General features: G+C 49.8%; 5 protein-coding genes and 2 long non-coding RNA genes across 9 annotated transcripts; 4 read left to right on the top strand and 3 right to left on the bottom strand.

The window, feature by feature from the left end:
* Window positions 1–1669: 1669 nt before the first annotated feature.
* On the top strand, window positions 1670–7425 carry FOXE1 (forkhead box E1). The gene has a single exon (XM_056325370.1). It carries the CDS (start codon window positions 2553–2555, stop codon window positions 3438–3440), a length of 888 nt encoding a protein of 295 aa, XP_056181345.1. The 5' UTR covers window positions 1670–2552; the 3' UTR covers window positions 3441–7425.
* A 3592-nt stretch (window positions 7426–11017) lies between these two features.
* LOC130142865 (uncharacterized) lies at window positions 11018–16301 on the top strand. Of its 2 annotated transcripts, XR_008819555.1 has the most exons (3): window positions 11018–11219; window positions 12025–12192; window positions 14135–16301. It is a non-coding gene; the product is annotated as an uncharacterized LOC130142865 (long non-coding RNA). The 2 variants fall into 2 exon arrangements; XR_008819554.1 differs by lacking the exon at window positions 11018–11219 and having other exon boundaries at window positions 11831–12192.
* HEMGN (hemogen) lies at window positions 16162–21733 on the bottom strand. Its single transcript, XM_056325296.1, has 4 exons — window positions 21555–21733; window positions 18290–18383; window positions 17544–17818; window positions 16162–16386 (listed from the first exon to the last, which is right to left on the bottom strand). Exons 1-4 carry the CDS (start codon window positions 21634–21636, stop codon window positions 16277–16279), a joined length of 561 nt encoding a protein of 186 aa, XP_056181271.1. The 5' UTR covers window positions 21637–21733; the 3' UTR covers window positions 16162–16276.
* Window positions 21734–28276: 6543 nt separating this feature from the next.
* SPINK4 (serine peptidase inhibitor Kazal type 4) lies at window positions 28277–31438 on the bottom strand. The gene is made up of 4 exons (XM_056323646.1): window positions 31372–31438; window positions 30352–30386; window positions 29910–30022; window positions 28277–28448 (listed from the first exon to the last, which is right to left on the bottom strand). The coding sequence occupies exons 1-4, from the start codon at window positions 31430–31432 to the stop codon at window positions 28394–28396; spliced, it is 264 nt and encodes an 87-aa protein (XP_056179621.1). The 5' UTR covers window positions 31433–31438; the 3' UTR covers window positions 28277–28393.
* A 12366-nt stretch (window positions 31439–43804) lies between these two features.
* Window positions 43805–73752, top strand: B4GALT1 (beta-1,4-galactosyltransferase 1). The gene is made up of 6 exons (XM_056324925.1): window positions 43805–44137; window positions 56680–56915; window positions 64163–64350; window positions 65747–65869; window positions 69751–69855; window positions 70460–73752. The coding sequence occupies exons 1-6, from the start codon at window positions 43867–43869 to the stop codon at window positions 70593–70595; spliced, it is 1059 nt and encodes a 352-aa protein (XP_056180900.1). The 5' UTR covers window positions 43805–43866; the 3' UTR covers window positions 70596–73752.
* Window positions 73753–89921: 16169 nt separating this feature from the next.
* LOC130143038 (uncharacterized) lies at window positions 89922–98667 on the bottom strand. Its single transcript, XR_008819617.1, has 3 exons — window positions 98529–98667; window positions 91120–91256; window positions 89922–90451 (listed from the first exon to the last, which is right to left on the bottom strand). It is a non-coding gene; the product is annotated as an uncharacterized LOC130143038 (long non-coding RNA).
* Window positions 98668–101846: 3179 nt separating this feature from the next.
* Window positions 101847–114442, top strand: SMU1 (SMU1 DNA replication regulator and spliceosomal factor). 2 transcript variants are annotated; one of them, XM_056325279.1, is made up of 12 exons: window positions 101847–101987; window positions 102308–102518; window positions 102626–102778; window positions 103311–103421; window positions 104325–104453; window positions 105485–105604; window positions 105722–105838; window positions 106038–106165; window positions 110319–110445; window positions 111653–111820; window positions 112109–112261; window positions 112913–114442. In XM_056325279.1, the coding sequence occupies exons 1-12, from the start codon at window positions 101866–101868 to the stop codon at window positions 113009–113011; spliced, it is 1638 nt and encodes a 545-aa protein (XP_056181254.1). In that variant the 5' UTR covers window positions 101847–101865; the 3' UTR covers window positions 113012–114442. The 2 variants fall into 2 exon arrangements, with proteins under 2 accessions (XP_056181254.1, XP_056181255.1); XM_056325280.1 differs by having other exon boundaries at window positions 101855–101983.
* The last annotated feature ends 5572 nt before the right edge of the window (window positions 114443–120014 follow it).

Below are 120014 nucleotides of genomic sequence, written 5' to 3'. Positions count from 1 at the left end.
CAGTTGCCTCCCCACAGGAACTGGTACTCAAAAGAGACACCAGTGCTTAAAATGGGATGTACACCTGCTCCTAGCATGGAGAGTTGAACATGTTTTTAAATAGGCTGATGATAATGACAGATTGAGGATAGTCTCCAGGCCACCACACTATACAAGTCCCTCTCCACTCACAAATACTGCCACTACAGTTTAACCTGCATGATGAGGGAAGGAGAAGGGACAACAGCCAGCACATGCTGTTTGGGTATCCATTTCACTCTGCTTACTTGCTGGGCTCTGCCAAGGAAAGTGCCTTCTTGGAAAAGGATTTTCATCATGAGCAGGGATGGCAAAAGCAGCTGTTCAGCCACACCATCCCACCTCAGCACACATCTCTTTCATTCCCTGTCCTCTACAAGTGCAAAGTGAAGTGTGATCTGATTTTGCCCTCTGGAGGCACAAAATTGGCATGGCGCAGAGAGACACGCAGCCCCATAGGTGACTGAAGTACCACACTGCCTTTTGGAAAATCTGGTAAGAAAATTCAACCCCAGCTACAGCTTCCCGTGAGCCAGACGGCAAAGCACTGCAGGCGTGGCAGCTTCAGTGCTCTCCTTTGGCGCTGAAGGAGTGAGTTTCTTAGTTCCTCTGGGGTAATACTACCCTAGTGTTTTGTGTACTTCAAGAACACAGGTGTCAGTATGGGAGGCTGATTTTTCTTTCAGCACAAACTCTGCAGCTTGAGATTTGAAATACGGCCACACATCTGCAATCCAGCTACTGGGACCACACACATGGGTCCTCAGAGAGAGCCACTTCACAGTTTGTTCTGCTAGCTCCACAGTTCATTCCCAGATCACTGGAAAACTGCACAAATAAGCAGGTGGCCAAAGACTCTGGGATACCCTTATTTAGCTAGACATTAGGGCTGGGGTTTCTTTGCTGCACGCGCATGGATCCTCACACACATAGATTTTTCTCCAAGCAGAGAAACAACTTTGCTGGAAACCTCCAAAGCAGCTCTGTTTCACTAGGATGAACATCTCCCACCTCCCCTCGCTCCCTTAAACATCATTTGTGCGATGGCCAAGAGGGCTTTGGGAAAGCTTTTCCCACAGAGATAAGACTCAGCAGTGCACTGGTTACCTGAGTTCTGGGAGAACTGGCAGGAGGCACCAAGACACGGGCAGGATCAGCTGCACAGCCATGCACAGTACCTGCGCACCTAAGCATATCCACCTCCCTGCACACCCACTCCTCTGCACACATCTGCCCATATCCATTCCACACACCTTTGGACACTCACGCCTTGGGTCCAGCCACACACACCTGTACGCACCAGCACATGTTTGTACACACACTTGCATGTCAGTTCACACCCGCAAACCTGCGCACAAACTCTCAGCCCCAGTGCCCTTGCACACCCATGTACCTGTGCACGATCAGCCTGCCATGCCCACACATCCCTCTCTGCACACCCGCGCACACTGACCCTTTCAATCCCACTTCTAGCACCTCCTGCCATCCACTTTGTCCTCTGGCTTCCAAGGATCACCATGCCAGCAGGCGAGGAGGCTGCGCTGCCCCCAGCCCTGCAGGTGGGTGCCACAGGGGTACAAGTCCTGGGCACATGTTCCTCACCAGGATGCACTCATGGCACTTGTTCTGACCCGCAGACCTGCGGTCTGACCCTCAGCCCCAGGGTCTGACCCTCAGCCCCAAGTATCCGAGCAAGCAGGAGGGTGCTGGCAGGTAAGGATGTCCCAACGGCAGCCTGTGGAGAGCCTGGTGTTCTTTCTGGTTGGGAGGAAGCATCATGCACCTGGAGGTCCTGCGACACAAGGATCAGGGACAAAAGAGTCAGATCATGGTTAAACCAGGGGCACAGCAGCCCAGCTCTGTGCCGAACTGCTGCTGGGGACCGGAGGTGAGGGCCCCAGTCTGCATGCATTTCACCGAGCGGCTCCGCACACAAATCCCACTGCCTGAGCCCGCACTCACCATCACTCCCCACGCCGATCAGTCACCGAGGGTTTTTGCACGTTTCATTCGTTTCTACCGGGCAGGAGCATGGGGCTCCAGGTGCGACACCGCCAAGAGCCGACTGCTCCGCGCCGCGGACCGGCAGCAGCCTCCCCTGCGACAGCGGCGGCCCCACACCGCCCGCACCCGCTGGCCGCCAGCCCAAGCGGCCCCAAAGCTGCCGAGCCGTGCCCAGACGCCCGCACCGGGACCCCGCAGACGCCCTCGCTCCGCCCGGTGCCCGCCGCTCTCCCGGCGCTGTGCGCTCCCGACGGCGGCGGGATGGCGGCGTCCCGACGGCGCTGGGGATGGGGACCACGGGGGGGGTGGCGGGAGGAGAGGGGGGGTTGCCGGGGCTGGGCGCTGCCCCTGACCGCGGCGGCGGCGGCGGCACGCCCGGCCCTGCCCGCGCCTCCCGGGCTGCGGGGCGTTGCAGGGGGAGTGCCGGCCGCCCGGGCGCGGAGCCGCTGGACACCGCCGCATAAAAGCCGCGGCGGAGCGGCGCTGCGCCTCCTCGGCTCGGCCCGGCTGGGGGCCGCCCCGACGGCCGCATGACCGCCGAGAGCCGGCTGCCGCCGGGCCCCCCGCCGCCGCCCCCGCCGCTGAAGACGGACGCGGCGCCGCCGGGGGAAGAGGCGGCGGCGGCGGCGGGGACGCGGGGCGGGCGGCGGCGGCGCAAGCGTCCGGCGGAGCGGGGCAAGCCGCCCTACAGCTACATCGCCCTCATCGCCATGGCCATCGGGCAAGCGCCCGAGCGGCGGCTGACGCTGGGCGGCATCTACCGCTTCATCACCGAGCGTTTCCCCTTCTACCGCGACAGCCCCCGCAAGTGGCAGAACAGCATCCGCCACAACCTCACCCTCAACGACTGCTTCGTCAAGGTGCCGCGGGAGCCCGGCCGTCCCGGCAAGGGCAACTACTGGATGCTGGACCCCCACGCCCGCGACATGTTCGAGAGCGGCTCCTTCCTCCGCCGCAGGAAGCGCTTCAAGCGCAGCGACCTCTCCACCTACCCGGCCTTCCTCGCCGAGCGCCCCGCCGCGCCCTGCCGCCTCTTCCCGCTGCCCGCCCCGCCACCCGCCGCCGACCTGCCCCCGGCCCCCGCCGCCGCCGCCGCCTCCTGCGCCTTCGCCACGGCCGCCGCCTTCCCCGCGCAGGGCTGCGCGGCCACCGCTCTGCCCCACGCCTACGCCCCGCTGCCCACCGCCCCCGGGCCCTACGCGCCGGGTGGCCCCGGGCAGCTGTACGCGCCGTCGGGGCGCATCGTGCTGCCCGCCTCGCCGCCCGCCCCCGCCGGGCTCTACGGCCGCCGCTCCCCCGCGCACTACCCGCCGCTGCCGCACGCCTACGGCGCCGGAGGGCAGCTGGGCGCCGCCGAGCCCGGCCCGCGGCACGGCACCTACCCCGGTGGCCCCGACAGGTTCGTCCCGGCGCTCTGACCCGGCCCGGAAGAAGGCCGGGCGGCCCGACGGCGCGGACTGGAGCCCGGGAGAGGCCGGGCTGTGGGGCTCGCCCGACGCAGCTGGACCCAGGGCCGCCCGGGAAGATGCTGGAGGACCTTGGGCTGCACCTCCGCATCCTGCCACCTGCCCGGGCTGCCCGTCGAGGAGCGCCGCAGCCGGCTGAGGGGGGCCTGCCCAGCCCCTTTGGCTCTCACTGGAGAAGCCCTAGGGGCTCCCAAGTGCCTGAATGGGGCAAACAGCCCTTCCCTCTCTTACACCTTTCCTGAGGCAGGTGCTCAAAGCTTCCTGCCAGGCTCCCACCCTCCTGGCACAACCAACTGAGCCCCCAGGTCTACCCGGGAGGATCTCACTTTTAAGTCTCTCCACTGTTGACAATTTTATGTATAGAACGAAACATCTGCTGGGGCAGGGGAGGAGGGAGGCAGGAGGAAGCGTTCCCCAGCCTCGTGCAGCCAAAGCTGTAAAAGTGGGATGCATGGCACTAACGTGGTGGCGTGTCCCTCATGATGTGCAGGGCTGTCACATCAGTTACTGCACCAACAACGCAGCCCAGGCTGGAGGAGGTTTAGATGCTGAGGTTGCAGCCAAACACAGCAAGTCAGATCCCTCCAGGGCTCATGCTCTGTGCTGCAGGCATTAAGAGAATGGTGGGATCGGAAGTACAAAAACTTTTACTGTGACCACGCTCAGCTGCTGGAAAAGAGACCCAGCGAGGCAGCAGTATCTCTGCCCTTGGAGGTCTTCCCGGCTTGATTGAACAGAGCCTGAGTGACCTGATCTGTCTTTGGAGTTGGATCCAATGTTGAATTTTGACCTGCTTTGAGTGGACACCTGGTCCAGAGGTCTACGGAGGTACTTACAACCTAAATTACTTTTATCCTAAGGTCAGCCCAACTCTGTCTGTAGCGTAGAGAAATCAGCATTTATGGGGGCAAACTTTCCATCCTGAAACAAGTTGGAGAGGCAGGACATAGTGCCTTTTCATCTTCGTTTGCTCCCCTTTCAAGCTTCCCTAGGATGGAAGAAAGGCTAGAGGAAAACATAGAGGGGGCAACTGATAGGAATGGATGTGAGAGGCAAAGGCTTGAAAATAGATCCATGGGGAAACTCAAGGAAATCCCTCCCAACAGATCCCATCAGGGCCTGGAGAGGTGGTGGATGATCAGGGCTCTGCCTGGGGCTATGAGCAGAGTGGGAGCAGATATAACCCTGCTGCTGTCCAGATCTCCTTATCCAGCTACTTTTTCTTGTGGAGCGGGAGCCAGTGTTACCAAGACTGAGGAGGTTGGTGAGGGATACTGCCATGTGATGGAGCCTTGCTTGGGGAGAGGTAGGTGCAAAGTGCAGCCAGAGCCTCAGCAGGAGCTTTTGGAAGAGCAGAGAGGGTGCACCAGGGTCTCTCTCACCACAGAAAGATTCAGATCATAGTATAACTGGGGTTGGAAGAGATCTTGGGAAGTTTCTGTTCCAATTTTGTGCTAGAAGCAGGGTCAGCTCTGAGTCAGACCAGGCTGCTCAGGCCTACCTAGTTGAGCCCTGTCAGACTCCAAGGATGGAGATGGCACAGTGGTTTTGGGCAACTTGACTGTCCTCACGGGGGAGTTTATCCTTCAATCCATTCAGCACTTTCCTAGTCTCATTTCCTGTCTACTGCCCTGTGTCCTGCTGCTATGCACTGCTGCAAAGAGCTCTGATCCCATGAAGACACCTGTACCTTCTGGTCCATGGAGGATTTTTTAGATGAGGTCCTCAGCAGGATGAAAATTGTGTAGAGGCAGGTCCTTGCCTTCTGTGGGTGGGTACTAAGGTCCAGGTATTCAAAGTGGGACATGCAAGGAAGAAAACAGAATGGAGCAGGAAGGTGGCTGGATGTCCCCACAGTGCAGTTTGGGTGGAGGAGGCTAAAGCCCTCTGCAGTAGCTGGACAGAAGTTGTATACCTGCGTTCCATGGGGCTCTGAGGTAGGAGATGAGTTTTAGATTCACAGCACCCATCCCTCTCTCAGAATGGTGAGGACAGCACGTGGTGGGCAAGGTACCTCATGGGCTGGGAGGCTGGGGCTGGCCTGGCGCTGCTGCCCCTTGTCCATCCAGATCTTTTTGTAGTATGTCAGGAAGCTCTGCTGCCTGCACACAGAGCTGGGGTGGTTTCGTTGCTGTCACTGGGGGCAAGTGTAAGTGTCATTCGGATCTTTGGTGTGGTCAGGTGAATCAGATTTTTTTCCCTTCCCTGCTTTCCCTCCAGAAAAGCAGCGTTGTCTCTTTCTGTGTCCTTCCTGCTCCTGGTGTGTCCAGAAACTGCTTCCATCCTGGCAGGCGCAGAGCCCTGCCTCTGCATCTTGACTGCCTCAGCCTGGGGCAGGTCTCGCCAGATCCTCTCCCAACTTCTCCCTTCACCAGCTGGAAAAGAAGCCGTACACTTGGTTTCACTCTTAGTTTTTTGATAGCTGCCTGCTAGCTCTCTGCTTTTATTGGCTGCAAGGACTGGACTGCATCCCTTTGCTAGCAAGTCATGCAGACCTCTTTCTGGTTTAGGGGTAGCTGGGAGAGGAATTGTCCTGCCTCCTAATGCCTTCCTTCTTCCTGTAAGAGCAGTTATCAGTGTGGATCAGATCATTTTCCTGAGCCTAGAGGTCTTCTGGCCCTTGTTCCCCATTACTTCAACCTGATTTTTTTCTCTCCTCCAACCCTGGTGCTAGTCTAAGGTTCAGTCTAAAAACAAGGTCATCAGTGATGATACAGGTCTTGTGTAAGCTATTCCTGACCTCAGATAGCTTTGGTAGCAAGTTCAGGGAGCAAAACGCAGTGTCTGGAGGATATCCATGATAGATCTTGATGACTCAGAAGGCACAAATTGGGTAGGTTCAGTTGCATATTGTTTGCAGATAAAGTCTAGATGCTTGTTCTTACTTTTCTCCAGATCTTTTATACCTACAAGCTAGGTAAACCAGACACACCTAGAAAGTATACTTTCTGCAGCAGGTGCAGTGATGAGCCTTTTGCATCAAGGCACATGGCCACAAACTGCTTCACCTTCAGCCACAAGCAGCTAGAAAACCTGGGCAGGAGCTTCGTGCTCAGTGAAGAGCTACACAGACCCTTCAAGGGACAATACGTCTGTGTGGGGTCTCCGCCCTTTGGGGTTTTTGAGATGAAAATAGACAAGGCTATACCTGCCCAGTGCTAATGTTTGCAATACTCCAACCTCCTGCTTGCAGCAGGCCTGGAGACTCAGAGATCCCTTCCCACCAGCACTGTCATGGTTTTGTGGCTATTGCAACCTCTCTGAGTTGTGCAGGCTCAGATGCAAAGGGTGTGCTGAACACTGCAGGTCTGTCCCTTGTGGCAGCAGGATGTGCTGGCCCTGTGTCTCACGCGTGACCACTGGCAGAGGAGGACAAGGTTGTTGCATCCTTGGGGAGCCATGGGGTTGGGCCGGTCGTGAGGATATGGGGATATGCCATGGGGATATATTAGATGGTGGGATCTCAAATGTATGCATGTGCCATGGGGATATGTTAAACATTTGGATCTCAATGTATTTTTGCTGGGCACTTTGCTTGTAGTTCTCAGGCACCATCCAGAATAAGGAAAAATTTTGATTTCTGGAAGCTTTATTGTAAATATCTGAGGGGCCTCCTTTTAGCAAAGCTAGTCTTAATTTTCAAACTAGTCTCTTTTTTTCTGGGAGAAGAGTCTAATAGGTTTAGGTTATAGTGCTGTAGGAAACACTTAAGTGTAAGCACAGAGGAGGAGAGAGAAAGGCCTTGAAAGTGCTCATTCCTCAGAGGACAGAGCCTCTTGATTCCTGCTCTGCCCAAGTTCTGGTACAGTCAGGTGCTGCACTGACTCTGGGAAAGAGGTGGATTGTTACAGCCCAGGAGAACATTTTATTATGTATTGGAGATTTTTTGTATTTACTCTTCTACTTCACTTGTAATGGAAATAAATCTTTGTCCTGTTTGTAATGGAGTGTCTCTCTCAGTTTTTCCAAGCCTTCTCTGCATTCCTGAGGCCAGGAGAGCGATGATGCGGAGCAAGATGAGCACTAGATGATGCTCCTTGCGTTTTGCTGTGTCTGTCTTACCTTGGCTTTTCTTGGTCTGGTGGGATTGCTGAAGACATTGGAGGGGGTAAGGGGGTGGCAAGGCCAGGGCAGAGATGGCTCTACCAAACTTCTGCAAACCCCCCAGCCCCAAGTCACCAGTCTGCTTTCAAGGTCTCCTGTCAGGCTATAAGTGTGTCCTGGACGTCAATGCATGAAGCACCAGCCCGGCCAGGTGCCTCTGCTGAAAAGGGGCAGGTAGGGAAGCCAAGGCACTACCTGTGGTAAGAACACAGCCTGAGAGGTGGGCAAAGGAGTTGTGCTTGGTGTTCATTACTCTCTGATTGCTCCAGTGTGGAGCCAGGCCAGCTGGAGAAGATTTTACTGCTGGAGACAACATTATGTTGCCTGTCCTGTGGCAGCAGCACCAGAAATGTTTGGTCTTGCCTCCTGCACCCCAGGCCAGTGAGGTTTTTTGGCTGCAGAGGTGGAGTTCCCACAGCCGTTGGCTGACACTGTGTTCACCTTGTGCAACAGCAGCATCTGTGGGAACAATTCATGAAGCAACAGCCGTAGCTAATGGGAGGTGTAACAGGCCTTCAGGGGCAACTGCACACTTCAGGGCAAATAGTCTGGCTTGCACATGTCCAAGATAATGGCAGATGTTGCCCCTTCTGCTGAGAGGGTGGTCACCAGCTTCCCAAGAGGTTTTGAGGGAAAGCAAGCTCTGCAGCTGGTGTCCTGTCAACAGCCCGAGCTGGTGGGAGGGCTATGAATGAGGTGGCAGCACGTAGTTTAATCTGCCAGGTTATCAAAGAGCAGATAGGAAGGTCTTCAACAGCTCTGGGACTCCCAGGTATGATTTATCTGCCTTTGGAAGAGGCCAAGAAGCGCATCAAATTTATGAGAAAGAGTATGTGGGTGAGGCAGCTGCCATTTGGCCAGGAGGGGGTACATTGGAGGGAGTCCAGAGCTTGGTGAGTTGTAGTTAGAGGTCGGTCTGTGCTGCTGGAGGTGGGCTTTAGCTGCACCTATTATCTAGAGCTGCGATGCCAGCATTAGTGATCAGAGAGGATGTCCCACTCGTGCAGCGCCTGGATGTGAAACAATGTAAGCACAGGAAAGCTGATGCTCTTGGGGGGCTGACCTGAAAAGAAGTGTGTGGGGATACGCTGGCCCATGTTGCACAAAGAACAGCTTCACATGCTTGTCTTGGCATAGGTCTGGAGGCCTGTTTCATAGGAGGCACCATCTAGACAGCAAAGCAGATGTATCAACTCACTCCTCCTGTTCTAATTTATGTCTTCTCCCTGTCTGAGGCCAAGAAGTCAAGGTGGGAGATGGTGGCATCAGCTATACCTTGAAGCTGGGGTTATTTCTCGGAGCTACTTTTGGAGCTGGAGCAGTCACCCCAACCCCTCCTTGCGCAGGCAGACTGAGAGGGAGGGAACGGACATCTTGGTGGGGACCCCCAGCTGAGGGCTGCCCGAGTCTGAACACTCCCCACCTCTGTCAGTATTCAAGCACAGGGCACAGCTAGCGGTCCCTGGGGCATGTAGGAAGCAATAATGCAGTGAGCATGAAGTACCCTAGCCACACTGCTTGGGCCAAGAAAAAAAGGAGGCTGTACCCTAGCCTCTTCTGCTGATGTGAAGTCCATAGTGTTGTTGCATGTTCAGGGCCAGATGTCTAGCTGAAAGTGGCCATGGAGCAAGCAAGAATGGTAGCTTTGGGCTGGCACTGAGGCCACTGCTATCCCTTCTCTTTCTCTGATGCCAGGAAGCTCAGATTTGCTAGCCAGTTATGAATTTGCAAAGCTGTTGTCTGGATGTGAAACACCTAAAGAGATCTTAATTGACAAAGGAGCTAATGAGTAGCTTCTGACCTTTTTGTTCACAGACAAGTCCTGAGCCAGCATCACATCTCTTGGTCTGATGGCGGAGACGCAGGTCACTTCGTGCATGAAGCCCTCTGAGTCAATCACACCTGTGGCTGGCTCTTGCAAGGAAACCATCTGCACCTCATGTTGACCTCTTCCACTTGGAAAAGGCACACATGAGTCCAAGCTGTCATCTTCTGAGGTTAACAAACCGTGTCGCAGGCTTCATATCACTTCTACACCCGTAAGTTTTAGCACATAGTCTGTCACCAAGTTAGTGCTCACTTGCAGTGCTGGTCCTAGATTTAGCCGGTTAAACAGTGGCTTCCTGGCCACCCCATCCCAACTCATCATGCTGAGTCTGGGATAGGCTAGTTGAAAAGTAGCAACCATGAAGGTGTCTGCTGTGATGGGAGCAGCACGAGGTGGTGAGCCCACTGGAAGATCTTGCTGTGCAGATCATGATCTGGCCACCTCATCTCAGCACGCTGGTGATGCCCAGAGCTGTGGCAAAATGGCACACTATTTACTGGGTTGTGTAAGTGACAGCACAACGCTGTACTCTGGAAAAAAATATTTAGCTCCACAAATATTCCCCTTGCTTGAATGCTGTAGAGGTATGGATCACAGTCTCGTTGCTTAAGCAGCAGCCCATTGGATGTGCCAGTGTGAATTCATTCTCTTCCTAACTCCTGCCTCTGTCCCTTCCTGTGTAACACTCAAAATCTTGTTATGAACAGAAAAAGGAACACTGTAAGTGAAGCCAAGGGTTTACTGTTACTACCTGCAGAAGTTTTAACAATATAATATTTTCAGCTATTAGTCTCGTAGTCCAATTTGATACAGAAAAACCTCAGTAATGCAGTTCAGATTGCTATACACACAGAGAAAAAAATTCTTTGCTTCTTGATATTATGTTCACCCTTCCTGTGTCCCCATGTTGATGGCTGTGGTGGGAGGGGGTCTTATAACAAGTTAGCAGCATCCTGATGCCTTCAACAGGCAGATCTTGATGTTGCCAGTGAAGGTTTCCTTCTCTTCATCAGGAGGCACATGGTGTTGGTGGTGACAATTTCTTCCTTCTCAGTCCTGGGTCTCACCTGAGTTAATTTCTGTATGTATGTTGTTTTTCAATGGTTCCCAAAATGTGTGTGGGGTTCTGTTTTCCTTGTCTCCTCTGAAATTGCCTTACTTGAATAACATGGGTTTGCACTCCTGCAGTGGTGAGTGACTGGCCACTGCAACAGGGACCCATGGTGTTGCACTGGAGTCACAGGCAGTTCAAGACACACAGAATAAATAATCATTATCAGTATAAATGAAAACGAATGTAGGTGCTAGTTATCTGACCACTGATTGCTGTCACAGATAAGCAAGCTAAAATCAGCTCAGGCCAAGACACGTCCCAGTCCTTTGCACTGGAAGGTCAACATAAAGCCATGGCCTCTCAATAACGACATATTTGCAAGCTGCATTGAGGACCAGGTCCTATCTACTGTGACAATCAAGACACCCCACAGCAGTGGGCTGAGAGAGGACCGTCTCTTGAGTTGTGCAAAGTTTGTTCTTCTTTCTGTTGCAGCTCTACATCTGTAGTGGCCTGGTCTCCTGTGCTGCCAGTATTGGGCAGGTCTTGGGGGTGTAAGTGTGACAGATGCAGCGGAGGGAGGGGGTTCCTCTGATGGGGTTGTGTCCACTGGCACCAGCCTAGAGTCCCTGCTGTGAAATGGAGGCTGGGAGAAGGGCTGGAGGCTGGGGAAACGTGGAGAGGCAGCGGAAATCTCAGCACCTCTGCTGTCACTGTGGATCTTCTGCTGACCAGCGGCAATCAGGTATGTGTGACTTTGTTAAAAAGGGGAAACATGAATGGGAGAGGTCTGAATGCAGCCCTGTATGTGAGAGCTCCCAGCAGGGTGGGATCCTGACAGCACTAAACGCCAGTGTGGTGGGAAGGAGAAGCAGAGGGGAGACGATTCAAAATTTCCCTGCAAGACCTTCCTGGGCTTGTGGTTGCTGAAGTGTAATCACAGAGTGGGGGGACAGGCCTTTTCTTTCACTAAGTGAACTACAGCTAACTTAATTTGCTTGAGCACAGTCAACAGTGCAGGGGAGTCTGAGCTGTGCACTGGAGAAACAACGCATTTTAGCAAAGGCACTTCAGATTGACTGGGATAATTACCCTAAATGCAAGAAAAATGCAACAGAAAGCGCTCCAGGCCCTGGCCCTTTGCTGTGCACATAACACCTCAAGGGGCTCTGGGGCCTGTAGCAGATGGAGGCTGGCTGGGCGAAAGGAAAGTGGACCTGGTGGTCACATGAAAATCCCAATATTCTCCTCATGTCCTCACTGGGCTTTCTATGAAGGCTGACCTCACATCAGGGCTCCATTCTCCTGGCCACAGACGCCTAGTGAGCGGCCCCACTCTGCCATGGTGCGAGAGGCTGTGCCTGGAGTAGTACTGGTAATATTGGTGGCTTTATTCATGGAGGAAGTGAGAATGATTCTGGGCTTGGCAGGAAACATTCATTTGGGGGCGGGGGGAGGGGAAAGTCACGTGTGAAAAACAGTTTTCCTTCTTAGGTCACCCCTTTCATATTTTGTCTTCATGGAGGTTTTCTCCACCCCTTCCCTTCTAGAGAAAAGGCAAAAGCAAGCCCTGCTTGAAGCAACCAGCCTTCCCAGCGGAGCAGATGTCCCCGCCACTGCAGGGGGGAGACTTCAACACACCAACGCTACCAGTAGCGCTGCGGTTCGACGCTGTTGGGAACGAAACTCTCACCTCCGCGCTTCCAGCAGAGCAACACGTTCGTACTAACGATGCGCCTTCCTCACCTGCCGCGGGCATCGCACCCCGGGTCCCTGCTGCCGGCGGTGACGCGCCGCCACCCAGCCCCCCCCCCCCCCCGCCGGGGCCGGGATGCCCTGTCCCCCGGGCGGCACCGCCACTTCCGCAGCCCCCTGAGGCACCTCCCACCGTCCCCGGAGCCCGGCGGCCGCCCTCCGACACCGCCCGGGGATGGGATGGGGTGCGCCCCCCGCCGCAGCACCCCCGGGGGAGGGGTGTCCCCGGGGCCGGTGCAGCCGCCGCCTCCCGCGGGTCCCCGCGGCCGGTGCTGCCGCTAGAGAGCGCTGCCGCACCGCGCGGGCGGGCCGGCCGCGGGGCGGGGGCTCGGGGCGGGGGCTCGGGGCGGGGGCTCGGGGCGGGGGTTTAGGCGGCGGTGCAGCCCCCGGAGCTGCCCGCTGGGTCGCGGGGCCGGTCCCCAGGTCATGGCTCTCGGCGTTTTCCACTGCTGCCTTGGGCACCTGAGCGTCCGTGGCCCGTTCTGACACCGGGTGTAGTGGTAGCTGTGAAAGCGCAGCACCAGAGCTGCACCGTCAGCCCGCAACCTAACATTTTGACAAACAAGCAGTAATTTCCAGGGCCACTACAGAAGTCTGGTGCTTCTACAAGTTACTCGGAAGATGGTGTGTACAGAAGAGGGTTGAAAAAAACCAGTAATTATTAAGGCTGCAAAGGTCAGATCACATTCGGCACAAGGTGTGCCTTGGTCTCTTTGCTCTGCGTTTTCTGTGTTTGGTCAGTGCAAACTTCGGGCAGTCTGAGGCAGACCAAGGCACAGCCGTGCTCAGAGCCCCGGGTGCACCCAGGTGGGCTTTGCATTTCAGCCGGTAGGCTGATGCAAGTGTCCCCCCTGTTTGGTGAGAACAAGCCCACACCTGGAATGCTGCACCCAGCTAGGGTAATCCTGTGCAAGGAAGGCATCACTGTACTGGAGCCCAGCTGAGGCCACTGAGAGAGGGAGCTGGAGCATAGGACAGGCTGAGGGAACTGGGTTTGTTCACCTGGAGAAGGTAAGGTGAGAGTGGAGTCTAACTTGCACTCCTAAGGAGGGTTACAGAGAATATGGAGCTGGGGTCTTCTCTGAAGTGTGCTGTGATGGGGCAAGAGGCAAGGAATAAAAGCAGGGATGAGGGGGAGTCTGTTTGGACATAAGGAAAAACCTACTCCTCTTGAGAGTGTGGCAGCCCTGCTGGGATGGGGACCAGAGACGGAGGATCTCCAGTCTTGGAGATGGTCAACACTTGGCTGGAAAAAGCCCTAAGCAGTCTGGTCAGAGTTAGCCATGCTTTGAGCAGGTGTTGTATTCAAGATCTCCAGAGATCTCTTCCCCCTTTACTTTTTCTACAGTTATATGGTTTCCTGCTGAAACAGGAGAACAGGCCAGCTGGTGGAGCATTGCTGAGCCCAGCTGGGCACACAGTTGCCGTGCCTGGCAGCCCTGGTTCTATTGGAGAGGTATTTACTCAAATGGCGAATGCAGAACAGGAAGTGTCACAACTAACACGCTCTGAGCAGGAAATGGTGGCCAAAGAGGGAGTGGGTATTTGCTGTCACCAGGATTTACTGCTTAAAGTCAATATTGGTAATTTGACCAGAAAATTTTCTTATCTCTGCTAGAACAGCCTCCTGTGGGCTGGAATGGCTTTTCATTGACCTCTGGTGGCCTCTGGCTCTAAGTTGCTTGCCCACTTCTTTCTGCCCAGACTTAGAATACTTCATTTCTACTAAGGACCAGGAAACCCTCCTGACTCAAAGCATCACCCATGAGCAACAGCCTGCCACAAATCATCCCTGACTTTCTGCAGTCAGATACTCATTTCTTTGTAGAATACTCATTTCACAAGAGCTTTTTGAGAAGCAGGAAGCCAGGGTGCACAAACTGAACCACCTTTTTTCTCCCACAGAGCTGTGTTTCCTGGAAGAATATTGAAAGGCAATTGGCAGTGGACAGAGAAGAGTCTGCTCCTCCTGGATATGGTGTCAGCTGCCCTCTCCTTAGCTGTCCTGTCATGGCTGTCAGCCCTCAATATGGCTCCCCACACTCTGCAGGACATGGGGACAGGACTTGTGGCCCTGCGGCCCTGCAATGAGCTCACAGCAGCATGGTCATCCCAGGCCAGTTGACATTAACAAATACAAAGCTGAGTCTCACAAGTGAGGAGACAATCATAGTGGTCATACTCACTGCATATCACAACATGTCTGCCTTGGTCTGCATGGCTCAGGTAGCAGGTCAGAGCATCCTGGAAGAGCCTCACGCAGCCCTTTCACTGGTACAGTGCAGCAAGGAGGAGAGCATTGTGTTGGCCAGCTGCCTGTGCTGTCCCCATCCCTCAGAAGCCATCTCCCTGCACTCATCACCTGCTCTTCACCATCAAAAAGGCTAAAGTAATTTGCAGGTCTCTGACTGCCCCCAGCCCTCCCCTTCCTACCAGACCCAGACCATACTGTCATTCCAGAGGGTGAAAATTTCCTTTATTGGATGCTCTGTTAATGGCCCTGAGCAAAGAAACCTCTCTGGGGCTCCAGGAGGAGGGAAGGGAGGGAGGTGTTGCATCGCATCTGCAGAACAGCAGCCTCCCTCCCCTAGACACAGCCACCCTTGCCAGCCCATCCCCAGCTCCATACAGACATCAGGACCAACCTCAGAAATGCACATGGACCTCCACAGCGTTCAACTTTACACCTGAACCCCTTCTACATAAGCAAGAGCTCTGTTATCTGTACTCTTGTCAGAGAAAGAAGCTGTGTTGCAAATGAAAGTGCTGATAAGGAGGGCTTTATCTTTCCCCTGGTTATTTTGTGATAAGATTTGTTGCTTGCAGGCACACCTTTCTCACTGGCTGCCAAAGAAGCCAATTAGAGTGACAGCAGCTCTGAGACAGGTTGCATGGTACCCACCTGTACCTTCAGGGTGACTCCAGGACTTCACGGCCACCAAAGGCATCTGGAGACTCATTGTTACTGGTGTCAGCGAGATGTTACATCTGCTGAGACACAGAGCTTGCAGGGCTCTGGGACAGCAGCAGTGGCAGCAGTATCTCCAGAGCCAAAAAAAATCCATGAATTCCCCAAACTGAGGGTGACCTCAGGGCCTGGCCAGCCCTGTGCTCTGGGAGAAGGCCCTTGGTAAGTCAGATAGTGGCAATAGAGACCTCCCCCCCAAGAAGAGAAAGACCCTCTGTGTCAGGATATTACAGGAATGTAAGAGAGCCACCCCCTGTGCCACGCACAAGAGAGGAGGCCATAAGACCCAAAATGTCAAAGAGAGAGACAGCGCCCCATTCCTTCCTGGCTTGAGGAGAAATCCTGTGTGCGTGGTGGGACAGCCAGGGACACAGCAGCTGTGCAGAGTGGCTCCTGTCTTTGCCCCAGATAGCATTCCCCTGACAAAAGTTCAGCCAAGTTTCAGCCTGTCACACTTGGCTGTTTTCAACCATCTTTTGTTTGCCTAATGCTGCAGCTCAGCAAGGTTGGAGTGAGGCTGCCCCAAAATTGAAAACTAAATGGTTTCCAGGCTTTAGGAAAGCAAGCTGCTTGCTGGGGAGGAAAACAGACTGTGAGAAAGCCCTTCGGACTGAAGATAATAATGCAAGGGCTCATAGGGGTTATCGGGTACAGGAAAAACCCCAAGCTGGGTAGCTCCAGTGAGCCAAAAGTGGCAGTGGGTTTCAGGTTCGCAGTCTTGCATTTCTGCAGATCAGAAATGCCTTTCAGAGACATGGAGAGATGCTGGTCTGTATGTTTAAACTGCAGTGTGGTGGGGCACCATGCATCCCTCCGTGAGACCACCACCCAGGTGAAACAGCCTGCTGGCAAGAGAGGGCAGGGGGGCTCAGGAGCTGCCGGCACTCCACTCCCAAAGGACTGCCTTTGTGCAAGCAACTACATTCTTCCTCATCATAACTTGAAAGAAGCATGGAAAGTGGAGTGACCAGGAAAGTGTAAACTTTATTGTTCACAAGGAAGGAGCTGGCTCAAATCACTCAGCAGGACTTATCAGAGTTTGTCAGGCAAGAGTCAAAACATGGAAAAAAAAGAGATGATTAAAATAGAACATGTTTGCTGTAATCATTATCCTGCTGGTCATTTTCCAAAGGAGTATTCAAAGCTTCTGGTATTTCTGCTTCTGCTGGTTTCACCACCTCCTCTTCACCTATAAGGCATGTAAGAGACGGATCATTTCATATTGGGAGGCTGTCATGCGTTACCCCTCTATACCATGCTAAATCCCCTGTGGCCAAGCTCCTGCACTTGCCTGTGGTATTAAGTAGCTCCTGGTGGCCTGCCTGCCTTTCAAAGCACATGGCAGTCCCAGGGGTTGTGGAGGGGAGTTGGAGAGGGTAAAGCCCTGGGGGGTGGGGTGGGTAAAGGCAGGAGGCAAATAAACACAGCCCTGATGCTTGCCCCATTTCAAGATCTCAGGGCTGGGAGCTGGACTCTTGTGATGTGCTGCAGTCAGCCCCGGTCCCCAAGACGCAGAATTGTTGTTTTCCATGGCACATGGGCATTGCACGCTCTGCAGTCAGAGGCCTCTTCTTCTCCCCTGGCACAGACATTGCTGGAGATGCATTTATTGGGGTGAGAGGATGCTCACCACCTCTGAAGCAGATCCTGGGTTTTCGTGGTTTTGAAGCAACCTGCATGCTTGGCCCACTGACCACTAAAGTAAATGTGCTTTCTGGTTCCCAAGCCAGACTGGCCCAAGCTGCATTAGCTGTAAATGGATTTCCTGAGCCCTCATGGCAATCTGCCATTCAGACCAGTTTAGTGACCTCTGTGCCTCAGTCCTGGCAGGTTTCAAAGGTGTAGTCCCCTGCAGACACACACCTCTCACCCTAGTGGCCACCTTCTCTCCCCACCTGCCCTGGTGTCAGCCCTGGAACTGGGTGGACTGTGGACAGAATGTGTCCGATCTTTGGCTCTCCAGCTCTGGCCTCAAGAGACCACCTCTTCTTTCCACAGCACCTCTGCCCTAACCTGGCTCTTGACAGAGCTGCAGAGGTGTCCTTAGGACAAGGAGCTGTTTAGGACCAGGAACCCCAGACCCCGTGCCAATGACTCTGCTGACAGTAGTGGGCTTTCCATCACTTCCCATGACTTGGAAAGTGGTCTCTGCTCCTACAGCCCCAGCACACCCACCCACCCTTTCACAGCTACGCAAGTCACATTTGGTGGGGTAAGAACCCATGCCCTAGTGGTGCTGCAGGCTGGTTGTTGATAAGGTGGGCAACCTTGGCTGGCAGTTCTCAAGAGACAGCACTGCACTGTCTCCCAAGCCCATTCAGGGACAGCAGCTCTCCGGAAGCTCACCCGTGGGATCCTGACTCCTGGATGCCAGCTTCCCCTCCACTGCTCCTGGTTGCATCCCACTGAACAGGCCCTGGATGGTCGGCATGGGTGGCTGTTCTTGATACACTGGCTCAGGTGGTGCCAGCTCAGATGGTGCTGGCTCAGCCTTCTCCTGTGGGTTGGGCTGCGGGTCTGGCTCCACTTCTGGCTCCAGGCTGGGCTGCATCACCAGCTGGCGGCCCCGTCCTCGCCCGGCTCCTCTGCCCCTCCTTTGCCGTTTGCTCTTCTCCTGATCCCTGCCAGAAGATTTCACAGGGGTGAAGCGTTGGGCATGGGGCAGAGGACTTTCCCTCCTGCCCTGAGGCCACTTTGACAGGTCCTCTGCTGTGGTCTCAACCAGTCCATCCCAGCAGGAGCTGCACTTGTGCCTTCCTCTCCCCCAGCCCCGCACAGCAGCCTTCTGTGGCCACACCAAGGGGCAGGAGCCTGGGCACCAAATTTTTCCCCAGCCTCACACTGTGGTTGAGGATTGCGATTGCTTGCCACCCAACCCACCACCTACATAATCCACCTCGCATCCACCTCTGCCCTTCAGCTCGTGGCCAGGCCTTCAGCAGCTACCAGCTGCAGGTCACTTTTCCCCGCTGAAGACTGATGGGGCACAGATCAGCTCTGACCCTGTACGAAGATGAAGGGGCTGGGCTGCCATGCCTGGGCTCAGGTTAAGGGCATCAAGAAAATGCCTTCACAGCATGAGCAAGATTTACCTCAGAACCCACTGAACTGAGTCTTTCTCCTGGGCTTCTGCTTTTCTTTTCCGGAGCAGCTCCCGGTCTCTCAAGCGGCGGGTGATGATGACATCTACAAGGACAAATGGAACACTAACATGACATCCTGGCCAAGAGATAATTCGATCCCTCCTGCCTGTTGACAAGAGCACTGATGCGAGAAGCCATGCTGGTTTTGTTATGAAGCAGGTCTTGATACGAAACTGCTTGGGTGCTGTATTTCCAGCTCAGCCTCAGTAGGTAGGACCTGGTGACACACCACCCAAAGACCCCAGCTTCCCAATTTAGTTACACTAAATTTCTAGTTGCAGTTTTCTTCCTGCTGCTGCAGCCTTGGGGTGACTCTTGTCCAACCTACTCACCACTGTAGGGACCTGGAGCCTGATAGAAGCACAGGGCAGGCTTTCTATGCCGTGAGGACACCATGAAATCCCTTGGCCAGACATCACTACAGGCTGCAAGATAATTCATTGTGTTTGCTCCGTTGTTACTCTTTTCCTCAGATAGCTGCAACTGGCCACCACTGAGATTAAGATGATTATCTAGCTAAGTAACTAAGGAGAAAGCCGTGCCCTGCAGAACAGCCAGCCCTAGAACGGCACAGGCTTTCCCATGCACAGATGCCCATGTGTATTAGGCTGAGACCCTGTAGGGGATGGTGACCCCGTCAGAGACCAGGACAGGGCTAGTGCACACTGCTGGGGGTAAGGATCATGTCCCAAAAGACTACACAAGCAGCCCCAAGGTGATTTGCAGCTATGAAGAAGACCACAGCAGGGCTGAAGACAGGGTGACTCATGTGAGAAAGCTCCAATGCTGACTTACCATTTGAGCAAGACAGTTTACCTACTGCCACCAGGAGAATGAGGCAGATGCCTGTCACCCTGTGCAATGCCTTCTTAGTCCAAGGTAAGTTGTGTTCATTTTACTGGTGCAAAGGGCTCCAGTTGCCTTCCTGAGGCAAAGACATCTCTGCCATCTACGCCTGGGTGAATGATTTCCTTAACTTCATTGAAGCCAGCACTGAACTTCCTTCCCCATGTCTTTGTCCTGACAGACAACATCTCTGATGATGTGGCAGTAGGTCTTGTGGCTTCTGATCCAGCCAGCCCTGAATTTTCTAGCTTGGACTCCAAGCTGTGATAATAAAGACCTGGCTTAGATCAAATAGCATGAGACTGCTCCCTTGGGACAAAGGGCATTGTTCAGGAGCAGCAGCTTCCCTGGGGCCTGGAGGGAGAGGGGACTCTTACCACGCGTACACTGAAGAGGTCACAAAAGTGCTGGTTTTCATAGTTCAACAAAACCCACACAATGAAAAAGAAAAACTATGACCTGCTCCTTCCAGATGTAATCAGATCCGATTCCTTTCACAATGAGCCTCAGCTCACACTAAATTATTAGGTCAAATCAGTGAAGAATGGTCATTTTGTCATTCCCTTGTCCAGCTGGGAAAACTGGCAAGGTGAGAAGGACTTTAGAGGCTGAGCTGGGACTACAGCTTTTGTATCCCAGACATCTGTTAAATTCAAGAAAAACAACAGCTCAAGACAGAAAAAAAACAAAACAGACAGCACGAGCCAAACTCTACCCAAAGATCCTTACACAAGACACTTCTGATGATTAATAATAATCTTGCAGAAATTTAGCTTGGAAAGGATTTCAGTTGGTCTCTGTTCCAATGTCCTCATCAAAGCAGGGCTAACTTTAAATTACATCAGGATGTCCAGGACCTTCTCCAGGGAAGGTGGAAATACCTGAAAGCCCACCTCTCTGATCTCCGCACCACTCTCATTGTGAATTTTTTCCCCTTTCTATCCAGCCACATTTGCGATGTGGACCTGGTGCCTCCTGTCCTTTCCCTGTGCATCCCTAAAAGGATCCTGGCTCTCCCTTCTCTGTTAGGCAGAGGATGACCACGATGAGATCTCCTTTTCAGCATTCTCTTCTCCTGGCTGAACAAGCCTGGTTTCCTCAGCCTGCCCTTGTATGTCACCTGCTCCAGCCTTTATCAGTCTTGGTGGCCCTGCACTGGACTCATCCCAGTCTACCTTTGTCTTTCCTGTGCTGAGTCATGCAAATCTGGGCATGGAATTCCACATGCTGTCTAACTACTATTAGCCCCAACAGCCACCATCACAACCACAGAATAAAAAATAATCCTACTTTCTTTTGTTGCCTATTAGTTTTTCTTTTATTTTATTGCCCTTTTTTGTATGGTAGTTCCAGGGGCCGCCTTTGCTCTAAGCACAGTAGCTTGTACTGTACAGGAGAAGCCATACAGGAGAAGATGGCTCCCCTCCTAAAAAAATTCCAGCCTAATCAAACCAAAAAGAAAAGGCACAGCAGGCTGCAATACAGCTGTGAAGGCCACATGCAATGACAATGCCGGAGTATCTCAGTCATGGCAGGGGCATCTCAGCATGACAAGAGACAGTGTCAGCCTCTGACATGAAAAATGCCTCACTTGGACTGCACAACATACAGCCAAGTAGACATTCCCCAAATGGGAGGCTGTTCCCTGATGTGAAGCGGTATCAGAGACAGCAGGGCACAGCCAGCAGGAGATGACTTTGCCATCCACATAGCAAAAGGCAGGAAGCTGCCTGGGAAGATGAGGTTAAAAGTATAAGGATCTGCACGGGGCTTCAGTTTAACTACTGAAGTACATAAACCCTTGCACATCCCTTTGCAGCTCAGGTAACTTGCTTTGCCTTTCAAAATGTCTTGTGAGCCATAAAAGCATTTTTAGCTCCTTGCAATCAGTTTCCTCCCCAGCCCATCCTAAGCAAATTGTTTTGCACAGGTAGCAAACATTTCTAATTGGTCCAAGAGTGCATTCCTACAGCTGCTCCAAAGCTGTCTGTCACCTGCTAGCAACTAGGCAGGAAAGATCACAGTAAAACATCTGCATCCCAAAGAAAAAAAATTATTTAGCAGAGGACACAAAGATACAGAGATGAAATGGAAAGAAAAAAAGTCCATCAAGCTAAGAGAACAGTGAAACAGTATTGCCAGTCTGCAAACAGACAATATATGGATGCTGCCTGAGGGACTTTGTCTGAGTTGAAAAGCCTTTGTAACCTTTGTGATCTGAAAAAGGATGCAGAAGCCATATATATTTGCAGTTAAATGTGCACCCTTTATCCCCCGGGCATAAACTGGTAATTATTAACTCCTTTGGTGACAAAGATCATTCTCTCCTCTCTCCAAAAGCTCAGGTTAGGAGGGGTCTTATCATTACCTGGCACAGCATACTCCTCGCGGGCTGCAGAGGGTGGCAGGGAAGAGTCCGAATAAGCATGGTCTTTGCCTAAACTCTCCATTGCTCTTTGCAGTTTTAAATAGAAAGTAGCTTAGTCCCCTGGGAACAGCATCTGGAGATACTGGTGCAGCATAATGAGAGCTTGAAAAAAATGCAGACTGCCCGCCCAAAACCTCTTATCGGGCCAGGCCACTAGTAGGGCAATAATATTCTCCTTATCAGTGTGCAAAGGTGTATGAGTCTTTGCCTAGGATCTACTGTGTGGATTGCAAAACATGTTAGTGCTTTTATACAGTAAATAATTCCACTTCAGATAGGAAATGTACAATTACTGCTGCTAAACTGTGACTCAGATGCCCTCCTTTACAGTAGAGAAAAGCTGCATGGTAGGGCAGGGTGCGGCACTGCCTCACTGCTGGTTTCCAGAATGAGATGCCGGGAGGTGGTGTCCATCCTTGAAGACCCCTTGCGAGGTCTGAAGTGGGACGTATGCTGTTTGAAAGGTATTTGCATAGGACCCTAGCAATGCTGGCAGGAAGGGACCTCCACCTCCACTCCAGCCCCCCTCAGAGCAGGACTGTCCACTGCACGAGGTCAGCGCAGCTGTGGTGTTGTATGCTTTGGAAGCCTCTAGGGGTGGAGACTAGGATGGATGCCAAATTCATGTGACCTGTCCAAGGGCTGTATCACCTTCCTGGGAAATCTCAGACAGAATAATGAAACCATACCTGGACTCCAGCCAAGGGCCTGTGCATGCTGAGGACTTCCCAATGGCTCATTGGTCCCATATGTGGTGGATCGAGGCTATGAGCAATGCACTTCCCTTATGAAACAGGATGGCAATGGACAGCCCCAGTAAAACCAGTGGGAAGACCCAGCTGGTCACTTGCTGGTTGCTCCTAACTCTCTGTTGCCCATCACAGCTCCAGACCTGCACAGCGAGCAGGCTCATGCAGCCTCTCTGTGACTACTTTTGGGCCAGTATAGCTGAAAAAGGGAAGCTTTTGCTTGGTGCAATGGCTTTGATCCTGAGATCCTGCTCCTGGCTCCCGCAGTCTGCATGGCTGGGCCCACGGTCAGTCTGCCTCAGTTTCCTGCATGTAAGATGAGGTGGCAATCTTGGCCTCCTCTGCAAGCTGCCTTTGGAGTTTCTCATACCAGGGTAGCACCAAAAAGCTTAAGATTATACCTGTGTATAACAATTCTGCTGGACTAGGGACACCACTTTGGCTGGTTTCTAACACACTCAGTGCCAGAGTATTTGGGATTCAGCTTCTGCCAGCACTTTTCTCCATGAGATACTCAACTGCTTATGCTCTGGTGAGATGCTAGTGCCCCTAATCCCATGCTCCAATGAATTCAAAGTGGCTCCAAGATTGGTGGAAGAACCCAACAATATGGCTACTCCCAGGTTCTCTTGTAATTGCCTGCCTCTCATGGCAGGGATGATCCCACCTCCTTCTGCAATCCCAGAACTTGCCCTGGAGCAGAGCGCTCCTCAAGATGAGCAGAGCTGACCTGCCTCCAGTCTTTGCCAGGCCTTTTTTTTTTGTTAACATACAGCCTTTGCTCTTTTCAGGTTCTGTCTCTAGGTCCATGGAAGCTAGAGCTTGAAATTTCATGCATTTGGGCTTGAGATGTAACCTGGAGGTCCATGGTCATCTCTGCTGCCTTTCTGCTTATCCCTTGAACTACCACTTCACTCCAGGGCTCCTCCCCTGTGTCCACTGCAGATTACATGGTACCTCCAGAGAGGTGGGGCAGGTTTAACAGCTCCAAAAGAAGCAGCAGGGTGGTGGCAGCAGAGCAGATATGGGAAGTCTTTGATATGGGAGGGTGGGCCAGGAGCATGGATGGCATAAAGAGATGTGAGGCTTCCAAGTCATCCACAGGGGAGTTTCTTCTAGCTCAGTCACAAGCAAAGGCAAGGTGTTCCATGCTGGTGAGGGTGTCCATGTTCCAGCACTCTGTGATGCTACGTGCCCTGGGGTCACCCTGCCTCATGCAGACATCCTGAAAAACTGTATCTTGCAGGATACTCTACCATGCAAAGACAGTGCTTGGGGAGGAGGAAAACGTATCATACCTCAAATAACGTGTTCAGTTCTGGGGCCCTCACTACAAAAAAGACATTGAGGTGCTGAACCACATCCAAAGAAAGGCAATGAAGCTGATGAAGGACCTAGAGAACAAGTTCTGTGAGGAACAGCTGAGGGAACTGGGGCTGTTTAGTCTGGAGAAAAGGAGGCTGAGAGGAGACCTTACTGCTCTCTACAACTACGTGACAGGAGGCTGTAGCAAGGTGGGTGTTGGTCTCTTCTCCCAAAGTAAGAAGCGACAGGAAAGAGGAAACAGCCTCAATTTGTGCCGGGGGAGGTTTAGATTGGATATTAGGAAAAACTTATTCACTGAAAGGGTGGTCAAGCACTGAAACAGGCTGCCCAGGGAGGTGGTTGAGTCACAATCCCTGGCGGTGTTTAAAAGACGTGAAGATGTGGTGCTTAGGGACATAGTTTAGTGGTGGCCTTGGCAGTGCTGGGTTAATGGCTTCACTCGATGACCTTAAAGGTCTTTTCCAACCTAAATGATTCTATTCTATAATTTTATATGCCTGGCCACAGCAGGACATTATATCTGGAAGCACTGTTACAAAGAGCCTGACATATTGTGGGCTGCTTGCAGGTGATACAAAACAAAACATGGAAGAAAAGGTGAAAACCCCTGGATGCTTCTGTGTTCCATGGGACTGGGTGCATGCTCAGGCTGTGGCTAGTTCAGCTTCTTACACCCCCCCGCATCGACTCAGTCACTCCAAAGCCTGGTGAGGTCTGATAAATGACTCTTGACTCAGCAAAACATTGCCATATGACACTGCAGAGCTGGTGTGCTGTGAATATTTCTCCATTCCAGCCATCTTCTAGCTGGCTAGAAACCAATAAACTTGTAAAGAACATTTGTAAAAGAAAAAGCTGCTGTCCTCTCAGTCTTTAGAGGTGCTTAATGGAATATATGGGCTTTAAAATCTTACAGAGCCTGCACTTGCATCTCTCAGGACTGAAATCTCTAGAGATTTGGCTTTTGTGTGTGAATTACTTTAAATCCCAAGGAAGTGATTTTATTATCCCATGGGAAGGCTTTGGTGATGGATAACAGTGTGGAAATTACAGACTCCATTGCCTAGTTTTGAATTGTCTCTGCTCTGAAGTGGAAGGACTGAGGGGCAGAGACTCACCCACAATGCCAGGGACACTGGGCTCCCTTTAGAGCCCAGTGTTGTTCCCCACCAGCACCAGCAACACAGCAGACTCTTGTTCTACAGCAGTACAACAACCTACAGTCCCTTTGCTATAGTTGGGTTTGTGCAAGCAGGTTAAATTTTCTGGCCAGTCTTGGTTGCATCAACTGTTGCAACCGGACGCTTTACAGTGTTGCAGGTGCTGCCTCCCTCCCCTCTCCCTCCACATTTCAGTTCAGCTAACCCTGGGCCCTCTTCACTGATGCATCCAGTTTCCTAGGTGAGGATGCGGAGGTGCTCAGCCAGCTGTCCAGCAACCTGGGCAGCTCCAGTGTCACAGACTCCTCGAGTGTCACTGGAGCTGCTCGGTAGGGGACCACCAACCTTGAGTACATCTTACCATGCTGGTCCCCCACATGGCTTTAACTACCCAAAAGCCCTGGAAATGTTTTGTCCAAGGGACAGCTGGACCTAGGGCTGGATTCTGCCACCAGGCCTGTCTCCTGGCACTGTCAGGACCGCTGCCACTGCAGACACAGCATCACCAGGCTATGGATCTATGTATAAGTCAAAGCTATTTATAAGCCGCAGTGGTATCTCTGTTTACCCCCGTGTGGAATTGCTACTGCAAGGCAATACCGAGACCTGCATATCCCTCCCTGCAGTCATGGATGCAGCCCTGAACCCAGGGTTATCTGGGGATAACAACACAGGCAGCTGGGGGAGCTATGCTGCTGTCACTCTAGCAGGGTGTCAGGGCACTTCTTGCAGTTTTGTCTTGCTTGACAACAACAGAGAAGCAATTTTCAAGCTTGTCCTTCACTGCTTGTCTTGAGGCAGGTTTGAGGGCAACTTGCCTGGTTGCAACATGCTTCTCTGGAGGCAGGACTACCAGTAGCTGTGTGTGACAAACTATGGTGCCTATGAGCAGATAATCCCTTCCTCCTCCTACCTTAACTGAAGCATGAAAAGAAGGGAAACCGGTAATTTCAACAGGCAAAACTGTATGCAGAAGTGCAAAGCCATATCCATACCTCCTGCCACAGACCAGTTCATTGCTGCTGTCTTGCTGTCCATCAGCTGCCTCCTGGATCTTGCCTGACCTTGCCAGACAGATCTATCAGGCTTCAGAGTCAGGCTCTCCACACCAGGCTTGGTCCAGCTGTCCTGCACTGTCCCCTGAGGTCTGTGGTGGTGTCAAATCACTCCCTTCACTTCCCCTCTGTCTGCCACTTGCTGTTGAGCCATATGACATGAACAGGTAAATCCACCAGTCTCCCCATGGAGGACAGATAACTGAATTTGCTGCACATAGAGTCAACACTGACCCTGTTCTGAGGCTGCCCACACTTTGACCTTGCAGATCTGGCCCATAAGTGTGTGCTTTAGCTTTGCAGTTTCTGAATAAGCACTCCGTGTTGTGCTGGAGGCATGCAGTTTCCCTTTTCAGAAGAGCCCCCAGATTGTGTTGTTTTTTCCTAGTCTCTGCAAACAAATATAGGTTCTCAGGGGATACACAGTGATGGGCTGCAGCCACTCTGCCTGTGTGGCTTGAGCCACTGTGTGGGGCTGAGATGCCAGTGCCCCTGTCCTGGTGGGACAATGGGTACCAGTTATGCACCGTGGGGTGAGCATAACCTTCCCCTCAGTCCTGGCAGAAAGCTGGGAGAGAGCTGCCCACGTACACCCCACCTGTGCAGCCGTGTTGGTGGCGGCAGGAGCAGAAAACCCCAGGGGGGAGCTGAGCAATGTGTTTGTGTTGTTCACCATGGAAATGTTTTGGGAGTGATAACCCCTCCAAAGCCCTTCTCTATGGTGCAGGGGAGACACCATCTGAAGGTCTGCACAGAAGGACTGGCATCACAGACAGCAGCATGCAGCCAGACCACCTCCCCCTCGCTGCCCGAGGAGTGGCAGGGGAGAAACAGGCTTGCAGAGCCCTGGGACAAATGAGCAGATGGTGAAATAGCAGTAGCCATGGACAGGTGGGGAAGCTGTGTCTCCTCCTCTGCAGAAGTGGAAAGGGTTCAGGGAAGGAAAATGGGGACAACCAAAGCTCTGGACAGCTCTGAGCAACTAGCCAGGCTAGGACTTTTCAGCCTGCGGAAGAGCTTTTAATGAGAAAAGCCTTTAATAACAGCAGCCACCTCTGGGCCAGAAGATGGTCAATGCTGGGTCAGATGGATCTCCCATCTGACCAAGCATGGCTGGTTTATGCTCCTAAATGCTATTTCCAGCTGCAGCATTAAATCTATTAGCCATGGCTTTGTCATGCACTATGGTGCTGTGGTGTCCCACCTGGTGATCCCAGGAAGGTGCAGAACTGGAAGAGGTGTGAGGGGATGGATTATATGGCCAGCTGGCCAAGCACATTAGCCATGACACTGGCACAGCTCGCAGACTCACAGAGCAGTCACTGACTTCAGGGAGCTTGCTTGACTGTATGATGCACCCTGGACCCTTACCTAGATGCCTGCAAATGAGTCATGTGAGTATAGTAGCAAGTCAGAGCAGCGTGATCCCCTGTGGGTGAGCACAGACCTGTCCTTGAAGGGTTTCAATTCACACCAAAGCACTTTTCAAAACTGATCAGGAACCTCAACCAGTCATTCTGTAGTATGTATCTGGTACAGGACTGAACTGAATTCAGGAGGCATGTCACAGATTAGCCAGTGCCCTCTAATCTCTGACACTGTAAGAAAAGGGGACCCCTTGCATACCCAAGTTATACAACCTTGTTACTAGGTATTTCGTGAAAGATGAGTTGTGTCCCATCTGGTAGAAGTGGGAGGCAAAAGAGCAGAGGGAGCCTCCAGGGCTGCTGATGGACACTTACACTGTTACCTTTGTTGGACTGCGCCCTGCCATAGTCCCAAAGATGACCCTGAACCCAGGAGCGACCTAGATCTGAAATTTGGCAACCAGCTGGGAACCTGCAGCTCCCTGAGAGTATTTCTGTGTAATTAATTCAGAGTTTGAAGGTTGCTGTCAAGTACTGGAGCAGAGACCCATGGTCCCTTGCATTCAGGGTCTCCACCTGGGCTGTTTCCATGCTGCCATGTGTTGCCTGGGCTGATTCCCATTCTGAAAGGCTTTTGGATAAAAAACTGAATAGCATCTAATATGAGAAGTGTCGATGTATTTTCAATGTACATCAGCTTTGGAAGTGGTGGCATTTACTAGGGAGCCAGGGAGTTACCTTTTCCCATGATGAAGAAACTTCACTTTCCCTTCACTCAATTGCCTCCTATAGAAAAAACTCACATTTTTTCTGCACCTTCTTCACTGGAATCTATGTGCTTCTTGCTGCTCCCACGTGGCCTTTCTCACAGAAATGTGGGTGAAATATTTCTGGTTTGTGATGTGGATTTGAAATTAATGTTTTGATTGTATGCTTTTAGCAGCCCTTTGTGGGACTGGCTTGTGCTGTTTTCCCTCAGCCTTGCATAAAACTGTACTGTTGAAATAAGATCGTGCATGTTATTTTATTATTCACCATTGCTAACTTGAGTGTGCAGTCAGCACAGAGCACACTGTATCAATTAATCAACTATTTCTAGGCTCAGGAAAGCTACCAGAAAGCTCAGATATCTTGACACTCCCCATCTTTCAAAATCCGGATGTCTTGCCTGGTTTTCCTAGAATAACATAGGAAAAAAAGAGTAAGAGCTCAAAAAAACACTCCCCAAGTCACATTTTGGCTCCCGTCCAGCCCATGGAACACAGCTGACTATTATAAAATTGGCTTGCTCATTTTCCTGTCTAAAAAGCTGAGGTGACTGCAAGCCATCCTGGCACGCAGATGTCCCCTCCCCAGGCATGCAGCAGTAGTGGTGGAACTCCAGCCCAACCTGCTCACAGCAGGACTGTCCCCAGTGTGGGGTTATGGTGGCCACGGCTCTGTCTGAGCCCTACCCACCACCCCACAAGGGTGAACAGCCCCTCTACCTCTGCGATGCACCATCCTTCTGGGGAAGGGGTTTGCCCTGTGTCCAACCTGTACCCCCTGAGGCTGCTGCTTGTGGCTGTTGCCCTGTGTTGCATCACCTGCTACCACCAAGAAGAGTGTGGCTCCATCCTGTTTGCAACTGTAGGCTGCTGCTAGGTCCCCCCAAGCCTCCTCTCACCCAGACTAGCCAGATGCAGCTCCTCCATACCTCCTTGCAGCTTCCCTTGACAATCTGATCATGCCTCTCCTCCTGCAGGCCAGCACAGTTTGTATTATTTTCTGTGCAAGTGCACTGCTGACCTGTGTTCAACCTGATCTTTGCTCTCAGTCCTTTTCTAGCAGGAAACCCTACTCAGACAATCACTTCCCAACCTGCATAAAATCACTGCCCCGAAGCAATCCTTGTGCTTTTCATGGGGTCCCTGTTGCCCTAGCCCTCAAGTTTATGGTGGTACTTTCAGTTTGAAGTTCTGCCACAAGAGGCACATCACAGGGCATCTGCATTCACAGAGGCCCCTCTAACGGGTTTAGCGGTGCTATTTGACTGTCCACGCTATATGCCTAGTTGACTTTTTTGCCCATCTATGTTCCACTCTCCCTTCTCCAATTGCAGGCAGCACAGATAGTGAGACCTTCTCCCATCCTCTGCAGAGAGTGTCTGGTTTGTTGGTAGCTTGCAGGCACTTGTGTTGGAGGGTGTCCTGGCCACGAACTCCTGACCTCACCTTTTGGATCTGCTGATCATGCAGCCACAAGGTGGTCTGATTTAGCAAGCCAATCCGACAGATGAATATTCAGCTCTTCTGTGGGATTAGTCCCCTGCCAACACAATGAGCCAAGTCCCCCACCCTGCAACTGCACAGTAGTCACTAAATGCAGTGCCAAGGATGGGGCAGGCAAGGGCTGGGGGCACCCCTGCACCTATCTGCCAGCTCAGGGAAGTGAAGCTCACAGGTTTCACAGCCCACTGCCCAGCTCAGCTGACGTACAAAAGTCCTCTTCCCCTTTACTATCAGGAACACGTGTGCTTCCCACCTGCCATGGCTTTTCCCAGGCACAGGGGAGGCTGAATGACAGTATTTCACAAGCACCCAGTTTCAGAGGGCCAAAATTAGACTCCTGGAGGTCTCTGCCAAGGGCACGAGCTTACATTTGCTGTACACAGAGCTGGCATTCATTGGCATAGGTGTTCCCATCAGTTCCACAGACAGGCAAATGCAGGAGGGGGCAGGCCTGCAGCTCGACCATGTCTCCACACACCGGCTGGAAAGGAGAAACCACAGCACACATTTCAGTGCCAACAGCACCCATCTCCTGCTCTCACAGCACCCAGGCAGGAGCAAGTGGCACTGGCAACCTGGTTCCCTCTATCCCGGACAGGACAGGGCATGCACACACAGTGGGAAAGCAGGGAGCAGAGGCCACCATATCCCTCAGTGGGACTCACAGCCTGGGCTTTGATGTGGGTTTGATGCTGGAGCTTCAGTACCCATGAGGCTGGGGATCATTGCTGGGAATAGCCTTTCTCCCAGGCATGCCAGGCACTAAATCCTACCTCAAGCCATGAACAAGGAAAACCAAAAACCTCTTACCCTTCTCAGGCCTTTCTCTTCATTCACCTCTGCCCCTGAAACAGAGCAGGGACCCATGAGCGTGGCACACCTGTGACCAGTGGCAGGAGCAGGCAACATCGACAAAGGGTCACATCCAAAGGGAAGGCAAGGTGGTGCAGGGTCTGCTCAGGACCCGGATCAGCTGTGTGGGTTTTGTGAGGTAGGGGTCAGTTTTCTGCAGGCCGCCCTGCCGCCCTGCCAGCAGCACGGCCTCCATCTGTAGCTGAGCTGGCTGGGACAAAGCTGGGAATGCCTGTTCCCACCCCAATCCTTCTCTCAACAGCCCTCTTTCCCAGTTTCTGGACCAGGAGCATCCAACATGTCCCAGGAAATGTGAACTGAAGCAGTGCTGCACGGGGACGTGGGGTATCTCAGAGACCTGATGCTGGGTGGCACTGCACAGCTGGTCAACAGCCATGCCCAGGGAGGGCTGCATTCAGTGGACTCCTCTTCTGCTGTTAGACAGAGCGGCAGCAACAGTTCACAGTCTGTCTGTGCAGTGCATGAATATCCTGGGAATATGAGGGCTCACACCCAGGCAGCTGCAGTACCACTACTACATGCACCTAGGTAGCGTCGGTTTTTAAGAGTCTACAAACAGCTGCTTCGCACATGAACATTCTGAGCACATAGTGCTCTTGCACAGACTTGCAGGTCTTCATGGATACAGGAACAACAGTAGCTGCCGCCCCAGTATATGTGCTGTCCTCCCACATCTCAGTTCTCATTCAAATTGCAGCCTGTCCCCTATCCCATCCCTCTCCTGAATGCAATATCATTGATGAACCAGGCTGCAACCCTTGCCCCAAACTGCTAATAGGGCACAGTGTGTTTGCTGCAGTCCTTCCCCACCACATTGCCCCTGTGTTTGCTTGCCCTCCTCACCTCCTCTCCAAACCTGAACTTCTGGGTCTTTCTGCCCTCCCACCCATTTTTGGTCCCTCTGTCATTCCCAAGCCACCACCAAAGAGCTGGCTGCCAGCAGCAGAGCAGGCTTACCACTGGCAGTGACAAGAGTCACCAGTGCCACCGCCACAACCAGCAGCTCCCTCGCAGGCATGGCTGGTTCAGGCACACACGCTCATGCACCTCGCTCTACTCCTGACTGCTTTATAGAGGAGGGCACCAGCTTATCTCATCAGTGCTGGGAAAAGCAGCATTTTGAGCAGCATTTGATCTGCGCTGGGAACAGCTGGACTGTGCACCCAGAGACCGCTTGGGTGCTCTCATGCAACTGATAAGCCACCCCAATGCCATATGCCAGCTCCTAGTGCTGGCACTAGAGGCTGCTTTACAGTCTGGGTTGGGCAACGCTGCTCTTCTCTGCTCCACCCAGCTGGTTTACATCTGCGTGTATCTCACCTGAACCATTTGCAGCTGCCATTCTTCATGTGTGGCAGATACCCCCGTTTGGGTTGGGAGGCTTCACATGGAAAAGCCAGGAAATTCAAGCTGATTTCTTGGCTGCACTGTGGTCTGAGCATTATTCTGTGAGACCCAGCCAGGCAGATATTCAGCTGCCTGATGCACTGGGCAGGACCCCAGGAGGGGGCTCTCAAACACAGAGGAGGCCTGACATTCTGCTGCAGCAAGCCCACCCCATAGCTGGGTGGGATGGGACAGGCTGGGCATGCGGAGGGGCTGGAGGGAGTTAAACTCAGCTGAATGGGAGCAGGGAGCTGCAGGTGCAGCTGCTGTCTGTGCTCCTCCACCCTGCAGCATAGGCAGTTTAATACCTTGCTTTTGCTCACCAGCTTGGTTACATGAATGGGTCACAGCTGAGATGAACAGAGCAAAACTATCTTTATCATAAAATTCAGTGTGATGGTAGGGGGCTGTATGCATGGATATCCAGTTTACATAGAGGTGACACATACAGCAAGGAGGGGAAAGCAAGGCCAGAAAGGATCCTCAGTGGTTAGAGACACCAACTCTTCAGTGAAGGACTTCTCAGCAAGCATCACCACCCCAGAAGTTCCCAGCTGCTTTGCCTACAAGACTGGACGCTTGATATCCATCTTTCCATGTGAGCATCCCCATCACCTCTTTCTGAGAAGCTGAACTTTCAACATCCATCCCCACCTTCCTCTGGTGAATCAATATCAATTGTTGAAGAGTGAAAGATGGAAAAGAGGACCACTGGGTGGAGAGTCGGCATTGTAGCTGAAGATCAGTGTTGACTAAAAACTCCTTTGGTACAGACTTGCTGAGATGACATCTGGGTCAGAAGTAACAGGGGGTCTCCTACACCCTGGAAGCAGGTAGGAGGTGCTGTGTGTGCAAGGGTCAGGCAGGGGGTAGGTGTCCTACAGAAACTACCAGCAGACTGGGAGAGCTCTAGACACCCACAGCATGCACATTTGCACTTGCTGAGTAGCTGACCATGACTGTGCTCAGGACATTTCTTCCCCACAGCCTTACCTGAGGCTTAGGAGGGTACACGCTGGCCCTAGCTGGCTGAGACAAGAGGGAATGGCTTGGTGAGCGTTCCCCATGGCCAGAGGCATATGGGCCCTGCATGAGGCTGCTTCCATCCTTGCCCTTGGGAGGCTCTGGCACCCAGCTCAGCAGGGCTGTCTGGTCGGTTTTGGGAAGGGGGAAAGTGACTGATTCAGGGTTCCCCTTGCAGAAACTTTCCTCCACACTGTCAAGACGGCTCTGCACATGTTTTATGTTCCCTCTTCACGGAGTTTACACAGTTCAATAACCTTTGGCTTTTATTATTATTCCACTTTGGAAATCCCTCAACTAAAGTAAATATTTAACTGCATTAGCAGTTGTTCCTGAGGCACATGGGGGCCTGTTGGTCTTGTTTAGTCTAGTACAGGGGTGGCCAAGGGGGGATCTGATAGCAGTCTACAACAGCTGGTTGGGCAGTTGATGGAGCCAACGTCTTCTTGGTAGTGCCAGATGGCAGAATAAAAAGCAACACACAAACTACAGCCCTGAGATGTTCAGGTTGGGAGTTAGGAAACAGACCTCTACCCTGGAGGGTGAGCAACCCAGACCAGCAGGGAAGTGGGAGATCTCTATCCCCAGTGGGCCACGTACAAAACCACAGATGCCCTGACCAAGCTTTGCTGTGCACAAGGTTTGGTAAGCAAGCCCTGGAGGGCCCTGCCTCCACCACTCTGTGTCCTGGGGTCACAGCAGCTGTCATCCTCTGGCACGTGCAGATGTGTTTCCTTAGGCACCCACCTTGCAAATCTGGTCCCAGCCAACACTGAACAATATGGACAACATGAGGTCACCTCCTCCAGGCTGCTCCTACATCAACACTCAGCACAGCCCTGGGCAAGGGCTATCATGGGCCTTTACAGTCTTCTTCAATGTTTTTACTACCAAAAAAGCCACCCAAAAGCTAATCATAGTGCCTCCAGTGTCACCACTGCAGAGAACCATGCTGTGCTGCTGGTCCTGAGCATGGCCTGGTTCTTTAAGTCATGCCAGCAGCAGTGAAGGAGCAACAGGCTGAGGCTGTGCAGCTGGGACATGTTGTGTACTCCAGGTCACTCTCCCTGGGTGGAGGGTGGCAGGAAACATCTGCATCCCCTCTGCGCCGGAGGCAGCAGGTCATACAGGGCTGTGGAAAAGCTGTTGGCCAGTATGAGGCTTGATCTTCCTCAACCTGGCTCCTCAATGGTATTCAAATTGCACTGCCTTAGAGCAAATTAAAATGACATGCTAAAAGGTGATGAATGGAAATCACCTCTTGCAAACTGGTTTTGTCTTTTCCTGCTTTTCTTTCAAGCAGAGGCTTGCAGCCCTTGACAAAAGTCTTGCCTACAACCCCCCTCAAAGAAGAGGTGGGGAAATTCTTCCTCAGGTGGGACAGCAGATCTGGTCACTGCTTACCCTCATATTGGCCACGCAGGTCCAGCTACATCTGAGACACTCATGCATTTGAGTCTGGGCTTTCCTCCCCTGTGTTGGAGGTATCATGGAGGGCATGTCTCTGTTGTCCCTGGTGGGTCCCAGGCTCCCAGCGCTACAGCAGCACATAGGGGTGCTGCTCCCCATCCCCTGCATCCGGGGCTGCCCTCAGACTCCCCTCTGGCTTCTCCCAGGACAGGGGTGGGGGTCCTGGCTCTGCCACCTCCTCCTCACACTCTCACTAGCCACAGCCCTGCAAGACACACAGGAGAGACAGGTATGAAAGTCCCAGGCTCGCCTGCAGAGCTGGAGACTTAGTGTCACCAGTGGTGAGGCAGAGAAACTCTGCTGGAGACGGTGGCAACAAGGAAGGAGATTTTTCTTCCAAAACCATTCCCATGCTTGTTCCCTCGTGGCATTGACCCTGCATTTGTGCTGGTTCCCACATGCTCACCAGCACCCACCCACCCATGTCAATGTCGTCCACCCAGCATCGCTTGTCATATCATGAGCCTTTATCACTCCTTTGCCTCCTGGGTGACCACAGTGTTGTTCGCAGGTTTTCCGTCTGGCTGGGAACAGATGGCAGGAGGCTAAGCCGGATTGCATCACATCGCTCTTGCTCCATGTCTGCCTGGTGGCCTTATCTGTGGTGTGGCCTTGGTGTCGTCACTGCTCCACCCAGCACCTGCGGATTCTTTGCTTTTATCTGTTGCCTTTCCTGGACTTCACGGCTGTTCTTGGCCTCCTGGCTTGCTGCACTTGCCCCGATATTTTAACTCCTGTTCTGCTGCTCCTCCCAGGGCTTTTTGCATACGAGTAGACACCGAGGACCGACAAACACTGCAGTGTACCAGAGAAGCAGAGTGCTGCCTTGCTCCTGCAGCCCAAGCCCAGAGTCCATGGTTCATCCTTCTGTTGCACGAGGGGGCAAGTGCCACACTCATTTTCATCCTTAGCTCCCTCCTTGCCTCCAGATGGTGTTTACAGAGACGATGATAGTCCTTATTCTGCATCTTTGCTTACCCTGAGGTCTCCCACAAGTAGGAGGGAGAAGGACTGATTTGTTCTCCTTTGCATGCAAAAAAAAAAAACAAAACCAGAGATACAGGTGTCGAGAAGTTTTCCTTTGGATATATAGGGGAGCCAAAGCCTTATATCTGAGGAGGTTTCCCTGCATAACAGAGGCAGGGACCAGTCGTCACCACTTCCTAGCAGTTTCACCGGACTTTCTGGATCCAAACCACACCTTTGGCTGCCTCCTTCCTCTCTTTGTTACTGTGGGTAAATACTCCCACGTGGCAGGCAGTGAGTAACATTCATTATTTCTTTGATGGTTCAAAAGTTTCGCAGTGACACCGACAGCTATGAGAGCAGAACACAGAGTGAGTACATGGATGAGTCCTTCTGCCTACTGACACTCCCACCAGCAGAGCATCAGGGCTAAGACATCATTGCTCTGGGGAAGATTAGAGCTTCCCACCAAACCAGGCTGTGTGCTGGACCTCAGACGTGCAACAGGCTAGGGGGAGCATCCCATTCCTTACCTTTTTCCCCTGCTTTAACTGTCAGCTGGGGTCACTGTAGCTGGGCAGAAGTTGCTGCATCTTGCCCCAACCCAAGGACACCTGCCTCTCCTCTCCCTTGTTTTTTTCCCTGCCTGTTCGTACCTCTGGACTGCAAGACACACTGTGAATGCATCTGGGATCCTCAAATGCCCTGTACCTTCTGGGCAGCTTAAGGATAGTGCTGACCTTGCTTTCTCCACATGCTCCCACATGAGAGACAGCTATCCAAATCACCACTGCAGCAGACAAAACAGCAGAAAACCATGGATTCACTTTTTAGCCATTAAATGGTCAGCATGGGGTAAACCAAGCCACCGTGCTGGCACGAGGGAGGGGATGAGGCTGTGTGCCTGGGCTAGATGGGCAGAACTGAGCCAGCTGGGCTGGGACTGCTGTGGGACTGTGCCCCCCTGCTCTGAGCTGACACAGTTAACCTGGATGCTGGCAGCAGGGGCAGGTGTATCGGCTGTCCCAAGCATGCCAATGTCTGCTCTACTGTTTATCTGGGAACTTGCACCCACTGTAATTTACAAAAGAATCTGATTTTGGAGTCTCTTTCTCCCTGGAGTTTGTTTCTGGATGAACGAATCTGTATGAATGTTTCGTTCATCCGGATGAGCAAAACACTGGACCTCAGTGTTTTATGTGTTTTGAGAAGAGTGTTGCTAATTCCATCTTGTGTAGGACTGAATGCTCATCATCCCGTGTTTAGCACCACACTGGAGTAAAGCAGGTAGCACATGTGCCGGCTCTCCCCATCAAAATGACAGCTACTCTTGGCAAGTATTTGTGGAGGAGGTGTCTTGGCTTTTGCAGGAAAGGCCTGGTCTTCCCAGTCTGCCAGTTGCTAAAGCCCCCAAAGCCAGCCCAGGATGAATTAATGTAAAAAGGGATGTGGTGCAAGAGGATCAGGGAAACTTTTCTGTTTCACTGTGCATTGAGAGGGTGTTGTTCAGTGAGGCTGTATTTGCATGGATCTTTGGCAGCAGGGTCACCCAGTCATGCCTGGCCAACTTTCCACATTGCTGCTGGTAACATTCACACTTGTCTCCACTTTCTTCTATGTGTCCAGGGGGATGCAGCATCCGTGTGGAGAAAACTCAAGGAATGAAATTCTCTCCAGTGTGCTGTTTATACAGTGAATGTGCAGGCACACACACTGCTCAGCACTTTCCCTTTAGCTAAATTGCCAGAGAACGAAAAAACAGGTCTTAGGCATAGATACTAAAAGCAGTACTGTGTATCCTTGAGGTTGCCTGCTACTTCTGACTTCAGAGCCCACCTACTGTGCAGGTAACATTTTTTCCAAATGACCTATTAACTACTTGGGCATGTACAAATGAACACCAGGAGGGAGCCACAACAAACATTGAAGAGAAGGGCACCCTCACACACAGTGGAACCCTTCCTGTTTCTTCCAGGCCATTTTGGTTTCTATTCCTCATAAAAGTTGCAGAGTGAACTTTGCAGTTTGCAGAGCAAAATTGTCCCCGGGACATCTCATTTATGTTGAGATAGCAATATTTTCAGTTAACTGACATCTTTGGGGTTTTTTTACTCTCACACTATGGCCATCTAAAACTGTACTGGTGGATCAGAGCAGAACTAGAAGTATTGCAAGCAGCTTACTTTTGAGTAGCCAGACGCTAATGTGAAGTTTCTGCTTTGTGAACCTGTCAGGCAAAATGAGCTCAACAGTGGCACCAAACTGCACCTTTGGGTGCAACCTTCATCTGAGATTCTGCTCTGGAAAATACACTGTTCAAGGGCCCAGTCAGGTCCTGGGACCTCTGGACAGATGCTATGCTTGCTGCTGTCTGTCCCAGGAGGCAAAGCAGTGCATAAAGAAGAAATGCCCTGCTGATAATGACAAGTACAAAGCCTGAAGACCCTTGTAATGGATTTGTGTTTAAATTGCTGTAACACATGATTCAGGCTGTATGCTATAGGGGCATACAGGAGCCACCCAAACCAACAGAAGGTGAGCCTCACAAGGAACTCTGTAAGTGCATCAGTGAGCCAACCTGAGCTGGCTTTGGAGCCAAATTTTGGCAAGGCCTATTTAACCTTATTTTGGTGGATAGAAAGGAACGTGTATGGCACCATACCTTGGGCTGATCTATGATGTACGTAGCAACAACAACAAAAAAACCCCTTCGAAACAGATAAAGGAACTATTCAGGTTAAAAATGCCAAAGACTGTAACAATGAAAGTTTGGAAGTTTCTCTTCACATAGATGAATGTAACTGCAGGAATAATATGGCTTCTTGCCTGGTGAAGAGTTTCCGTGCAGATGAAGTTATTTTTTTCCTCTCTTACTCCTCAACCCACACACCCCCAAAGCTTTGCAGGCACCTCCCTGTGCTCTGACAGGTCTGACCGTGTGCCTCTTGCAGAGGATTACTCTCAATTCTCTGCCAAGGTGAGCAAGCACACAAAATGGGACCTGAGACACAGCTTAGCACCATCTCAACAAGATGCACATGTGCACTTGTCACAGATTTGGCTGCAACCAAAATAAAAGGGGGAATCGGCCCCATAGGGTTGATAAGGAGGTACAGGTTTATGCACCTTTCCCATCACATGTATGGGGCACCCTCATTCTGCAGCAGGACTTGCTGTCACCACTCAGGAGGCAAGGAAGTAAGCAGGAGCTTGTCTATGTCAGCACCTGTTATTTCCCGGCTGCTCGGCACCTTTCCCAAATTGCTGCACTGTGCAAGACCACCCCACAAAACCGATTCAGTGTTGGCAGCAGAAAGTAAAGAGGAACTGTGCAAAAAGGCTTCTAGGTTTTTAAGATGATGTCAAATGAGAGTCTTGCACTCTGCAAAGCTGGACCAGTTTCAAGCCTTTATTTCAAGCAATGAGCATTGCAAATTGTAGACAAAGCTTGTTGCCTCATCTCTCATGAGACTTCTTCCCATGGAGACAGTGCTGTCCATTATTTCTGGACTTTCAGCAAAGGGCAGCTCGATGTTGCTATTGGATCTCCAGAGCTTTCTGCCTCCCTTCACTTGTTGCTCTGCTGTCTGTCTGCCTTGCCTGCTACCTGTCCCTCCAGCTGGTCAGCCCTTCCCAACCCTCCTCCTAAAGCAGCACCTTGGCAGAAGAGCTCTGCAACCCACACAGTGGCAAGCAGTGGCCTTGCAGAGCAAAATCCCGAGAGTAGGGAGCCATGCTGGGACACTCAGCCTCATGGCTTTGCGGCAGGGTGACCTGCAGGCAGCACAGAGCCATGTCCTTGCCTCTGGACCCTGCCCTGTGGAAATACACTGCTCCACACTGCTGCAACAACAGCTGGAGAAAAACAGAGAAATGTGCCTGAATGGTGCGGTTCTATGCACCAGTGATGCTCACCCACCCACCTGCTCAGCATGCCTCACAGTAGGGGAGAGTTGGGGGGGTGGGAAGGGGAGAGAGAGGAAGACACTGGGAACATCCCTGGGGGTTTGCACACCTTGAAGGGAGCAATGACCTCAGAGAGGGTGTTCCCCACACCACACCACTGGAGAGGGAGCATATGTCTGTCCTGCTGGCACTCCTGGAAGCAGCGTTTCTGTTAAGGCAGCTGTGAGTGTAGCTGCGCAGCACAGTGCACAGGCTGGAGTCCAGAGCGTGCATGCATGCAGGGTCTGTCACCAATATTCAGGGTGCACGGTGCCACCAGAGGGCATTTGTGAACCGGGACATCCCATGCGAAGCGCAGGGTGCTCGGCCCCACATCCATTCCCTGCTCTCCACCAGCCCTCTTCATCTGCCCTTCCCCAGCTCCCAACCGTACCTTCCTACCTCTCATCTTGCCTGCTTCTTGCCCAAGCCGTGTTCATCCCACGAACCACTTTCATGCCATGAGGAAGTGTGCTGCATGTTTTTTTGCTCCTGTGAGCCACCCGAGGCTGTGGGCTTCACTCCAGTGCAGCCCGTGTCTGCTCACCCATGGGGGGCCTGATGCTGTCCCCAGGGATGCTCAGGGCTGCTGAGACCACACTGAAGAGCAAGGTCACAGGTCCAAACTCCTGCTCTCGCTGGAGAAGCCAACATGATGCAAGCAGAGCTTGGGGTAAGCTGGCAGGAGAGCTGTTGTGATGGCTGTGCTTCTCCATGCCCTCCCTGGCCAGAAAAGGGCTTGTGAGGCTTGACACAGAGATACTCAGAACAGCTGCACCAGCTCCTGCACTTCTGTTGTCCCAGCCACCTTCAAGTCCACAAGGCCATGCACTTAGAGGGACCATGTTTTGCTGTGAACCAGGGGACAGGGCATTTCCATGTGGATACACCCCTGCAGTGCTGGTGGTGACCATACGCTGCTCTTCAGGCAAGGAGCGGTTGCCCTGTGGCAGCAGTTGGTGCTGTCCCCGTGGCTAAAAAACACTGACCTCAGCATGGACCTGGGAGAATGAAAGAAATTCATCCATGATCTGCAGGATTCATAAACCACCATCTGGGACATATTCACATGCTTTCCTGGATTCTGCCATGCCCCCCTGAGAACTTTGCTTTTCTTCTAAGGGTACAGGGCTTATAACCTCCCTCTTCCACTTTGTTCTTTGATCCTTACCTACCAATGGCTTGCCATGTTACTGGTGAAATTTCACCCTCTTGCATCCTGATGTCTTGTTTCAGCAAGTGTTTTGGATGTTTACGATCTCTTCCACCTGCCAAGTCTGATTAAAATTAGATTTACAAGTCATTAGGCATGGTGGGCGGACAGATGTATTCATGTGCAATGCAGTGGTTTTTTGTAGGGAGAAAAAAGCTAAAAATTAGCTTCACCAAAAAAGAACGTCACCACCACAGTGAATCCAGGGAGCTAGAAGTTGATTTCGATATGACTGGAAAAGTGAGATCTCCAAGGACTCTTCACAGGTTGGGCTGGGGTGGAGCTTGCAACGGTGAAAAGCTGAAGAATGCTGATGTGCAGCCTGTGCAGCCAGACTTTGCCTAAGGACATGCATGTATGCAATTTTCCTTTAAGGTCTGTACTTTTATTTCCTCATTCACAGGTTCAGTAGGACATCTTACTTCTATACCTCAAATAGGTCTGCCTTTACATGCTTAGATTTATATATTTACCCATACACACATGATTGCATGCTTGCATGTGTGCAGAGTGCAAATGATCCCTGGCTGCAGCAGAGGCTTCTTTCATCACAAAGTCCCGCTCTACTTCCAGAGCTGTGTTGAGTGCAAGCAAGACAGCGATTCCATGGAAAAAAAAAAATATTTTTATACCACTCACATGAAACATCACAGGCATTCATAGTAAGGTATTACAATGGACCTGTGGAAAAATATGGTAGACACTTCCTAACCCTCTGATGTTTGTACTGAACACTGTGCTGTTATTGCTAGCTTTTGTTATTGATAGCTAAATTTAAGATGTGACATTCGTAATAGTGTCACAGGAAATCAAATTTACTCCACCTCAAGTCACAGTCAAGGTCTGACTCTCAATGCAATGCACCACAGGGAACTTTCCCTACAAGCACCCAGTTCAAAGCTGAAAGGAAAGACAAATTTACTAGCACAAGTCCAGATTTGACAGTGAAACATGGAAACTCTGGACCAATGTGCAAATTCTGGAGCATGGATTGTCTGCTGAGAAACACATTGCTGGGTTGCCTTTTGCTAACGGATCCATAAAAGATGTCTGGAGAGCCTGGAAGCTTTGAAAGCTGGGTTTGCTCATTGAAGGACATAATTTATGAGTTGGTCCTTAGCTGAACGTTGACTGAGAATATCAGCAATGATGGTATTAGTGTCATGGACACCAGCATTGTCATCATGATGCTCACAACACCAGTTTTAACCAAAGCACAAAGTGATTATTGGACTGACTTGCAAAAGGTGTCAGAAAGAACTGAGAAACATGTAAGTCAACAGAAAAGAGGAAGCAGATACCTCTGGTCATGCACGTTGACTCAGGATAACTCTTTCTCCTTGAGCTTCCTCATGGTGAAAGCAATGCCCATCTTCCAAAGGAATTTTGAAGTGGTTAGTGGAAGCCACTTGGGGAGGGCAAAGAGACACTGAGACCTGAAGTCAACTCCTTAGCCTGCCAGAAAAAGGAAACTCCTTTGTCCCAGAGCAAGGTAGAGTTATCCAGATTCAAGATTGCTGCCGGAGATCACTGACCATTTCAGTATTTAAAGATGAGTGCAGACTCTCCCACTGAAGGCAACAGCCATACTCCCTGGGCACCGTCTCCCTGTTTCCGCTCTCTCAGCACAGCATCTCAAACCAAGGCCATTCACTGCAAGTTTTCACAACGGCCAGTAATAAAAAAGCACGTGTCCTTGCTTGTGTGTAGCACTGAACAGCTATAGTCCATGGGATCAGATGACAAAACATTTACCTGGTGAGGTCCAGCTGGTCCAAACCTTAACAGAAACCAAGAGGAATAGCCACTGCAGCATCTGATCTCACAGAAGAGTGCCCGCCTTGAGACTAAGAAACAGCAATGTTGTTGGACCTCAACAGATAGGACACAGTACACTTCTTCGAAGTCTACAGATGGCGTCTTAATCTGGAAGAGTGTCTGCGAGCAGTCATTGAATGAGCATTGAAGGAGCATCCAAACATGTCGAACGAGAGCCCAGCTCCACAGACCAGGACTCTGGCGGCCCACCAAGCAGCACCAGAGGCTGCTGAAATCAGCAGACCAAGAGAGCTGAGGGAAGTGGGAGTGGTGTGTGTGTTGGGAAGTAATTTTAACCAATGAGAAGAATGCAGATTCACTTCTTGCAGTCACTTTTCATGAGACAAAGTAAACAGTAACATGAAATAGTAGCATTAAGCACTACTGGCAGGAGTTACTCATTGCACTTGAAAACCACTTGAGTATCACCCGGTGTCCCTGAAGCACTCTGAGGTTCATGGGGCTAACCAGATACACACAAGTCCGCCAGACTACCAGCAGGATTTTGCCTGGTTGGCTGTCAGCCTGTTACCCAGTGAGTCACTGATGCCCGCTGTCTCCTCTCCAGCCAGCCGTGAACAAGGCGCCTGCAGCACCCACGAGAACAGCAACGTTAGTGCCTTACACCAAAGGGCAACGCTGAGCACTCCCACCATCTCTGCTGCTGGCCAAGACAAGGCTAATGGGGCAGCTCCAAGGAGGTTTCTTTCCAGGCTCATGGACCTGCCACTTGTAAGAATCGCATGCAACTTTGAGGGATGTTGGATGGTGCCCAGACCTGCTTGCCCAGGCACTTCTAACTGGCTTGATGATGGACATGAGGAAACTCCCTCCTCAGAAACGTGGGACCGGGCACCAGAGGGGTGGAGATCCCCATGCGAGGCAGCTTTCAAGGCTCTGTGGGATAAAGCCACGGCTGACTTCACCTGCTACTGGCAATATCCTTGCTCCAAGCAGGACATTTGGCTGGAGACCTCCAGAGGGCCCTGCCACCAGCACTGCTGGGGTAACTCATGCAGTAAAAAGGTGGTCCTAGCCTGTTTCGCTTTGCAGAAAACGCGCTGAAACCATCTCCACCCAACGAACAGAAAACGGGGGTTTACGCTTGGTCGCGCCAAGAGAAGACCACCTGCAGCCTCCTAGGGGCATAAGCCCAAATGCCGCATGGACTACCAGGCAGCAGCTCGCAGCTGCCTCTTACGCCCTCTGCTAAAGCCGAGCGTTTCCGCACGCTGCTACAGAGACCCGCACGGACCTGCGGCCACGGTTACTACGCGGTGCTACGGAGTAGTGCTGCAAGGGCAGCGAGAGGAAGAGGGCTGCGCTCCGAGGGCCCGCCCCGCGGCGGTGCGGGGCAGGCGCCGCGTAGCCGCCGGTGGCGGAGGCGGGCGGGATGCCGGGGGCGCGGGATGCCGGGGGGGCGGGATGCCGGAGTCAGCCGGCGCGGGGGGCAGGGTGCCGACGGGGGGTCCCGCCGGTGCTCCCGCGGTGGCGGGCGGCTGTGGGCGGGGCGAGGGGCGCGGGGCCGGCCCCCCGCAGGCGGAGCCGCCGCGGCCCCCGCCCCGTCCGCGTCTCCCGTCGGCGGCGCGGCGCGGAGCGGAGCGGGCGGCGCTCCCCGCCAGCGCAGCGGCATGAAGGAGCCGTCGCTGCCCGGCACCTCGCTGCAGCGGGCCTGCCGCCTCCTCGTCGCCTTCTGCGCCCTCCACCTCTCGGCCACGCTGCTCTACTACCTGGCGGGCAGCGCCCTGGGGCCGCCGGGCAGTCCCGAGCCGCCGCCGCGCCGCCCGCCGCCCTCCAACCTCTCGCTGCCGCTTTCCCGACCACCGCCGCCCACTGCCCGGCCCCGGCCCCCCACCGCCTCGCCGCCGCCGGGCCCCTGCCCCGAGACCTCCCCGCTGCTCGGTGAGTGCCGCCCCGTCGGGGTTTTGGGGGCGGGGGGGGATGTCTCCGCTCCCTCCCCTCCTGCCGCCCGCTGCCCGCCGCCGTCCGCTGCGCTGGGGCCGGGGTGGCCGCCCCGACGGCAGCGCCTGCCGCCAGATCCCGCCGCCGCGCGGTGGGTCCCGGTGTCCCTCGCGGGGTGCCTGGCCCCGCGGGGCGGGGGCGGGTGTGACAGCGGCGCAGCTGCCCACGCGTGCGGCCGGCCGGCCGGCGCAGCCTCACGGCGCCCGGCGGAGGGGGATTGTGGGAGAATCCCCGGGGAGCCGGCGTTTGGGGGACCGGGGGCGGATGCTCCCGCAAGGCAGGCAGCGGCGAGCGGAGCCTCGGCGCCTTCGGGGAGCGCGCCCTCCCCGTCCGGCTGGGTTTCTTTCTGGTCGCCGGCGAGGTTGGGTAATTTCCTCTGGGAACTCTACCCGAAATACTCGCGCAATCTCACAGGAAGGATCAGACGGGCTGTTTGTGCTGTGCCGGCTTTCGCAGCCTTTTGTGTACGCGGACCCGCTCGAGAAGCGGCACAGATTTGCAAAGTGCTGTGAGGCAGGGTCATGAATACAGTTGTTACGCATCCCGGCGGCGCTTCCCACGAATTTGGTCCTGTGATGCAGTATCCTGATACGTGGCAGCCTGGCGTCTGTTTTATCAGCACTGGAACTGTGCTCCCCACAGGCTTTTCCCAGGACTGCTTGGGTGCTGGGAGGCTGGCAGCTCTTTGCGGGTTTGCAGCCTGCTGGTGGTCTCATTTTTACGTGATCACCTGTAGCTGTGTTGATCCACTGGCTTTGTCACAAAGCAGAGGTGGGGGCAAGGTGAATTTCATCTTTTCTCCTCCCCTTAAAAGGCTTTCACCCAACTTGCTGTCTGGAGTGGCTGCTCCTTGAACAGATCCTCCTGTGGTGTAGGTGGAGTTTGTTACCGTGACCTGCTGGCATCCCAGTTGTTAAGTCACCTGCGTACAAGCTCTTCGAGCCCTGGTGCCTGGGGATCAGCTCCCTCTTCATCAGCGTGTCACGTGTTAGCGTGGGCACCTTTATTAGCAGAGATCACCGTGGGGGAAGAGACTTTTGACAAGCTACCTGCAGTTTTCAATTTACAAAACAGAGACAGAAATCAATAGATTCTGTGGGTGCTTTCTGGTCACCTGTTTAGGAAGGCAGTTTTGAGGTCATCAGAAGGAACTGTGCTATGGCTTTTTGTTGGTTTTGATTAGTATCTTTCACTTCTTTGCCCCTAGATTACTTTAAGTTGAAAGTAGCTGTGCAAGCCTGCCCTCACAGAGTGGATGTGGAGCCCTTTATGAATATGGCTTTGCTTTAAATGTTCTCCACTTACACTGATCCTCTCAGGAGTGAGTCATGTGCTTTTGAAATGCCTGGAGTTTAGAGAAACACTGTTAGTGTCCCCAAGATTCAAAGCCTTACCTGAGTCAGCCACTGAAGGTTCAATTAAAATATTTTAGAATGGCATTGTAACATCTTCAGTGCAGTTTTCTGAATCTGCCAAAGGCTGAATGAGGCTAGTGGAAGTGGTTACAGATGTTAAGAGGGGTACAGGTCGGTAGCTTTTTACAGTGCAGCAGGCAAATGGTTTCTAGCAGTGCTACCTTCAGTACTTGTGGGGTGGTGCAGTCAGATGCAGGCTGGCAATGGTATGGCTTCAAGGTTTGTAGCCAGCATGTAGGTGAGAAACCTGATGGGTATTTATTTTTTTCCTGCTCTTCTCAGGTTTTGGTAGCGAACTGAAACATTCGTAAAACAATTCTGTTGTGCGTCAGATGCTGGCCAGAGCTGAGTTGGCCCTGATCAACATCTCGTGTACCTCTAAAGCGAGGGGGGTGTGTGTGTGGTGGTAAGAGAGGTGTACACTCCACAGACATTTCTGACAATTATGTTAACACACCCAGAACTAAAAAAATCCTCTTCTTTTTGTGCATAAAGCTTCTTATTGGTATGAACTTTACAAGCAGGAACCAGCAAGGACCTTCCTGTGATTCCCACCTTGGCAAAGCCATTGAGAGAAGTGCTTTGATGGGAACAGGTAGCACCAACTACCCTGTTCCCTCAGCATAAACCTAAATTTATTGAAACACACCTCATCTTTTTTTTTTTTTTCCTGCCCTCCCTCCCCCTTTGTGAAGCATGTGATGAATCACACAGGATATGTGTGACTGAGCTACTCAGGCTTTTTGAATGGTCTAATAGTCAGGTACTTGTTTCAGAGGCCCAGAGTTTTCTTCCTAGTGATATTTAGAGAGAGTAGTTTACAATCTGCTGTCTGGCTCTGCAGCAAATGCATTAGCTGAGTGAGGTTTAATCTCTACAAGAAGTTGCCAAATTTAAAACGCCTTTATGGTTCACTTGCCTTTATTTGTAATTTAAAGCATAAATCGGGGCTGTGAAATAATACTGTAATTTGATTTTGAATTAAAAGTCCTTAATAGCTATGAAACTCTCTAATACAAGGTAATATAAGCATTTTGTATTTATGCTTCAGTTTAGAGCTGTGTTCCAATGAGTATCTTAAATAGGGTGTCAAGAAGCAGCCCAAAAGCAAGTAAATCAAGATATATCCTGCAGGTGTCCATTCCCCAAACTTGTTGGTTTTTAGGAACTGTAGAACAGTAATAAAAAAAAAAAAAGTTAAAAAGTTGCTCTGTAGAAGTACTATATATATTAGCCCAAGTGCTTTCAAAACAGTCAAATGCTTTTCCTCTACCTTTTCCATGAGGCCTGTGTGTTTTGGTGATGGGGTAGTTCTGTGCCTTCTGTTTTCAGGAGGGAGTGCAGAAGGGGGCAGTTTCTTTGGTGGTAAGATCCGTCTCCAAAGCTTGTTTTCAAACAGCACGTATCTTTCAGTGCCAGAAGTCTGCAAAGTAGAATCTCATGGACAGGCTTATCTACAAGGATGTAATTTTCAAGTCCTGCATGATCGAGAGCACGTGTTAATTATGGAGGTTATTTTAGAATAGAGCTGTCTCCATAGCCATTTTTGAGCCCTGTTTAGATACCAGGTGTGGCCGGTAAGGGCTGAGCTCATGTGCTCAGCCCCATGAGCCATCCAACCTGGCCTTGAATGCTTCCAGGGAGATGACATCTGCAGCTTCTCTGGGCAACCTGTTCCAGTGCCTCACCGCCTTCACAGTAAAGAATTTCTTCCTAATAATGTGAAGCTACCCTCTTTTAGTTTAAAAGCATTACCCCTTGTCCTGTCACTACAGGCCCTACTAAAAAGTCTGTCCCCACCTTTCCTATAAGCCCCCTCTAGGTATTGGAAGGCTGCTATGAGGTCTCCCCCAGAGCCTTCCCCAGGCTGAACAATCCCAACTCTCTCAACCTGTCTTCATAGCAGAGGTGGTCCGGCCCTCTGATCATCTTTGTGGGCCTCCTCTGGGCTTCTCCAGCAGGTCTGTGTCCTCCTTATGCTGGGTCCCCAGAGCTGAATGCAGCACTTCAGGTGGGGTCTCAAGAGTAGAGGGGGAGAATCACCTCCTTTGACCTGATAGCCACGCTTCTTTTGATGCAGCCCAGGATTCAATTGGCTTTCTGGACTGCAAATGCACATTGTCAGGCTATGTCAGGCTTTTCGTCAGCCAACACCCCCAAGTCCTTCTCCTCAGGGGTCTTGGGCATGCAAGAAAAACAACTGTTTCTTCAAGATGCCAAAGTCCTGTACAGAAGCTGATGCTTCCCACTATTAGCGAGGCATGTTTGAAGAAACAGAGGATTGAGAGAAAGAAGCTCCTTTGGTGAGCTTGTGAGTGAGTGAGCAGCTGTCTCTCATTTGGAGGGTGGAGGATCTCTGGCATGGGCTTTCTCTTTCAATACACTGCTTCTGGTACCTGTGTTGTCAGTGCAAGCAGTTGCCGTAAACTGTAGATGCTGAAGATAAGCGATGAACGTATTCTGATGCTTTGAGGTCTGTTTGGAGGAGACAGAGGTAGCCTGTCAAATTGGTGGTGATGCTTAGTGTCTGTGTAACACAAGTTTTTAGAGGTTATGTGCTGCCTGAGGGGTCAGTGAATTCACGAACTAGCTTGAGGCCCTCTCATGTATGGATGTTGCGTGGGCTGGCGTTAGAGGATGCTTCAGCACTGGCAGCATCCTAGCAGAGTGTAATTTGGGGCAAGAAAATTAAAACTTAAGAGGTGCTGAAAACACCATTTTTAAAGACTTCTGGTGGTGACTGTGCTGGAGGGGTTTGGTAGGCTTGGTGTACCCGGGATCTGTGCCCACCTGCAATCATGGGCTCTTGTCTCCCTGGGGGGGGGGTTCTGCCCCAGCAGCTCAGGGTCTCTGAATCTGTGGGGTCACTTAAAATACCAAACGTTGGAGAAAGTGTATGCTTTATATGCAGGATCTCCCCCTCCTCTCAATCTGAACTTAGTATTGTCTGCTTTGCCTTTTTTTTTTTTTTTTTTTTTTTTAACCTTTCTGATACAGCTGCTATTTCCACTCCCTCCCACCTCCCCCACAACCTGGGTGCTGCGGGCCACAAGCTGGGGTTGTGCTGTGTCCCTTTGCTGCCTTGTTTCAAAAAAGTAAAACAGAAACTCAAAGAGAAGAGCATGGAGAGGGCTGGGGGAGGGGAAGGTAACACGTGGACTAGTTTGCTGGAAGTTAGTCTTTCTTGGCCTGAAAAGAGGGGTTGAGAAACTTCTCCAAAGAATATGTTTAAGATGTTTGGCAGGGAGCAGATGCGTGATCCTGGCAACACTGCCGACCGCTCTGCAGCTACCCGTGTGGTCAGGCGCACATCATACCTCTGAAGCACAGACTTTGTGGGCAGGGAGCAGCCTCTGTGGTGAGAGCATCCCTAGCATCCTCTTAGCTGTTCAAAGTGAAGGTCGAGGGCTATTAATGGGGCTTGCAAACTAACTTGGAAAGGTACTGTGCCTTCCTGGAGAGCAGCTGTTTCAGGGACACAGCACAACAGGCAGGATGCGCTAGGGAGAAAAGGAAAGTTTTCTGTCTCATGCATCTAGTGTTTTATAATGCGCTTGTTTCTCTGCCAGCATTGATCTGAAGCAACAGCTAGCTGCTTTGGAAATTTGTCCAAGTTTGTGTTTGGGAAGAGACAGACACTTGCAGCTTCCCAAACTGTGTTTGGATGCAGAATTCAGTTAAGCTCTCAGCAGATGGTGGAGGACATTGTCGCTGTGTTGAGCAACCCCCACCCAGGGTAGCAGCATGCTGGGGTGCACGGTCCTCAGTAGGGAGGTGCTCTGGATCTGGTGGCCTTGTGAGCAAGCCCGAGGCAGTGGGCTGCTGGACTCCACCACTCGCCTCCTCTCCTTGGTGGTGGACTGTCCTCTCCAGCCACCATCCTGCAGCTGCTGCTCCCCTCCCTCCCTCTTGCGCACTCTTCCCTGCAGAGCAAGAGGAGTTTTGGTTGCAGAGCTTTTGGCGACAGAACTGGTCAGTCTGCAGCAGTGCTGCACTGGTGGGACCAAAGATCTGGGGGTTTCTGGAACATGGGTAGAGCAGCATCAGTGTCCAGCTTGTCCCTGTCTCTCTGGGCAGGAGAAGGCCTCACTACTCAGCGCTGTCCCCACTGGGACAGAGTTTTCCCTTGTGCAAGTCGGTGCTTAGAGGCCCTGCCTGGAAGGAGAGGTGCTTGGTGAGCCAGGTGTGCATTACCACCTCCGGACAGGCAAGTGGTGGCCATGGCTCACCGGTGATGCTGTGGCACTGCAGATGCCTTTCCAGCTGCCTCCCAGCTGTGGCTGAGTTGCAGGAGCTCAGGGCAGTCCCCATGCCCCTGCAGGTGTTTGTCGGAAAGAGGGCTGCTTTTGTCACGTTGCCACGCTGGGGTGTCACTGGTCTCGCTTTGAGGGCACCTAAGTTACAAGTGTGTCTTGCTGAAGCAGGAAACAGCCCCGTAAAGACTTTACGGAATGGGTTTCCTCCAACCTGTGTGCGCCAGGGCAGCGGGGTTTCAGCAGCTGTTTCCCCAGGTGTGCGGGCTTCCGTCCTCACCTCCCGCGCTCCCCGCCGGCAGCAGCACCCCGTGCTTTTGGGGGTGCACAAGCGCTGGCGGAGTCTTGGCCAGACCGAGGAGCCTCTGCCCCACCTGGCACCCTGCACTCACCGCCCTGCCTGGGGAGCGCCCCGGCCCCGGGGCAGCGCTGGGATCCAGGTGCAGAGCCACCGGCAGGGTGGGATGGGGATGGGGGGGATGGGGGTGCCTTGCCATTTGGGGCTGCCCCGGACAGAGCCACGTCCCTGGAATGCCACTCAGCCTGGGAGAGCTTCTGTCCACCCGCCTCACAGCAGGGTCGGGGGGTTCCTGGCAGGGGGGCAACTCAACCTTTTTCTGATCCAGGCTTTTCTGTTTGTTTGTTTTGAGTTTGCTGTTTGAGGGCCTGGAATTTAATTTCACTGCGGCAGCGAGAAGGGCTAATCGCATGCAGATTGCGAGGCTCAAAGGGAGACAGTTCAAAGCCGCTTCAGTGGGCGTGGGCTGGATTTGAGCCACTGGTGAGGACTTTGCTTCTCCTAGAAGTGCCTTAACATGGAAACGACAACCTTTTTTTTCTTTTTTTTTTTTTGGAAGGTGCCATGTGCTAGTGTGAGACTTTGTGTTGGAACAGGCAGTGTTTGGGGTTGGATTAAGGCTATTTTTTCTCTCAATATATTCACTCAGTTAATCATGCAAACCTGCCATCATGTAGACCAAGTGTAGCCAGCATATGTGATCCATCCTCTTTTTTTTTTTTTTTTTTTTTTTTTTCTCCCAGCCTGTTTCCCCTTGGGGTCCACAGTTGCAGATGGCCAAATGCTGTGTGATGCCCAAGACAGAGCATATGCTGGTGTAGCCGGCTCAAGCCTTGTGTTGGCAGAGCTGACATCTGCCAGGGGATGCAACTTTGCAAGTGTAGAGCAGCTGAAGAAAACATCTCAGTCCTTGTGAAGGTGCTTTTTTCCTCACTGGGAGCCAGACTCAAGATATTTATTTTTTTTTCCTTCTAGAAACTATTATGGAGGGGGAGAGGGCTGAAGGCAGCAAGGGGCAGCAGCTGCCATCCAGTTTGCAAGAAACAGGGATGTCCCCCTGGCTGTTTTGGCTACTAGGTCATATGCCAGGACAGGGGTTTGCTCAGGGAACCCAGCTGGGCAAGTGGTGCTGGACCCCATCCACTGGTCCTGTCCTCCCACCACAGGGCTGAACCCCAGCTCGAGCCTGGCGGGTGCTGCCTGCGTAGGCACTGGCACAGCTCTGAGGCTTAGCTGATTTTAATAGGAAATGCTTGCTTTGCTGAGCTGTGGGGTGCAGCTACCTGCCTGCTCTGGAGCTGCCACGTTGGTCCGGGGGCTGGAGCGAATGCTGCTCCACAGCCCCATGTGGGGGGACTTGCCCTGCGTTTCTGGGGTGGAGCTGGCTTTGTTTTTCCCAGCCAGGGCAGACTTGGTGTGGCCGATGGACCCTTCCCTTTTCTGCTGGGCCCCTGCAAAAGGAGGTTATTTGGGTTTTTTCCTGCCTGTGAGTTCTGCTTCTCCTTTCCAGCTTTCCTTTCGCCTGAGGTTTGTCTAAGCATGGCAGTGCGGCTGTGCACATGGCTGGATGGATAGAGAGCAGCACCCGGCTCTCGGCCAGGGCAATGGAAACATTCTTTTCTGCTCTGTTTGGGGAGAGATTTTTTCCAGCCGCCGTGCTACATGCTTTTGCTTTCATTCTGACTAAATTATCTGAGATTTATGCCTGGCTTAAAGTGTGCAGGTAAGTTTTGCTGGTTCTCCCAGTGAAGTGCCTGGGAGGGTGATTCAGTCTGTTGGATCACCTCTCCCAGCCTCCTCATAAGCCCAGCTACCCTCCTTCTGGTGGGGCTGTACTGCCCTCCTGGGGAAGTGGGTTCCCCCTACCCTTCCCACCTGAACGCCCCCAGGACTGCCCATTGTAGCTGGTGCCCCATGTTGTGTCACCTGCTACCACCTTCTTGGATGGAGTGTGGCACTGTCCCGTTCACAGCCCCCCTGGGAATGCTACAGTACAGTTCTGGCTCTGTGGGGCATTGCTGCTTGAGTTTTCCCAACACTTCTAATATCTGTGGTCCAGAGAGGCTGTAGCAGCCTCTAGATTTATTCTAGCATCAGGCTGAGTGGACTCTGGGCTATTTTGTGCAAGGGTCCTCTCGTTTGGGTCAGCAGGATGAGCACTGGGGAGGATGCGTGCTGGCAGCCTCACGCAGCGGGAGGTTTAGCTGTTGTGGCAAGCGTGGCTGGCTGTTAGGAAGCAGGGGACCAGAAGATTGCTGAGGCTGTGGGCCAAGTTCACGATGCTGGAGCATTGCGCTGCCGCTGGCTTTTTGCAAGCCTCACCTTTTGCTTTGTGTGAGAAGCTGCTTCCTGTTTGTGTGCACCACGGTGTCCCCTGTCGCCTGTGCCTGCAGAGCGTTTTTCCTGTGCACCTTCCCTTTGAGCAGAAACGCTTCTGAGTGTTGGAGATGGGGGGCAGGAAGGGGCTGGCTTTTTTTCTGGTGTACCCTACCACTGCCAGCTAAAACCTCCTTTTTTACAGTCTCTGGAGTGTTAGGATGTGCTGCCATGCTTTGCTGTCCTTTGCAAGCTTCAAAGTGTTGCTTAATTCATGTTTTTAAGGTTTTCTTTTGTTAGAAGAGTGCAGTGGAGGCTCATGAAGCTGCTCTGTTGGAGCTTTGTAACTAAACCCAAAACGTGTCTGCCCACAAATCCGGGGCTGTATGCATGACTGGAGTTACAAGCCCACATAGCTCTCTTGATGCCTGGGTGTTTTTAGTAGCAGCTCAATATCCAGTGGCTTCTATGTCAGGCAGTCGCCCTGAACAGGAGTAGAAAATAGTGAATGGGCTGGAAAGTTTACCTAGTAAACATGGGTAGGGATAGGGTTTTGGCCATGGGATGGCTCTCGCAGCGAACTTCACGCACATTCTCAGCATTGGCAGATCATGTCCTGGGTCAGGATCGTTGGGAGATAACAGCCGTGGGACTGCTTGCTATCCAAGTAGTCAAATTTTGGTTGAAATTATTTGAAATTAGCAACCGGAACTGTGACTCCGGTCACCGGTTGGAAAGCCTGCGTTTGCAGATTCAGCTTTAGCCCTGTCCTGCTTGGGAAGTGAACTGAAAGCGTCAATTTGCAGCGGGTGGTGTGTTGCTGCTCCTTTGTGTCAGCCATATGGCTTTGTGAAACATCGCGTGAGCCATTCTCTACTTGAGAACAGCCTAATCAGGTTTTTTACTTTTTTGCATTCTCACTGATGCCTGTGTGTGTATTAAGTGGGTGATTTGCATCAAGCCTGTCTGGGAAGCAGCTGCCTTGCTGTACATGTACGGTGCCAATGCCTAGGCTCTTCTCGCTGACCTGCACGGTGGCTGCATCCCTTGGGGCAGCATTTACAAGAAGGTGTGCTGCCTTAAAACTGATTTGATTAACTGGAGATCAGAGCAGTACAGATCATTTCTCACCAGTGTCCTTCAAGACCCTGAAACTGTTAAATCCCCGTCTTCAGCAGCTGGTTTTTATCATGAATGTGTTTTCCTCTCCCATCTTTTCCTTGCTGATGTTCCAGCCTCCTGATAGCAAACAAGAGCAAGTGCTGGCACAATGAGCGGTCCATGTTTGACCCTAGGGAACTGGCAGGTGGCAGCCTGCAAAAGAGCTGGGCTGGCAGTGTCCAAACACTTGTGGCTGTCCTGGCCCTACTGGAGCTTACACGTCACCAGCGGGAGATTTCCCCTGTAAATTCACCTAAATGGCGAACTTTCATTTCCTCCCCGCTTACTCCGCTCAAGACGTTAAAAGAGCCTTTGTTTGTTAAACCAGAAAGCATCCCCCAGGCCCATGGGGCTTGCAGCTGTTTCTGAGGAGCAGCGGTGGGGAGCAGGGTGCGCAGCCTGCCCCGGCAGGAAAGGGCTTGCTTGTTGGGACGGCAGCCGCCCGGCGCCGGAGCAGGACAGGCTGGCAGGGCCCCGCCAAGGGATGTGCTGCTTCCTCCCACTGCTTCCTGCAGCGCCCTGCCAGCTCAGGCCGTGGCCGGTGACGGGTGCATGCGAGGCAGGAAAATAATGTCCCTGGGCACCCATGGCCGGTGTAATCCCGTCCGCTGGCCACAACCGGTTAGGTGAGCCATGCCTCGTGTAATGCCCTTTGCTGTTGTAAATGCACAGAAGTGTAGCATCATCCTGGCCTGTGAGTGCTGGTCTCCTCATGGAGGTGGTACTGGCAGGCAGAGGGGTGGGCAGGGGGAGGCAAGCGTGGAGGTGGGTTGAGGCCAGAGGCTGTTCTGGGAGAACGCTCGCCACCATGGTGGGAAGCAGTACCCAATTTCGGAGGAAGTGATGCATGCTCCCCCCCTCCTGCTCCAGCACCAGCCCCTCGCCCATCCCATTGGCACTGGGCTGACTGTGCTTGGCCCCCCTGTCCTGCCACTGGTCCTCGTCATCATGCCCATGCACGTTCCTTCCTGCCCCAGTTCCTCCCATTCTTGCCTCTTCCTCCTGCTGCAGAGTGCCCTCCAAGCTCTCCCTGCAAGCCGCTTTTCAACTGGAGAGGCTTTGGCCCTGGACCTGTGGCCGCAGGGCAGGTGTCTGCAGGACCCAGCTTGCACTGTGGGGCAGAGAGAGTAGGAAACCAGGCAGGCCCATCAGGGGTGGAGCTGGGAGCTGCCGAAGCGCTGAGAGCATTGGTGGACTGATCCCAGTGCCTGGAAGCTGAGAAACCACTGCTGCTTTCTCCTGTGAGAGGGAAACATGCAAACTTGCCCACTTAACCTGCACAAAATGTGGAGATGAGGAGGCCCTTTGCATCCTGCCTGTGATGCCTGTTTCTGGAAGGTCTTGCCTATACAGTGCAGGCAGTAAATCAGGCAGGAAAGCTTCCTCGCTGCCTCTGGGGTACACTGAGCACTTCTGCTTGGTCAGCTGGTCTCCTTCTTGCCATCTCTCCAGCCCGAGTGAGCACAGGTTTGTGGAGCAGCACAACCCAACTAAAGTAACTACTTCTAGGTAAATAACCAGCAAATGAGCTGTGAGCCTGGAGCATTATTTGTGCTTTTTTAGTAATTGCATGTTGGGGTATGCACAAGGTTGATCATGATGGCCACTGTCTTTTAGAGCACTAAAAATCGCTTGTTGTCCTCAAGGGGCTGCATAAGTGCAGTGCACACACCACGCATGCCCTGCAAGGGGCCCGGGAGTCTCTTCAGCAAATGCAAATCAGGGACAGTAGCTATAAGACATGTGTGCAGGTGTGTGTGTGTGTGCACACGTGTGTGTTCACATCCAGGTGGAAGAGAGGGGGAGGGTACAGCAGCCAGATATTTACTCAGTTATCCCCAGCTCAGTGTTTACGATGGAGATCACCTGCTTTATGCACAGGGGTGTCAGCATCCCCACCTGCAGCAGAGGTTTCAGTGGGAGCTGGGTGTGTGTGCAAAGCCTGGTTTATGAGCTTGCCATTGTTGCGAGCAGGACATGGCAGCCAGACAGGGCCTTCTGCAGGCAGCTACTGCGCTCATTAGGTTTTTGCAGCCAGTCTGTCCATCAGGGCTGGATTGGCTGGAAGCAAATACTGTGGAAAATCCAGCCTGGATGTTAAGAGAGGGCATCCGCAAAGGGGCTGTGGTCAGCGATGCTGTGTTTAGCTCTGGACCCATGTACAGCTGTATGGGAGGGAGGGCTGTGGAGCTGGTGTAGCAGGGCAGGGAAGCCCTGCCAGGCAAAGCGTGTTTATGCAAGATGCCTAAGCCGAAGTCTTGCAAAGTAGGTCTCATCGGCTGTATCAGCGGCAAGGGCTGTCACTGCCCTTCCTCCTCGAGCTCAGCCTTGAGCAGCTCAGAGGCTGCCATCCTCTCTGTGGTGCCAGGGGGTCCTCCTAGTTTCACACACCAGTGTTGGCACCAATTATTTTGGCTGTTTCAAAACCTGGCACTGGTGAAACAGTGCATGGGAACTGCCAGCCTGCATGCAAATCTGGATGTGGTTTTTTTAGCAGTTCTAATACAGGACTTCTAATAAACAATGGGTATGAATACAGAACACTGGAAGTATCTATAAGAGAGAAAAAAGAAAGGCAAGACGGGGTTTTTTTTCTCTTTGCACGTGGATAGTCTTGGTGTAACGCACAACATCAGTAGGAGGGCAGGACTAATTTTGGAGTGCCTGACTCTCATCCTGTCTGAGGTGGATGAGGGCACAGAGGGCAGTGCTCCTCTCTAGGCTGGTTTCATAGTGCAGATGCCAGTGGGACACAGCTGTTGGTTTGCCACGCAGATAGGAGGGTTTTCAAGACTCGTTTGGTGTCAGCGACTTGGTTGGGGTCTGATACCAAGAGGCTACAGCATCTGTGGCTTTGCTTTGAACAGTGGTATGTGGTTGCTCTTGAGTACAGCTGGACCAGCTTCAACACCTCCATGCACTGCTGGGATTTTGTTTGGATCCAAACCTCTGTTTTAAAAAGTCAAGCACGTAAAGGAAGTGTGCTCAGACAAATAGATTATGTGTGCTAATTTGCTTTGTGCTGTGCCTCTCTTCCAGTTGGTGCACTACGTGTGGAGTTTTCCCAACCTGTAAACCTGGAAGAAGTGGCAAGAAAAAACCCAGAGGTCAAAGCAGGAGGTCGTTTTGCTCCAAAGGACTGTGTAGCACTTCAGAAAGTAGCAATAATCATACCGTTCAGGAACCGAGAGGAGCACCTGAAATACTGGCTCTATTACCTGCATCCAATTCTCCAAAGGCAGCAACTAGATTATGGAATTTATGTTATCAACCAGGTAAGATGCTAGAGACACAGGGCCTCATGACAGTATCCATGCTGAACTGCTCTCGTAACAGTGCCTGTGCCCCCTAAAACGGAGGAGGTGTTGCTTTATCCTCAGTGGCAGTGGGCTGGCAGGAAGGGATAAGGTTGCTTTAAAAAAAAAAACCATAAAACAAACGCCGAAGCAAAAAAACAAAATAGCTAAGTGAAAATGAACATGAGCAATTTTGCTTCAGTGATTTTGATGGAAAACCTGAGGTGTCCCTTCTTCTGGTCAGGCATGATTCACACCAAAGAGCTCCTGCTTAAAGAAACCATTTGGTAAGGAGGGGGGAAAAAATCCCTAAGAGCACAACCCAACATAATATCTCTTTCCAAATGTTCCTTTTTCCCAGCTGCTGCAGGAGTTGAATACAGAGATCTTTAAGGTGACAAGGTAGCATTAATGCCTCATCTGGCATTGGGTGTGCCATAAAGCGGTAGGATTTCACTTACTTTCTTGAGCAGCTTCCGTTCATGTTAGTAGTAGTGCACAAAGTGTTAGAATGGAGAAGGCAAAGCTGTGGCAGTGGAGCAGGTGAGTGATTGTCTCCAGGTGAATAGAACAGAAAAGAAACAATTAGTTGATGGGGAGGTGGTGGGGGGGTGGTGCTTTTTTTCCTTCATATCTGATGGCCTTAGACCTGTCTTTAAAAAAAAAAGGGGAGGGGGAGGAGGGCAAACAAGCTACCGTAACAGCGGTTAAGTAAGTCGGTGTTGTTCACACTTGGAAGAGCTTAAAATATGAAGGCATTTGCATTGGCTGTAGCGTGAAGGGGCAGATGCTGTTCTGAGAGCCCCAGCAGAGACCGCCGGCTGGACGGTCAGCACAGTTTCTCTCTCTTGGATATGCATTTCTGTGTCTTTTATCAGCTCTGTAGAAAGTGAGATGAAATAACATGCTTCTGTAAATGTAACTCTTTAGATTTGCGTATCAGCTGATGTATTTGGGCATATCGAACACCGTGAATATTTAAAATGGTCACCCAAGCGATAAATTTCCTTGCAGAATTGAAAGTAAGGGGAGACCTTTTGCTAGAGAGAAAACCAATACTCTGTTACTACTATTTCTCTTACTTTGCTCATTTCCAGGGTGCCAGAGATCTGGGCAAAAATGATATGTGGGGAATTAGTGGTAGCCCCCAAGCACGGCAGCAGCCAAGATGCTCCCATGTCTGTGGCCAGCTGTGCTTGTGGCTTGGCAGCTGCATTTGGTGAGGGCACAAGGTGTGTCTGCAGCATGCATACTGGCACGCTGTGCCCTGAAATTAAGCCCTGTAAGGACACCCTTCCCGTGTAATGCAAAGAGCAGCTGGTGCCATTGTGGTACAGCAGTGCAGGGCCAGCCTCAGCCCCTTGTACTTCAGGCTGCATTTCCTTGCACATGCAGTGTTTGCCTGTGCAAGTTACTGGTGCCACTAGGTTGCTGGAGCCACGGTCCCCACTGGTCACTGGGTTGCTGGTGGGTGAAGGTGGCAGTGCAGCGTGCCTCCCTTTTCCGAGCGTGGCTCAGAAGCGAGGGTGTGATGCCACTTCCAGCAGTGGTCTTGCTATGTGGGCTGCTGCTTTCCCAGCCAGGCGTAGCTCACTGGCTGGATCTGTGGAGGATGGGGGAGAGCTGCCTACCCACGGTCCAGGGGCAACGCTTGTGGGCAAGCAGCCATCTCCATTGCAAAAAGCCCCATGCAGCTGGGGCCGGTGTTTCCCCATCAGTGGTGTTCAAGGTTAAGGGAAAGCAAGAGACATGATCACATGGAGCTGCGCTGGCACCTGTAAGGGCAGGCAGTGTCCGAAGCCCGGTTGGAGTTCCTGCTGCTGCTGCAATGGTGCATGCTGGCTTGCCTTGCCCTGTGTTGCTGGCTCCCCCTCTTCTCTGGTCCTGTCCTCCAGCAGTAGGGCTGTCTGTGTGCTCTGAAGTTAACCCTCACAAAAATTAGTGAGGGTTTTTTTTCAGATGCATCCCTTGTGCAAAGTGGGAGTGGGAGTGACATGCAATACACAGGGTGTATATGTCCCGGACATGTCCAGCAGTCAGATGTATGTTAGCAAGTAAGACTACTTGATTTGTAAAATAAACATGCTCCTACTGCATACCTCTAACAACCTGGAAGAGGCAGAGTGGTCAGTAGTAGTAAACCCACTGGATGCATCTCTCAAGGGTGAGAGGGAGCACTGACTAGAGAGAGTTGCAGAAAATTTATTAATTCTGCCAGAAGTACAGTAGGAAAAGTCTTATTTCTCTGCTGTCTTGACAATTGCTTTTCTCTTTTTCTTGTCTGTCTTTCCCTTTGCATCTGCCCTCTTTTTTTTTTTTATTTTATTTTTCCTTCTAGTGGGGAAATATTACCTTTACTTGTTAATCCTGTCTATATCAAAGCAATCACTGAAGCAAGGAGAATTACTGTGTGATCTGGTTCTTACACGCTGCCTACGTGCTCTTCTGTGCTCTGCATCTCATAGAAAGAAAGAGGAGCGCTGAGCCCTGCTACTGCTGCACTGGTAATGTCAAACTTCTTCCTTTCAGCGCAATGTATTTCCCTCACGAGTCTGTTGTGTCTCCACCATGCTGTTCTTGCGTGCCTGAATGCCTCAGAGTAGCACTCAGCTGAAGTCAGGGGGGATGATGTTTGTAAAAGGGCTGCTGTGTCACAGGAGCCAGTGGAAAATACATATTGTGTGCACCCTGTACATTCCACCCACAGCAAAACCCAAACCCAACACATGGAGTAGGAGTTGTAGGATATTTGAGGTAAACCTGAGGTGAGGACACACAGCTGGGCGTGCTTTCTGTAGCACCTATTAGATGCCGTGCAAGCTTGACTTCAGCAAATGAGGAGGCCAAGTAAGTTTTCTCACTGTAGCTCAACCTGTGCAAATGCTCGTGCAGACAGACTGCAGTTTGGGAAAGGGAGGCTTAGCAGATTCCCTGAGAACTGTGCAGTTGTTCAGCTGTTTTCCACTGGCTCCTGGCGTTACCTGCAGCATCCTCAGCAGCAGTTTCCCAGAGTGTGTGTGTGTGCACGCGCGCGAGAGTGCAGAGTGGTTGGGGCATCACACTTCTTCCTGTTATTTTGCAGGGGTTATGAGGAACCCCCAGGTATGTGGGCAAAGGAGGGGGTTCTGCTTGGCTCCATCTCACCCTCGCAGTGGTGGGAGAGGCGAGTTTCCCCTCAAAATACCCTCTGAGAAAGAAACGGTGAAGTTTCTCCTGGTGTCTCTGTACGGCCTTGGAAATCTGTTTCTACCTGCTCAAGACCACTGGAGCGTGGACTTTTAGGTGGACATTGTGTATGTGGTTCAGGCTGTCTTGGCGGATCTCTGCCTTAGCTAACAACTTCCCGTTGGAGGCAAAGGCTCTTTCCTAGCCGGCCAGAAGCATGTATCCTCACCATTACCTCCCTGAGACCTGGTGAGTTTAGGATCCAGGTGAGAGATGCAGCCATGGGCCCTCTGCACTGCTGTGCTGTCTGCAGGAGGAAACACAAGCCGCCTACTATGCAGAGGTGGGAGGCAGGACAAAATTGGGACAGGTGGCTTCTTTCTGGTTTGCCAGCCCTTTAGCTTGAGGGACAGTTCCAAAACCCTCAGTTCTATCTGCCTGGCACTAAAAAAAGGTAGCAGCATCCTTTGGTAGGTCTGTCTGAGCAAACCAGATTCAGCAAAGGTACAGGATGAGAAGTAAAAAAGCCTGGATGTTCTCTGGCTGAGGCTGTGAGAAGGAGTTGGTGTCAGACCCTGCAGGACTGAGGCAGCAGGTTGTCCCCCTTCAGCCAGTGTCTTGTGCACCAGGGAACGGGGCTGGACTTGAACATGCTGAGAGAGACAGGGAGAGTAAAATCAGGAGCCAGAAACTGGGTGCTGGCCGTGAGCCCTGAACTCGATCATGGGTTAAGTGTCAGGACAGGTGAATAGAAGAAAAAAAATGTCAGGAAAAAAAACTTAAAAACAAAAGACAAAAACCTGCTTGGACTACATCTTTTCTGGTTGAAAGCCTAGGAGATAAGCATGGAGTCTACATCTGCATCTTGGCTGCATTGTCAAAGCAGCAGTCCCCTGTGCACTGCCTAGCTTCTTCAGGATGCTGCGGTTCTGTCCAAGCAAGTACAAACTGATCCATTTCCTTGTGACAAATTACAGGGAACCTCCATGGGATGAGGAGCTGCCCAGCAGAGGTGAGGAGGGCTAGAGGTCTCTGCAGTTCTGCTTGTCTGCTCTTTCAAGGGTTGCCTGTGATACTGTGGCCTGCACTGACCTGGAAGGGGCAGTACCACAGAAAGACTTCCCCAAGTATGCTTCTTCTTTTTCTTTCAAAAAGTTGGGGATCAGTCAAAGATGGAAGCCTGCAGCACCTTTCTGAGTTTTGAGAGAGTTGAATCTCAGACAACGGAAAGCATGCCAGTGCTTCCACATTGCCTTAGGTAAAGAAACAGCTTTCTGCAAAAAGCAAAACCTCTTGTCAGTTGTTTTGGTTGTTTTTTTTTTTTGTTGGGTACATGCTGTAAAGCCCTGTGTTCCTCCTGGGACAGAAAACCAGCCTCCTGCCCTCAAAGGAGTCACAATTGGTAGCAGCACTGCAGGGGTTTCTGTGTGAGCTACTTGCTTGCTGTAATGTTACTGAAAATGGCTTGGAGAAGGGTTTCTGTTTGCCTTTTTGTTGTGATTTCCACACGCACACGCAAGGTTTTTGGATGCCACAGCGTGAAGCTCTGTGGCCACCTGGGAGGAGAGTGGCAGTGCCCATGTGAAGGGTTTGGCATGTCTGGTCCCTCTCTGCACGCATGGGCTCTGCCAGCATTGGGTGGCTGGGGCACCAGGAGGGTCCCACGCTCTCGTGGCCCAGTCGCTGTGCTGTGCTTTGGGGTTTTTGAGGGAGAGGTTTGAAAACTCAGCTCCTTGCAGCGTTGTTAAATCCCTAGCTGTCACCCAGAGGATCTGGAGGCTGCCTGAAGGCACGGATTAATTACAGCTGAGCCTCTGCCGGTAACAGAATGGGTGTGAAGTGCCCTTTGCCTTGAAATTTCATTACGAATAGAGCAGCCAAGCATGGTAAATGAGGACACTCTTAGGTGGGACCCAGCAGGTCCTTTGAGGTGTGAGCACCTTGCATTTCGCACCAGCACAAGGAAAAGTTCCCTTTGGGACTATGGACCCAGGCTGGGGTTTGGTGCCGTGGGGCCTGAGGAGCGTTCAGCTGCTGCGGATGCACAGCCACCTTCACTGGGGGAACAAAACCCCCCGATCCCATAGCCTCAGCCGTGCCCTCTCCCCAGGCTCTCTGTCTGGCTTCCCTTCATTTTCTGCACTCAAGTTTTCCCTGCTCTTGCTTACGCATGATGGTGATCATCTTCCCACCACCTCAGTTACTGTGTGAACCCTTTTGTTTCAGGTGAGGATGCTGAGAATTTGCTCAGATCCTCCTCCACGAAATCTCGCTCCTCCCTGTGAAGTCATTTATGCCCGAGGCAGGTGATGAATGCTTTTGAAAACCTTGGTTTGACACTTGCTTGTTAAAACTTTCATTTGAAAAATATTTGTGGTTATTTCAAGAACCTGTGTTGGCTCTCTAGCTGCAGGCCCATTAACCAGTCTGGATTAAACAATGTCCAAAGTGATTATTTATTAACCGAGTAAAGCCATTTGGGAGGAGGTGATGTTTTAAGCTGCTGCTCCTTGAGCACAGTATTTTATCTGTCCTTGATTTGTGTCCCACACTGGGTGTGGGTACCACGGGGCTGGGGTTGGGGGGGATGGTTTGCACAGCAGAGGAGTCCCTTGGCTCAGCACTGCTCAGCGGGTGTGGAGGGGGAAAGGTGGGATGTGATAGAAGAAAAAAGTTTTATCAGTCTTGGTTGCCAGGCTGGAAAAAGAACCTTCAGCCTCTTTCAGCGATGTCCTATCAGTTTCCTTCTGCCTGCTCTGTTCCCTGCACACAGCGTGGCTTTGAAACTGCTGCTGCAAAGCTGGGTCCTGGATCGGCAATTCTTACTCTCAAACTGCTGCTATTCCCGGGTTTGGGGGTATGATCATGTTGGTTTTTGAAAGTACTCGAGCAGTTTGCAAGCCCATACTTGTGCTCAAAGCCACATGTGCTTTTGAAACGTTTCTGCCTAAGAGAGGCCAAATTTATTCTGTTCAGGTGCCTCATAGTTTGGGGAGGAAAGCAGAGATTTTCCTGCCTCGCTTTGTGCAGGTCCTCTCGTTAACTGTGCCTGCCCTGGGATAAGCGTGCCCTGCTGCAGTGTCAGCTCATTCCAGGTCCTTCCCATCATGGTGACAGCCCTCCTGGTTTTGTTTTCCCGGTGAGGCCCCCGGGACGGACGGTGGGCCATGCTGTGCTCTGGCTGGCCGAGGAGCAGCGGGGAAGGGGCTGTGCACCGCAGCAGAAGGCAGCACCCGGCGTGGGAGCCGCAGCCCTCGCAGGAAGCAGCTTGCACCAGCCTGCCATATGGCGAACAAGGCTGTGTGTCACAGCCACGTGCCGAACCAGCAGTGCCCTTCCAGGGCGCAGGGAGTGTCCCCTTGCCGTGCCTGCACAGCTGTCCCGGGCTGGGCATGGGAGCAGGAGCGTGCGTCAGAGCATCAGAGCTGACATCCTGGGTCCTGCAGCTGGGTTGCAGCAGGGCTTGGGAAGAGGTGCCTGAATCCTGGCCACAGAAAGAATTTGGTCCATGGTCCTTGTCCTGGCTGTAAGCTAAAGCACTGCCAAGGTTTCTGTCTGTAGCAAGGGTCCCTTTTTCCAGAGGAGCTTGTCTCTTTGCTTTTCTCTGCTGCTTCAGGAAGCCCTGGCTGCTTGCCCCAGTGGTCCGTACAATTTTTTATCACAAAATTCCATTCCAAAATGGCAGTGTGTGCAGTGGGATGGGGGTGCCACTCAGCATCAAACCTGCCTTCTTGGAACCTCCCACCGAGAGAGGGGGGGCTGAGCCGGGTCCAGCCTGCCCTCAGCCATTTTGGCCACCCTCACAGTTTGCAGCTGGCTCGAGTGGCATTCGGGGTGATGGCATCACCCTGTGGGCAGCATTCTTGGGAGGTGGGGGGTGGGGGGCTCACTGTGGACAATGTGTTGGTGCTGCGTGGGGAGCGCTCAGGATCAAGGTCAGTCCATCACAGGCACGCTAACCCAGTGTGGTGACACCGGCGTCCGGCAGCAGGTAAGAAGCTGCTGATGTCAATTCTTAAATTTAAGTCACTTACCTGTTTTTTTATTTGTTTTTAAATTAGGATGGAGAAGAAGAATTTAACCGTGCTAAACTGCTGAATGTAGGATTCGCAGAGGCTTTGAAAGAGTATGACTATGATTGCTTTGTGTTTAGTGACGTAGACCTCATCCCAATGGATGACAGGAATACCTACAAATGCTACAGCCAGCCACGGCACCTCTCTGTATCCATGGATAAGTTTGGATTTCGGTGAGACACCTTTTGGAGGGAGCACTTTGTTTCCTAATAGTGCCATTAGCCTAGCAGGCCAGGCACAGCGTTGTATATCCCCACCCACCACTGAGAGCATGGGGAAATGTCTCTTGCGAAAGCCTGTCTTGGCGTGTGCATCCCTGCAGGGAGCGGGTGGCAGGGAGCGGGATCAGCTGCAGGGGAGGAAGGGGGAGAAATGCAGCTGAGTAGTTTAATTAAAATTCACAGCTTCTGGAAAGTGAAATGTAGGGCAAGGAAAAGCTTAAGAGCCTGTCGTTTTTCAGATGCCTGTGTATCCCTTCTTGTGTTTCAGGCTGGGAGATGGAAGACAGCTAGTGTTTCCACCCAGTCTGAAAAGTGAGACACTCTCACACAGTGAGAATTATGTGCAGCTTTAAAAAGGCTGCATCAGACACTATTTTAAGAGCAAAATGAAATATTTTTGGCTGTTTGGTTTTGGTCCACTGAGGGACCTGCCCTGGTATCGGAGAGCGACACAGAACGAAGTGTCTCAAGCTGCTGTAAACAAAGATGTGACTTGCTTTTTTGTTTGCTTTGGTTTTCCTATCCCAAATGACCAACGCGGGGGTTAAAAGCACATCTTTAAAGTGAAAACCAGTCAAGACCCCATGGTGGCCAGTAGTGCTAAAGGTACAGCAGTGATGTTTGTGACAGGACCCCTGCATGTCTCCACTCCAGACCCAAGCCCTGCTCAGAGCAGGACTGTCACCAGCACCACAGCACCTGCAGTTTTTTCTTGCAGCTAGGGGAAGCTTAGAGCAGAAGTACAGGCCCCAGGGGTTTCTTCTGCTTGTTGAAACAGAGACAGGGTCTGCAGGAAGTCCTGCGTGGGCCCTGTCCTCATGCTGCGGGTCTGAATTTCATCTGTCCTTCATCCCCCAGTGAAGCATACCCTGTTTTGAGTGGGAGCTGGCTGGCTTTGCATGTGCAAGGTCATGCTGCCAGCTCAGTTTTGGGCTGTGAGCTTTCCTCAGAGGCACCTGGGAGCATGGAGGCGAGTGAGGCTGCAGAAGGAGCAGGCTCTGCAGCACCTCCAGTGCCTTGCTGAGCTCTTGCAGGGCACACGTGTCACCCATATGTCCTTTGGCAAGGTGATGTACATCTTAACCACCTGTCCTTTGAGGACAGAGTGCTTCATAGGGAAAGGCTGCAGCCATTGCCAGTTGCAAAATACTTCCCAACTGTCTTTGGGACCGAGCCACCAGCTCCCTCTGCCTTGGCCAAGTCCAGGGGGTGAAGTTGCAGGGAGGTGCCTTGCTGGGGGCACTGGCTCGCCCTGGGCTGGGCTGGAGGGCAGCAGCAAGCCCTTTTCAGGTGGGCGGACTGCTCCTTGGCTAGCACTTCTCTAACGTCCTTTTCTTCCTGCTTCCAGGTTGCCTTACAATCAGTATTTCGGAGGCGTGTCTGCCTTGAGCAAAGAGCAGTTCACAAAGATCAACGGCTTCCCAAACAATTACTGGGGCTGGGGTGGTGAAGATGATGACATTTATAACAGGTAAATAAATACCCTCTTGGCACCCAGAGTGCCTCCAGGGCAGGGATGAGCACAGGCCTGCTGCTCTGGCCCAGTTTGGGGGGGCGCAGGGTGCCTTTTCACCCCGACCGCAGGAGCCTCCCCGGGTGGGGTATGGAGGTGCTGTGTGGGTGTCCTGCTGGATCAGCAAAAGCATCTTCCTGCTAGGTGCTGGCACACCATTTTGCAGCTCCCAGAGTGTGCTGGGGAGAGGGTCCAGTGGGAAAAATCCCACTCCTGACCCACATATGCATTTCTCATTCACTGCGCAGCCTTGCAAGCACCTAAGCCAGTGCACGGGTTGGGGTTGGAGCAGCATGCTTCTGGGTCTTCCAGCACTGGCCAGAAGGAAGGGGATTTGGGACGTGTGGTGGCGTGGAGAAGACCTTGACCCACCTAGGCCAGCACAGCCTGAGGCTTGCCTGGATCTGCAGCCTGGTAGCGGATCCCATTGTTCCCAGGAGAGCTTCATTTGTCGGGCTGTAAGTGGCTCAAAATAATGCCGTGAGCCGTTGTGTTGCTTCCTGGCTGGAAGAAAGCCAAGCAAGGCTCAGAACTGCAGGAGAGGAGGAAGGTGTTTGCACAGGGCAGACTTGGACTACCCCTGCCTGAAGACCAAGGCAGAGGGTGGACGTGCAGTTGTGCTGCCTTTACAGCTTTGTATTCATGTTACCGAAATCTTGGAATGAAGAACTTATCGAGACCAATGTGATGGAGATAAGCAGACACTTCTTTATTGATGGCCAGGTGCGTGAGTGAGTCCTCTCACGATCAACGCACACCAAGCTTCAAAATCAGACACCATATATAGAACTTACTCATACATATTCATTAAGTATTCATGCATAAACATAATACTTCCTGAAAATCATCAAGATACTCTCCTCCCATATCCGATTCTGTGCAGTAAAGATTAGAAAGATCTAGAAATGGGTCTGGGGTACTATTTGGGTAGTTGGTACATGAGTCGGTGGTCGCGATCTTCCACTGCCAGAATTACCTTTTACTTTCTTGGCAGGTATCTACGCGTTGTTCCAGTCTACCCTCCCCAGTTCCCATTAATTCTACATTTTGACGTCTCAATGCGTTCTCCTACGTAAATACTGTATCCAATCATCTTTAATCTTAAGTCTGTTATCTAAGTTCTCATCATTCCTACTAGGTGATTCTGACCTATTCTTTCGGCCTTGGTACAGGGCTGTACAAAGGATTTCATAGTAGCTGTCAGTTGTTGTGCAAATACAAAGCTCCACTAAAATGTTTCTTATAATTTTATATTCCTATTAAAATAACTCTATAAGATCAAATGTGTTTCAATATAATTAAATGTGGTTGCTAATTCTAACTAATAATGAATCTGTAACATTTCCCCCCTTTGAAAGTGTTGAAAATTATTTCAATACTTTCACATTACTTACATAGCATTTGTTTCAGCGTATTTTGGTGCTGGATTGTATCCTGGTGGAATAATCGGTACTTCTCTCATGATCATGCGATTAATTGCGATTCTATTGGTAAATTGTTTCTTCAGATAAGTATATAGCAACATGATCATCAGAAAGACAATTAGTAACAGAAACAAAGTTTTGATTATGGACTGTATCCAAGAGCTTAGATTCCATCCTAATTTGCTAAAAATTTTTCCTAGCCAATCTTCTGACATATTTTCTCGAATTGATTCCGTTTCTTTTTCAATTTTACCCAGTAACTCCAGATCATATTCCACATCTTGGGTGACGTTTGGAATGTGAATACAGCAGTAGTCCAGTTTATCTTTGAGATATCCACATAACCCATGTTCTTTAAGTAAAAGCATATCTAATGCCATTCTGTTTTGTAAGGTTATCCTGGAAGTCGCCTGTAACTGTATATTCAATTCCTTAAACCCTTTCTTGGTGATGTTTGCTAACTTTTCTACTTGACCTGTTAACTGATAAAGCCATTCTCTGTTTCTATATGATGCTATAGGATTCAAAAGTGATTCAAGAGCCCAGCAAATTTTTACTCCGGTTGATGGTTCGTTCCAAGTATCATCACCTGTTTCAGACCTCTTGGTTCATTTTAATTTCAAACTTTCCAAGGGTCCTTTAAATGGTGATCTTTTCCAAATTGGACACAATGTTGGCATGCCTAAAAGTAATTTGTTTCACCTTACCATCTAATGGTAAATGAGTTGTCCAGGTTCCGTCACTTAATGCCCAAACTAAGTGTCCTAGACTTTGAATAGTAGATTTTCTGCAACTGAACAGAGTTCCTCTTCTGGGTGTAAAGGCACTGGTTAAATTGAGAGTATTTTTAAGACCTCGGCAAAAACAACCATATTTTAGAGCAGCTGCCAAAGGAGGAATTATTTGAATTGTTAAGTCTGCATCGCTGCAATCGTACACCTTTTCACATTTCCACTATGGCACTATTTTATTCTTCTCTCTCAATGAAGTTGCTTTATCATCGACTGAGGGTAAAACTGCAAAAGCTTTTCCATCCCAAGTAAAACACCAAGGAGTTCTGGCCATGTACTGGAATTGAGAAAATATGGCCGTGGACCATATTGAGTCCCATTGTTCTACATTGCGTACCTTGGCCAGTTCGGTTACACTTCCACTCCATGATACTTTTGCTCACATTGGTTTTAAGTTGTTCATCACAAGAACACCATCCCACAGTCTTATATCTCCCTACTTTGATAAAAACATAATTTAACAGTTTTTCACAATCAGCCCTACTACCTGGAGATTTCCACTGTTTTCTGATAACCTTTATTTGTTCATACCATTGAGTCACTGGCCTTTGTTCACAGTAAGTGGTCTCGGTTTTGTGTTCCAAATTGGTCAGATTCATAGTTAAAATTCCCCCTAAAATAGGTTCACTCTGGAATAGATTGTGAGAGGACTCACTCATGCACCCGGCCGTTAATAAAGAAGTGTCTGCTTATCTGCATCACATTGGTGTCTGTAAGTTCTTCATTCCGAGATTTCGGTAACACTCCCAGGGCAGTCGCTGTGAGAAATCATCATGGGGAGCTTGGATTTGGGAAGCCCTCTTCACATTTCTCAATGGCAAAACTACTCTGCGTGGTCTTTTCTCGGGACTTTCTGAGCTCTTCTTGGCTTCAGGAAGGGTCTTCCTAGAGGTTCAGCACTTCTCTTTAATAAACCAAGCAAGGAACAACCTTCCAGTGGGGTAGGGCATTCAGAGCAAGGTGGCAGCCCTCTCTTTTTTTTGGGCACTCAGGTTTTAAGGAGCAGAAGATGCTATCTAGAAATGAAAAGGGAGATGCAAAGAGGAAGAAACAGGGTACTTTGCCAGCATCATGAGCTGCAGGTGCCTTGCAGAGAGCATGCAAACAAAGGCAGGCTGCCCCTTGCCTAGTGGGGCTGCTGGGGCTCTGACCGTGTGACCCCCAACATGCTGCTTCTCGATCTTTCACTTCAGTTTCTACCAGCACCACAGCTTTCACATCCTAAAAAATTAATGCTTTTCTGGCTCCTTTCCAGATGCATTAAAAACTAGATGCCTCCTTATTCAGATTCCAGTCTACAGACTGGAGCAAGGGGTGTTGGGCGTTGGAGGAGCTGGTGGTGCAGGTGAGGGTGCGGTGAATTAGCAGATCCTTGGTGGCAGCAGGGGGATGTCTCTCTTTCCCAGGCTGATGTACCTGCACAGAAAGGGACTGGCTTTCCCCATTTCTGGTGTCGGCAAGCCTGCAAACACACTAGGAAGGTATAAAAAAAAAAAAAAAAAAAACACCAAAACACAAATAACACGGCACAACCCCAGAAACCAATGGTCATTTGTGGAAGGTGTGGCAGAGCATCCCACATCCGTCACCTGTTACGGATGTTTAATGTACTTGCTATTTACAGGCTGGTGTTTAAAGGCATGGGGATATCCCGACCAGATGCCATCATTGGGAAGTGCAGGATGATTCGGCATTCACGGGACTGGAAGAACGAACCCAACCCCGAGAGGTGCGTCACCCCCTGTCCCATAGCATATTCGAGGGGCACCACCAGCCCTTGCTGCTCTAGCTGCTTGGCTTTCTCCTTGCTGTGCAGAAAGCCTGCAGCTATCTCCTCCCCTGCTGACCTCTCTATCCTCTGTGTAAGCTGCCCCCTTTCCCCTCACCAATTTATTATCTTATTGCACACCTTTCCCCCAAAATTTCACTGTGGCACAACACCTCTCGCTTTTTTTGTTTCCATTTTTGTTTTAAAGGCAGCAAATTAAGGTCCAATCAATTGTTTCCAGCTTGTCTTTGGTGTGTAAAAACTGCTCTAGAGCAGAGCTGGAAAAGGACCTGTGTGATTTAAAAGCTTGGCTGCTTTTTCCTGGCTAAAAATTGACCCATAGGGATGGCTTTTCCCACTGCTCAGGCTGGCCAAATCTGGGAGTTCGTGGGACCTGTACTGATAACACAGGTTGTTCTTAAAACACCGGAGATGCTGCCTGAGAGTCTATAAAAAATTTCATGTGAAGTTCTGGTTGTTTAAACTTTTTTTTTTTTCTTTGTCGTCTCTCCTTCCTCCTCTGGGCTTGTTCCTCTCCTTCCCCCATCCACCCCCGCTTCTGCAGGTTTGACCGAATTGCTCACACAAGGGAGACAATGAGCTCTGACGGCTTAAACACACTGTCCTACAAGGTGTTAAGAACTGACAAGTACCCTCTGTATACAAAGATCACAGTGGATATTGGCTCGCCAAAGAGCTAACATCAGAGACACAAGAGAGACCTTCCGGATGTTGGCCAGGACATCTGGCCTTACTGATGCTTTTTATCTACTGGTTTTATGATGGTTGCAATGAACAAAATACCAAAGCATCTCCAAATTGGTTGGACAACTGCTTTTTAATTCTTTTGAATTCCAAACTTGACTTTACACAATTTTCTAGCTCTCCATTGCTTTAAGTCCAAAAGCTGTACATAAGAGTTGTAAATATTTACTTTGCCAGAAAATGTTTAATCTGATCTATTCGCTACAGTGCTTCCCATGTTGAGTTAATTGCTGGACACAAATTTTACTGATTACAACTGTGATGCATTAGCAGTTAGTGCCCATGATATCTAATATTTTAAATGAGGGGTATGAAAACGTTCCTCTTAATTCATTCCTGGTTTTGCTTTTATGAAGGACTGTAAAATGCTGCTAAAATTTTACAAGTTTACACTTTGCATTAGATTTTATTCTTTTTTTTAAGTGGAGACAATACTTTTTTTTTCCATAGTGACCAAAACAAACATCTTCTCTGCGTGCAGAGCAAGTGTTGAACAATCAAGTCTGGATTCAATGAATGTTATTATTTCTTCTAGCCTCAAAAGAGGCTTTGAGTAGTGACCTGAGCCAGAGTTTGCCAGAACTTCCAGAGAGCTCTCTGCATGGGGTGGGAGCTACACAGATGGCACCTGCAAAAACCACTGGCTTCAGATAACCTTACTTACGGATGTGACAGTGACTTTTTGCTTCAGCCCAACACCACCTGGAGTTTTGGGGGAGGGCGGGGGGGCAGAGTGGGATGACTTGGTTTTATTTTTTTTCCTGAAATAAAGAATTAATTTAATTGTGCGATGAAATTATGGCCTTAAAATCTGCAGATTTGATTCACTTGTTAACAGTGGTAGAAAGTTACCACGCTATTGTCTGAAGCTTCCTAAAACCACAATTTTTCTTGCAAGGTCATGCATAAAACTTGAATTCACTTATTACTTTTTTTGTTGTAACATTTTAATTACTTTCTAAAGTAATTTGTATATCATAAGCAGTATATTTAATACCAGATTAAACTAGGGTGCAGCATAATAGGGTATGATTCAAGGCTTCCTTTATCTTCAGAATAGTAGGCTTTTTATGTGTGTCATTATATATAAGCCATGTATTGTATTTGCTCTGCATATTTGTCCATGAAATCTCCTGCGGTGCTGAGATACTCACAGCAGGGCAGACATCCAGTCGATTTTCCTTTGCCTAAAGCCTGTTGCAATGTGTGTCCTCTATTGAGAAATTCACTTCTGATTTTCTCAGGCTTTGAAGGACATGCATGTTTTGGAGTACTACTTTTTTTCAGTGCACCAGGGCACCACCTGTACAGACACCCTGCTTTTCCTTCCTGTGACCTTATGATATGAAAGCCTCGAGCGCTGACGCCCTCGGAGCTGGTTTAAGTGATTTAAAGCTTTAAGCCAGAACTGAGAACTGAATTCCTTCTGGTGAGTATTTTGCCACCAGCTCTGACCACAGCAATTTGCACTTCCTTGGCCTGTGCTGAAGGCTGTTAAAATCAGGGATGCTCGTTGTATTGGGGATCATCTTCAGCACTGCCTTTTTTTTTTCTTTTTTTCTTTTTTTTTTCCTTTTTATCTTTTTTGGTTTTGTTTTAGTGTTTGGTTTGGTTTTTTGTTGAGACCTGAAGCTTTTGCTGAACCCTTGCACTGCAGGGGTGGGATCCTGCAGGCGCTGGGGGACAGTGCTTTTCTTCTTAGGTCAGCAGTGGCTCAAAGTATGCATGGAGACTGATGACTAGGGAGACACGCAGGTGCCTTTTCAGACTTGTTCACCCCCTTCGCTTAAAAGCTGTTGCCAGCCAGATGTGCTGCCACAGTCGTGCTGGGAGCTGAGCACGCATGGAGCAGGAGCAAAGCACAAAGAAGCAGACTTAAGAGCCACTCTCTTGTGCTTACCATTGCATTGAAAGACTCCTTTTTGGTACATCTGGCTCCAGCTGGTGCAGATAGAAGGGGGTACAAGAAGAGGATGTATTATGGAAGTCAGGTCAGATGTTGACCTGTAGAACGACGGCATAGCTGTAGTCTGTACCAGTTATGGAGACAGAGGCGAGGACTTTTTATTTTTTTCAAAGATGCCTTAGAAGCAGGTCTCCGCTCCCACAGGTGGCAGATAGCACCAAAACCCATCAAGGTTCCACTGGAAATGCCAGGTCTCTGCAGAAAGCACCTCAGTTTTGTGCGGAGCCTATTGTAAGCTGGGGAGTTGGGACCTTCAGCTGTAGTGGTGTCTATCTGCTAACAGGCTATGCAAAGGGGCTGCTCTTGTGATTCAGTGGTAGGTTTTTTAGGGGTTTTTTTCCTTGCCTTGGGATTCTCTGAAGATTAGAAGAAAGTCAGTGTAACAACTCGTTTTGCTGTATGCTGGGATAGTTGAATTTCACAGAGGGGGTCTGAGCACTTGTTTCTGGCTGCAATCAAAATTTCTACACATGTGCCTTGAAAGAGGGGAGAAATGGAAACTGGAAAACCAAGAAATCTGACAACCATTTTCAGCAGAGATACTAGTGCAAGAAACTTGCTTAGTTTCTCTTCTACTGCTAAAGTCACAAGCCATGTTAAAGCTGAAACTGTCTTTCATTGCTTATTTTGTCCTTTGGTGCTGACACCTGATTTCCAGATCTCATTGTTCCTGTGTAAACTGTATTGGTCAAACTCACAAAATGCTCGTGACTCGACCTGGCCATGAAATTTTCCCCCTGAGACTTTCAGGGGCTTTTTCTACAAACACTTGTATTGCACAGAAGTGAATTTTGGCCATGACCTGTGGTGGGTGGTGTTTTTCCTCTCCTATACTGGTAGCAACACTCAAAAGTGATAACTGTGTGTAGCGGTTGAAACCCAGAACAAAAACAGCTGCAAAGGAAACACTCAGGCTTGGTTTCTTTGCGGTGACAGTTTGCTTGTTAGGATGAGGGAGCATCCTGGTACGCAGCTTTTCCCCAGGATGTTACTTGCGTACAGAACTGCTTGTGGGTTTCCTGTAGATGGTTTTGCTTTTGCATTTTTTATCATTTATATATCAAAGGATGTATAATCTGACGTTCCTACTTCACTGTTGATGTTGAATAAAATATTTTCACATATGACACCTGGCAGCATTACTCTGAATTACCCCTCTGGCTGTGTAGGTTTCTGACTGATGGGGTGGACTGGGCCATGCCTTAGCTTACTTGCGTGAACTTCCTCCAGTTTGTACCCCCTTCTGCTTGCCTCCTGAGTGAATTTCTCTCTCTGTACTGCAAAATTTTTACTGGCATTAGAGAAACGGGTCCAAGAGTCCCCAGATGACACGAGAAAGCCTTAGGGTGGTTTGTTTACCTGTGGGTAGGGGGACAGCATGCAAACCCCGGCTGAAACCAGACAGGAGATGCAAGCCCTCACCCAGGCTGCCAGCTGCTTGGTGGAAACGGGCCACTGCTTGCTCCCTGGGTGCTTGTGGGTTTGGCTACAGTGTGGAAATGGAGAAGTCATTCCTGGGAAGCTGATGCAAATGTTTGCCTATGTTCCTTGGCACTTTTTCATGAAAACATTTTCCGTGGAAGAGATCTTTCTGGCTGCAGGACTGTGGCTAAGGCCAGGCAGCTGGCATGAGGTCCCAGTGCTTTCCAGGGAGAGGTGGGCTTGTTCCTAGCTGAGGCCAGCTACCATTTTTCTGTGGCCCGAGATGGCATAGTGGGCAGGGCATCCCCAAGCCCCTGCAGTTGCTCAGAGGCATGTTCTGAAGACCATGTTGACAGAGGGCTCTGGAAGAGGGCACTGGCTTCTGCCGATTTCACCCCTCCAGGGCTGGCTGCTGGCACACTGGGAATGGTGCCCGGAGCATCATGGTATGGAAGTTGCTAACAGGCCAGGGTGCAGGAGAGGGCTTGGGCAGGGACACAGTGGGGGAGGGTAGGTGGTTCCTGTGGCTTCTTCTGTTGGCTTCTGGACCCTGAAAGGCATTGCACAGGAGTTGTGGACATTTTCTTCTCGTGGTTCATCTATGGGCAGAAAAATGGACCAAGAGGAACATTCTACTTTCACCTGCTTCTCTCTCCAGAGTATTGTGCAGTTCTTCTCTTCTGCTTGGGTGGGTGAGGAATGGGCAGAGTCACACAACTCAGTGGCTGGAAGAAGCACTGTGTGGAAATTTTGTCCCGTGCTGAAAGCAGCAGCTGAGAAGTGTCAGTAGGATTTTACTCTTCTCCACACTGGTTACCAAGGCTTCCCTGGACCAGATCAGCATGTGGCTTGTAAAGGATCCCTACTTGCTCTAGCAGAGCCGGCTTTCTGACCTCCAGCTCCACCTGCCTGCCAACGGCCAGGATAGGTGAGCAGAGGTCTCCTGACATTTATCCCACATGTCTGTCCTGCTACACCTTCCCATTCTCCAGCCCATGGGAAAAAAGTAACCCAACAAAGAAAAGACTGTTGTAAAAAGGCAGAAAAGGACTAAGCTGAAGGGTGCTGACCCCTTTCGCTCCCTTGGAAGGAGTCTGAAGTGGGTGTGCTTGCCCTTTGCTCTTGCTCTGCGTCTTAGCACAGCAGTGCAGACACTGGATCTGTTCTTATTTGCCTGCGTCCCGTTTGCAGGATCTGTGCACTCAAGGACAATGCACTCATACAAGGCCTCTGTTTTCTATCTACCCAAGGCAGCAGCCCCCGCTCCTGAAGCCTGTTTTCTTCTTCCATCCACTGCTCTCAATATTACTACCAGCAATGCAGATGGGCACACAGAGATGAGATCTGTGCAGAGTCGGAGGGGACTCGCTTCTGAAGCCTGCACTAGATCTTGCGGTGAGGAGCTGAGTGAGGAAAACAAGGGGCTGGGGTTAAGTCCAAAGCCTGGACCTGTGGACTCTTCCTGGTTACCTTCCTGCCCCTCACATGCTTGAAAATGATCTCCAAGAAGTCTTGCTTCATGACTTTTTGTAAGGATGGAGGTAATGCTGACAGACTGCTATTTCCCAGATCCTTCTCCTTGCCCTTCTTAAAGGTGGGCATAAGATCAGTCTTTTCAGTCAGCTTTTTCCCAGTTGCCATGATATTCCACCATGACTGACAGCAGTTTCATTCACACCAGCCAGCACTGTTAGCTCCTATGGGTGAGTGCCATCCATCCCAGTGGTTGCGAGTACATCTGGTTTCTGTAAGCGGTCCTTAAGGCTCATGTTTGACCCTCCCATCTCTTTCCCAAACTATGCTGGTGAATGCAGAGATCTGGGAGCAGGCTTTGCTTGTGAAGGCGCTGCAAAAATCCATTGATCGTTGCAGTCTTTTCCATATTGTCCAGCACCATGCTGTCTCCCCCACCCATCACTGGACATGCATTTTCCCCAACCTGTAGCATGCCTGTAGAGTCCTTGGCCTACCCTTGATAATCCTCACTAGTCTGAGCTGTAGGTGGTCTTGGACCTGCCTGATACCACCTTTCAGTATGGAAGCAAGCAATGTTTCTTTTGCTGCCTATTGTCTTTCCCACTCTAACATGCACCTTTTTTTTTTTTTTTGCATCTTAGCACAAGAAGCTCCCTTTTTTGTCAAGCAGGACTTCTACTGAAATTCCATGTCTTCCTGCAGAAGGGAAGGCTTGGGACATTCAGGATGGGGACTGTGAGAAATGCCTTCCCCAGGATGGTGATGCAGCCCTGGGATGGCACACCAGGGTGGCAGGGAGTCTCCATCCTTAGGAGGTTTCAAGGGCTAGTCAGCAGTCCCCAGCAGTGTGACTGATACAGCAATAAACCAGCCCCTCAGGAGCACCAAGAGAGAGCCAGTGAGGCAGCAGGAGAGCGCAGTCCCTGTGAAAAAGGACACTGCTGCTTTGGTGGCCAGGAGCTAGGGCCATGGATGACGCCAGCAAGCCTGAAGAACCCTGCAAGGCACTGCCAGGGGAAAAGCATGGAGCCAAATGGTTGCCTTTGCTTTCCAAACCTGCTTTACACTGTGTTTCAAAAGCCAAAACTCAGCGTGGTATTTACCACTGCGAGCATCTGCCCAGCTGCAGGAGAGAAAGGGAGGAGCTGTGAAGCTTTCCACACTTGGGTCCGACTCATCCAGAGCTGGCAAAGGGATGCTGAGCCCATGTCTGGGAGCATTTCTTCCAGGCGTCTGTGGAGGTGCTGGCTGCTGGCATGCAGGACACTGCAATAAGAGCTCACTGACTGGGTTTTTTCACACCCTCCAACTTTCTCTTGAGAGGGAGAGAAACAGCTTGGTCCAAAAATGCAAAACATTGGCAGGCTCCCATGTGAAACAGAGACAGGCTGAAAAGTCATCCCTCCAGCAGCACCCCACCTATCAAATGCCCCAGTTTTCTTTTACCAAACCACAGTGTGGAATAGAAAAAAATCTCATTTGAAACAAAATTTAAAAAGGAAGGAAAAAAAAGTCATCATCACCGTATCTCTTTCCTATGGGATTTAGTGGCCACTCTAAAGGAAGTGCACTGACAAGTTCTCACAGGGAAGTGCCATGCTGATGAAGGGAGTCTGGTGTCACAGCATCACTCCAGGGGTAAAACATGTTCCAGGAGCAGACATCTCTCCAGCATAACTATTGTCCTCCCCAGAAATATTTCCAGAAATACTCTCAGAGATCTGTGAGCCCAGTGAAGTGTGTGATGTGCCAAAGAAAAGACTAGAAGAGAACTTCAGCTTTGAAGGGAAAAAGAGATTATTTTTCTGCTGGTGGTCCAATTTCTTTGCCTTTCCAGCTGCATATGACTGGGGCAGATGTGTTCTTACAGAAGCAGCAGTGCTGAGCTCAGCCCAGGCACTGAGGTCTGCTTGCAGTTGATGCATCCACTCACTAAGCATCAACACCTGAGGACATATGCTTGAGACAAGGAAGTGCAAAGGCTATGTGAGGACATCAACAGCACAAGTCAGATGGGGTCTGGAGCTGAAACAAGTCCACGGATACAGTTGTCTGAGAGTGTCTGAGCCCATTTCAGGTAGAAAACACTGACTTTCCACCGACGGCTGTAAACTCACTTTTTCACCCAGCTGCTAAAAGTTTGCACCACATGTTTTCCAGGTCTGGCAGGTTTTCCAAAGCTTGTTCTAAGCAGGAGTCTGACTACAGAGCACAGAGCTGAGGGGATGGGTCAGGTGTCTCTGGAGCAATAGGAAAGGGAAGACTACAGCTTCCAACTCACCTGTACAAACCCCTGGGTGACCTAATGTGAATTCAGATTTACCTCAGCTTTGAGCAAAGGCATTGAGCAAAAGCTCTTCAGAGATCCTTCCCTGCCTAAACCATTCTAAAACACCATCATTCCCTTAGAAAACACAGCTGCTGAGGCAGCAGTTGGCTGTGGTTTGGTTACCTCTAACCTGCATGAACACTGCGGTTCCTCTCACCAGGAATCCTACAGAAACAAGGTCCCAGCATGTCTTGTTGGTATAATAATATATGGGCAGATAACATGGACAGTATGAGTGGAAACTGGGATTACTCAGGGAGGCCCACCTAGCAGCCCTCCAAGCTGTGATCTCACTGAAATGAGAATTTTTGGTGGACAAGAAGCCAGTTGATTGCAGAGGTGGTGTGAAATCGGTGAGAATACAAACCTGTAATATGTAAAGGGCAGCTGAACATCAGTGTCAGGGATGGCATCGGCAAACTGCAGGGCTGTGCCCAGCTGATGCAGCACTCTGCCTGGGAGTTTGCCCTCTGCAAAAGTAGCTGCTTTGAAAATCAGCACATCTAAGAAACACTGCCACTGGCCTGCCATTGAAGCGTTTTGCTAAGAAGTGCTCTGTCCCACAGGTGCTACATTATAATGCAGCCCAAAGTCATGGTTAGACACATGGAGTTGATACATAATAAAACTTCACTGAGGACTGGAGTATTAGATTGGAGAAATATCCACAAAACCTCTTGGTCAGACGCACTCACAGCACCATGCTCCATCCTGGGTGACACTGGCATCTCAACAGGGTTTTGTCAGTGCTTGCAACCACACAGATGGTAAGAATCTCCATCCTTGGAGATGTTCAAATGCCATCTGGACATGGACCTTGGTGACTGGCTCTGTGTGGCCTTGCTGGAGCAGGGGGGTTGGACCAGATGACTCTGCGGAGGTCCCTTCCAACCTCAGCTGCTCTGTGGCCATGTGTGGTCCCCAGGAGAGCAAGGCTGCATGGAGCAGACGCACTCATAGCCTGGAGTTGTCCTGCAGGAGTGGTTCTGGGGACAGCACCCTGCAGAAACACAACACATTCAGCATCCTGGCACTTCATAAAGGTGTCTTAGTTGCTAGACAGCTTTTAGCCCTTGTCCTCCACCCCCTTCACCGCGCAGCACAGCGGGTGTTGCTTTCCCACGCCACAGCAGACGCCTGACCCTGTTGCTCAGATGTGTTTCCCATTGCACAGCTGCTGCTCCTTTTCTTTGGTACACTTAACACAGGTTTTTCCCAGCTTTTGAGGCTGCACACCTAATCGACTGCCAGCAAGTTATTTATAGTCCCGTACCCTCTGCTTTTGACCTGTTCCAAAACGTCCAAGGCCTCTACTCCTCTACCGTTATCACACTTATATTGCACATTAATAATGAGACACCTGGTACTGCCAGCCAGTTCACACACCAGGCAGCCAGGACAAGCTGGCAACAAGCATGACAGGCCAGGCCAGGGTCCTGGTGTGGTGAGCATCCACTGTTTTAGTGTACTGCTCCCCTTCTGGGAACCATTAAGATGCATTTGCTGCTTTTTGTTCCCTTATCAGGATGCTTTTTGTTTCCAATCCTGTTCTCTGCCTTCTGAACACTATGTTTAATGGCTTCAGTATAGCCTGCTTTACGCTGGTGTATATCTGAGACCATCTGTGGTTTTGGGGTGGTCTGGAAAGCAGTAGGACCCCTGTAACGAGCTAATGCAGGCGCTGTCCATGGCTGCCTGCCCTGTGGCTGCTCCTGACACTTGCTCCTGCAGGTGATATGGAGAAATAGTGTGAAATAGGGACAGTGGACATCGATTGTGATTGTATATGTCTGCCCAGGAATGTGTGTATGGTGACTGGTCATGGGTGTGGTGTCTGGTCACATAGCCACACAGCTTTGAGGAGACAACTACCCTTCTTCCTCTAACAAAGGGGCTATTTATAAAAAGGATGAGAAAAGGATGAGAGACATTCCAATGTTCTCTAGAGGAAGAGAGTGCTAAGTCTCCTTGCTGGAGAAGATCAGATGGTCACAAGGACATGAATCACCTACAAACCTGCAAGACCACCACACTCCAGGCAAAGGATTGATAAGCTAATTAACATACGAAGCGAGAGGAAGTGGGTTTAGGTGACGAATATGTAGAATATGTATAGGCGTTCATTGAATATTCATTTGTATTATTGTATAATTGTGAGATGGTTGGTCACTTCGGGCATGCACGCTTGTGGAGGAGCGATCCCCGGTGCATCTGCGCGCAATAAACATACCTACTTTATAACTTTTGAGTTATAGAGTTTAATTCCGTACGTCACAGGTGCTCCTGTACCCATGCATTCTCCATCCATACTAGTCAATATTTTCATTGCAGTCCCTTACAGAAAAAGAAAACTGTGGCACAGTATTTCCACGAAGGTAAAACAAGTAAAGGCAAGGGAACAGCTGGCCACTTATCCAAACGGCAGTTTGGTGCTTGGGATCAACAAAGAGGCTGCAAACTGCTATTGCAGTCAGCCATGAGGCACAACACTGTCAAACAAATTTTGGTTTCTTCTATTTTTCTGCCTTTAAAAAAATAAAACAGAACCCAAAACAGCACAGGACCATTGCTTCAGTCCAATGAAGGGAACCGTGTTTCTGTTAGGTAACTGGATTTCCTCAAAACATTTTTGACCTAGTATCACCCGATGCTTTGGTAAGATTGATGCCTCATGCAAAAGAGATAGAGCTTAAAAAGTAGTTTGGTGACTTCTCAAAGAGTAGCTGTCAGAAAACCTTTATGAAGTTTGCAGATGGCAGAAACATGGTGGCATAGCAAATAATTGCTCTCTGTTACAGGAGGCTCTGGATCTAAATAAATCATTACGGTCTGGTGAAATTAACTTTAATAAATAAATTACAGGAACACAACTTGAGGCCAGTAATGCCAGATGTGAGATCTGCCTTGCAAAGGACTGTTATAGAGACTGAAGTGTATCTGTGCGTAACACCATGAGCTCTTTGTGCTGCAGTTAATAGGGATGATGCAACCTCCAGCTGTAAGCAAGTGGGTAATGGCATTACAGAGGGACCTTGCTTCTGCGCAGAGACCTGGTAGGAAAAGCACTCAGTTTCTGTCTGTCCTTCTAGGGGAACAAGGAAACATGCATATTCAAAGAGGCTGCAGAAATGAGCAAGCAGTGATACAGCAGGAAGATTACCTTGTGCCACACATCTGAGAGGGAGAGAGCGTCTCTGAGCCCTGTCCAGAGGCACAGCGCAGCAAAAGGGAAGGCTCCGTCAGTCCCCTCTGGCCTTCAGTCTTTCCATCAATAAAGTTTCTGCTTTGCTCCTTTTTATTTTTTCCCCCTGACACTAGGTATGTCACTGGGGAGGAGGCATTGTCAACTCTGCAGGTAATGTCGGTGGCTCTGTGTTGCGACAGAGACTATAAACTAGGGCTCAGGCTGCAGAGGCGGTTACTTGCAGGGGTCTGGAAGAACATCCCCTTCCCTGGCTAGCTGCATTTCCATTTTAAATCCTCACAATTGTTTTTACCAGAGATTAAAACACTGAGCAAGCTTGGCACAGCAGTGAGTTTAAATAACCAGCCTGTGCAGGATGCTTAAACGGCACAGAGTGGATGAGCAACGCCGCACACACCTGCGAGCTGGGACAGATCTGCACAGCTGAAGCCTCTGAGCAGACAATTTCACCTTGAAGGGCTGAAATGTTTAATTTGTAATCTTGTCTGCACCTGCTCTTGCCAGATCTCAACACTCAGGGCATCCCCTTCGTTTCTGGGTACACAGCATGAGCCCTGTGACTTCAGTGTGCCAGGGACAGTGACATGCAGAATCGAACTCTGCAACTCGAGGAGAGTTATAAAGCAGGTATGTTTATTGCGGCGCCGGGTGCAAGGGGGATCGCTCCTCCTCACTTGCACACCGTTTCAACAAGCAGCTGGGTATTTATTATACAAAGTCATGCATATACATAAGGTTTCCAAAAATTCAGAATCTTGTCCCTCTGCCACCTCTTCAAGATGTACTTTTCACCTTCTTGGGCAGTTACCTAAAGTTCCTGTTTACCTTTGCATACATTAGCAGTCTTTGTTGTTTAGTTTCAGTTATCTACTAGAGTTCTTTATACGTCATCCATTATCTAACTTTTGTTCAAGTATATAACATCTGCTAGCTAATGACTAGCCCTTCCTTATTGTCCACTCTAAACATGTCAAGCTAATACGTGCCCACTGGGCTGGTTTTAATCTACGTCAGCATGATCCCCGGGCAGGGAAACCACCCTTTTCTGGGTGGGGTCCATTTGAGTAGGAAGTCCCTGATCTCCTGCTACCACAATTATTTTACCCTAGTTTGTTTTCTTCTGTATTTTTACAAAATTCTTCTGTATTATTACAAAAATGTAAATATGGAGCCTTCTGACCAGGACATGCAGCAGTTAGCACATCCTGGTCAGAAGGCTCCTTATTTACATTTTTGTTGAGTTTATGTACATCAGTACTAACCGTCCCTTCTCAAAGTGCTAAGCGCTACGCTCCAACCCTTCTCCTTCGCTCTTTCTGGGGTGTTAATGTTTCTGTTATCTATGCAGCTTCTGTCTGCAGCAAGAGTTTTAGGTTTTTCATGGTTATTGACAGCTAGGTGAAAGCCTTGCATCCACCTGCCCAAGCACTGCCTGTCCATCTTCTCTTCTGCAGGCTGTCCAGCCAGTGATCCTATTTTCTCTTACCATTTATTTGTCAAGCCACAGACCTGCACAGTCCTGGGAGAGCAACCATGGCTGTAGCAAATTCCTTACCACCTGTCAGTGACAGAATAGACTCTCTGCAAGCATCAGGTGTGAAAGCCGCAGCGTGAGGTCAGCGAAAGTGGATGCAGACATCGTTTTTTAGCAAACCAGTTTGTCCTGAACCCTGAGCCAAAAGCAATGCAGCTTTTTCTCTGTCCCTGGGAGGAGGGGACTAGACCCCGGACCTCAGATGTTTTCCAGCAGAACATTTATGCATGGCTTTCAGCAGTCTGCCAGAGAAGTGCCACGTGGCCAGAGAGATGTTAAACAGAGCTGATCCCGAGGGGACCAGTGGTGAGGATGGGGGAATCTCGGCAGCCAAGTGCCACACAGCCCAGGAGAGGCAAGAAAGCAGATAAACCCCCAAAAATCCTGCCGGGAGGACAGGCCAGGACAGCTGCACGGTGCTGTGAGGAGATGCTGAAAGCCGCATGTGCCAGTAGTGAAACGGATCACAAAGCCAGAGGGAAGTCCAGTAGACAGCTGCCGAGGAGAGGAGCTGGGGTGGCTCAACACACAGAGGGAAGTGGGGATGGATGCCACCCTACCGCCCCAACCCCTCCAGTCTATTTCTTTTTTCCCTCCATCTGCCCCAGGGCTGCCTCCCCAGCCCCCACCGCCAGAGCTGATGTTAATGCTACACCGGCTGCCCGGGGCAAGGGGAGGAGGGCTGCAGGGCCCCATCCTGACCCAGCTGGAGCCAGAGGAGCTGGCTTGGTGCAGCTGTCAAGTCGACTGACTTCTCCTTATCTCTGTTGTGATTATTTCCTCCCCCCTGCTGCATTCCTGAAATAGCAACATTCGTTTTGGAAATTCCTCTCCAGAGTGTTTCAGGCTGGAAATCTAGGGGGATGCAGGAGCAGGATGGGGACAGAGGTTGCACTTGCCCTGGTCGTGTGTGGCAGGCTGCCTGTGTTTACTCACGTTGGACCCACTGAGGCAGCGGGGGGGAGGGGGGGGGAAGCAATGCCCCCAGTCCCGCAGCTGCTAAGGATGTGGATTACGTTGTCCCATCACTTACAGTCCCTCTGTGGTTCAGCACTGCTGCAGTGCTGGCACAGCAGAGCAGCTAGCTCACTCCCGTCGCCCCTGCCCCCCCAAATCCCAGCCTCTGCCCTGGCTTCAGCACTGTGCAAGCCAAAGGGGACAGCTTCCTATAGCAGAAGGACCACAGCTCAGCAGAAGGTATCTGGTAACAGCACTGCCAAGCCCTTTGGCATGTTTTGCTCTGATGGCCAAGATATTCTCTTTCCTGTTATTGCCCACTAAGACATCCACAGCTGTGCTGTTCAACAAAAGTCATGCAATAACAGATGAGTGTAAGCATGGGTATTTTGGAGGGCTGCTAGTCCTGAAGGGGCTCTTGGCCTGTACTTGAGCACTCTGAGTGGGGCGGACCTGTCTTAGGGCTGAAAACTGCCTCCTGGGAAGTAAAAAATCAAGAGAGGGAAAGGGGATGTGGCATGGTTGTACACTTTTCACCCGCACAGCTGCTTGGAATTCTGGCCCCCTCAAGAACCGCAAATCAAGTACACCAGGAACATCCTGACCCAAGAGGATTCAGTGAAGGAAAGGGTTGTTGGCACCGAACTGAGCAGCTATGCTCTTAACCTTAGCCTGGTGCCAGCAGTAACTTCTGACTAGAGAGCAGATCACTGTCACAGATCAGGGGTTCATTGGCCATGTTTCTGGGAGCAAAAGACACTCAAATGTGCTTATGCACAGGACAGAGCAATGCCACAGAGTATACAAAACATCTCCTCACCTCTGAAACCCTGGGCAGGCTGAAGGAGTGACATCCAGGTCTGTCACTCTGTGCATGCAATGAGTGCACACTTGCTGCCAGCAGTCTATATGCAGGTGTCTATATGTCAGGCAGCCTGGAAACACTGCTGTCGGGACCCCCAAAATCTGCCTGCTACAAAGCTGTGCTGCTTCCAGTGGGCTGTGGGCTTTTTCTTCAGCCACAGAGGGACTTCATGCACCAGGAAGGTCCTTAAAGTAAGGGCAAGTTCTTTTAACTGCAGATAGGCTCCGTTGAGTGAGCAAGAGAAGGGAAACAGCCTCTGCAGGATGCCTGAAAAGCCAGGCAGAATAGCAGTGTATCAGAGGCTGAAAACTCTTGGTCATGCCCACATGCTCACCTGCCTAAATATTGCATTATGCTGTGGGTCTGGAGTAATGTCTGTGTGCATCTCACCCTGGATCTACCGTACCTGGCAAAACATCACCCTGAGGATCATGTATGCCTCTGCTCATGTATGCATTTGTGCAAGGTCCTAGTATACAAAAGGGCAGCAGAGACATCTTGCACTAGATTACAGGGCAGAGAATAAAGCTGCTGAGCTAGGGAGCTGCCATTTTCATGGCTCCAGGCAAATCTGGGTAGTCGTGGAGGGTCAAACCCCCACATAGGAGGGCCAGTCCTGTGAGTCAACACATGGAAGAAAAGCAGCACCCTGCACAACACCAAAATCCTGTGGCAGAGAAAGCCTGAGTTGGAACGTTTTTTGAGCAGCCTCCAGGAAATTAGCCTCGCTTCACTGCAGAGATTTACAAACATACGGCGAGAGAGCTGATGAGGTCCTGGGACTGCGACTATGCTGGGGAGAGGAGCTCGGGCTGTCCTGGCCCCAGGGGCAGGCTCCGCTGTTGTGTGGGGGTCAGGGGTCCACTGCATCTGATGGTGAAAGGAGGCTGCTTGCAGGTTACAGGAGTTCGAAGCAGTTTGGCCACAGCCATGGACACAGGGAAGTGTGAAACCAGCAGTTTGAGGGCAATGGTCTCTCACAAGGGAGGTGTCAGCACGTTCATAGCAGAGAGGGACAGGGACGACACAGCCAAGAAGGCTGGCACGGGGTGGGGGGCAGCAGTGCCTTGGGGGATGGACGGGGGACAGGTTTTTCCACCTCACACTTAATTTGGGCTGGTGCTAGCAATCCTGCGATGCACCTGGAGGAAGCACACGACCTTTCTCAAAGGAGTTTCATGTTTCAAGCCCAGCTCTCTCCTGGCAGACCAGTATTTACACAGCACTTACTGGTCGCAAAACAGAGCACTTAAAGAAACACTGGGGGACTTCCCTACATCTTCACAGCACCATTTGTCACCCAGACCTGCTGTCTAGGTGGGGACAATGAACTGGTAATCTGAATCTGTTCACAGTGTCTGTGAGTGTGAATACTTCAGCTCTCTCCCAATCCTCATTCCCACCCCGAAGAAAACATACTTTGCCACACATCTAAGACTTAAGCCTGCCTTGAATGCCAGAAAGGTTGGCTGTGCTCCTATGACTAGTGATGCTATGCCTTTTCCTGGCCCAGGCAGGGGGAATACCCTCTCCATTTCTTATTGGCGTGGCTTTGGCTCTTTTCACATCCTGAACAGACACCCAATCTCTCCCGGCACACAAACCCCACACAGTAACCTCTGAGGATACTCGCTGGGTGCACAGCCTGGGCAGGGAGGTCCAGCATGGGTAAGTACATGTTGTGGTGAAGTCCTGCCTTTCCAGCCTTTTTCCTGACCTTCCTGTTCCCTCATTATACGCAGATGCTCACAGGCCAGGGCTGTGTGGTGAACCGCCTGGGAACTTTTATGCCCTCTGACTCCCAAGGATGCAGAAGGTAGTTTGCATTGCTGCTGCTAATGGTAACTGCAGCTCCCTCCCCTGTGCAGGGCTTCAGCTGCAGTGGGTCACATACAGAGCATGTAGTAGTGCTTGGCAATCCTTCTTCACACTGGTGGCTCCTGGTCTTGAGTTGCAGCTGCAAAGGGAAGGACCATGCTTCAGCTCTCTTGTTGCTTTTTTCCATGGGTCTGAGCCAGCATGTTCCTGGACACAGCATTTGTAGGCTTGCACAGCCCCAGCCAGCACATGGCAAGAGCACGAGCAGGCATGCTTGGAGGAAGCTAAGAGGAGCTTGGAAGCTAAGAGGAGCTTCAGGCTAAGCAGAGCATGCGTCCTTCAGGTGGGCATGGGCAATCTGCATTCTGCAAAAGGGATCCCCATACTTAGGTGGCAAAAAACCTGATTTGATCCTCTCTGACGGATTTCCTACTGGCAGGGTAGCTCAGGCCTTACACACACTCCCCTCCTCTGCCCCAGCACTGCCTGTTTGTACGCCATGCCCGGAGCGAAGCCGGGGAGAGGCAGCTCCGGGCGCTCCCGGCCACCGCGGCAGGGAGATGCTGACTCACGCCTGCGGGTTGCCATGGAAGCCGCAGCCATCACGCCTGCAATGCCGTCATGCTCCCTTCTGCCAAGCCAGCCCCTCCAGTCCCGGAAAAAGCCGGCCGTGGCCGCACCACCGCCCGGGGGGCACGGCTCCAGCCCGCCGCCCGCCGCCCGGACCGCGGGAGGGGGCTCAGCCGGCACTGCTGCCCCCCAGGGCTGCGGGCGACCCCCTGCTGCGCCGCCGGCCCCGCAGCAGCTGGGCAGTGCAGGGGGGCAAACGGGGCAGGTCGGGGCGCCAGGACCCCCTCCCCCCACACACCCCCCTCCTCTTTCGTCCCCAGCATGTTGTCCCGTAGGCGGGCTGGTTGTCCGGGGCGCAGCGCCAGCTCACCACCCGCCCCACCCCGTTCCAGGCACTCCTTGGCTCTCCATGCCGGTTTGTGCAAAGTGGGGAGCGAGGCGGTGACCCACAAATGCCTCGCGCTCCCCGTGTCAGGACTGCACCATCTGCACGTGTCAGCAACGGCACCAGCCTCGCTGGCTGCGTTACCCAACTCTTTCATTAGCACCGTTTCCTACGTGTCAGGGAATTCGCTCGCGTCCGGTGTTAACTAGTCCCTGTGCTCAGTCTCCATCTTTTTGAGCCGGTGGTCAATGGGTCGGTGGTCGCGATCCCCCCCCCCCCCCCCTTCCGGAGTGACCTTTCCCCTGGTTTTGCTGAGCTCATCGCTCGTGATGAGCTTTCTAACAGCTCATGGATCTTGGGGAGCCGCTTCCTTTGTGAAATCCCTTTTCTTAAACAAAGGGATTTGCTGGTGCTTAACGAGGCGCTCGGCAGGACACACGACGTGCGTGTAACCTGAATTAACCCTGAACCACTCCCTCCCTCGCTCCAACCGTCTGAAAGTCAAAATGCTAACAATGAATTAAATTTTATTAATGATTTGATACCGCCCACACACACACACATCCTCGGGGGCTGCGGGTCCTTGCCGCATCCCCGTGCAGTCAGACAGCACGTAGCTGCCTCCCCCTCCCCAAGGACACCCCCACTCCCCACCCCCAAGGACCCAGTCCCACCGGGCACATGTTTTCGTGGCCTGGTGTCTCGGTGCTGTCCCTGCACGCCCAGAGAGGAGGATGCCCATGGGGAGGTGGATGTACACAATTACTTTACTGTCCTCTGGGCAAAGGGTTGCCGCAGGGGAAATGCTGTTTGGATGCAAGAAGCTGCTTGCTTCCCTGCGGGAGGAGCGTGTCCAAGGACCAGACAGCTGGTAGGGTCTCTGGTCCTGGGCATACCCCAAACCCAATTTGAGAAGTCTCAGAACAACCAGACCTGATGTTGGGGTTGGCGTGCTTTGAGCAGGGGATGTGTTAAGAGCACTTCAGACCTCCCTTCTGATTTAAGTGTTCCTCTGATTTCCTGCTAGTATCAGCCAGGTGGTTAAGTCTTGCAGGAACTCTGAAGAATGTGTCCTGTGGATGATCCACATTCTCTACATTCAGGACCATAGTTTGCACAACACCCAGCTGAATCCCTCCCACTGCGGTGACTAAACCTGTAGGCCACTTGTGCCACCTCACTACTGCCAAGATGCAGGATACATCCCACTGAGTGACTGCTCTCTGGTGGCTGCTGAAGGTGCCAGTCACAATAAACCTACCAGGAGAGAGGGCCCCATGAGGGGCCATGATTTAGCCTGATGGCCTTCCCCAGAGAGACAAATGAGAGACAACAGCTAATGTCAGATGACATAACGTTTCACCACCCTATGCAGATGTGGCCAAGAAAGAAAAGTGGCTCACAGTGGCTGCAAAAGCCCAACATGCAGGTACCCCCTGCTTTAGGCCCTGAGGTGGATTGTTAATACCGGATCTATTTTGTCTTGGCTGCCGCTGGCAAGAACCCATGAATGATCTGCAAAGGCGAGCGCGCAGGAAGAGGCAAAAGGCCACAAAATATACTGCCAGGGGATGAGGCTGTGCAAAGGCAATGTAAGTACCTCCCACAGACAATTCATCTCAGATGTGGTCCCAGGGTAGATTGAAATCCCCACCCCCCCTGGCTTCTGGAGGAGCTGTTTCCTGCATGAGAACACAGGAGATGGGCAGAGGCAGCACTGGGTGAAGCCCTGTCCACGTTTCTCTGCCCTGTTTCCAGAACGGTGGTCAATGGAAAGTGGTCTGGCCCCAGCAGGGTCTGGCCCTTCACCTTGGTGTGGCTCCCATTGGTGTGTCCCAGGCTGAGCCTGCAGCACCCCCCACCCCTCTACCCCACCACAGGTCCACCTCATGCACCAGACATGTCTGGGGCCAGAGACCCAGCCCAGCCTCTCCACCCATCCTCCAGACCTGCTCAGCCACTGTGTAATGTCTCCCTGAACCAGCATTTCTTCCTGCCGCATCTCCTACACTCCTGCTGTGCCCATGTGCCAGCCACTCTGCTCCAACTCACCAGAGCTTTATTCCCTGCTGGGAAGCTGATTTCTCCCTGGCCTGCCCCTGGTTCAGCCTTAGTCTCAGGAATCCTGACCCAGTCCAGCTCTGGGCTCCCAGGGATGCCCGAGCAGATGGAGGCACTGGGTGTTGTAATTCATTACTCATGTTGATCATGCATTCCTGTTTGACTGGCATCCCCAAAAACAAATGCCCGTCTGTGTTCACATTTAAACACAGAAATGTTCTTCAGACCTGGTGTTAATAAAGGTTACCGATTAGTGTTTGGGGGAACAAGAGAAAAACTGAAGAGGAGAAAAGGAGAGGCGGTTCTTGAAAAAGCAAATCTTTCTGTAATAAAAATGCCTGGATAGCTCTTGAGTCTTCTTGGATCCAAGTCCAGAGAGGAGACAGATGTTGCTGATGCTCTGCTGTATTAGCTGTTGGACCAAAATTTGTGCCTGGACCTGATGAAACCGAAATCCTTCCCTTATATCTTCTCCAAAGTATTCCATCTATGGTAATGTGAATGCACTAGACAAATGAGTTCAAAGAAGAAAAATCCTCCCCATTCTGACATGTCTGGACTAGGAATAATTACCTACAGGAAAAACTTCAGACCAAGGTCCTTATTCTAAGACAAAGTACCGTATCTTCCATCCCCCCACTGGGGCTGCTTGTAAGTGAGAGCAAACACAGAAGTCAGAACAAAGGGAGAAATTTAATTACTTTGTTTGGGGAATTTTGGTTGGGAAAATAAAAAAGAAAGGAGTTCCTTTGCTAGCAGAGGCTAGGGCTTCTTTTGTGAGCAGCTTCCATGTGGTTGTTGGTTGCACATGAGTAAGTGATTATCCTGTTTCAAGTAACGTCCAGGAAACTCTGAAAAAGCACCAGACATAATGACATTGCAATGTCTTAACAAATCAAATTTCTAACCCCTGCTGTCAGAGTTACAGTATTGCTGGGACTACAATACAGAGTAAGGGCAGAGCTATAAAGATCCTCCTTTAGGGGAAATAAGTAACTTCTGCTAATATTTAACTATGTGGGCTGCTGTTGCACCAACAGCTCAGGGTGGAGACTGCTCCAGCATTTCAGCAACCCCTGTTCCACCAACGTGAGATGGTACGATAGTCAGAAATCCACCCAGCAGAAACCACAGTGATATCGGCAAAAGCAGCACTGGAAACATGGTGTGGCTGAGGATCCCAGGGCTCCAGAGAAAACAATGCCTAGCAGAAGGGAAACAAAAGAACAAGCTGAAGACCAGCAGACAATGCCAAAACCCCTCCCATTTTGTCTCAGAAAGGAATAGGCTGTGTCACAAGACTCATTCTCGCCCTTGCCTTTGCAGCATGCCAGGTGTGATGGCCCCAGGAGGAAGCGGAAGGGACAGTGTTGCTGGCACCCTGCACCCCAGCGTGGCTCTCAGGGCTGCCCCATCCAGGCAACAAGTTATTTAGGCCATGTCAGCAAGCTGTATAGTGTTCACTACAGTGCCTAACACACAGCAAAACATCTTACTTGCTGTCTTCTGGCAGCATGTCTGCCCCCTTTGGTGTCCCTGCCAAAACACTTGGGTTTCTGCTGGTCTGAGAATCTGTGACCTCAGCAGGTCCACAGAGGCTTGCAATCTTTCTTGCACTCACCCATTTCTCCTTACTATAATGCGTCATCTTGAAGTGCTTTTACATAGCAACACGAGAGCCTCCAGCACTACTCCACTGGGCTGGCCATGGTCCTCCTCATACAGCCCAGTAAGCAGTTTGCATTATTCACAGTAAGAATTACTTTTGGCCCATGTTCAAGCTCATGTTCACAGTTACTTCTGAGTCCTATTAAGCAGCTCCACCAGTCACTTCCCAGCTTGGACTGATGCTCAGGGTTATCCTTCCCTCACCTTTGTGCAGCAGGCACCACTGGCACTTGCTGGGTTTTGTGAGCATTCTGGTGATCCAGTCCTCCCATTTAGAGACATCCCTCTAGACTGGGGCTCTGCCTTTCACCATGTCACCCTCATAATAATTACATCCAGTACTGTAAAAAGAAAAAAGGATATTAGTTTACATGGAGATACATGTGTCTGTATTGATATAGTGAAAAAACATAAAACTGCTGCAGACAGAAACTGCATAGGTAACAGAAACATTAACACCTGAGAAAGAGGGGAGGGCTGAGCCACTTCGAGAAGGGACAGTTAGTACTGATGTATATAAGCTCAACAGAAATGTAAATAAGGAGCCTTCTGACCAGGACATGTTAACTGCTAGAAGAAAACGAAGATAAAATAATTGTAGTAGTAGTAGATCAGTGACTTCCTACTCAAATGGTCCCCACCCCAAAAAGTGTGGATTCCCCTGCCCGAGATGATTAAAACCAGCCCAGTGGGCATGTATTAGCTTGACATGTTTAGAGGGGGCAATAAGGAAGGACTCATGGTTAGCTAGCAGATGTTTTAAGATTACAGAAACTAAATAACAAAGACTGCTAATGTATGCAAGAACTTCAGGTAACTGCCCAAGAAGGTGAAAAGTACATCTTGAAGAGGCGGCAGAGGGACAAGATTCTGAAGTTTTGGAAACCTTATGTATATGCATGACTTTGTATAATAAATACCCAGCTGCTTGTTGAAACGGTGTGCAAGTGAGGAGGAGCGATCCCCCCTTGCACCCGGCGCCGCAATAAACATACCTGCTTTATAACTCTCCTCGAGTTGTAGAGTTCGATTCTGCAAGTCAGTATATATATACACATACATAAACATGCAAAATTCTTGTTTTCTAAAACTTAATCTTTTGTCTGCAGATATGTGTTGTTGCACTTCTGTTTTTTAATATTCCCTGGCAAAGGAAGACTTTTATTAAAAGAAATAAAAATAGAATTATTAAATCTACAAAAGACAAGAACAACAGGAGCCGGAGTTTTCTTCAGGGTCTTGCCTGTAGGCCCCTTGTGACACAATAATTTCCCTGACTAGTCAAATGTTGAGTAGCAGGGTTTGTCCCAAGACATAATGCTGTTGGCAATTTATGTAAGCAACTGAAAGGCAATGAGGTTAATTATTTGTGAAATGGTTACCATAATAATTTTTGTAACGTTTGCTATCATGCACCCTGAAGCCAGCCTGTATCTGAGCAATGTCATCACTGGATGCACGCTAGGTGGTTGGTTGTTTTTTTTTCTAGTTTGTTTTCATTTTTACCCCACAAAGGTGTCCACAGAATTTCTCCAGATGAGGGATGGTTGCTTATCTGGGTCTTTTTGTTGCACTCATAAAGGCTCCAGTAAAAGCAAAGCAAACTGATGCCTGAAGCTGAAATGTGCCTTGAAAGAAGTCATACGCCTGTCACAGGGAAGCACAGCCAGCATAGGTTATTTGTTGTAACGTTTTTCTTGATTTAGGCATGTAAATGAGAGCACAGCACTGCCCTCGGAGAACAGTCAAGCATCTCAGTTGTGGAGAGGCCTTCTCTGATTCCTGGGGCACAGTTTTGGAGCGTGGGGTGCTCTGTCATAGTGGAGCTTACAAGAGGAACATTAGGGTGGAGATGGTCCAAGCCCAGTTTTCCACACTCCCCATGGCCCTGTGGGGCAGGGCGGGAAGACAGGCTCCCTTTCACACATGTACCACTGCAGAGGTACAAACCTCTTCATTAAATGCCAGTAACAATTCTCTAGGAGCATCTTTGGATACTCTGCCAAGTCCATGGCATCTGTGTGTTAGACTAGCGCCAGGACCTGGCCAACAAGTCCAAAAGACCCAAGATGGTGAAGGGTCTGACGCTGGGTGGCAACCTGCCCTTTTGGTATAAGCCTGGAGAAAGCTCTTCTGGGGCAGCAGTTAAAGGAAAAAAGCTCTGCACAGAAGAAGGTTGTCACCACAACAGTGCTCGAGCTACAGCAAATTTGTTTTCAACACATTCTTGTTTAGAGGAATGAGAACAAAAGCGAGGCAAACCTGCAAGAACAGCAGAATCATGGGAAAATTTATGTTGGGAGGGACCTCTGGAGGTGCCCAGCTCAAAACCCCTGCCAGCAAGGACAGCTTCAAGGCCTTGCACAGCCATGCTGGGAAATCACAAAGGTCTCCGATAGGTCTCCTTTCCTCATACTGTGATCACCAGACCCACAATCAGCACTCATTGCATGGTGTGCCTCTGCAGATACCCTCAGCACAGGCAAATACTGCGGGTGTGTTTATTGCCACTGTTACGAGCACAGGAATCCACCACTTGAGCCACCACAATTTGGATACAGGGTGAAGGTCTCCATCTTTGGGGGGCATCCTAGATATGGCTGCACAAAGCCACAGCTGTCCTGACCTTGTGCTGTGGAGAGACCTGCTGCACGCTGGGGCTGGAGACCTTCAGAGGGCCCTGTTGGCTCCTGTGCTGCTAGGTCCTGTGCAGCCCTGCATGTAGTCCTGGGCTCAGCCCTGTCCCCCAGCCATTCTGTGCACAGACCGGTAAGAGCACAAGGTGGTGTGCACACACCGCCTGAAACACAGCGGGAGCTGCCCCGGGGTGCTCTCCTCTACTACCCTAGGGCCATCTCCAGCCCTTGCCACCCATGAGCAGAGCTGCTTCAGCACACTCAGCCCTGGACTGAATGTGGGGTATGAACTGGAGACCCCAGAGTGTCCACCACCAGCACTGCTGGGGGTCCAAAACCAGTCAGGTGAGGCAAGTTAGTCATAACCTGCAGTGACTGAAGGTGCTTTAGTAAATTACTCAAGCGCAAAACATGGTCTGTACTACATAATTGCAATGAAATCACTAAGCCATGCCTATAGCTTCTCACATTGCAACAAATAAAAGGAAACCCTGATTAGGTGCAAATACCTGCTAAACTGTCTTTGTTACAAGACATGGGTGCAAGCTGACCCACCCTGGCAGCTGTGGTGTTCCTGTCTTGGCTTAGAGGGTATTTTGCAGGCAAAGCCAACTCACGAGTTTCCCTTTTTCTGAATGTCCAGTAGCTCTCTTTTCTCTCTTCGCCAGGAGGAGCTGGGCTTCCCCTCACTCAACTTGGCGTCCCGGCTATAAAAACAGGAAGGGGGGGGGGGGGGGGGGGGGGGGATAGGGGGGGGTTCCTAGCAAGTATTTCCAAGACTCTCAAACTTTGCTTCAGCCCCTGTGAGCTGTGTGCTTCTCAGTGACAGGGACAGGATACTTGGGCATCTTATCCACCCACTCTGCTGCATGCTGGTATTACAGATATTAATTAACCCCTCCCCAAACAACTCAAACACAGTTTTAATGGGAAAATTCTGCTTATCTCCAAAGTGTGCCTTGTCCACGCTGTAGTTTGTTATGGTCAGGCTACACGCAGAGCAGCTCCCACAGTGCCATCCCCCCTGCACAAGCCCAGCAGCAGTACTGGCTGCTGGAGTGCTCTGTCGCAGTGGCAATCCCTCCTGTTAGCCCAGCGCTCCCTTGCCAGCTGGGGGAAAAGCCTGGCAGGTTTTCCCCCTGCCCAGGCTCCCACAGACGGGTGGGAGGAGTTGTGGCAGTCCTGCACCCACTTAACCTGGTAGAAAGCACCCTCCTCCAGCAGGATGCTGCCTCATTCAAAGGGACAGCAGCTGGTGCCCTGCACTGCATGCCCAAGGGACGTCCAGAGGCAGAGACACGCCAAACGAAGGGCAGGCAGCTCGGACATTTTGAGGCACTGAAACTGCTTTTGTTCAGTGTGTTAGGGAGGAACGGCCTGAAGAGAGAGCTCTTGCTCAGGCTGCTGGTGCCTGAAATCCCCGCCACCTGGTTGCTTTCCTGCCATACCGCACAGGAAAGTACAGTGGCGAGCATGTAACATCAAATCCCAGCCCTCCGAGTCCACAACCTGGGCACAGATGAGCCTCGCCACACTGTCTGAGGGTTTGTTTTGCTCCAGAGCCAAGCCTCAGTCACAGGCAAAGGTGTTTCACACTGGTGACAGAGAAATGAGACTACTGCTCAGCAGAAAGCAGACAGTGTCTTGCTGGTGCTGACGATTCCCTGGCAGGGATTGGGAGACTAGGGCTAGCCCTGAAGAAAGGCTGCCACCTGCCAAGCCATAAGCATCATTCCCTGACCCTTCCTTACTCCTGCTGCTCATGTTATCACATCTCACCTCATTTGTAAAAGCATCCAAGAGCCCAGCCCAAGATTGCCACTTGGAAATACAACACAGCCTGCAAGTTAAATATACTCATTCCTATTCAACGTCACCAGGAAGTGTCGTTATTCATGATTAGTCTCCAATTACAGAGAAATTCTTCTCACAGTTCTCCCCTGCCTGCAGTCCTTGAAAGGCAAATGCCTTGAATCAATTTTTACCTGTGAATAACAGCCCTTTCAGCCTAATTTCACTTTAACCTTGAAGCAGTTTTGACATGAGTCACACATTAAAATCATTCCAACAGGCTGCACAAGGTACCAGTTTCAAAAATAAATCCATAATGTGGTCTCCCCCTCCAAGATAATACAGCCTAAGTACCCCATGCCATGTTTTGCTTTCAGGAGGCTGCCTCTGCTCTGTATGCACCCAAATAAATGCCAGGCTGTCCTCATAACACAATTTGTTTAGGACTTCAACAGCCATGCAGGTGAGAAGCATAGTGGGCACCTCCATGAAAACTGTGCAGCTCTGCCTTTGGCTCTGTTGGTTTGATGCACCCTTGTGCCCTGCATGATTGCATAGTTGCATGTGTGGCTTCTGCAGACACTCTGTGCTAATTGCATGCCGAAACACTATAGGGCTGGAACCCAAAAGCTGGCCTTGGTGGGAACTCCAGCAATGCCTGGCTATCTGCAAGTTGTGTTGGATCTCCCCTTGCTCCTCAGCTACTGCCCCTCACTGCACATGGCAGAAAATTGCCCTGCACAAGCCAGTGCTAGCATTACCTTTCCTGGCCTCCTCCTTCCAGCATGCTCCTTCCCTAACCAGCCTTAGGTCAGCCATACTTCGTAGCCTGAGGAAGGTGCCAGTGCTTCCAAGATGCCCAAGCCAGAAGTCAGAGGGCTGAGATGAAGCTGGTAGGCAGTCTGTTAATAGACCTTTCACATGTGACTGCAGACCCCTTTGGATCCCAGGCACACAGGGGGAGCACCAGGCAAGCAGACACTCCCCACCACTAGCTGTTCACCTAAAACAGAGCTCAGGCCCCGCTGTGGCCAGATTTGGTCCTCATCCCTGCAGCAGTGGGCTAGGCTTGTTCTGAAAGAAGCTCAGGGACTACAGGTGGCCTGACACTGAATGTAGGTGCAGAAAATCTCCAACCACACTTAGGCCATCCTTTTACCTCTCAAAAGGTAGAGTGGCTCCAGCTCTAACCATACTCTGTGCAAGTCACCTCTTGCAGCAAGGCCACCTTCCAGGGAAAGAGCAGTTCCCATGACTCACCCTGGACACCCAGCCAAGAGAGGAGGAAGCCCCAGGCAGCTCTCAGGGTGCTTGCTGACCCATTGCACACACATCTGGTGGAAATTTCAACCCATCCCAAGAAAAGTTGAGAAAAAGCCCGTAGCTAATATCAACTGTGGGAGCATTCACTATGTTTTAGGAGGAAGGCCTGCTACCTGCTGTGATCTCAACAGTCTGGAGGAATGGGCCAGAAGCAACCTCATGAAGTTCAACACAGGAGAGGTGATCCATCCTTCCTCACCACTTAGCGCCACTGAACACTCATCTACGCACTATATCCAGTTCAGGGCTACGTAGTACAAGGAAGACACCGACAAACGAGACAGTCCAGCAGTGACCATGAAAGTGATGGTGAGGCTGCAGCACAGGCTGTATGAAGAGAAGCTGAGGGAACTAGGCTTCCCCAGCCTGGAGAAGAGACAGCTGAGGGGTCCTCAAAGGAGTCATCCACTGCCTGAATGGTGGTTATGGAAAAAAACGAGCCAGACTCTTCTCAGAAGTAGAGAAGAACAGGACATGGGGCAACAGGTACATGCTGCAGGATGAGATATTCCAGCTGGGCATGAGAAAATTCCTTCACATGAGGGTGGTGGTGCATCTCACAGACCAGATCCCTGTCCTTGGAGGTGCACAGAACTGAACATAACAAGGCCCAGCACTGCCTGACCTAGCTTTGGACCAGGGAGTTAGACTACAGACCTCCAGAAATGCCTTCCTAACAAGACCTCCTGGTGATTCTGCATTACAGCGGGACAGAGGTAATATGGCTGGCTTTCCTTTACGGTTTTTCAGCTACTCACTACTCTGAAACATTCCTAGTGGCCAGGACAGATCTGAGACTGATCCAACAGATCTGTGCCTCTCCCTCACCATGCCTGGGCTGTTTTCTTCCTTGTGAAATTAGGGAGGGAGGATGTTTCTCCATGTGTTTCTTCATGATCTGGCAAAGCCTGAAACCTGTGTGTCCTAGCAGGTTTGCCTGGAAGAAAGGTCTGAAAATGCAGGGCTGAGCAGTCACTGCTGTACTGCATGATGCTGTGTACTTCCAGCCAGCCCAGGAAATGACACAGCCGCTGCAACTCAGACCTCCTAACACGGTTTTGGAGATCTTTTGTGCGACCTCTTCAAGGAGTATTTCTGCCTGTGGATCTACAGTTTTACTGATGCAGAGCAGTGACTGAGCAGCCAGAGGAATGAGACAAGAGAGGAAAATGACTGCAGGCATGTATTAAAGTATTCAGCTTGTCCAGCTGAAAGAGATTTCTGCCAAACAGTTTTATAAGGAATGAGGCATTTTACAGGAAAAGCAGGGCCTCTCCTCTCATTTCCTTTCCCCTCTTCTCCATGAACTTCAAAGAAAAGAGGGGTCAAAACAGAGGCCAGGCAACTGGAACTGAGCTCCTGAGCCCTAGAGCCTAATTAGTCAAAGATACATTTCATTGGATATCTCAGAGACAGGCCTAAATTACCAATCCTCCCTGCCGTGCTGCCGAGGGTTGGATAAAGCCAGAATGTGGTCTGCTGTTCACAGGGCCCCAGCAGCACCAGGGCTTTTGAGGGGGGTCTTGGCCTCACTGGTGGCAAGGCTCTCCTAGCCCTCCTGGTCTTCTGTGGCCAGAGCTAAAACCCCCTTTCCAGGGCAGGGACTGTCCCCACCTCCTTGGTGCCTTTGCCCCAAGGCTGCTGGTGAAGGATTTGTGCCAACTAAAACCTCCCAGTGCCGCGTGGCTCTTGCCCCTAACTGCATCAGCTAAGGCTACCAAAGAGCCTTCAGCCATTTGCAACTGCCCTTGCAGCAGTTCTAGGCTGAGTTAAACCCCTCTCCTGCCTCCCCTCAGTCAGGTGAGCCGAGCCCAGCTCCTGCAAGGTCTGCCTCCAGGCTACATCCCCCGTGCCCCTTCTCACCTTGGAGCTGTTTGCTGGCCTCCTTCCAGCTTATTCACATCCCTCCCTTGACCGGCATCTCCTTGCCTGGCCCAGCATGCAGCCTGGCCTCACCAGCAATGAGAAACAAAGCCTGGTTTTGCACAAGTCTCTGGAACCACATGCCTATGTAAAGTCACACGTCTCCCTGCAAGATGTGGGTATTGGGGTGTTTTTTTTTTTCTTTTTCAGGAACCTAAAAAAGTATTCTCAAGAACAGAGACAGACATGACACAGCCTGTTTCCGCTATGCAGCCTTTCTTAAGATGCTGGCCTCTGAGGGGTGCATCTTATTTTGAAACTACAGAACATGCACTTCGACGGAAGGACTAATTTCCGGCCTTGTGGTCTAAAAGCTGAGAAAAGCAAAACTAGAGCTGAGTCCGCAGCTCATGAGCAGAGAAAGGACATCAACACCATAAGCTTATGTGGCCTCCTTGTGCCGCAGCTCAGCTCTGGAGTGTAGGAAACTATGTCTTGCAGCTTGTGAGGCAGCAGACAAGTCACATATGAAGCCAGACAGCTGTCTGGCAGAAAAAGTGAGGTCCTCAATGGTGTACAGCTACCTTAAGCTGCGGGCTGTGATTCTGCACCCCGGCCAGCGCCTGGATCCAGCAGCTCCCCAGCAGCTGCAGATGGGTGACTTGGTCAGTGTAAGGCATGGCTCACTCCTGGCTTGGTGCTCAAGCTGTTCTCCCAGCAAAGAAGGAAGAGAGCAGGAAAGATGCAGGAGGGTAGTGCAGAAAACCGACTACTTCTGAATCAGGAGGGATCTAGAAATTATTTTGTTTAAATTTCTGCCAGGAAAAAAGGTAAACTTCTTCCCTTAAAATTTTTAATTCCAAGGCACTTGCTCAGCTCACTTAAAGAGCAAGTCTGGGACTGACAAGTAGTGGGTTCAGCTCTTTTTTATGGCAGTTATCTGTGCTGCCTATCTGCAGCAAGAGTGTTTACCTCCCTTTGCATCCATTTCCCAGTGGAGCCAAAATATAAAATGGAAACACTTCCTTCTGTAATGTAATGCTCTGCCAGAGTTGGCATCCTGCAGGTGTTGGATGGAAGGACCTCTGGAGGTCTTCAGATGCAGGTCTACTGCCAGCACCAGATCATGCTGGCCACAGCTGTGTCTACTCACAAAGCCAAAGTCTGCTTCTTATGTGCTTGCGCAGCACGTAGTGCGTTGGGACTATTTTCTCGGATGAAGTTCATGGAGAGCTCTGACTCACCGCACAAGGAAGTTTAGCTGGAGTGTCCGTCTCCCTGTGCAGCTATCAGGGAAGGAAGGTCCGATGGGGTATACAGCACCAACATCTGTCCAGTCTGTTAGCATGTTCCTGTGCCAGTTTCACCTTTCAGAAAAAAGCCACCCTGACGACTGTTATGGTTCAGGACCAGGCAGCCTGCCTATTTGGATTTTCCTGCTAGAAAAGCAGGCAGGAGGGCACCAACTGCATTTATTGACCTATTGAGCCAGATTCCTGCATGCTGCCAGCACAAAAATAGCAGCCCTCTCTGGATTTTATGTCTTTGCTTTGTTACAGTCTGGATCACACTTGTTTTCAAAACAACCTTCAACAGACATAAATACACCTGTCATCGGAAACAAATACGCCTGGAATGATTAACTGATACTTCCCGGCAGTAACCCCCATACCTCTGTAATAGCACTTAAAAAAATGAGCAGGGATCACAGAGGGGAAACAACAGCATGCAAGACATTAGCTATGTGCCTCACTCACTATTTTTTCAACTTTACACTAGTGGATTACTTTCTTAAGCACTCTGGGGACAGAGACAGCAAAGAACAGCTTTTGTTGGCAAAGGCAGGCAGTTTCTCACACATGGTTCTATTTTCCATGGCTCATCCAGCAAATTGTATGCTAAGCCTAAAAAAACAGCAAGGAACAAGTCCATCCAAGGGGGGGCTGAGTAGAGCAGATTTCACATCCCTGTGTGCTGGCAGTCTAGCAATGGTGTTGGGAACTTGACTAGGAGCTGGTGGGAAGCGTCCCATGCCAGGGAGACATGAGCAGCAAGATCCTCAGTGCTGCCCAGGGAGTGAAGAGCCCCGTTCCCGGCCAGGCCACCTAGGCCTACACGCAGCCAGGAGAGACACAGTCAGCATTATTAATCTTCCAGCATGAACTGAAACGTCAAGACTTTTGGTCTCGGCCAGAGTCCAGGCAGCACAGATGAACTGCCACAGCTACCCTTTGTGTGTTTAAAGGACAGCTGTCTCACGTCCCCCCTCACCACTGGAGGGCTCTGCCTGCTTCGTATTTTTCCAATTCTTAGTCCGTAATTAAGGCAGTCAAGACATCTATTAATTCCCTTACCAATGAAATATTACTTTATGCAGTGTCATTCTTTCACACACAACGACACTGTTGAAATACAGGGCTCACAATAGCTTAAGGCTTGCAAACAGAAGGTAAGATCCCTGGTTTGCATCTGCAAACCTGCTCGTGCAAAGCAGGCCAGGGAACTGTTCCACATCCATGCCGGGCCAGACCAGCAGTCCAACCTGTCTGTGCCACTGCAGGGAATCTCCTGAGATCCCGATGAGTGAAGGACAGTAGGTGGACTGCAGCTTTGTGGGAAGGCAGCTGGAAAACTCTTGAGGTCTGTATTCAGACTGTGAAATGCTCAAACGAGGGTTACGCTGGAGGCACAGACCATATTTCTAAGACACTAGAAGCTCTTCATAGACTGAAAAGCCAGCTTGCAGAGTCACTATGCAGGTTAACATACATTAGTGTGCTTGCCTTGACGTTACACTTACTGAGGTGGCTGCCCTGTTTCAAGTGCGGCTATTTTGAAGGACACAACATCCCCTCACTCCCTTTAGTTCCCATAACTAACACCCTCTCCTGAGAGAATACTGGTCCCAATCTTTTTGATGCTTTCTCCCTCAAGCGTTCTCTCAGCCTTCCTGGCCAGGCCAGCACTGTATTTGGTCATCAGTAATTCTCCTTCCATAAAGACTGTGTGAGGCTTGTGCTACGTCACGGGCCGTAAGACCAGCACCCGCTCCAGCCCACCCGCCTAACGGGCACAGGCAGGCTGCCGGGCCTCCAGCACTGCCGAGGCCGCGCTCCCCGCGCCCGCCGCTCCGGGGGCACCAGCTCGGCCCCGGTGGCTCCGGCCGCCCCCCAGCCTGCCCCGGCCCCCCAGGCCGAGCCCCAGGCCGCAGCGCCCCCCCGCGGTGAGGGCCCGCCACGGCCGCGGCGCCCCAGTGCGCACGCGCGCCACCCGCTCCCGCCCCGCGGCCCGCCACGTTCCGTACGCCTGGGCCGGGAGGGCGGGGCGGCCCCGAGCCATGTGGCGTGGACCGGAAGCGGAAGCGCGCAAGGTCGGAAGTCGTATTAGAGGAGGCGGCGGGTTCTCCCTGAGCGGTAGCGGCGGATCAAGATGTCGATCGAAATCGAGTCCTCCGAGTGTGTATGGCGGCGCCGGGGAGGGGTGCCGGCCCTGGCCCCGGCCCCGGTGTCGGTCCTGGTGGCGGGGTGGTGGCGGGAGAGGACGGGGAGGCCAGGCCGCCGCGGGGGCCGCTGCGGGGGCCGCTGCGGGGCGGTGCCGCCGTGGGGAAATGTCTGTCCCTGAGGTGTTCTGGGGATTGGGGGCCGTCGCGGGGTTGGCGGGAGGGCCCGCTTCTCCACGGCTGGGCGCCTGGGCGGGAGGAGGCTGCGGCAGCCGTGGAGGAGGACGGGGAGCGGTAACCGGTGGGGCTGGTGCCGTGACTGCCTGCGGTTCCCCTGCAGTGTGATCCGGCTAATCATGCAGTATCTGAAAGAGAACAGCCTCCACCGAGCCCTCGCTACCCTTCAGGAGGAAACCACTGTATCCCTCAACACTGTGGACAGTATTGAGAGCTTTGTGGCTGACATCAACAGTGGGCATTGGGACACAGTGCTGCAGGCCATACAGTCGCTGAAGCTGCCCGACAAGACTCTTATTGATCTCTACGAGCAAGTGAGTGAGGGCAGGCTGTGTATGGACTTTTCTGATCTGGCTGGAAGCTCCCGTCTGGGGTTTTCCACTTACCCTTGGCTAATGCAGATGCTTATCTCTTGATGCAGGTTGTGCTGGAGTTGATTGAGCTCCGGGAACTAGGTGCTGCCAGGTCTCTCCTGAGACAAACAGATCCCATGATCATGCTAAAACAAACACAGCCAGAGCGGTACATCCACCTCGAAAACCTTCTGGCCAGATCTTACTTTGATCCTCGTGAGGTATGTTACGCTCTTGCTAGAGACTTTGCAATGCCGCCTTGCATGGCCCCGAGCATTGGTCCAGGTTGCTAATGGCTTGTGGCATCTTTTCTTTTCCATACTGGGAGTGAGACTGCAGCTTCCCAGTTTGATGATTTTACAGGCTTTATGAAGGGTTTGGCAAATGATGTGTAACACTTGATGACAAGGCAGCAGAGTAGTGGTTTTGAAGTATACTTCAGGTGGAAATTTGGGGATTTATACGTGTATCCTGCCACAGGATCTGTGCCTTGCTTTTCCTGTCTTGTATGTGGAACAAAATGTGCGTTTTGTAAATTAAATTGCTGTTGTGTAATAACAAGGCGTTATTTCTGGTTAGGTCATTTTTAGTGAAAGCATATCCCAAATGTTTCAAGCGTTCATGTTTAAAGAGAAGGGCAATTTTGAAGGCCTGATAAAACATTGATCTGGAAGGGGCTTCAGTTCAGAGCAAAGAATGTTTTAATGGAAAATAGTTTAGAAGAATCACTTAATAAAAATAATTTCTCTCTAGGCATACCCAGATGGAAGTAGCAAAGAGAAGCGGAGAGCTGCTATTGCACAAGCTTTAGCGGGAGAAGTCAGCGTGGTACCTCCATCTCGTCTTATGGCGTTGTTGGGACAGGTAATCATTGAAAAATGTTTTAGTAGCTATGTCAGTTTCTGTAGATCTTCGCTGTGTGAAACTGATTATGATGTAGTTCATTCTCATGGTCTATAAAAGTAAAGATTAGGTATTGCACATTTACATGTGATATAGTTAAAAACTGTATTTTCTCCATGTGGCATGGACTTAGCCATTGCAGGAAAAGTCAGCACTCCAGCAGTAGATTTTTTCCCATAGAATAAATACTTGGTGCATAGAGAAGGTTATTTTCAAAATACCTGCTAATATACACTGTTTCCATTGTTGTACTTACAACATCTTTGGTTCTGAAAGTGTAGTCATTGATACTTTCTGCAGACAGTGTTTCCTGTATTTTGCTGGTTTATGGTTTACATCTTACTTTTAAAGCTTTTAAGTACGCCAAGTAAATACTCTTGGCGTAACAGGTATGTCCTGTGACTGAAGACAGCTCTCTGATGAAGGGGTTGTATAACATTCCGTCTTTTGATTGAAGTTCACTTATGCCTTCCAAGAAAGCTTAGATGTCATTTTTAGTTTTAATGTATACAGTTCTAAGCAAATAGACAGTAGGTCAGCTAGTTTAAATCAACACGCAACTGAACCCACACTATGTATGTGCTGTATACTGCATACTGAAGGTAGAATGAGTAGGGTGGGCCTGAGTCATTCTCACTTTCAGAAAACATTTGGGGATAATGTTTTATTCTGTTTATGGTGATGAGTTAGGAAGAGTAATCTGCTAAGTCTTGTTTCAAGTAACTGCAGTCTATTTGTCTCAAACTGTACAGTTAGTAAGGGTACAAGAAACTGTTGCTGTATTGTGTTAATTAGAAGCAAGTTTTGATGAGGAGGATGTATGTTAACTGATACCTAATGATAAGGCTTTCAACTCCTCAAAAGGCACTGAAATGGCAGCAGCATCAGGGCCTGCTTCCTCCTGGTATGACGATTGACTTGTTCAGAGGCAAAGCAGCTGTGAAAGATGTGGAAGAAGAAAAGTTCCCCACACAGCTGAGCAGACATATTAAGGTGATGTTGTGTTTGCTTTTGTGTATTGCTGCAGCTTCTGCAGCTTGTTCCTTCCTGTGCTTTATGTTGGGAGAGAAGAGTAAACCTTCTGAATCCTGTTCTCTTTTTTTATAAATAATTTCCCTCTCTTTCCTGGCCTCCAAAACCGCTTAAGTTTTGATCATGAACTACTGCATACCAGGTCTACTACTGTGATCAGTATCTCCTTTTAAAGGATTTTCTTGTACATCTTTCAAAAGAGAAAGAAAACTGTGCTGTAGTGACATAGTTGTCCTGCAGAACTCACAATTTGCAATAGGCAGTTTCCTTCTGCGAAAGCTTTTCAACTTCACCAAGCAGTTCTGTAGAGTGAGAAGTGTTAGTTAGTTCACTGGCTCTACCAGTTCCCACAATGAACAGAAGATAATGTTTTTCAGAAGTCGTAATTAGAACTTGTGAAATCAGTTTGTTGCGTTCAGTAGCAGCTTTGTAAAAATGCTTTATTAGAAAATATTTTGTCTAGCAGCACTGATCTTTGGATTTTTTAGTTGATTAGTGAAAACTTTTCTATACTTAGTTGTCATGGTCACTTGTATTTAAAAAAATTTAAATAAAAAATTATATATAAAAATAGCAGATATTGTCTGTGAAAATTTTAGTGGAGAAACATCATTCCAAGTGAAGCAACTTGTACTACTTCAGAATTTTCTGATGTCTGCTAGGTGTATATGTTGGATGCTGGAAAAGAGTTTGTTAACATACACAACTCACTGCAAAATACAACAGTCCCAACTGTTTCTGTAAGCATGGAATGTTTGATGTAATTTGCACAGATATTATCAGATCAAAAAGAGTGGGGTTTTCTTGTTGTTTTTGGAGTGCTAGTATGTAGGTATTGACAGGTATTTTTATATCTTAACATTAAATTTGTGAATGCAGATCTCTAGAAAGTACTGTATTTTTGCCACCAGAATGAGACTACAGTTTTGTTTTAATGAGTTGCTGCTTTAAAATTGCTTATTAGGCTTATTTTATGTTCTTCTATAAAACAGTTTGGGCAGAAGTCGCATGTGGAATGCGCTCGCTTTTCCCCAGATGGACAGTATTTGGTTACTGGCTCTGTTGATGGTTTCATTGAAGTATGGAACTTCACTACTGGAAAGATTAGGAAGGTAAGTTGCATCTAATTTCACACAGATAGCTCATTGGCTGCAGCATCTGGTTTTATTCCTTGAGATTATTTGTTTGCATTTCTCATTTTGACTGGTGGATCTTTTGCTTTCATTTAGGATCTGAAGTACCAGGCACAAGATAATTTTATGATGATGGATGATGCAGTGCTGTGCATGTGCTTCAGCAGAGATACAGAAATGCTGGCAACTGGAGCACAAGACGGCAAGATCAAGGTACCGATCTTCTTGTACATTATGTTGCTAAAGGTGTTGACCAGAGTCACTTGTGATTGCAATAACGTTGCAATTCCATATAAAAATAAATTAAATTTAGCATGGCTCAGAAACAGATACATATTATCTCTGTTTTTTAAGACTCTGTGATCTCATAACAAAGTAACCACCTCTGTTTCATTCGCTGTTTCCTCTCCAGGTGTGGAAAATCCAGAGCGGTCAGTGTCTGAGAAGATTTGAACGAGCACACAGTAAAGGTGTTACATGCCTCAGTTTCTCTAAAGACAGCAGCCAAATCCTTAGTGCTTCTTTTGATCAGACAATCAGGTAAATAAACTGGGAATGTGAGCTACAGTGTAGGAGAAAACAAAGTTTTCATATTAAGCAGTTAAAGTTTTGAGTACAGGTTCATTTGATGTTGGATTCAATCTTTTTGCGTTGAGTTTTAATCCTAATAGGGGAGCGTGACTGCTGAGGGTTGGAAAGGAACAGTTTGAAAGTTTGGCCTTTTCACCTTGCTTAACTTGCATTATGCCAGGGCTAGAGGCCAAGTTCTTCTTCTGCTTTATTGTCATTTATGCTGATCTTGCACATTTTCTTTATGGGAGACTCCTAGCTTAACAGTAATCTCAATCTTCGAATAACATTTTTTATAATAAGCTTAGGGTAGAAAAGATCTGAGATAACAGTTTGATGTAAATTTTTTTTAAACAGGCTGATCATACTGACTAGCTTTAATAGATGACATGGTAGTTGGTTCCATCCAGTTTATTTTCCTTGTGAAGCACTATCGTGCGCTGCTCTTGTACTATCTGAAGAAATCTTCTGAGAGCAGCTTTAAGTATTTTGGTGTGTCTTCTCTCTTTCCTCCTGATAGTTGCTGAAGAGCACAAAATTTCCCAAAGTTCCCAAAGTGCACTTGAGAAGTTCCTACAAGGGACCTCCAGGAGCTGAGATTCTGAATGTATATAAGGAAAAACAACGTTTTTTCCCCTTGAGAAAGAAACAGTGCTTGGACAATGCTGAGAGAGTTGGGTCAGGCAGGGGGTGAATCTCAACCCTTGAAGACTTTCTTAGACCACGAGTGACTTGGAAGTTGATGCTGCTTTGAGGAGAGCGGTGGAACAGAGATCTTCTGAGGTCTCTTCCAGCCTATGTTATTCTGTGGTTCTCTGACATGTACCGCTGTTCTTGGAATCTGTTAGAGAAAAATCATGTGTCCAGATGGTTTATACATTTACGCTGGCGAAAGAAAAAAATTTTCAGTGATGAAAAACAGCCATAGAAATAGGATCATTTTTCTCTTCAGTCCCTAAAGGTAATTCCAGTTTCTCCACGCTGTCTCTGCGTTCTGCCTTTGGGCATGGGAATTCTTTCCCTTTTTCATGTGAATCATCCCTTGCTCTGTAGCACCAGCACCATGTCGGGCTATGAGCTGTGGGGTTTTTTTTAAACCAATATGTAGTTCAATTTCCCAGTGTCTGTGGCATTCCTTTTGGGCAGTGAAACTGTTCAGGATGATGAAGACCCACAAGCTGAGATCTTGGCAACCCAGGAAGGGGAGTTGAGTCCTTCTACAGGCTTTGAGTTGCTTTGGAGCACAGTCCAGTTACCCTACCAACTTGCTGAACTACAGTTTTTAGCTCAGTTACAGTGGTTGGATAGGAGGTCTGTCTGTGGAAAATCCAAGGAAGTACATCCATCTTAATGTGGATGGGCTAAACTGAACAAACTTCGCATTACCCGACACTTCCCATGTGCTAAGACTTACATGCGTACAGTTGCTGCAGCTTTTCTGGTGTGCAGATCATCTGTTGAGCAACAGCATGATAAAGCAATGGATTGCTGTGGGAGTATGAAGGTGGTTAGGCTTGCATCTGTGCTTTGAGAAAGCTCAAGTGTCTGGGCAACCTGTGTAAGGCAGACTAAACATAAATTATAAAGTATTTTAGAATGTACCTCTAGGGTGTTGTGACGGAGGGAAGACACAGTCACTCAATATGAGTGAGCAGCAGACTTCGTTTATTGTACCTTACAGTCACCTTTTATGCCTTCTTATAATTAGCTCATACATATTACAAAAGTTAAGCTCATTATTGGTTAGTTGCCTAAATACCAAGCCCGCCCCTTGTTTCTCTTCTGTAGTTTTCTGTTCCCACCTGCAACATTCTTTTCCCACCAAAATCTTCCTGTTACTGTGTAACAAGGACAGCCAAAGACAGTGTATTTTGCTTTACTTCAGATAAGCTGAGAGCGATGTGCATTTTTGTCCAGCCAGCTGGACTATGTCTATGTGACCCTTTTCAGCTAGCCAGTTATCCACACTAGGGGTCTTTAGTCTAGTAATCTTTACAAAGCACAACCAACCTTTTGGCTAGGGCAGCTTGCTCACAACCTTGTCCAGATGAGCTCTCAACTTCTCTGGGTGAAGACTGCACTGCTGCTCTTGGCACCTGTCCTAAGCCTGTGCAAGCCTCTTGGAGAAAATCCTGTTTGGATTTGGAAAGACATTTTGGTTTTGTGTTTTTTTTTACTTTACAACCTGTGCCCTTTGCCTCAAGTCCTTTAGCTGTGTACCTCTGAGAAGAATCTGATTCCACTTACTCTGTAAAAGCTAGCTAGGTGATGATGTTAACCCAAGAGTTAGAAGTTTTTCAGGTATTTAGTAAAGATTGAGATAGCCTCTTTTTTATTATTTTTTTTTTTAAATTAAGGATCATTGCAGGGTGAATAAAAGCAAGAATGAAAGTTCATTGTAACTTTCAATACTGGTTAATAGTGACAAAAATACTCAAATTCCATTCTAGTCTAAGCTACCAGATGAGTGGCAACCTTGTCAAACCCTTGTTCCTGCAGTTCTTAGCATCTGGAAAGCATTGCTTAACATTTGCGTAGTGCAGTAATGATGCTGCACCTATCTGGTGTCTTGTTAACTGAGTGGAATTTGCTTAGTGCTGGGCAGGTTTGGTTTCAGACAAAGCTCTTCTGTTGCTATGCAGACACATTGGTGCAGTTGAAAGCAGCTTAGATCAGTTCTGACTAGTTTAGTTGGTTTTCTTCTTTGGCGTTACTCTAACTTAATAATAACTTGTTTTGTTTAACTTTTTTGTCTACAAGGAAGACAGCAGTTAGATGCTCCTGAACTTTCACTTTTCTGGGGTGAACACACCTGGTCCTTTCAGCCTCTCCTTCTGCATCATGTGGTCCAGCCCTCTGGCCATCTGTGTCCAAAACTAGACACAGCCCTCTAGAAGGGGCTACACCTCTGCCAAGTAGGGAAGAACCTTGATCTGCAGACTGTGCCTCTACTAATGCATCTGGTGTGTGGCTGGGTTTCTGCAATGCCACAGCACACTGCTGGCTTTCACTTCATTCTCCCCAGGGCCTGCCATGTTCTTTACTGCAGATCTCTGCAGCTGGTCAGCCCCCAGATGATTCTGATGCCTGAGATGGTTCTGCAATCTGTTCTCAATATCATGAGGTTTCTCTCAGTCCATCAGTCCAGTCCATCAAGGTTTCCAGCTTTCTAATCTGTCTTTTCAAAACTTGAGTTGCAGTATATGGGACTTACATTGGGAATCAGTTTGATCCACTGCTTGATAACTGTATGCTTTATGTTTAATTGAATGTAATATGTTTAATAGCTCTAGGCTCTTGCCTGTACTGTAGACCTCAGTGGTGCTGCTTTAGATGATAAAGAAGAAATGTGTGGATCTGTAGGCAGCTGCACAGTTGAATAGGCATTACAAAACATCTTAATGAGAAATGTTAATCTGTTTAAATTATGTTATATATGAACTATAGCATAAGCATTTTAATTGAAATTATGTAAGGTTGGATGTTGAATCAAGGACAGCAAGCTTCAAATGGAATAAGGAATTTCATTCTCAAGGCTGCAGACATGCTTGAAAACCCTATTTCGGTAGCCAGTAGATACTACAGTTTAAGGCTGATACAGATTAGCAGTATAATTTCCTTTTAGATGACTGAGCAAGCTCTTTGTAGAATTGCACAGTAAGAGGCAATGGCAGCAGCTTGTAAAAGAGAAAAAAATCTGGCTGAGTGTAAGAGAATTTTTCTTAAGTCATCTGGACAAGGCCTTAGTTAAGGCCCTGAGCCAGCTGACCTCAAAGTTTAAGAGTCTGTTGGACCAGAGACTTTCAAACTTAAATCTGTAATTTTTGGTTTTTTTCAGCTTCATAGTTTCCCCTTTCGTAGTCCTATCTTTTAATATATACAGTGTGTACTACATACAGGTACTTGAGGCTGAGGATTAATGGTATTTCCTTAAGCTTTTCAGAGTAACACATAATGCCTTTGATGGAAGGGGCTTGTGATAAAGACTTACAGCTTGTGGTTTTTTTAGCATTTTATTTTGTTGCCTGTCAAAGAGTATCACAGATTTAAAATACGGTGAAGCCAGGGGGTGTTTCAGACTACCTCGGTTGCTTACTCGTTTGTGACCTCTGTTGTGTGACAGGATTCATGGTTTAAAATCTGGGAAGACTTTAAAGGAATTCCGTGGACATTCTTCATTTGTTAATGAAGCTACTTTTACTCAGGATGGCCACTACATTATCAGTGCATCCTCTGATGGCACAGTGAAGGTAAGATAGCATTTACCCTTTGTAAATAACACATTCAGACTCATTCAATGTCTTTCTGCTTGTGAACTTTGCTGTAGATTGGTGTAAAGGAGAACTGATTAAGTTTCATATTTTGCTTACAGACTGCTGCAGAGCCTGTTTCTGCTGTATTGATGAAAGGAGAGCATCAGTGCAGTACTTACCTGCCTGCTCCTGCTTTATTCTAGAAACAGAATTGACTGTGACACCTCTTGTTCTAGAGTGTGGGAATTCCCTTGTCTGAAGCAATGGCTTTTCTTGCTTATGGTGTATGGCACCTGTCTGTTTACTGGTGCATAGGAGTGCCTCACCATGTAAATTGGGTAATACAGCATTAATGATACTGGTTGTAGAAGTGATAGGTTTGGCTTCTAGTCTTGGCAAAGAGTGGAATTACTCCATGTATAGTAGTTAAGAGGAATAAATCGTTGTATACAGGGCATTTCTGAGTACTAATAAATAAATTAATATAGAGACAGCTACATGAAGCAGGGGATCGATACAGGGCATTGATGCAGTGCATGGGGAGTGGGTAAACAGATCTGGTTTATATACGTGGCCTAGGAGAGAGTGATAGATTTTGCTCATATTAAATGGGGCGTTACTTCAAACTTGCACTCTTTGCTAGACTGCCCCAGTCATAGGGATAGCATAAGAATGTGGTATATTTCTATTGTACTAGTACATAAACAGCAAAAGTATTCCACAGAAGGTGAGTTACATTTAATTTTAAATATTAATCGGGCAGTTCCATTTGCTGTTTCTAACAGCTAGAACAGCCTAGTGTTAAGCCTGAAGCAGCTGTGAGCTAGAATGTCTCTCCCACTAATACCAGTGAGGCTTGCTTTTTCAGCAATTTTTCTTTTTTGGTGTCTGTCTTGTGTAAGGCAAATAGCATGTTGCAGAGGCTGCACATATATTCATAGATGCCAGCTAAAACCAGAAAGCCAGTCTGGACTCACCCCTCAGGGAATATGCTTAATGAAAGGGAGCCAGGCTGAATTTGGATAATGGAAATTCACTTTCAGTTCAATTATAGTGAAATTGTTCATGGTGTCCACATGTGAAAACAGATGTGATAAGTAATTTTTCCCTTCAGGAGCCTTAAAAAATCTGAATCCTGTTACTCTGAATCAGCTAATTTTTGTTTGATTTTTTTAAAGCTAATTGGTTTTATTTTTCATACTAGGTTTGGAATGTGAAGACAACAGAGTGCTCAAACACCTTCAAATCTCTTGGCAGTACTGCTGGGACAGACATTACAGTGAACAGTGTCATTCTGCTGCCTAAAAACCCAGAACACTTCGTTGTGTGCAACAGATCGAATACAGTTGTCATTATGAATATGCAAGGACAAGTATGTGATCTTACTGGTGTCCTTTCAAGTCTCTTTCTGTCATTTTAAGAGTTCCAAAAATGTAGTTAATAACATACCATTGGGTTAAACCTAATTTTTCCAGTTTACTTGCATGACAAACTATCATAAACCCAGGTTATAGAACAGCTTGATTGCAGAAAGCAATTGCAGCTATGGAGAGATGCTGTGTTCTAAACATAGTTAGTACTGCCTAAATATTTGCCCTGATCATAGTAATGATGTACTGCAGTTTAATCATGCCAAATATTTTGGGGGGTATCTTTACAGATTGTAAGAAGTTTTAGCTCTGGTAAGAGAGAAGGTGGTGACTTCGTCTGCTGTGCACTTTCACCTCGTGGTGAATGGATCTACTGTGTTGGTGAAGACTTCGTGCTCTATTGCTTTAGCACGGTGACTGGCAAGCTGGAGAGAACTCTGACTGTAAGTTCTTGGCTTTAAAACTCTGCAAAAGCTAAACACAAGGATGGTCTAATTGTTATTTACAGAGTCCATAAGGATAAGTCTCGTACCAAGGATTTTCACCTCTAGCAGCCATGATTGGTAATGAATGCATTCCAGAACACTTGGCTGTAGCATGTCTCTAGGTTTTTTTAGAACCATTTAAATTTTAAAAGTTATGAAGATGTTAACCTGCCATGCCAAGAGTGAATTGGTTCAAACTTACTTGAAATAGAGCATGTCTTGACCTGGGCTCCACCTGATGTAGAATCTGACCAATTTAAATCAGATTTAAAGCTGTCAAGCTTAAATTTGCCTTGGATTAAACTAAGGAGGAATAGCAGCTTGAATGTCCACATTTAATGGGGAATACTTAGATCTCATGGATTTCAGTGGATGTCAACCTTCACTGAACCTTCCCTTGCCTAGCAAAAAGCAACTGCTACATCACAAAAATTGTTTGCAACTGGAACTTAACATTGTGTGTGTGGGTACCTTCCTCTGCTTTTGCTGTATACACAAAGCATGCTGAACCTCAGTCCACCTTTCCCCGGGTTCTTGTTTGAAGAGGATATTTGGCTTGAATCTGCTAAAAGAAGAATCTCCTGATGCATCTTTCTGCTTATTCACTAGGTTCATGAAAAAGATGTCATTGGCATTGCTCATCACCCCCACCAGAACCTGATTGCCACTTACAGTGAAGATGGCCTCCTCAAGCTCTGGAAGCCATAGCTTGATTTTACAAGGACTGAAGAAATGTGCCTGTTAGTTGCAGGTTATTGGTGTTTGTGCTTTAACAAGGTCTGAATGCACAGAGTGTGATATTTGCTCCATTTTCTGTTCAGGTTTCCAGAGAATGAAATTTTTACTACTTGATCTAAGGTTAGGTAGATTTATGCTTAAATATAGCATCAGTTAAATAGTTGTATTTTTTCCAGAGTTGCTGAAGCAACTTCAGTGACAGTTTTTTAACTGTCTCCTGAAATCTGTTCTCTTCCAACAGTAGTGTTTATAAAAGTTGAACAAGCTGGGAACTATACGCACTTACAAGTGGTTGCTGACTTCCTAGAATACAGTAAAATGCTTTTTTTGAGTGAATTAGCTGAAATGGGAAAGCTTTCTCTTTTCCATTGCTGAAACAAAATCAGAGTTTTCCTGGAATGCAGATGAGGCTTTTCTGTCCTCAGCTTGAAGGTAGAGTGTTTTCTAGTCCTGTTGGTTTTGCTGTGTTCAGATTTCACTGTAATTATTCCGGTATTTTATGTATGTATTAATATACATACATAATACATGTCACATAGCTTCCTCAGAATGAAACTATTCTTCCCCATCTCCTAGTACTTCCTGCTGTAAACCTGCCTAACATGGCAGTGAGATGTAGGGTGGTTTTTTGGGAGGCAGGTTGTTTGTTTAATTCCTAGGTTTTTTACTTCCTTAGATATGGCAATAAAGTTGTTTTTTAGGTAGCAAAGGGGGATTATTTTTTAGGTAGCAAAGAGGGATTATTTTTTAGGTAGCAAAGAGGGATTATTTTTCCTGCCTGAAAAGACACAGGTGTTTCAGAAACATTTGACAGTAATACATCTGACAAGCTCCACTGGCAGGTAGTTAGTACTTTTGATACAGGAGAAGATCTTGACAATTTTTTTTTTAATATTATTCACATTGCTTTCGGATTACACAGAACTACTAATCCTCAATGTAAACTGTATCTTACGTTGTTCTTTAGAAGAAGAGTAGTTGTAGCAAATAGAACTGTCAGAATCCTGAATGTTTAAAGATTGAAATAAATTCTGCAGCTTAAAACTGAGAAAATCTGTCATTTCTTATGCTTTTTATTCAAGAGTTTGAGTTCCTTGCATCAAGTACTCAAAACAAAAACGCAAAATGTGCTATTACTTACAAACAGGCAATGGTAAAACTTAACTCTTGGGCTGCAGCTGTGATTTGTAAAATAGTTAGCAGGTGGCATAAAAGTACAATGGTAATCGTAAAAATGTTATTTTTTTTTTAAATGTGTTGATCTTTTATAATGTAATCTAGGAAGACATGTTATCTCTGGAGAATCGGCCAGGTATTACACCACTGACCTGTATGTAGGACTTGAACAAGGCAACATCTAGTGCTGTAACTAATCATATTAAAGAGAACGTTATTCACCTGTGGGCCTTGCTTTATTCTTGAATTATTTTGCTTGAAGCTGTTGAGTTCTGTCATACATGGAGGAGTGCAGAACGCTTTGCTGGGGGGAGCGCCATGTAGTGAAAGTCTCATGGGTCAGTCAGTTCATGCTCCTGTTTCTGAACTGAGGATCAATGAGTTTCAGCCTTGCTTGGGCAGAATCCAGCTCCCTGTCTGTGTATTTTGCAGAATGTATGTGAAAGAGCTACTGCTATTGCAGCATAAAATGAGTGCCCTTAGGTTTTTGCAGTTACGCAAGTGGTGGATGTAAAGTCCTTTTTTTAATGTTAGTGGAACAGGTGCGTCTGTAGATGCGGGATATAGTCTTGCTCTGATATCACTACCTGCTTGCCGTCTGCAAGGGAAAATCAAACCCTCCCTTGAGTCCTAGACATAGACTGACCAACTGAAAACTGAAGACTTGATCTTAAAATGAAAAGATCCTTTGTGAATGTCTTTGTAAAGCAGCCAAATTCTCATGAGGTCTGAGGAGCCTAGGCATCTCCATGGGTGCCTGCCAGCCCCTATGAATCCATGATTCTGCATGTTGCTGAGGATTTTGAACCATGACCTCGGGTGAGGGGACCTGCCTCTGATTTATTTGCAGCTTGGTAACACCAGTGTTCAGTCTGTGATAAGAAGAGAAAGAAAATACATTGTCGTGGTTTAACCCCAGCCAGCAACCAAGTACCAGACAGCCACTCGCTCACTCCCCCTCACGCAGAGGGATGAGGAGGAGAATCAGAAAGGAATGTAAAACTCAAGAGCTGAGATAAGAACAATTTATTAGGTAAAGCAAAAGCCAGGCACCCAAGCAAAGCAGAGCAAGGAATCCATTCACCACTCCCATGGACAGGCAGGTGTTCGGCCATCCCCAGGGAAGCCGGGCTCCGTCACACATAACAGTTACTTGGGAAGACAAATGCCATAATGCTGGATGTCCCCCCCTTCCTGCTTCTTCCCCCAGTTTATATACTCAGCATGGCGTCACACGGTATGGAATATCCCTTTGGCTAGCTTGGGTCACCTGCCCTGGCTGTGTCCCCTCCCCATTTCCCGTGCCCCTCCAGCCCTCTCGCTGGCAGGGCCCAAGGAACTGAAAAGTCCTTGACTTGGTATAAACATCACCCAGCACCAACTCAAACCATCAGTGTGCTGTCAGCATTGTTCTCACATCAGAGCCAAAACACAGCACTGCACCAGCCACTAGGAAGAAAATGAACTCTATCCCTCTAAAATCCAGCTGAAACCAGGACAGAGATTTCTAGAAAAGGTGATGCTAAAGTCCGTTATAAATGCTCTTCAAGTACAGATTTTCTTCACTTTCTGTAGTGTCTACATGGGTTTTGAGGGGTCCTTCTTAAGCATGGTTGCTCCATCTCCAGTTCCTGTTGATGATGCAGGCTCCAGTGTGTTCACTGGATAGCTATAAATAAATCCTACAACCTTCTGTATTATGGTGACTTGTGAGAGACAGGGTGCGCAAACTTGCATCTGAAACCAGAGGGAAAAGCATAGGCTTTAGGTGAATCCTGAGGAGAAAGGTGGCTAAATGCTTTACTTCAGGGGCAGAGGAGGAATCAGATGGGGGAAATCCTTGGCTCCTGATGAAGCAAGATACAAGGAGATAGATGCTGCTGAACTTTTTTCATAACAATTTTACCAGGTGCTGCTTGCATTATGAAATGGGGTAATGAAGCACTCTTCAGTTTTTGTGTGTCCCTTAGCCTATAAAACTGCTCCTGGTGTAGAAACAACTGACACTGCCTCTGCTTTGTTGGGAAGGGAATGGCATTTGCTTGTCTTCCCAGCAGGCATGTGCTGCTGCCAACTAGTTAAGCCTTTCCTGTCTTCACAAATTAGAAGCTTTGTAAGCCAAATCAACAAAGAAGCATTCTTCCAAGTTTTTTTCACAGAACAACAGGATGTCTGAGGTTGGAAGGGTTGGAGGCTCCATCACCTCTGGGCAACCAGTGCCAGTGCTCAGTCACCCTCACAGTGAATAACTGTTTCCTGATGTTCAGAGGGAACCTCCTGTGTTTCAGTGTGTGCCCACTGCCTCTGGTCCAGTCACTGGGCATCACTGGAAAAAGCCTGGCTCCATCTTTTTGCATCATCACTTTGGGTATTTATACACCCCTTGAGCCTTCTGTTCTCCAGGCTGAACAGGCCCAGCTCTCAGCCTTTCCTCATAAAATAGATGTTCCAGTCCCTTCAGCCACTGGACTCTCTCCAGTATGTGCATGCCTCTTGTACTGGGGATCCCAAACCCAGTACTCCAGGTGTGGCCTCACCAGTGCTGAGTAGAGGAGAAAGATTACCTCTGTCAGCCTGCTGGCAACCAGGATACCATGAGCCTTCTTTCCAAAAACAGTACATTGCTGGCTCATGTTCCAATGTGCTGTCCACCAGGACACCCCAGGTTCCTTCCCTGCCCAGCTGCTTTTCAGCTGGGTAACTCCCAGCATGTACTGGTGCCTGGGATTATTCCTTGCACTTCCCATTGCTGAGCTTCAACAATGTTCCTGTCAGACCATTCCTCCAGCTTGCTGAGGCCCCTCTGGGTGGTAGCATGACTCTCTCTTGTATGAGGTACTTCTCCTAGTTTTGTGGTGTCTGCAGGCTCATGGAAGGTATATGCTGTCCTATCACCCAGATCATTACTTGAGATATTTAACAGGACTGCAGCCAGTACTGACCACTGGGATACACTGCTATTCACTGGCCTCCAACTAGACTTCGTTCCACTGATCACCACCCTCTGGGCCTGGCCATTCAGCCAGCTTTCAATCCACCTCAACCATCCCATACACCAAGCGCTTCTCTGTGAGTATCTTATGGGAGACTATGTCAAAGGCCCTACTGAACTCTAGGTAGACAATAGCCACTGCTTTCACCTCAGCTACCAGGCCAGTCATTCCGTCATAAAAGTTTATCAGGTTGGTCAAGAATGACTTCCTCTTGGTGAAACTGTGCTGACTACTGTTGATGATGTTCTTGTTGATGTGTTTGGAAATGTTTTCCAGGTTTAGTTGTTCCATCACCCTCCTAGGGATTGAGGTCAGGCTGACAGGCGTTTAGTTCCCTGGACCTTCCTTGTCATTCTTGAAGACAGGAGTGACATTTGATTTCCACGTGTCTTTGGGCACTTTCCCCCATTACCATGATCAATCAAAGATTATCTGAGCGGCCTTGCAATGACATCTGCCAGCTGCCACAGCACTTGAGGGTACATCAGGGTCCATGGACTTAGGTATTATTTAAATATATCTATATCTATATCTATATATCTATATCTATATATCTATATCTATACCTAAGTATAACTTAGGTATATACAGGACTTAAGTCTTCCCTGACCTGATCCTCTTCCACTAAGGGTATATTTTCCTTGCTTCAGACTTTCCCCTTGGTCTCAGGGGCCTGAAGGCCAGTGTTGCTAGTGAGACTGAGGCGAAGAAGACATTCAGTACCTCAACCTTTTCTGTGTCCTATGTAATCAGGTGCCCCATCTCATTAAGCAATGAGCCCACATTTTCCCTAGCCTTTCCCACCTATGTATTTATGGAAGCACTTGTTGTCTTTGACATCCCTGGCCAGATACAACTCCAATTGAACTTCAGCTTTTATAACTTTACCTCTGGATGCTTGGACAACATCTTTGCGTTCCTCCCAACTTACCTATCCTTGCTTACGCTCTCTGCATGCTTCCTTCATGTGTTTGAAATAACCCAGCTGTTCCTCGTTCATCCACACAGACCTCCTGGCATCTCTTTGAGCACTATAATAGTGCCCATGTTACCTCGTAAGAGAACATGGAACCTGGCATTTATCTGTGGTTTGGGAAAAGGATGGCTTAAATCAAAACTTGCTTCTCCCAGTGTGACTTACTAATGATTTAAGCACCAATCAATCACAAATGGAAACAGGACCATGTCTTCCCGGATGAAGTTCCTAATGAAAAAGTTGTAGGACAAGTTGCTTGCTTGCTTGACCTTGTGTCACGCTGCAAGTTTAAAGCAGATTTGGGGTCACTGAGTTTACTCCCCTGGGTGGAGCAAACTTCTTGCATTACTGCCTGGTGGTGGGTACACAAAACAGAGGGAGAAGAGGACTGTTAGGGCTCCAGAGTCTTACAGGCAGAATCAAAAGCAGCAGGAGAAGCAAAGTAAGTGTTACCCAGCTCCATGCAGTGCTACAGGCTGGGGCAGAGCGGCTGGAAAGGGCCTGGTGGGAAAGGGCCTGGGGGTGCTGGGTGACGGCCGGCTGGGCAGGAGCCAGCAGTGTGCCCAGGGGGCCCAGGCGGCCAGCAGCGCCCTGGCTGGTGTCCCCAGCAGTGTGGCCAGCAGGACCAGGGCAGTGACCGTCCCCCTGCACTGGGCACTGCTGAGGCCGCCCCTCGAACCCTGTGTTCAGGTCTGGGCCCCTCTCTGCAAGGGGGACGTAGAGGGGCTGCAGCGTGTCCAGAGACGGGCAGCGGGGCTGGGGAAGGGGCTGGGGCACAGGTCTTGTGGGGAGCCGCTGAGGGGGCTGGGGGTGTTTAGTCTGGAGGCTCAGGGGGGACCTTGCTGCTCTCTACAGCTGCCTGACAGGAGGCTGTGGGCAGGTGGGGGTTGGTCTCTTCTCCCAAGTAAGAAGCGGTAGGACAAGAGGAAAGGGCTGCAAGTTGCAGCAGGAGAGGTTGAGATTGGAGATTATGAAAACTTTCTTCACTGAAAGTGTGGTGAAGCATCTGAACAGGCTGCCCAGGGAGGTGGTGGAATCACCATCCCTGGAGGTGTTTTAAAAACATGTAGATGCGGTGCTTAGGGATGTGGTTTAGTGATGGGCTTGGCAGTGCTGGGCTAACAGCTGGACTCGATGATCTTGAAGGTCTTTTCCAACATAAATGATTCTGTAATTCCATGATTCTATGAAAGATGAAAGCAGGCTCTTAAGTGAGGCTGGAGTGGGCTTTCTCTGTTTCACAGCAAACCTGCTGAATAGTGGAACTGCTAGGTATCTAGGAAAACCCTAAGTTCTGCATGGCTGGCACACAGCAGAATGAATCACTGTAATAACAAGACTATGAGCTTAATGATATGAATTTGGTGTTGAAACTGAAGCACTGGAAGTAATTGCAAACATCAACCATCAGCTCAGGTTATGATAGGTTCGATTACTAGGCTGGTAGTTATGGAAACAGCTATTTTGTGCTACTGTTATCCTCAATTTCTGCAGCTTTCCATTCAGTTCATTCCCCAAAACAGGAAAATGTATCCCACATAAAGCAACAAGAAGTCAGAAAAAAATTGCCTTTTTCCAGTGCTGCAGAATATGATTTGCTGCTTGCTGTAGCTGTATGGTACTCAGAATATCATGGGAGAGCTAAAGTCTGGAAGAGGCCACCATAAATTGTACTCGGTGTCTTGCTTGAAGGTCTAAGAGCCAGCTCCTCCTTCTTGCTAGCTCTTGCCTTCATTTGCTAGTGCTTTTTGCTGAATGCTCTACTGCTGCATGTATTTCTTTGGGACATAGCTTTTTGTGTCAGTCACTAGCTCATTTCAAAACAGAA

The sequence above is a fragment of the Falco biarmicus genome, chromosome Z (genome assembly GCF_023638135.1).
Source record: "Falco biarmicus isolate bFalBia1 chromosome Z, bFalBia1.pri, whole genome shotgun sequence".
NCBI classification, from domain to species: Eukaryota; Metazoa; Chordata; class Aves; order Falconiformes; family Falconidae; genus Falco; species Falco biarmicus.
This window is presented reverse-complemented; position numbering and strand designations above follow the sequence as displayed.

Bases quoted from the DNA above. Each gene is read 5' to 3' on its own strand.
- FOXE1 (XM_056325370.1), top strand. From the start codon at position 2,553: ATGACCGCCGAGAGCCGGCTGCCGCCGGGCCCCCCGCCGCCGCCCCCG.
- HEMGN (XM_056325296.1), bottom strand. From the start codon at position 21,636: ATGGAGAGTTTAGGCAAAGACCATGCTTATTCGGACTCTTCCCTGCCA. The intron at 17,819-18,289 runs GTAAATCTTGCT...ATCTTCTGGCAG, and splicing joins TCAGTTCAGTGGGTTCTGAG to GGATCAGGAGAAGAGCAAAC. The intron at 16,387-17,543 runs GTGAGCTTCCGG...CATGCCTTATAG, and splicing joins CAGGAGTCAGGATCCCACGG to GTGAAGAGGAGGTGGTGAAA.
- SPINK4 (XM_056323646.1), bottom strand. From the start codon at position 31,432: ATGCCTGCGAGGGAGCTGCTGGTTGTGGCGGTGGCACTGGTGACTCTT. The intron at 30,387-31,371 runs GTAAGCCTGCTC...GCTCTGTTTCAG, and splicing joins GACTCTTGTCACTGCCAGTG to GGGCAGAGGTGAATGAAGAG. The intron at 30,023-30,351 runs GTAAGAGGTTTT...TCTCCTTTCCAG, and splicing joins AAGAGAAAGGCCTGAGAAGG to CCGGTGTGTGGAGACATGGT.
- B4GALT1 (XM_056324925.1), top strand. From the start codon at position 43,867: ATGAAGGAGCCGTCGCTGCCCGGCACCTCGCTGCAGCGGGCCTGCCGC. The intron at 44,138-56,679 runs GTGAGTGCCGCC...CCTCTCTTCCAG, and splicing joins CGAGACCTCCCCGCTGCTCG to TTGGTGCACTACGTGTGGAG. The intron at 64,351-65,746 runs GTGAGACACCTT...TCCTGCTTCCAG, and splicing joins ATGGATAAGTTTGGATTTCG to GTTGCCTTACAATCAGTATT.
- SMU1 (XM_056325279.1), top strand. From the start codon at position 101,866: ATGTGGCGTGGACCGGAAGCGGAAGCGCGCAAGGTCGGAAGTCGTATT. The intron at 102,779-103,310 runs GTATGTTACGCT...ATTTCTCTCTAG, and splicing joins CTTACTTTGATCCTCGTGAG to GCATACCCAGATGGAAGTAG. The intron at 112,262-112,912 runs GTAAGTTCTTGG...CTTATTCACTAG, and splicing joins AGCTGGAGAGAACTCTGACT to GTTCATGAAAAAGATGTCAT.